Here is a 144179-nt window from a genome sequence, read left to right as displayed (position 1 = left end):
CGTGGTCCAGACCCAGTGGGAAGATGTCGCCATACTCATCTAATCCTGACATACTAACCCCCATCTTCATCCTCTACAGCACTCAGGTGCAAACAAGCAGGGTTACCCCTTGAGTTGGACTCTGGTGAGGGAAAACTAGTTAGGGACAGGCTGGAAGATGGGTGTCCTTGGATGACAGAGGAGCTCTGGTCTCACTTTTCTTTGGCAGAGGGACAGCGGCGCAGTAAGTTGATCTTACCTGCAAACGCTGATGCTGCTGCAGAATCAACTGTAGCCTCTGGTGCCGATGTGGCCGTCACGATGCAGGACCTGTGAGTGACGTCACATATCTGCACTGTCAGAAGCTGGGCGTTCTGAAGAGAAGTGGATGTTACTTCTCTTCAGAGCGCCCAGCTAGTAAAAGTATTAAAAACGCCCCGATGTACGCACATAATACACACCCAGTTGTACTTTTACTTTTCAACACGCCCACTTGGACTTTTGCAAGCCTCATTTGCATAACTACAAAAATGGTCATAACTTGGCCAAAAATGCTAGTTTTTTAAAAATAAAAACGTTACTGTAATCTACATTGCAGTGCCTATCTGCTGCAATAGCAGATAGGGGTTGCAAAATCTGGTGACAGAGCCTCTTTAAGGTCTGCAGTTTTTTTTTACGTTTATGCAGTACTGCGCACCACTACATACGAAGACACCCAAAATGCTGCTCGGCAGTTTTCAGACCTCCTATAAAAAAGTGAATGGAGAGCTCGAAAATCTCTGCATTGAGAATTATAACATATCACGTGGGTTTGCCATAAATGTCTGAGACGGGAAAAAACCTCTCATTACAAAAACCAATAGCCAAGTAGGATACGCTTATACACGGCAGGTTTGTTTCTCTAGAATGTGCATGGAAAATTCTGCAACTAAACTGCCGCATGTGAACCTACCCTTAAAGGAACTTGGTTTTAAATTTATTGGACGGGTTCAGTAGAATTTCTGAGTAACAAATACGTAGTCACCAAAAGCTGATCCCAAACACCACGACCAAGCCTAAAAGTAGGAGCAGGGGTAGCAGTGTTTGCTTTCTTGCAATTACAGGAGGTTGTTTTAGCCATATTTGAATAAGGCCCCATGGACACAAATGGATTTTTGCGGCCGCAATTCACCCGCAAATCTGCGGGTGAATTACAGCCCCATTTATTTCAATGGGCCCATGCAGACGACCGCGGTTTGCACGGTCCGTGCAGTGCCCGGGAGCCTGGACTGCAGAAAGATAGGACACGTCTTATTATGGCCGTATTTTGCAGTCCAGGCTCATAGAAATTAATGTACGCGGCCCGCGGGTGACTCCTCGGCCGTCCGAGCCGCATATCACGGCCTTGCACACCACTACGGTCGTGTGCATGAGACCTAAAACTAGAAAAACTCTATAAACCCAAACGTCTTTTTAATAAGAGTCTCAGGTTTATATGACATTGCCATTTTTATGGAGGATTGAGAAACTGCTGGGCATCACCACTGGCTCCACTCATCTCAGGGAGTACATATGTTTAGAACCGGTTCACATATACATTGGGCTTCCGTTCATTTGTTCCGCCAGAGGGACAAAAACGTCAAGTATCGTTTCGTTTGCATTTACCATTGGTGGCAGTTATATGGAAAATAAAAAGAGGACACCGAGCGCTCCTCTGGGGTATTGCTGTTGTTGCAGGCTGGTCAACAGGAATGTGCTTAAAATGAGATTTTACACTCACCTTTTAAAGTTGTGCTGGATGGTCGGCACAACTCGATCATTGAACCAATGGAGCCTCAATACTGCGTGAGTGACGTCACAGCGTGATCTCTCGAGAACACGGCTGTGTCTGCACTGCCAGAAGCTGGGCGTTCTGAAGAGAAGTGGATGATACTTCTCTTCAGAGCGCCCAGCTAGTAAAAGTAGTAAACACGCCCCGATGTACGCACATAATACACGCCCACTTGGACTTTTACTTTTAAACACACCCACTTGGACTTTTGCAAGCCTCATTTGCATAAATACAAAAATGGTCATAACTTGGCCAAAAATGCTCGTTTTTTAAAAATAAAAACGTTACTGTAATCTACATTGCAGCGCCTATCTGCTGCAATAGCAGATAGGGGCTGCAAAATCTGGTGACAGAGCCTCTTTAAATAGGGGTAAAAAAAAAAAATTTAAAAAAAAAAGGATTTAGAAGACGTACATGCTGCATCATAAAATTATAATAAAAGCTACGCGTTTCGACCCTGAACCAGGGTCTTCCTCAGGCTCGTCAAAAGTCTTTTTAGCTTTTATTCAAATTTTATGACGCAGCATGTACGTCTTTTAAAAACTAATTATTTTTTTTACCCCTATTCAATATCTTGTCCCGACTGGGATTTCAGTTAAATTTAATCTACAAGTGCAGGAGATCCTTCCATCAGGGGTGATCATTTTTTTCTTTTTCACAGTTTACCCTTGACATCAATAGTATTCTTTTTATCAGTTTGGTTCCATTCCTTTAAGTTTCATTTTACGGAAATAATAGCCTAGCGTGCTACACTATGCTTTCCATAAAACAAAGTGCAAACCTAACGGAACGGAGTCAAAACTAAAAAACAAACAAAAAAAAAAAGGTAAATGCAGTTGAAAACAATACTTTACTTTTGTCTGTTCCTCTGACGGAACAGATAACCGGAAAGCCAAAAAGGAAGCCCAACGCTGCCGTGAACCGGCCCTTAGGAACATATAATACTTGGGAGAGGCGAATATGAACATAAGCCACCAGTGATGGGGTAAACAGATGCAGATCTCTAATGAATGGAAATGTGTTTACATCCCTGGAGACCGGCACGGCCTTATACACACGGCCGTATTACAGCTCTGTACGAAGATAGCGCCCATAGCAGTCCACGGGGCTAGAATATACACTATCATACAAAGCTTTAGGTATAAATCTGACGTCCTCCATGAGAGATATTTTCCCCCAGACCATCTGCACCAACTCTGCCGTGTGAACGAGGCCTTAGGTTGGACACGCACGCGCTCCACAGTGGGATCCTATGAAAATCTGCATGTAATCTTCTCAATGGTGAAATCCACCACAGCAGAAAAGTGCAAACCCGTGCCCATCGCTTCAGATACGTGTGAACGGGGGATTTGTAAACATGGATTGTACTGAATTTTGTTGCAGATTTTCTGTGTAATGCCGCTGTTGTGTGGCTTACAAACTGGGAGAGGGACCTTATCCCCGGGATGACAATCAGGGGGGGGGGTGAAACAATCGGCAGTGGATCGCATCTTTTTTGCAGCATTGGCAGCAATGCTCCCTGGGTAAAAATGGGACTCGTGTTGCCAACAATAATGAAAACTGTACGAGGATGAATGATTTTATTCATCTCCATACAGTACAATGATTTCTAAACGAGGGGGTGATCCACGGGTTATATCGATCGCTCACCTTAGGGTCAATCTGCACGTTGCGGTTAGATTCGCATTAAAAAAAAAAATGCACCAGAAAACCGCAATTTTATGCGGTAAAAATTGCAACTGGATCGGGTAATGCACCAAATCACGGTAAAACATGCAATTTTTCAGGGCAGCTCTAACCACAACGTGTGAATGAACCCTTAGGCCTTGCAGTGCAGATTTTACATGCATTTTTTTTTCAGCCAAAACCCCAAATCAAAGCAGGCACGTAGACCTATAAATCCTTTCATGTATTTCTTCTATTTAGATTCCATTCCTAATTTTTGGCTAAAAAAAAACAAAAACCATGCAAAATCTGCCCTGTGTGAACAAGGCCCGCAAACAGAAAACAGCAGGAAACTTATAGAAAAGGGAGAAAGCCCCATCCTTAAAAAGCACTGAACTAGAGAGATTATGCGACAAAAATACCATGTCTAGACCGCGCAGCACCAGTAAGAACGGGCGGCCGTGAGGTGTCGTGTATTACCGTAAAGGATCACACACAACAGAAAGAAATGGTGGTCCCGGGCACGTTGTCGCGGCCTAGTCCGGCACGCACATCCTGGACGGCGCCTCCACACAGAACAGGGCACAGATACAACGAGAAAACATGGGGAGGGAATAACCGTCGACATTGCGACTAGCGCACACAAGCATGGCAAACGTATAGAACTCCCAACAATAGCCGCACATGGCTCCATGCACTACAGGCCTAAATAATAACCCCGATTTCATCATCCAGCTGCTCTGTGAAACTACAACTCCCAGCGTACACTGACTGGGTATGCTGGAAGTCGTACCTTCAAACTCCCTCCATTTTCCCGAGCACTGCCCGCTCCGCTGTCCCCCCTCCCTGCTGTTATGAGCCACCGCGTATATACGTTATCATCCCTCATATACAGCAACGAGTGCTATAATAACGCACTGCAAGCCAAAACACCGCCCTGCTAAATATAAACTGTGTCCTTTCCAGCGATAACGCAGCTATGATATTCCCTCTCCGCCAAACACTCACCAACACCAACGCCACCGCTGTTTCCCGAGAATGAAATGGCGACCGAGAACCTCCGGATATGACTCTATACAAGATGGCGGCGCAGGGAGAGGCGTGTTGTCATGGAAACACTTACCCTCTGGTATCAGCGAATCGGCTCAAATCAGTCAAGGCAGTGTTGTGTAATGATGGCGCCGCCCGCTGGTCGCGTTTGCCTGCATTTGAATAGTTTTTTTGTGTGTGTTTTCTTGGGTTGATTTCGATTTATTGGTGACATTATAGAATCAAATGCGCTAAATAAACATTGCTTCCTGCCTGTATCATCTCCTCTTACCAAATTTTCTTCATCCATTTTTTTTATTGAATCAATTTCTGGGAAAGCTGGGTGATAGCGGTAGTCACTGACCTTTGCTAAATGTTTCTACTGCAAATCTGCCTAGCTATTCTACAGGAAAGTTTCTGACCACTAGTAAAATATTTCTATGGGCGGAAGACACCAAAATAAAGAACTTAAAAATATACCCCCTTCAAATTCTACAGCGTGTGAAAGCAAGCTACCCTGTTTCTATAACTCCCGAGTTCCTGAAATAGCGTCGCTCGCGGTGCTACGCTATTTCCATAACTCCCATTCACTTATATAAGAGTAAAGGCCTCATGCACACGAGAGTATTTTCATCTATCCCGAAATACTGTCAGTAAATACGGATCAGTAGGCATCTGTATTCCATCCGTATATATGGAAGGGTGTCCGTAAATACTGTCCGTATTGCATCCGTATTCTGTCCGTATATATACGGATCCATACAAAAAGAGGGAGGTTGCAAATAATGTCATCAACATGTTGCCTAGCAATGCTTCCGTAAATACGGACGGTTTACGGAGGCACATCAGTAGCCATCAGTATTTACGGAAGCTCCCATAGAAGTATGGGAGAGTCCTTGCCGTAATTACTGACAAGAATAGGACAGGTTCTATAATTTATAAGGCCTTATTCACACGAACGTGTTAAACGTCCATCACACGGACCTATATAATTCAATGTGGCCGTTCACACGGCCGTCGTTTCAAGTTGTGCCGTTGTGTGAAGGGTCCGTGAGAAAATAGGACATGTCCGAGATGCACAACGGCCGTCTGAATCTAGCCTAAGAGATACAGCGTAGCTCATGAAGCTCAGCTGTTTCCGTACCAGCGGGGACCAGCGACAATGGGAGAAGGTAGAACAGTGGTAAGGTGGCCCTGTTCTAGAGGAAGATGGGACCCACATCTATCGGATATTCATGGCATATCCTATGGATATGCCATAAACGACCGAGATGAGAATACCCGGTGTACCCATTTTAGACATTTATGTCATATCCACAGGCTATGCCAACAATGTCTGATGGATGCAGGTCACATCTCTGGGATCCACACCAATGTAGAGAACGGGGATCCCACCTTGTACTCCCGTAAAGCAAAATTGAGAGAACTGCGCACATGTGCAGCCACCTCTTCATTTATTTGCCGTCTTCCTAAGTGGGACGGGGGTCAGGGGAGCCTCGTTCTCAAAATAGATGCGTGTCCTAGACCTGGGAACCACATCTATCAGACACTTATGGCATATCTCATGGATATGCCGTAAATGCCTAAAATGGGAATAACCCTTTAATCCCAGTGTATCATGGCTTAGGGTATGTTCACACGGGCTATTTTCAGCCGTTTTTTGGGCCATAAACGTCCCAAAAAACGACTGAAAAATCGGAAGCAGAACACCTACAAACATCTGCCCATTGATTTCACTGGGAAATACGGCATTCTGTGCATGTCATTGGTCTTTTGACGGCGGCCGGTGCAGGTCCTTAGTTTACAGCAACGTCTTTTGGCGTCGCTGTAGAAAAGACTTTTGAGCACTTATTCTCTAAGCAGGAGTTGTAACTAACAGCAACTAAATTTAGAGCAGCCTAGTGAATACAGCTCGGATCACAAAAAACTCGGTACCCACCCACTGGTTTAATCCTTTGATCGCCGCGGTCCATGATTTCAGCATGATCAAAAGAGACTCCCCTCTTTGATCGCGTCACCAGGTTTGATCGGAGACTGGGGGAACCCTCTGCAGTCAGCCCCAGGGACCTAGAAAGGACCCGAGGGCTGTCTGTTCTATAAGTCTGCTGTCAGGGCGCCCTATGTGCTGCCCTAACAGCAGCCTGTATCATAGTGACAAAGTGTAATGTATTAGCATACAGGAGCATGTTAATACATTATAAGAATAAAATAAAAAAAAAGTCATTATTTAGAATAAAATATATTTGATTGCCCATACATTACATAGAAAGAAAAACCTACACATATTAGGTATCTACATGACCGTAATAACCTGAAGAATTATGTAACAGCTTATTTAGTGTGAAACGTGAACGGGATAAAAAATAAACAAAACAACGCTGAAAATCACTTTTTCCTATATTTAAGCCACTAAAACAAATTACTGTGTTTTTCGGACTATAAGACGCAGTTTTTAGCAAGAATAAATCTTGCAAAAAAGTCCCTGCGTCTTATAGTCGGCAGCGCCGAGCCCCCTGACCGCTTCTTACTTAACCCCTTCCCGACCCATGATGTGCCGACACATCATGGATGATGAGGGGATGATGTTTGGAGCAGGCTCACGCGCTGAGCCCACTCCATACACTGCAGGTGTCTGCTGTGTTTTACAGCTGACACGCTGCTCTAACTAGTTAAATGCCGCGGTCAATAGCGACCGTGGCATTTATAGGGGTCTTCCCATAAACGTCAGATAGATGCAGGTCTCACCTCTGGGACCCCCACCTATCTCCAGAACAGGGCCCCCTAAACCCCGTTCTAGCTTACTCACGCCGCTATCTCCCGGCCACTTCCTGGTTAGGTGGTCGGGAGTTACAGAAACAGCCGAGTGCTCGCTGAGCTACACTGTTTCCGTAACTCCCATAGAAGTGAATGGGAGTTACGTTAACAGCGTAGCATCGCAAACTACGCTGTTTCCGGAACTCGGTAGCTACGATAACAGCGTACATGGTCGAGTTACACAAACAGCGTAACTCGCTGAGCTACGCAGTTTCCCTAACTCCCATAGAACTGAATAGTAGTTACGGAAACAGCGTAGCATGCTACGCTGCTTCTGTAACTGCCATTCAGTACTACGGGAGTTACGGAAACAGCGAGTTACGCTGTTTCCATAACTCATCCATGTATTGCAGTGTATTGTACCTGCGATCCAATGATCGCTGGTTCAAGTCCCCTAGAGGAAGTAATAAAAATTGTGAAAAAAAAAAATTTATATAAATTTTCAGGAGTGTAAAAAAAATATTAAAAGTTTAAAAAAAACCTTTTCCCATTTTTCACCAAGCACAATGTAGAAAATTAAAAAAAAGGAATGAAATAAAAAGCGATAAAAAAAATCGTATGTACCAAAAAATGTCTCTCAGAATGTGGGGAAACAGAACAATTTTTTTTTTTTTAACAAATAGTTTTTGCTTTGTAAATGTAGTAAAATATGAAATTTTTTCCTATTTTCTGTTGTCTAAAACCTGGGTGCGTCTTATAGTCCGAAAAATAAGGTACATAACTTACACAGTACATTTATCTACCCCCAAACTGCGCACAAAAAAATAAAATTTCTCCCGCATAAAACAAGGCCTCATATAGCCATGTCAATGACAAAATAAAAAACTGCTGAGAGGCAGAGAAGTAAAAACGAAACCATTTACCTGGCCATTAAGGCCCTTTCAGGAGCCCAGTCCACTCTTAGGCCCCATGCACACGACCGTGGTTTCCACGATGAGTGCATTGCCCGGAGCCTGGATCGCAAAAAGATAGGACATATCTTATTACGGCCGCATTTTGCGGTCCAGGCTCATTTAAATTAATGTACACGGCCATGTGCACGGCGGCCCGCAGATGACACTCCGCGGATTTCCGAGCCACAAATCATGGGCTGTGCACACCACTACGGTCGTGTGCATGAGGCCTAAGGGTATGTTCACACGGCCAAATTTCAGACGTATACGAGGCGTATTATGCCTCGTTTTACGTCTGAAAATACGGCTCCAATACGTCGGCAAACATCTGCCCATTCATTTGAATGGGTTTGCCGACGTACTGTGCAGACGACCTGTTATTTACGCGTCGTCGTTTGACAGCTGTCAAACGACGACTCGTAAAAATACAGCCTCGTCAAAAGAAGTGCAGGACACTTCTTTCAGACGTTTTTGGAGCTGTTTTCTCATAGACTCCAATGAAAACAGCTCCAAAAACGGACGTAAAAAACGCCGCGAAAACGCCGCAAAAAACGCCGCGAAAAATGCGAGTTGGTAAAAAAACGTCTGAAAAGCAGGGTCTGTTTTCCCTTGAAAACAGCTCTGGATTTTCAGACGTTTTGGTTGACTACGTGTGAACATACCCTTAGGCAGAGTTGTGTGTGGAAGGCTGTATGGCGGCACATAGAGTAATATGGCAGGTAATGGAGCATGCTTATTTCTGTCGTATATTACAAAAATCCAGCTACGGCAGGGCTTAGCAGATGCCTTCAAAAATGACAATATATTGCAATACATTAGTACTGCAGTATTGCAGTGTATTGTACCAGCGATCTAATGATTGCTGGTTCAAATCCCCTTGGGGAACTAATAAAATGTGTAAAAAAAAAAAAAAGTTAGATACATTTTCAGGAGTGTAAAATTAAAATAAAAAAAATAAATCTATATATATTAAAAGTTAAAAACAAAAATTCCCATTTTTCCCCAAGCGCAATGTAAAAAAAAAAAATTTGGTATCGCTGCATCCGTAAAAGTCCCAACTATTACAATATACCATTATTTAACTCGCACGGTAAACGTCGTAAAAAAAAATTAAAACACCAGAATCTTTGTTTTTTTAGTCACATTAGCGCTAAAAAAAATGAAATAACAAGTGATAAAAAAATTGTATGTACCAAAAAATGGTGCCAATAAAAACTACAGCTCGTCCCGCAAAAAAAAAGCCCTCACACCGCTCAAACGATGAAAAAATATAAAAGTTATGGCTCTCAGCATGTGGTGAAACGGAACAAAAAATTTTTTAACAAAGTTTTCTTCTGTAAAAGCAGTAAAATATGAAATAATTTTTTCCTACTATCTGTTGTCTAAAACCTGGGGCGTCTTATAGTCCGAAAGATATGGTAGCTATAAAATCTATAGGTCCCTATGCATCTCTCAGGGTGCACTATTATGGCTCCGTACAACTCGGAAGTTGCATGATGTCTCAGTCCGCCACTGCATACAGGAGTGTGGGAGAGACATAACGAATGAAGGGCAGCCATTTTGGTTATCATTCAGTTTTTGCAGAAATAGATATAACTCAGGAACAGATTAATTACGTTTTTACTACTTGAAACAAGAGGATTACTCAATACCCCTTTAACTTAAAGGCTGTACCCATTTTAGACATTTATGGCATTGTAGCATATCTACAGGATATTCCAAAAATTTCTGATAGATGCGGGTCTCAGCTCTGAGATCCACACTTATATGGAGAACGGGGATCCCAGCTCGCTCGGCTGTTATCATAACTCGCATGGAACAGAATAGAGAGACCTGCGCACATGTGTGGCCTCCTCTCCATTCAATTGTCACTTTCCCAGGGGGGAAGGGTCCCCTGTACTCAACATAAGTATGGGTCCCAAAGATGGGTCTCTGTCCCTCAGCCTCGAAGGTGTACCAAGATGGCGGACGTTCCTTGGTACACGGTGACGGGACACCTTGACTCGCCCGAAATGGCGGCAGCAGGAAGAGGTATGGTTCCTTCCTTGAGCATCTCTGTCGCCGAGGTCCGGGCGAGCTGGCGGACCGTTCGCCTGCGCACTTCCAGGATCCGGAAGTGCTGCTCGGCGTTACAGAGGCATGGATGGGGGCGGAAGTGATGTCACCCCTGGCTCTGCCCCCAGATACGAAGCGCGGACACGGCAGGCATAAAATGCCGGCGTCTTTCGAAAGTATGGCGCGCTCTGCCTCTGGTCCAGCCCCCTGCTTGCTAAGGTTGGTATGGCTGTCTATTTTGATGGGTCCTCATGTGTCTCCATACTGTCGGCTATGCACATTTTTTTCTACCATACGTTTGTATCTCTCTACTCTTATCTATATGTCTGCCTCTATAAGAGAAGGTATTAAAAGGACCCACAAATCAAGGCACAGACTTTGCAGGAAATGCCGTCAGCCCCTTCCTGATGACGTTGAGTCAGATCTGTGTGTATTGTGTTCCACCCTAGTTAATTCCTCTCCTAGGTAGGATTGCAGGGGATTTGTGCAGTAGTTCAAGCAACAGTTATCTGTAGCTTTTGAGGAATCCAAGTCATCACACAATTCTAAAAGGGCCAGACACTCTTCCTCTCAACCTCAGCAGTACCAGGAGGTTTCAGATTCATAGTTGGTCTCTGATGCTCCAGATTCTGACAACCCTGAGGAATATTATATCCTAAATAAGGATAAGCTCCATGATCTTCTCAGAGCGGTGAATTTGCATTGGAGATGGGGAAAGAGGTTGAACACAAACCTAAAAAGGACAGACTTTTTTATTTTCCTATTTCCAAAGGAAAATTTTTTCCCAGTCAACCTGTCCTAACGGAATGGATGAAACGAGATTGGGATAAGCCAGAAAGGAAGGCAGATCTGGGATCATGGTTCAGAAACATTTACAGGCTGGATAAATCCTGCTCAAAAGAGTGGGAAAATGTACCGAAGGTGGATTTACCAGTGGCGAAATTGGCAAAAAAAGCCGTTTTTCCCTCTGATAAATCAGCATTACTGAAGGAACCCATGGACCGCAAGGCGGATTTGATCCTGAAGAAAGTTTATACATCATCAGTGGGCTCGTGCAAAGCCTCCTTGTCTTCAGTGTCAGTGGCTAGAGCACTCCGGGTCTGGTTGAGCCATTTATCCAGGGATCTAGAGGAAGTAGTCCCAAGGGCAGAAATTCTCCAGTCCCTCCCAGTAATGAAGGCAGCCTCTTAGTTCCTGTGTGACTCTCAGTTGGACAACATAAAGTATGCATCTAAAACCCTATCCCTTTCGATTGCAGCCAGAAGAGCACATTGGCTTAAATTATGGTCAGGAGATAATCTCTCCAAAAATAATTTCTGTAGCCGTCCTTTCCAGCCAGAATCCTTATTCGGTCCCCAACATACAGATAAAGATGTTCCAGTCTTAGAGAGGGGGCAAGGAGTCTATTCCAGAGTGTTCTAGGTGCCCAAATCAGACGGCAGTTGGAGACTGGTTATAGACCTGACCTTTCTCAATCAGTATTTGTGGTAGAAAACGTTCAAGATGGAGATCATCCGGTCGGTGATGAACCTTTTGGAGAAGAACGATGTTCTTGTAACGATCAACCTTACGGACGCATACTTGCATGTCCCTATTCTATTCGCTCACAAAAAATTCCTTCGACTAGCGGTCCAGACTCAGCGGGGAATAAAGCACTTCCAATTCACCTGCCTACCCTTCGGATCTCGTCAGCACCCCGGGTGTTCACAAAAATTGTAGTGGTCTTAACCGCAGCACTGAGGCTGAAGGGAATATGTGTGGTGTCTTGGACGACTGGCTAATAAGAGCGCCATCAAAATCTGTACTCCAAGAACATCTCCACGCCACGCTGGAATTTCTTCACTTTCATGGGTCCCTGGTGAACTTCAGAAAGTCACAGCTCTCACAATCACAGAATCTGAAATTTTTGGGGTTCATGGTGAATTCTCAATCAATGACAGTCAAGTTGTCTCCAGAGAGAATTGCTACAGTACGGGGTTCAATAGAACACCTCATGCACCATCCGAAGGTATCCGTCCGAGGGGCGATGAAAGCGCTAGGTCTAATGACCTCATCCATAGATACGGTCCCCTTGGCCAAAGCCCACATGAGGTCGTTGCCGTTCGACATCCTCAAATGCTGGGACAAAAATTTCAGAAACCTGAAGCTCTCTTCAAAGTCTCCAACTTTTCTCTTCCGGGGTCTGTGTCGGCAGCTCTGTAGAAATGAATGGAGCGCCGGTCGCGCTTGTGCGCACGCGTGACCAGCGCTCCTTTCATTTTTATTGAGCTGCGCAAACGCTGGAAGTCAGAGGTTAGTCATGGAGAACTTCGGGGGACTTTCGGTCCCCCGTTCTCCCTATCGCTGCCAGCGATCACACATGTATCCCCTATCCTGTGGATAGGGGATGCATGGCGTTACCTATAGGGGGGGACTCTGCATGGCGTTACCTACATGGGGGGACTCTGCATGGCGTTACCTACAGGTGGGGGGACTCTGCATGGCTTTACCCACAGGGGGGGGACCCTGCATGGCGTTACCTACAGGGGGGGGGGGACTCTGCATGGCGTTACCTACAGGGGGGGGGACCCTGCATGGCGTTACCTACAGGGAGGGGACTCTGCATGGCGTTACCTACAGGGGGGGACTCTGCATGGCGTTACCTACAGGGGGGGACTCTGCATGGCGTTACCTACAGGGGGAGACTCTGCATGGTGTTACCTACAGGGGGGGACTCTGCATGGCGTTACCTACAGGGGGGGACTCTGCATGGCGTTACCTACGGGGGGACTCTGCATGGTCTTACCTACAGGGGGGGACTCTGCATGGCGTTGGCTACAGGGGGGGACGACTCTGCATGGCGTTACCTACAGGGGGGACTCTGCATGGCGTTACCTACAGGGGGCGGACTCTGCATGGCGTTACCTACAGGGGGGGACTCTGCATGGCGTTACCTACAGGGGGGGACTCTGTATGGCGTTACCTACAGGGGGGACTCTGCATGGCGTTACCTACAGGGGGGGACTCTGCATGCCGTTACCTACAGGGGGGGGACTCTGCATGGTGTTACCTACAGGGGGGGACTCTGCATGGTGTTACCTACAGGGGGGGGACCCTGCATGGCGTTACCTACAGGGAGGGGACTCTGCATGGCGTTACCTACAGGGGGGGACTCTGCATGGCGTTACCTACAGGGGGGGACTCTGCATAGCGTTACCTACAGGGGGAGACTCTGCATGGTGTTACCTACAGGGGGGGACTCTGCATGGCGTTACCTACAGGGGGGGACTCTGCATGGCGTTACCTACGGGGGGACTCTGCATGGTCTTACCTACAGGGGGGGACTCTGCATGGCGTTGGCTACAGGGGGACGACGACTCTGCATGGCGTTACCTACAGGGGGGACTCTGCACGGCGTTACCTACAGGGGGCGGACTCTGCATGGCGTTACCTACAGGGGGGGACTCTGCATGGCGTTATCTACAGGGGGGGGACTCTGTATGGCGTTACCTACAGGGGGGACTCTGCATGGCGTTACCTACAGGGGGGGGACTCTGCATGGCGTTACCTACAGGGGGGACTCTGTATGGCGTTACCTACAGGGGGGGACTCTGCATGGCGTTACCTACAGGGGGGGACTCTGTATGGCGTTACCTACAGGGCGGGACTCTGCATGGCGTTACCTACAGAGGGGGCTGTATGGCGTTATCTACAGGGGGGGGCTGTAAAAAAGGCACTATCTACAAGGGGGGGTTGTGGGACACCCAGGGGAGGGGGGGCCCCAGTCAAAAGTTTGCTATGGGGCCCAGTCTTTCCTAGTTATGCCCCTGCTCCTACCTCATCTCGGTCTACCACTCCAACCATGCTGTACACTACCGTTCAAAAGTTTGGGGTCAAAAGTTTTTGAAAAATAAAAAAAAGTTATGGCTCTCAGAATATGGTGACACAAAAAATAAATTATTTTATAAAAACGTTATTTTATTGCGCCAACGCTGCAAAACGTAAAAAAAACTATATACATATGGTATCGTCGTAATTGTATCGACCTGCAGAATAGAGTAAAATTGTCATTTATAGCCCAGGGTGAACGCCGTAAAAAAAAGTAATAAAAAATGTTGTCAGAATTGATGGTTTTTGGTCACCTTGCTTGCCAGAAAATGGAATAAAAAGTGATCAAAAAAATCGCATGTACCCCAAAATGGTACCAATGAAAATTACAGATTGTCCCGCAACAAATAAACCCTCACACATCTCTGGTGAAGAAAAAATAAAAATGTTCTGGCACAAAAGCGGATAAGATCGGCCACATATCTATAAATTATTATTTATTTATCCCATTATTATACCCTCTTATTATGCCCTGATGTATTCCGCACAGATTACATATGCCCCCATATTATAAACTGAAATACCAGCAAAACGTCAAACAGAACTACTACCAAGCCAAATCTGCGCTCCAAAAGCCAAATGCCGCTCCCTCCCTTCTGAGCCCTACAGCGTGCCCAAACAGCAGTTTACGTCCACAGATATGGAATTGCCATACCTGGGAGAACCCGATTAACATTTTTTGAGGTATTTGTCTTCAGTGGCACAAGCTGGGCACAACATATTGTGCACTAAAATGGCATATCAGTGGAAAATTTTAATTTTCACTTTGCACCATCCGCTGTGCATTAACCCAGTGCCATTGGCCCAGCACCACAACTTAATAGCATGTTGTGGTGCGGGGGGTGATGTATGGAGTGGGCTCACGTGCTGAGCCCGCGCCATACACTATGAATGTCAACTGTGTATTACAGCTGACACCCGGGACTTACAGGAGCCTGTAAAAATGACAAAATATTGCAATACATTAGTATTGCAGTGCATTGTACCAGTGATCTAATGATCGCTGGTTCAAGTCCCCTAGGGGGACTAATAAAATGTGTAAAAAAAAAAGAAGGTTAAAGTTATTATTAGTGAAAAAAAATAAATAACTATTTAAAGTCCAAAAAAAACATTTTCCCATTTTTCCTCTAGTGCAAAGTAATAAATAGAAAATAAACAAAATTGGTATCCCTGCGTCCGTAAAAGTCAGAACTATTACAATATGCCATTATTTAACGCACACGGTGACGCTATAAAAAATAAAGACTTTAAAAACGCTAAAATCGCTGTTTTTTGGTCAACTTAGCTCTCAAATAAAATTTAATAAAAAGTGATCAAAAAGTTATATGTACCAAAAAATGGTACCAATAAAAACTACAGCTCGTCCCGCAACAAATAAGCCCTCACACCGCTCAATCGACCAAAAAATAAAAAAAGTTATGGCTAACGGAATGTGGTACAAATAGTTTTTACTTTGTAAAAGTAGTAGAAGATAAAAAAAACTATATGAATTTGGTATCACTGTAATCATATTGAGTCGCAGAAAAGTTGTTGTTTTTACCGTATAGTGAAAGCCATAAAAACGAAACCTAAAAATCAATGGAGGAATCGCAGTTTTTTCCAATTTTAGCCTACAAAGAATTTTATTTTCAGTTTCCCAGTGCATTATATGGTACTTTAAATGGTGTCAATAGAAACTACAACACCTTCCGCAAAAAAAATAAGCCCTCACACCGCTCTATTGACGGAAAAAGAAAACCGTTATGGCACTTGGAAAGCGGGGAGGGAAAAATGAAAATTAAAAAGCAAAATATGGATCAGTCCTGAAAGTGGTAATTAATTTCTGATGAAAAAAACATTTATGACCACATGTGGGGTATTGCCGTACTCAGGAGAAATTGCTTTACAAATGTTGGGTTGCTTTTTCCTCCTTCATCCTTTGTGAAAAAGGAAAAATTCTAAATGTTAGTGAAAAAAAATGTTTTTCACGGCCTAATTCCACTAAATTCAGCAAAAAACCTGTGGGGTCAAAATGCTAACTATACCCCTAGAAAAATTCCTTGAGGGGTGTAGTTTCCAAAATGGTGTCACTTTCGGGGGTTTTCACTGTTTTGCTCCCTTTGCAAACGCGACAATGCACCCAAAAACCATTCCAGCAAAATCTGCGCTCCAAAATCCAAATGACGCTCCTACCCTTCTGAGCCCTGCCGTGGATCCAAACAGCAGTTAATAAACACATATGGGGTATTGCCATAATCGGGAGAAATTGCTTTACAAATTTTGGAGTGCTTTTTATTCTTTATTCCTTGTAAAAATGAAACATTTCTATGTTATTTTATAAAAATAGTAGATTTTTATTTTTACTAACAAACAAAAAATATAGCAAAAGACCTGTGGGATCAAGATGCTAACTATACCCCTAGATAAATTCCTTGAGGCGTGTACTTTCCAAAATGGGGTCACTTTTGGAGGGTTTCCAATGATTTGGCACCACAAGACCACTTCAAACCTGACATGGTGCCTAAAATATATTCTAAAAAAGAAGGCCCCAAAATCTACTAGGTCCTTCCACTGTTTCAGTTCATTAGCACACTAGGGCCACATGTGGGGAATTTCTAAAAACGCCAGAATCTGTGCAATAAATATTGCGTTCCGATTCTCTGGTAAAACTTTACGTGTTACAGAAAAAAATATATTACATATGAATTTCGGCAAAAAAAATGAATTTTGCTTTAATTCCTGTGAAACGCCTAAAGGGTTAATAAACTTTCTCAATGCTGTTTTGAATACTTTGAAGGGTGCAGTTTTTAAAATTGGGTGATTTATGGGGTCTATCTAATATAGAAGGCCCTCAAAGCCACTTCAGAACTGAACAGGTCCCCAAAAAAATAGCCTTTTGAAATTTTCTTGAAAAGGTGAGAAATTGCTGCTAAATTTCTAAGCCTTGTGATGTCCTAGAAAAATAAAAGAATGTTAAAAAAACTATGCAAACATAAAGTAGACATGTGGGAAATGTTAACTAGTAACTATTTTGTGCGGTATTACTTTACAAGCAGATACATTTAAATTTGGAAAAATGCTAATTTCTGCTAATTTTCTCCAAATTTTGGTGTTTTTCACAAATAAATAGTGAATTTATCGATCAAATTTTTCCAGTAACAAAGTACTATATGTCTAGAGAGGGGGGCGTGGCCAGAAGTCGACGCATGGCATGGACGCATAAGCGAGGAGCTCCGTGCCCTGCCACACAAAAACAGCAGCCTACAGCAGTAAAAGGTTCCACATATGGGGAAAAAAAGACCCCAAGGGTCTGGACTCACCCCTGCAGCACTGCATCAGGTCGCTCCTGCTCCACCAACGCTAGACGGCTATTTTCTCCGGCGGCAAGCAACGCCGCTCCCTCTGCTCCAGCGGCAGCCATCTTGGACAGCCTCGTGTCAGCAGGAAGGAGAGATGTCTGCACAAGGGGATGGAACAGCTCCCCACTCGCAGGGTAAGCTGAATAGCCAGATGGCTAAACTACACCCTCCCAGCTCCCCTATACTGCCCTCCACCTCGTCCTGTGATCAGCAGGGAGCTGGATCCTCTCTGCCTGGGGCGATGGCGGCCATGCCACGTGGTGCACATGCACAGCCAGGGGACCCAGTACAGCCGCTTGATCCACCAATGACACAGCCCTCAGCACAAATGGCCCTGCAGGTTTGACCTGCACCTAAACCCCAATGGCCCACGATCCAGCAGCCGGGGAGGGGAGATGACCTGGGGGACACACCATCCTTGACCCCCTATGCTCAGGCCCGTTTATGCTTCAGATTCTGACCTGGAGGATTCTGCCTCGCTACCCTCAGATGTGCCTCCTATGTGGAGGGAATGTTTCTCACAATTGCCCACTAAAGAGGACTCTAAGAGTATGATACAAGAAGTGAAGGAAGCTTTTCGCTCAGAATTGGCGGGGGTTTCCCAGCATATACAGCAAATAGCTACTAGGGTAGAGGCGCTGGAAGAAGACCACGATGCCACTAGGCGCCATGTTTCTGTGATACAATCCACGGTGTCCTCCCAATTGGCGTCCATTAGAGATATGCAACTGCACCTGGAAGATTTGGATAACCGGGGTCGCCGGCACAATATACGGATTAGGGGTATACCGGAGCCCTCAGGGTCTGAAGACCTTCCCATCGTGTTAGAGACTATCTTTAATGACCTTTTGGGTGCACCCCCATCTAATCGGATACCGCTTGACAGAGCGCATCGAGCACTGAAACCAAAGTCTATTACATCTCAACCCAGAGATATCATCTGCTGTGTCCAGGATTTACGCACTAAGGAGGACATTATGCTTAAGGCCCGACAGCGTAAAGATCTGGAGTATGATGGTGCTCCGATTCAGCTATTCCCGGATCTCTCCTGGATTACGCTACAGAAACGGCGTCTGCTTCGTCCGCTACTCGCTACCTTGCGGGATCACAATATTATTTACAGATGGGGGTTCCCGTTCTCCCTCACAGCCCGAAGAGATGGCGTCTCTGCAACCCTGAGGTACCCGGGGGATTTGCCTCATTTCTGTGACTCCCTTGGTATACCACCGCCCAAGATGCAGAATTGGGAGACTCCTTTGCCGCCTTCGTCTCCACCTCCAGTCTGGCAATCGGTCCGAAACAAACGGAGGCTCTCCCCAAGACGACAGTCAAGCCGAAGTTCACCGAGACCTGATTTGAATTGATGGACGCTGCGCTGTTACACGGCACCTCTGTAATATATGTGAAGGAGTCTGGTCACCTATACCAGATGCTCTCTTCACCAGTTGCACTATCCTAGGCTAAAAATGCATATAGGAATATATTTCTTGATTTATATTGCTTCTCTTTAATTCGTTAACGTAAATTGTGGCAGGGTGCGATTGGCCTGGTTACATTTGGCTCATTCACCCCCTTTTTGTTTTTTGGCCTTTACGTATTTATATGTACTTTTGTACTAGGTTCCTCGACTGTTGAGACCCGACCTCCTCTTTTGATAGGGGTAACTTTTTTGCAGTTCTCCCTCTGTTTTTAGAGAGAGTTGCAAAGGGTAATATTGTATTACCAGTTTTCATTTGCTTTAATATCACCCGCCCCGGGGTATAGTATTCTCCCTGGTAATAATTTCTGAGTTTGTTTGAAGTACACTGATCTCATGCATTTCTCTTTGTTCTTACTGCAGATATGTGTATTGTCTCCCTGGTACGTCTTTACCCCAGTGTCTTTCCCTTCCCTCCTACTTTCACCCGAGATAACAACCGAGACGACATTGAATCCTCCAAGAACCTCCAAGGTAGAAGGACGCCATAGAACACTGCTTGCTTTGAAACCGGCCTGGGACTGGCCCCGACATAACTGTGAGCTGTACACATCCGCACTTTCCACATCCTTCTTTGCTCTTTCCTACATCTTTGACCATGGTTAAATTTGTCACACTTAATGTCAAGGGCCTCAACTCCAATGTGAAGAGACGCTTGCTTCTCAGGGAGCTGAAATCGCTTGGAGCAGAGGTCGCTTTTCTGCAAGAAACACATTTAGATTCCTCCGGAACTTTCCATTTTGCTAGAGGGGCGTATCCTGCTGTGTACTCTGCCTCGTCAGGGCGTAAGAGGGAGGGGGTGGCCATTTTGATAGTGGCAACCTGCCCCATACAAGTTCACACCTCACATTTAGATCCGAAAGGCAGGTATGTTATCGTGGAGGGGACTCTGTTTGGACAGCCCGTGGTTTTATGTAACGTCTACTCCCCTAATACCGCGCAGATTCCATTCCTACGTAGACTCCTCTCCAAGCTCCAAAAGCTTCCTAGGGGTGCATGGCTGGTGGGAGGATATTTTAATGTCCCGTTCTCCACGTCCATGGACAGGGTTTCTCTTACACACGCTACCCCGACACCCACCCTTGCAGGACTTTCTACACGTTTTAGGCAACTAATTAGGGAGCACCAGCTCTATGACTTGTGGCGAGTGGATCATCCAGGCGATAGGTCCTATACCTTCTTCTCCCATACGCACAACACTCACACGCGCTTAGATTACTTCTTTGGTAATGTCCCTGCCCTCCGTTCGCTCCAGGGGGCGGATATAGACCCCATTTCTTGGTCGGATCATGCGCCAGTCTCTGTGACCTTGCAAATAGGGAAACCAAACACGAGAGTATGTCATTGGCGCTTAAACGAAACTTTGATTAAGTCCCCTGCTCTTAGGGACAGCCTGGCCGGACATATGCGGGAATTTTATGCTCTTAATGAGAGATCGGCTCCTTCTATATCCACTCTTTGGGAGGCGCATAAGGCAGTGATGAGGGGGCAATGCATAGTAATGGGATCTAGATTGAAAAGAGACTCTAGGACCAAGCGGGTGGCTCTACATTGGACAATTGCTAAACTGGAGAGGGAAATGGGGATTAAACCGGCGGTCCCGACACTACGGAAACTGATAGAGGCTAGAGCACAACTCAAGGATTTAGCAATGAAGGGGGTAGAAAAGTCACTACTATATACGAAAAGGAAATATTATGATAAAGGTAATAAGGCGCACTCACTTCTGGCCAGACTATTGCGGGATCAGGCGACTGCTCGAACTCCACAGGCAGTTCGGAACAACACGGGCATTCTCCAGCATCATCCAGACACAATAGCCACACTCTTCCATGACTATTATAAATCCTTATACCACTTACCGACTACCTTACCACCTGACCCAGCCCGTCGAAGGGAAACGCTACAAGCCTATCTCTCTTCCTGCACTCTCCCTAGACTGAAAGATGAGGAGCTTTCATCCTTGAATGCCCCGATCTCTGCGGAGGAATTATCTGATATATTGAAGGACCTCCCTAGTGGTAAGGCTCCTGGACCAGACGGCTTTACATATGGGTATTATAAGACCTTTGCGGAGATCTTGGTTCCACGGATGGCTTCGTTATTTAATGAATTCCTGCGGGGTTCTCCCATTCCTCAAACATTTCTGCATTCTCACATTACGCTGATCCCTAAACCGGGTAAGGACCACGCAGAATGCTCCAATTACAGACCCATAGCTCTTCTGAATTCTGATCTAAAAAATTTCTCTCGTCTTTTAGCTAATAGACTCAATGTCCAGCTCCCTTCTTTGATCCACAAGGACCAAGTGGGCTTTGTGCCTCTCAGACAAGGAGGAGACAACACACGAAGGACCCTAGATCTCATTGATGCCCTCCACAAGCAAAAGGAATCGGCGATCCTTCTTAGCCTAGATGCAGAGAAGGCGTTTGATCGCTTGGGATGGCCATTTATGTTTGAAACTCTGAATTCATTTGGGATTTCGGGCCCTTTCTTGACGGCGCTGCATGGTCTCTACTCCAACCCGACAGCGGCAATTAAACTCCCACACTCCACCTCCCCTCCGTTTCAAATCTAGAATGGTACGCGTCAGGGGTGTCCCCTGTCCCCTCTTTTATTTGTGCTCTGCATTGAACCCTTAGCAGCTCAAATTCGGAAATCCATCGATATAGCAGGGGTCCAGATACAAGATAAAGAATTCAAGGTCTCCTTGTTTGCAGATGACGTCCTCCTGACTATCACTAAACCTCATACCTCCCTTCCTAACCTTACTACTGTTCTCCGTAGGTATGGGAGGCTATCAGGGTATAAAACTAATACATCTAAAACAGAAGCGCTCCCTCTTAAAGGGAATGTGTTGCCAGCAAAACATGTTTTTTTTTTTTTAATTAAACATTTAGTGTGTAGGTGATTAAACATTGTTCAAATTTTTTTTATTTTTTTCACGAGTCAGGAAATATTATAAATTAGATTCTAATTTATAATATTTCCCATTGCTGGTCACTAGATGGAGCTATTCCCCAAAATTGCAGCATTGCATGTGGTAAAGCAACCACATTGCTTTTTGCTGCAAAATTGGGAAAAAAGCACTCGCTCTAGTGAGCTCTGAGAATCCCCCCTCCTTTATCCTGGCTAGTGCCGGGATAAACGAGGGGTTTGAACGGTCTAACCTCCTACACTGTGTGTCGCCATTTTTTGAGCTAACACACAGTGTAGTAGGTTTACATACAGTAGTAAACACACACAAACACGAACATACATAGAAATCTCTTACCTGCTCCTGCCGCCGCGGCTCCCTCCGGCCCGTCCGCTCCGTCTGCTGCCGCTGGTCCAAGTGTACAAGACCGGAAGCCGCGACCGGAAGTAGTAATCTTACTGTCCGGCTGCGACTTCCGGTCCACAGGAAAATGGCGCCGGACGGCGCGCATTTCAAATTGGACTGTGTGGGAGCGGCGCATGCGCAGTTCCCACACAGACGGCGTACACAGAAGTGGATGGGACGGGACCCGTTCGCAGTCCCTATGGGACTGTGGCTGCCGTATTCCATGTCTGTATGTGTCGTTAATCGACACATACAGAAATGGAAAAAAAAATGGCAGCCCCCATAGGGAAGAAAAAGTGTAAAAATAAGAAAAAGTAAAACACAAACATACAAATAAATATAAACGTTTTTAATAAAGCACTAACATCTTTAACATATTAAAAAAAAAATTGTGATGACACTGTTCCTTTAATGTCCCACACCAGTAGCTCCTGCTCCTCAAACATAACTACACCTACAACTGGAAGGAAACCTCCCTGACCTACTTAGGAGTTCAACTCACACCCTCCTATACGTCGGCTTACAAGGCTAATTTCCCCTCTCTGTTTGTAGAATTACGTCAGCTAATGGCCAGGTGGGATCCTCTTCCCATGTCATTTTTTGGGCGCATAGCGGCGGTCAAAATGACCTTGCTCCCTAAATTACTGTACTACTTTGAGACTCTGCCAGTAGCGGTACCTATGAGGGAATTGCGGGCCATGCAGTCTTCCATCCTCAGGTTCATATGGCACTCCGGCAGACATCGAATTCCGAAATCAGTCTTATTATCTGGTCGATCTGCGGGTGGGCTATCAGTCCCTGATGTGGTGAAATACTACTGGGCGGCACACCTCCGTCGCATACCCAGTTGGGTGTCTTTAAGGGCTTACAACAAGTGGACCGAAATAGAGAAGCTATGGATGGCCCCGGTTCACCCAAACTCCTTGTTATGGGGCGACCCACTGGTAATGCCGTCTGCATCTCTATTGGGTCCCATGAGATTTCAAAAAGAGGTGTGGGAAACCTGTAAAAAACGCTTTCATTTGGCGTCGGGTTGCCCGCCCTTGACTTCAGTACTCTACACTCCCACTATTCCGGGCGGCACTACCCCCAGAATGGTCCGATTGTGGGCGGGAATTGAGGTATTTCACTTGGCTGACATGGTTGATCCCCACACGTTAGAGTTTCACCCGTTCTCATACTTTCAAAAACATCATAATGTCCCGTCCTCTGCATTTTTTCACTATCTTCAGATCAGACATTGCATGCAGCAAACTTTCAGATCCACACGGGTCACTACACCTACAAGCTTCGAAAGGTTATGTCGGTATGCTACCACCACTAGGGGGCTTATTTCCGCCATTTATGCAATACTGCTATCCCCGGAGGGTTCCCCTCCGCCTGGGCATAGGTACATGTTGAAGTGGGAGCCCTTGCTGAATAAATCTATCCCTCTCTCATTATGGCAGATTATCTGGTCGCAAGCAGCTAAAACCTCCATCTGCACTGCATATAAAGAAAACCAATATAAAATCCTTATGTTTTGGTACCATACCCCTGCCTTTCTGCATAGCTTCAATCCGGGTATTCCGTCGGATTGCTGGCGATGTAGAAATCAGAGAGGGGACCTGTTCCATATTTTCTGGAGCTGTTCGTTGGTACAACAGTATTGGTTGGAGGTTAGGAATTTGGCATTGGCGGTGTTGCAGCAGGATATTCCTCTAGACCCTCTTCATTACCTCCTGAACGTCCCCCCTAGATCTGTGGGGAAATCATTAGCCCGACTCTTTCGACACTTTCTCACTGCCGCTATGACGTTGATAGCCTGGAAATGGAGACAGACAACCCCTCCCTCTCACATCGACTTAGTAACTAGAATCAGGGAAATACGTACAATGGAATATATGACGGCCTCTATTGACAATGAACTGGATAGGTTCAAAGTGGTGTGGGACCCGTGGGACAAGTACTGGCTACAGGTATCCCAAGATTAGGTTGTTGGTTGAGCTCCGACTACCCCTCCCCCCTTTATGTTTTCCCTGGTGTCTTGTTTGTCTATTGAAATTTACTATTTTGTCATGTGAACTGCATGGCTTTCCATACATCTCTAAGCCATATGTATATTTTGAAAATTTTCAATAAAAACACAGTTGAAACCAATATGTCTAGAGAAAACAAAATCAGAATCGCTTGGATAGGTAAAAGTATTCCAAAGTTATTACCACATAAAGTGACACGTCAGATTTGAAAAAAATCGGCTTCGTCCTCCAGGCCAAAACAGGCTCAGTCCTGAAGGGGTTAAAGGGTAATTATGCATTTGTTTATAGTAATGTATTTTTTACATTTATTTCCTGGAGCAACTCTTTAATATAATTCAGCACAGGTGACATGAACGCTGGATAATATAAAGAGCCATGGAATACAAGAAGGAAGTCAACATGTGCTTTATTGACTACAAAGATCATGTCAAATTATGGAATGCTCTCCACAAATTGGGCATACTTGGACATCAAAGGCTGTGTAACGCCGGCGACCGGGCCCCGCATCTGCCAGGTCACTTGCCTCTCTCGGCGCTTCCCGTCTTCTGCGGCTCACGGCCGCCGGATCCCTAATGCGCGTGCGTTGGCCTGTTCTTAAAGGGCCTATGTGTGCGAAATTCTAAATGTTACCCAATCACCCAGGACTATTTAAGGCACCTCCTCCATCTTCCAAATGCCCGAGCAATGTTGTTGCTGACCTTGTGTGAGTCTGCAAAGGTTCCGTAGTCTGTTTCTGTATCCAGTGTCCGTGACAACTTCAGTATCCGTGTCAGGTCCAGTGTCCGTGACTACTTCAGTATCCGTGAAAAGTCCAGTATCTGCGGCCAGTGTCCGAGACTAGTTCTGCTTCCAATAATCCAGCACGCTTCCAGCTATCTGGCGCCAACCTGGCATCCAGGTACCACCAACCAGTGACTGCCAGTGATTGTATTTCTTTGACCAGCTGCTACTCCATTATGGCAGAGTGCTCCAAATGGTCCACAACCCCGTGGGACGTTACAGGCTGGATTAACAAACAGCGTTTTTCGTGGCATTTTTAAATGGCGTTTTTCTCAGTACAGACAGATTAGTAACAGTCTATAGTATAATATCAAATGCGCTACACTCAACTTCGTTTTGGTTTGTGCCGTTTTTGAGGAAATGTTATGGTCAGTGACAATTTTCTTTCCAAACGCGGCATGCTCTGTGTATGGCATTTTTTCCAAAAAAAATGTGTGTGTGAATGCGGTCTAATTGTTCTTATGTAGAACATTTACACCGGCCAGGAAGCTGCAGTGATGACAGAAAGGCTGCGTTCACACGACCACATTAACGTCCGTAATGGACGGACGTATTTCGGCCGGAAGTCCCGGACCGAACTCAGTGCAGGGAGCCGGGCTCCTAGCATCATAGTTATGTACGATGCTAGGAGTCCCTGCCTCTCTGCAGGACAACTGTCCCGTACTGTAATCATGTTTTCAGTACGGGACAGTAGTTCCACGGAGAGGCAGGGACTCCTAGCATCGTACATAACTATGATGCTAGGAGCCCGGCTCCCTGCACTGAGTTCGGTCCGGGACTTCCGGCCGAAATACGTCCGTCCATTACGGACGTTAATGTGGTCGTGTGAACCCAGCCAAAATTTAAAAACCGACTAGTCTTAGATTGGCAAAAGAATTAGACATGGCTGCACACTATCAGAATTCTTTATCAACCTGTATGTTGAACACATTATGAGAGGAGCAGGACTGAAGGAAGACTATCAAGGATTCAAGATTGGCAGAAAATAAAATATCAAAGCTTCGACATGTCGATGACACCAAACTCATAGCTGAAAAGTGAAAACCTAAAGACCATTATAAAGGAAAGTTAAAGAACAGTGAAAAGATGGACCTGCAGCTATATATGACGACAACAAAGGTTACGTCCACAGGCAACGCAGCTAAATTTATAGATAAAGTGTAACTGGTGTTTCAGATGACTTTTAGAATAAGCGGTCGTGTGTACATGAGGAATAACAGTATTTTTGGCTATTATATGACTTGTCTCTTGCATCAGTTTTCCTCTCTGTATGCTCTATTTCTAATGGTCTGTTTTCTCCGCTCCAGAGGAGGAAGAGACTTTCTGCTAGGAGTTCTCCCATACACGACACAGAGAAAAGATCAAAGCCTGCCCCCTTATCTCACACATACACATGTAGAAGCTGCATGAAGGACGCTATACAGCAGTATTGAGCAGTGTAGCGTGAACCCAGGACTGGGGGAGATAAACTGCTTACTAGCAGAACCAGCATCTGTCTGGCTCTCTTCTCTCTCCGCCTTGAGCGACTCCCTCCTCCTCTCCATAGATTTCTATGGGCAGAAGCTGTAACCTGTTCCCTCCGTAAATTGATAATCTCTGCCTCACTGAAGACAGATCTTACCAGTGAATTGAGAGTGAACAATAAGTGCAGTAAATGGGTAGGAGAGTAGTCCGATAAGTGGAGACATTTTTCAGTAATAAGATTTATTATAAAGTTTCATATCACTTCTTGTAATGTTGGTTTACAAAGAAAAAAATGGAAACGTTCGTTACACCTTAATGGAGAAGACATAGAAGTAGTAGACAGCTTCCAGGTCATTGTATTTTCTGTGATTCTATTGATGTGAAAACTGGACAACGAAGAGGGACAGGAAATGTATTGATGCCTTTTAACTGTGATGTTGGCAAGGACTTCAAAGCGTACCATGAACAGAAAAGACAGAGGTCAGGCCTAACCTTTCACTTAAAGCAAAATTGTTCAGACTAAACTAAAGTAGACCAAGGTCACTAGAACAGACAATTATGATTGGAAAAGTTAAAAGGAATAGAGGAAAGGGACGACCAGCAACAATGTGGATGCTTACTATCACAGGAATTATAAACATGCCCCTGAAAAGACTAAAGACTCAAACAGAAGACAGGACAATCTGGAGAAACACCATCAATATGGTCACGAGGAGTCAAAAACGACATGAACGGAACTTATTAATAAAAAATGTGAAAGGAGTTTTCCGTCCCACGCCAAAAAGAAGTTAGGGAGTCTTCCCACTATGCGACAATAAACTTCCTTTTTATGAAAGGGGAGTCTCAAAGACAACCCCTGTTCAAATTGAAGCCGATCCAAGTCCTGGCATAGCAACGGGCCCCCCAAAGGTCCAACAGATGACAACCCTAGTTGAAGCTAACTTGGAGCCAATCACCTTTGGCTAGATACAAATTTAATTTATGAATGATATGACCTGTAGGTGATGACAAAAGCAAAGTTTCAGATGCAGTCAAAAGTGTACATTCACATGGTCTGTAGAAATTGACAGTGGGCCCTTAATAGTTTCCTCTGGTGGTCCCAAGGGTCCTCAGTCTGATCTTGGACAGGTCTAATATAAATATATATATATATATACACACACACACACACACAATACAGTTGCAAGGGGAAAAAAAAGTATGTGAACCCTTAGTGATTACCTGTATTTCTGCAGGAATTACTAATAAAATGTGGTCTGATTGTTCTCTATGTCACAATTAAAGAGGCTCTGTCACCACATTATAAGTGCCCTATCTCCTACATAAGGAGATGGGCGCTGTAATGTAGGTGACAGTAATGCTTTTTATTTAGAAAAACGATCTATTTTTACCACGTTAGGAGCGATTTTAGCTTTATGCTAATTAGTTTCTTAATGCCCAAGTGGGCGTGTTTTTACTTTAGACCAAGTGGGCGTTGTACAGAGGAGTGTATGACTCTGTCCAATCAGCGTCATGCACTTCTTTCCATTCATTTAGTCAGCGCATAGTGATCCTGCATTGTTCACTATGTGCTGTCTTATACTGATATATTAATGTTGCTGAAGTGTCTTGACAATGAATAGACATTCCTTCCAGCCAGGACGGGATGTGTTTTCCAGACAAACGCAATCTAACTAAACTAATATCACACAAACAGTTGTACTGTTAATGTCTTTTATTGAGCACATTGAGTAAACATTTTGCTTTTCGCACTGAAATTTTTGAGTACATCTTCACAATTTTGCCATATTTCCATTCGTTTAACAGAATAAGATCAGCAGCATCTCTCTGATTAAATCCTGGTTGCGTTGGTAGAGTCACTGGATAAATACGTTTCGGATTTAACAATTTTATTTTTTTCAATTACATCGTTACAAAGTTGATCAAAGACACAGGTCCATCAAGTACAACTTGGAATCCTACGGTGTTGATCCAGAGGAAGGCAAAAAAAACAAAAAAAAAACAACTCATGTGGTGAAGGTCAATTTCCTCATTAAAGTGTAGCTAAACGTTTGACAAACTTCTGACATGTCATAGCGACATGTTAGAAGTTTGTATTGGTGGGGGTCCGAGCACTGAGACCCCCACCAATCGCTATAACTAAGCAGCTGAAGCGTTCGTGTGAGCGCTCAGCTGCTTCGTGTCTGTTCGGCTATTTCCGGAAATATATGTATCGGTGTACGGACTCAATAGAAAGCCTAAGAGCCCGTACACTGATACATTTATTTCCGGCAAAAGCCGAACAGACACGAAGCAGCTGAGCGCTCACACAAACGCTTCAGCTGCTTCGTTCTAGCGATTGGTGGGGTCTCCGTGCTCGTACCCCCACCAATACAAACTTCTGACATGTCACTATGACATGTCAGAAGTTTGTCGAACATTTAGCTACACTTTATAATCTGGTGACAGAGCCTCTTTAATCACAATCACACTGTGCTGTGGATCATGCTGGGCTGGAACAATGAGAAGTGTATGAGGCTGATTAGTCACGGATTGGTCAGCCTCATACACTTTTTTACAACACCCACTTGGTCAAAAGTAAAAACTCGCCCAGTTGGTTTTTAAGAAACTAAATCTAAAATTGCTCATAACTTGCTCAAAAATTATAGTTTTTCAAAATAAAAACCACTGCTGTTATCTACATTACAGCGCCGATCAGATTATGTAGGAGATAGGGCACTTATAATCTGCTGACAGAGGGCAAAATTTAAGGGCAAAATTCCTCCCCGAATCCAAACATGGCAATCAGAGATCTAATACCCATAACTTTTTATATTTTATCATTTGAGAAAGGCATCCAGGCCCCTCTAGAACTTGCTCAAACAAGAGAGAGTTCCATAGTCTCACTGCTCTCACAGTAAAGAATCCCTATCTGTTATGATGGTGAAACCTTCTTTCCTCTATCCATAGAGGATGCCTCTTTTCTCATGGTTACAGGCCTTGGTGTAGAAAGATCATTAAACAGATCTCTGGACTGTTCATATATTTGTACATTGTAATTAGATGGTCCCTAAGCCGTCTTTTACCTAAACTGAGTAACCCCAAGTTTGATATCCTGTCTTGGTGCTGCAATCCACTCATTCCCTTAATTACATTGGCCGACCTTCTCCTCACCCTCCCAAGTTCAACTATCTCCTTCGTATACACAGGTGGCAAAAATTGAACTATATATTCCATGTGCGGTGTAGCCATTTTTTTCTACCTTGAAAATTTGCCAAGGTAAAAATACACAAAACAACTAGGAGAAGCAAATCGGAAGGCAGCTGGGATACATCAGTAATTACATTCAAATACTTATATAGTTTTGGTGGCACTGCTTTTTGAGATATATATTATTTCAATCTCACATGATAACCTTGATGTAAACTTCAACGCATAATTTGAGATTATGTCCTTTCTTCTGCTATGCTATTAAAAATGTTTCTCAATATAAAAAGAGTTTGGAAAAGAGAAAGAAATGGGGCAACATGTGACTGATTAGATAGAATAGAACGGAAATTTCTAAGCAGTGCCATAGCGGTTCAAGTTCTCTATAGTGCCCTTTTATTTTATATTAATAATTGTTGACTTGGAATTACATATTTTTCCAATGTTGTCTTACATGTATCATGCCAAATCAGAAGATCATTATGGCTGGATTACCCCTTTTAAAAAAATTAATAAATCTGTAAACACCAGTGTACATAAAAATCAGAATTCTAAAATCCTAACTGGAAAACAAGCATCATGGGGCATAATACATGGGCGCTTTAAAAATGGAAATTAGTCAGACCCCGTTCACACTGCATTTAGTGTCCCTGTTTGAAGTATTTTCTGGGAAAAGCTCGACGTACACATAAAAAAGGCGACTGTGACCGAGGCCCAACAGGGGCATTCGTCACACAAACTATTATAATCCGTTAAATGTATACGTCATGAACTCTCATGACCTTTTCATTAACGATCAGTTAAATGGATGCCATAATAGCCTATGGGTGATGGCTGCCACTATCCGGCATCAGTCATCCATAGGTTATTATAGCATCCACTTAAAGGGTAAATAAACATTTAAAAAACTTTTGACATGTCATAGTGACATGTCAGAAGTTTTGATCGAGGGAAGTCCGAGCACTGAGACCCCAAGATCGCTAGAACAAAACGGCAGAAGCGCTCGGGCGAGCTGCTTCTTTTCTGATAGTCTTACCTCGGAAAGCCAAGCAAGCGGTGTATGGGCTCAATAGAAAAGTCTATGAGACCGTACACCACTTTCAAAGGAAAGCCAATCAGAAACGAAGTGACAAAGCGCTCACCTGAGTGCTTCTGCTGCTTCATTTTAGCAATCAATTGGGGACTCCGTGCTTGGACCTCCACCGATCCAAACCTCTGATATGTCACTATGGCATGTCAAAAGTATTTTAAAAGGGGTTGTCCAGGATTTGTTTAATTTATTTATTTTCAGAAGAGGAAATCATACCTTTTTCTAATATATATGTATTAGTAATTGTGCTCACATACCTTTCTTATACAGCGTAGGTTCCTCTAAAAAAAAATAAAAAATGGTATAGCCCCCAGATTAGTCCACAGTAATGCACCCATAGGATAACGGAATGTACTAATCATGGCGTCAGTGATGTGACCACTGGCATTAAGATAACAATGTGCAGGTATAGAACAGGTTAATAGTATTTTATGTTAGTATGAAGTATTTTTTCCTACAACATCTCTTCATGTCTGAAGGAGAAGAATATAAGAATTGCTTCTACACGGTCTCCTGTGTGTGTGTTTTTTTTTGGGGGGGGGGGGGGTGTATATGTGTTTGGAGGAGGGGGCTGTGTCATATGACCGACGCCTTGTTTAGTCCTATTCAGTTAGCCCATGGATGCATTACACAGAACTATTCTGTGGGTTATACCATTCTACTGTGAAGAGACAGCGGCCTGCTACACAGTTATAAGAAACGTATGTGAGTAGAATTTCAAATATATGCATATCAGAAAACCATATAATTTCCTATACTACGAACAAACAAAAAATAAATAAAAAGCAGACAACCCCTTTAACAGATACATTGTGATAAGCTATTGAAGAGCTCATGACTTATATGTAAAATGGATCCCTGTGACGTATGCAATACAGTGGCATTAGTCACACGTTAAAAAAACAACAAAAAAAACAAAAAACATGCCATGAGTTCTAGCAAATAAACGGCATTACCGACGCATACAGCCCAATGGAGGCCAAGAGAACACTTTTGGCCACCATCGGTATAATGGGAACCTATAGACAGACGTTTAACGTATGTGCCATGAGCTTTCCCAAACGTATAGTGGAAATGCAGTGTGAGGGGGGCTGAAGAGGCCCATAATGGGTTACAGCAGTGGATGTTCTTTTGAAAAAGACATAGCCAATCAGAAAGCTTTTCTCCAATCAATCTATGTTGCTGAGCACTCAAGCAATTTCCCAAAAGATGAGAAAGCCCAGCAAACATGATAAAAGAAACGTCAGCCTGTAAAGCAGCGATAGAACGGCGAATAAGAGAAAACATAAGCGAGGAGATGGAACACACAGTATTACCATCTGATCAAAACTTCATTGACCATGGTTTCTCCCATGACTATGTGACATCTGTAAAGCAAAATCTATCCAAAATTTGCTGAATTTAAGTACGAGTATAGATCTGGTACATTTCATAACCCATATTCGACATTTAAACATGGTGTAATGGAAAAAAAAAAGAATTACAAACAACCAGTAGTGTTAATTGTATTATTAAATGTCATTTATTTGAAAGTAACCAATAACACAGATGATTAAAATTTAAACAAGAATTTCTTTAATAAGTTTGGTGACAAGCAGATATGGAGGACAAATTATTGAAGCTTCGGGTCTCAAACAATCCATGTTTAGCAACACTAAAAATAACTTTTATGAGCTGGTGACGGGACGCTGCGCTCCTTATATTACATTAAATATTGAAAACATACTAAATGTTCTTGCTTAGAAAAATATGGACATTTTCCATGAGGTTGTATTTCCACCTTGACATAGTTCACTTTAACGCAGTTTGTCAGATTGCATTTGGTGGATGGGAAAAAAATATTAGGCTAAGCCACAGCTACTAAACAGTCATCGCTCCCCCGTAAGTGGTAGCAAAAAAGACGACGGGTGAAGGAGCTGGAACATTCAACTATTCTTGTCAGACAAACTAGAAAGAAAAGTTAATTTCACTTTTGTGTTGGCAGAAAAATACATTTCACCTTTTATTTTTTATTAATTTTTTTACTCTCATAATAAAATATGCATTTAAAGGTCTCTAGTAAAAACTTTATTTGTAAACCGTTGCTTTAAGGTTAAAGATGGTTACCCTTCCTGCAGCAGAGCGACAAAGGCTCTGAACACTAGAGGGGTGCAAGAGTGACTTTTCATCTGGTGAGCTATGGAGACACAGAAAAGGCGTGAAAGCTGAAACCACATTGTGTACAGTAGTGGTAGACAGTCAGCGCTGCAGGGACATGGAGCGGAGTAGTAAAGAGTTAAAGGTCACTTTCACCATACAGCGCTGTAGAGAATGACATATAGTCCAGAGCTCCTGGGACGGCATCATGTCCCATGTACGGTGCCATCCTGGCAATACAATACTCTGCTTGGTCTGGAGGAAGTTCCCGGCGCAGCTCGTCAGCAGTAATGTAGTTCTAGAATAAAATATCCAATACAAACTGATTATTTACTGGTGTACAGGTATCACCTCATTTTCGTCTACTTTTATTCATGTCGATTTATTTAAGGAGTACAGATGGACAGAGTAATGAAACAATTGTAAACTGTAGAAACAATGATCAGATTTGGTTTATAAATAACACAGGCCTTGGGTTTATGACCCTACGTCTACATAGTAAGGGAGAGGAAATTCAACATTCCCTGTAGCCCCGCATGTGTGTTGCTGGAGAACTCCTACTAAATGGAGCAGATCACATAATTCATTATTAGGGAATTGTCGAATTGCTGGTCGCCCAGACGCAAGCGAAGGTATGTGCTCCTGCCGAATTGTAGGGGAGCCTCTGTGTAAGGACTCATTGTTCCTGCAGCTCCACTGCACAGAAAGCAAATGATGTTTTTGTTCAATCTAAAAGGAATATATACAGCGGAAGGGGCACTGCACTCGGCTGAGCACTTCTGCCCCTTCGTTTCTTTGATCGGTGGGGCTCTCAGCACCCGGACCCCATAAATTAAAACTTGCGACGTGTCACTATAACATATGAAAAGTTTAATGAAATGTGAGTTACTCTTTAAATAGAATTTACTAGATGGGATAAACATGTACAAACCTTATCACCAGCAAGGACCTTAAAAGAAGCCATAACTTGGTCAGCGGTGTCTGTATCTGCGGTTTCACGAGACATGAAGTCAATGAAGGCTTGAAATGTCACCACTCCGAGTCTGCTGGGATCTACAATTCCCATAATGCGGGTAAATTCAGCTTCACCCTAAAAAGAAATATAAAAAAGGCATTGATAAGCGATTTAGTTCATAGTAACATAATTTGTCTGTGACCTATACTTCAGTGGAGGAGGTTTTACTTTTTTAGCTGCATAATATCCAAATGTATATAGGGTGGCGGATCTATAATAGATGAAATCATTTTTGTGAACGATCTCCCTCATCAATATCCGACTCAACTGGCCAATCATGAGCCACAAATTTAAAGGGAAAAACTATGCGCAGAATGGCTGATTACACCATACACGTCATTTCATACTACCAATGGCCAGAAAAAAGTCATAGCTGACAGATATTGGGCATCAATCGTGATTTTCATAAAATGTTTATATAATTATTGTAGAACTTGGTGTGTATGGATAGCTTTAGCGGTACGCTTTTACAGGCAGATTCCGCTCTCCTTTTATTGTCCGATGCCGTTTTTGGTTTTATTTTTGTATGTTTACTATTCTGTTGATTGTAATGTTCATCAGAATATATTTGTACTATAAACAAAAAAAGTTTATTAGGAACAACTAGCTGGTCCAAACATTCATCTATTAAAAAGGGACTGGTTAGTTCATCTCATTATAGAACTGCTGTATCTGTTAAATATGAGCTAGTTGTTACCTGAAGTAAGCCAGACAAGATAATTCACAAGGCCGCATAGGACCTGGCTAGTAGTCAGATAAATCCGCACATAGATTTGATGTGCTGGAGCAGCTTTTCTAGGAAATCTGCATTGCACCGTTCCCCTGTTATTTCTCTAGAAAATGTATGAATAAATTGACTACAGGGTGTAACTTATACCAATAGGGCGTGCCTTTGCATACTCTGGCACTGTCCAATCAGTGCGGATACTGCCAGCCTGTTTAGGGACACGACCTATTGAAAAGGAGAATGGTGACCCCCCAGTAGTCAATGTATTCATACATTACCAGAAAGAATAACTGAGAAATGGCACAACGCAGAATTCTAAAGAAAAAAATGCTCCAGAAGTTTTATTTCATGGCGAATGCAAGTTTTTATTAAAACAGACACGTCAGGAGAGCCGCTAGGACCTCTTTAAATGATTCTCCATTTAGACATAAGGAAAATGAATAAATGCAATACTCCTGATTTAATGAGAACATTTAAATTTACCATCTTTAAAAGAAGAACAAAGAAATGAAAAAAAAAAACATCGCACTCATTGAGGTTGAAAAGATACAAAATCCAAATTTAATTGACAACCTCTAAGATTTAGCAAATATTCTAGCAAAGTTGCCCACCTATGTCTTTATTGAAGGCAATTGCTTAAAAGGTCATTACATATAGAATGTCTCCTGTGCTGTACTAACAAAGGTTGTTGCTGAAGGCCATTGCTTAAAAGGCAATTACATGAATAACAATTTGTCTGAAATGATAAATGTATTTTCTTAAAGACAAATGCCTAAAAAGCAATTACACAGACAACCTCTTATCTTGAACAGTCTAATTTGCGGGGTAGGACTAGAGGTCACTTCTTCACTGCGACGTGGCCCTACTTTGAGGAAATTAACCGAAGGAAAATTAAACGTATGATCTTTACTGGATAAACATTTGATTTAAAGTGGAGCATATGAGAGGTTTTGCCAGGTTACTTGATAAAACGTAATGGTTGTCAATTGAACTTTTCTCTCTTTTCAACCTCAATAAGTGCTATGTTTTTCTTGGAAACTCTTTTTTCTTGTTGTAGTTTTGAATCAAAAATGGCACCATGTAATATTTGATATACATTAATTGAGGTTAAAGAAGTTGCCCGGTTTCAGCAAATTAATGTTATTTTTTGTATAATTAAAAGTTATACAATTTTTCTGTATACTTTCTATATTAACGCCTCAGTGTTATCTGTAGATCTGGGCTTGTTACCCAGTTGGAACTTTCACTGACACACAGGTGCTGGGTTACAGTATGTATCAGGGCTGTGTCTTCGAACGATCCCAGCACCTGTGTCCATCACATGACCATGGACAGCGTTTTATCCACTCAAAGTAAACAATGAATGTTCCTACTGGATAACAGCAAGCAGAGATCTGGAAAACACTGAGGAATTAATACAGAAAGTATATTGGAAAATTTTATAACTTTTAATTATATAAAAAAAACCACAAAAAAAACCATTCATTTGCTTAAACCGGACAACCCCTTTAACCTTTATAGTACATTTACTCCTTTTAACAATCGGATAATCTGAAAATTCCTCGACACTGCCGTGCAAGTGCCTCTTAAAGGGATTCTGTGACCAGATCCTTTGTAAAGGTAGGAGGGAATCTGTCAATTGCCTTTAGATAGACAAGAAAGCCTTTGCTCCTGCACCCTCTGGGCACCCCCAGAACTCATGTTTGGGGTGCATCAAGAAAAGTGCCCCCCCCCCCTATGTAAACTGAGCATCTTCATCCACAATACCTTCAGAGGTCTGCTGAGAGGGTGAAGGAGAACTCGCTGGTTTGATTTTCTAATGGTGCCTATTAGATGCTCTTAAGTGGCCTGTCCTGGCAGATTAACTTTAATGCAATGCAGACACAGGCAGCAGTGATGTATATCAGGGAAATTAGGGAATATTCCCAACAGATTATCATTGGATTATTATTCAATTCCAGAACAATAAAATGGAGCTCTACCTTAACGTTAGTATTTTTCTGATTTTACTGCAGTGAACCAAATATAAAATAGATATCAAGCTTTCTGGCATGTCAGTAAAAACTACTTCACAATTAAATGGGTTCATTCTGGACTCCCCTGGCAAAGAACAAGCAGAGGCTAATAATCATGGCCTTATTATCATCACTATGTTGTACCTTTCAGCCACTGCATCTATTTCAGAGGCTTATTTATCTTACCAACATAAAAATTGTTTTAGTTAAAGGTTATGTCCACCTTTGAAATAGTTTTTTACGTGTGCCACGCAGGATTGCGCGGTTACCGATCTCATCTAAGTTCATAACTTAGAGGTGACAGATAACAGGTGGATCATGCGCGTCAGAGACACGTAGGACCAGCGGTCCCTGTACCAGTCAGTGACGCTGACTTTACGGATTCAGGTCTCAGCACAAGATACAGCTGCTCTGTATACAGGATCCAAAGCAGTTGTATCTCAAAGTAAAAATAATTTTTAATAAAAAGTATTTAAAAGTTGCACCAAACACACTGACAGACCTCTTTATTAAAAACACAAACTATATCAAAAGGTGTACAAAGTCTTTAAGATTTTATAACAGAAAATGTAGGATTAGCAGAATTGTAAAAATGATGATATTTTGGCTACAACAAGCAAATAAGGACTTTATTCCTGATACGGTTTAGAAAACCTTACAGAATGTGATTGGCACCAGTCACTCTGCTGCTACCATTGACTTTATTTGGTTGCACTTGTACCATTGGAATTGATTATGTTTTTGTTATTCTGTTTACCTAAGTAAAAAAAAAAAAGAGATAATATAGGGTCCAGCTTAGTAGAACCAATATTTTCTTACTGAGGAACATGTTCGTTTCTACAGTCCCGCTGCAAGGGAGGCTGATCTACAGACCAGAGAAGCATTGGCAAGGCAGAATTGGGGGAAATATCATGCGCCCATCTCCCCTTTGGTTGTGAAACTCAGCACGACAGCTTTTGGAGGGGCAATCGTTCAGCCGACAGCCATCAGGCCCATCACCCAGTTGATATACATACAAAACCCCGTAGCTATGGGGAACTAGGCAATCAGCCATGTTTACCGGATTTTGCTCCCTGCCATTCATACATTCGCTGGGTACTTCCAACCAGTGCGAAGTGCACTGAGCTGGATGTTGTCGGTCATCTCCTCATTGGCACCCTAGGTGGTCACCTAACTTTGAACCCATTTTGGGCTTAATAAATAGACATTGTTAAAAAATGCATCTAAAACAGAATTATTTTTTCGTATGACAGTCCAACATCTGGTGCAATTCTGAGCAGCAGAATTTCTAGATTATAAATTTGTCCTATATTTAAAACGGTCACATTTATTTAAAAAAAAAAAGTCAAGGAGAAAACAATGGATAAAAGTGTCATCTATGATCTTAGAGCAGGTTTTACTTTACCATGTTGTACCCCATGGAGATAAGACAGGCTCGGAAATCATCACTATCCAGCATACCAGTCTTCTTCTGCAGGGTGTCCAGTGATGGAAAGTACATGATACAGGAAAGTATAATGCAGATCAGAAACAGGACAGTCAGAAAGCAAAGGAGCAGCAAGAAGTATATAGTAAGCAAGAATATAGATTAATGTAAATGATGTTGTTTACAAGAAAAACAGTTTGTAGGAGTTTGAATGTGAAATAAAGGGAAATTAGGAAATGAATGAGATGAGAGAAGATAAAACACACAAACATCAAGGAGAAAAAATACATTATTTCTTCTCAACACGCAGTAAAGCAACTAATCCAAGGTGCCTGGGAATGGAATCGAACGCATTATTAAACAATATTACTACAACACAACAGTTTTCAGTACCTGAGGATCGTTTCCAATATCGTAACCCAAGCTGATGAGGCAGGCCTTAAATTCCTCTGGGCCAAGTGTGCCGGAGTGCTCCTTGTTACAGTAAGTGATGGTTCGGGTGTCCAGGACATGCCATGCCAGTGGTTGGTGACAGGGTGAAAGCACAGGGGGAAGGACAGATCGTACAGGCGGGTGGGTTGTGAATTGAGGGTCATGCAGAAAAAGCAGAGGCAGGCATGCATAGGGCCGAGAAGAAAAAAAAATACAGTTAATATTAATATTTGTGATAAGGATGCATTTTTACAGTGACTTCTTTAAGGTTCATGCACATTGTGTAAATTCCCCTCCCCCACAGGCACGGCGCATCTTTATAACTTAACTACAAGTGGTTGTTGAAAGCAATAGAAATAATACACCTAGTAGTAGGATATGTAGTCCTTCCAGGAAAAGGAAGAAGCATATATAAAGCTAAACATCAATGCTTGGCATTGGCGGCTTGTGTGCACGTTGTGTTCTTATCCTCCTCACGGCAATAGAACCATTCAAGCAAATGCTAAAAACATTTGCCACTGTGTAAATAGAAGACAGCTATAGATAGAGTAGCCACAACGGGTATCATACAAGCGCTGACATTGGGAAACCCTGGCTATGGGGTAAAGCAAAAGTGACCCCACACCTCCACCTGTGGTCCTCAATATCTGTAGAACCATATTTTAACCTTTCCTTACAAACTTGTCATTATTTGCCATAATATAAAAAATTTCTGATCGACAAGTATGGTGACATATATAACATGCTACCAAATATTATATACTGACTGTTCTATGATAGAATCAAACTTCCAAATAATGCGCTCCTCAGGTATCCGCAGCAAGCTCAGGGTCCCTGGGAATGGATGTTCAGTGCATTATACGCTTTTAGAACATTGAAGCTGCTGAAAGCTTATGTCTGATTTTGTCGCCATCTATTTGCAAAAAATACCTAAATTGTGGTGATTATAGGGCACCTTTAGGCCTCATTCACACGGCAGGGTTTCCCGGCCGGGTGCCGGCCGTTCATAAATCGGCCAGCACCCGGCTGCATTAGGAATAATAGACCCCTAATGGGGCTATTCACACGACCGATTTTTTGACGACCGGGAAAACCGCCCGTCAAAAAATAGGACATGCTCTATTTTCGCCCGGGTACCCGGCCCCCATAGAAGTCTATGGGGCCGGGTAATACACGGCCATCACCGGGATGTGTCCCGAGAGATGGCCGGGTTTTCCGGCTCTTGCGCTCTATCTCCTCCTCCTCACAGTGCAGAGTGCATGTGAGGAGGAGGAGTTGATGCCATTCTGACGAATGGCATCGCTGTACACGGTGTGGCAGGGCCGGGGTGTACAGCAGGTGGAAGGGAGCGCTGCGCTGGCTCCCTTCTCCTGCTTGTTTTAAAAGCGCCCTGGCCCGGCGACACCTTTGATGGCGCCGCTAGCAGCTGCAGCAGCTGCTGCTACTACTGTAGCGATGCCACTATAGCAGAGCAGGGAGGTATCTCCCCGCTCTGCTATGAGCTAGCCGCACTTTAGCTTCTTGAAGGAGCGGAATCCCCGTGTGTTCGGGGATTCCGCTCCTGGACAGAGCGCTTGATGTCTCTGTCCATATCTGGGCAGTGACATCAGGGGAAACTCCTGAAGCGGAATCCCCGAACACATGGGGATTCCCCTTCAGGAGTTGCCGCTGATGTCACTGTCCGGATCTGCCCGGCCCGGCACGGATGCATAACTTTATGCAAACCGGCCGGGCAGAATGGCCGATTTTACCGGCCGGCACTCGGGCTCGGACGCGACCCGGTCGTGTGAATCCCGCCTTAACCAATCTCTGTTGTGAGACGTTTCATGTATGCAGTGGTTTCTATGGGAAGCGGGTGTGGAGTTTCATCAAGATATAATTATCCTTAGAAGTCGCGCTTTCTCCGTTACACATGCGGTGAGGAGTAGCTACACGTAATTGTTCTTGACTTCATAAAGCAGGGGAAACAGACTTTCACTTTAACTACATGTTAACAAAATAACCAGGAATGATTCACTGCATTATACAAGATGAATTCGGTTCTTGGAAACCATTAGCTGTAATGTTTTTAACATAAAACAAGTAAAAAGGTTTCTTTTTTTAATAGCTTACATTAAAGTGGGCTTTTGTTCCAATTATTTTATATAAAAGTATAAGAAATAAGTAGGGTAGACGCTACACTAAAAAAACAAGATATAGTATATGAATATACTGGACAGAATATAGAAGAGATAAATAGAACAGCGCTGTTTGTGGAGTTGCATGCTTATGCCTCATGCACATGACCGTTGTGCCACTCGGGCCGATTTTGACTGCATCTGAGTAGCACCCGATAGTCTTCACGGACCCATTCACTTTAGCGGGTGAATCGGGTCCGTGAAAAACGATCAGAGAAAACATAGAACATGTCCTATCTTTCCTTGGATCACTGACGGGACTCGGACGGCGCACACGGTCGTGTGCATGAGGCTTTACTGTACTTTATACATGTAGATTCATGCCTCCTATTCTGCAAGACTCATGCATGCTTATGCTACAACACAGCTTATAGTGCTGGTCAGGACAGGCGTGTTATAAGTGGGTACGACAGGTCTATCCTGGTGACAAAGGTGTATTAGTACCAAGTGTGTTCTATTTTTCTACAATGGCCCCAGAAATTTATAAAATAACTTTTTGGGCAGATCGAAGCCTTCAGTAACATCCCAGAAAACACTGGGTGTCAGATAGGTAAACCTGATTTACAAAGGAAAAAAAGGGACGCTGTTGCCTCTGGCCAATCACCAATGAGTGTCAAGACCACGGTTTCTATTTGCACACATTTTTTACATGACTCCCATTGTGTACATGCTAAATGTATACAAATAAATGTACCCATATACAGTAGTACCAGATACGACTACATGATTTATAATACAGCTTTATTTTTTCCTAACATAAAATTGTGGCCATTCTTACAATCGGCCTCCAGTATGAGGAAAGATTAAATCGTCCGGCTTATCGACTAAGCATTTTAGTGGCCAAAATGCCACGAATTAATAAAAAACGTGTCCAAAGAGTGTCTCTATCCAAATTGTGTTTCAGGCACAAGTTTTAGGTTTACGTTTAACGTTCCTTTAGGTTTCTATAGGGAAGAAGTATGTCAAAAGTAGGAGGGTGTAGTTATACAGCCCTCAGCTACATTACCCATACACACATCGGGGAGGATGGACCTCTTACATAAACCTTTATGCCATGAACAGATACGAGCATGCGAGATGTAGAGTTCAGTCCTCACATCATTTTTAAAGGCCAAGTAAACCTTTCAAAAGAGATTTTATGTTTTAATAAAAAGGTCAGTGCGTTTTGTGCAACTTTAGAATTAGTTTTTATTAAAAATGATTTTTACTTTTTGAGGTATAGATGCTTTCTATCCTATATACAGAGCAGCTGGATCATGCTGAATCCTGGCTGAACCCATCAGGTCAGTGGGACTGACCGGTTCAGTGCCAGCAGGTCCTACATATGTAGGATGTGCAGAATCCACTACATCTAAATTATCAACTTGGATGTGATGGATAACAGGTGGATCCTTATCCTGTGCGACCCGCTGACAAAGAACCAGTCAGTCCCGTGAACCTGACAGATTCAGGTATTAGCGCGCGATACAGCTGCTCTGTATACAGAATACAAAGCAGCTGTATCTCAAATAGTATAAAAATTTTTTAACAAAAAGTAATTAGAAAGTTGCACAAAACACAGATTTGATCTTTATAAAAAAAAATATATATATATATATATATATATATATATATATATATATATATATATATAGAGCTTTTGAAGGCTTACATAGCTTTTAAAGGGTTAATTGCTGTTTTTTAAACTTTGTCTAAACAAGCTTCTGGCAAAAGCATAAAGAATGTATATATTTAATGTTAAATTAAGGTTCTGTTAGAGAGGTAACCATGAAATAATTGCATCTTAATAGCAAAAAAAGTGTCCAGGCAGTGGGTCAACTGAGTAGTTCACAATGTACAATGTCACTAAAACATTTTGAATCCCCATATCCTGCTGTTTTTGACACCAAGAGCTACATGACAAACCTTGCTGTGCAGGACAGGCTTTCAAGCACCACTGAACATTCATTGTGCCACCTGCAGCAGCAGCACAATGCAGCAAGTGTGTTTACTGAAACTTGAAGTAAAGCTGCGGTCACCTCTGTTAGGCTGGGTTCACACGACCTATTTTCAGGCGTAAACGAGGCGTATTATGCCTCGTTTTACGCCTGAAAATACGGCTCCAATACGACGGCAAACATCTGCCCATTCATTAGAATGGGTTTGCCGACGTACTGTGCAGACGACCTGTCATTTACGCGTCGTCGTTTGAGAGCTGTCAAACGACGACGCGTAAATTGACTGCCTCGGCAAAGAAGTGCAGGACACTTCTTTGAAACGTAATTTGAGCTGTTCTTCATTGAACTCAATGAAGAGCAGCTCAAGATATACGAGCGTCACAGACGCCTCGTATATTACGAGGAGCAGCATTTACGGCTGAAACGACGCAGCTGTTTTCTTCTGAAAACAGGCTGTCATTTCAACCGTAAATGACAGCTAGCGTGTGAACATACCCTAAAGGAACGCTTCCTCTCTATCAGAGATAAATGCACCGTCAGTATAGACTATGAATCAATATGCCTACTGAGCGATGTGTTCTTACCCGGTCAAAGTGATTGAAAGAGTTCCTGAATTCATTCATCTGCTCCTGGCTGATGCCTTTGGCGTCTCGTGTAAGAACCTGGTTTTCTATCTCGTTGATGGTTCTGGCAATAGTGGTGAGGAGTTGTTCCCATCCCACACGGATGTGCTAGAGTAATGAAGAAGCATAATATTACATCAAAAGTAGTAGAGCTTGGGTACATAATTTTTGAAGTCTGGTAAAAACGCTTAAATGTCAAATCTGCTGACCATTCTTGTGTCGGACAAGTTTCCCAACATACTAACAAACTCGCCCTGAAAAAAGGGAAGCTGCAATGTACAGAGGTGGTGGAGGATTTCTCAAATAAATGATCCAGTCACCGGATATAAAAAATGGAAATAGATTTTTTTTCTGCAACATACATCCAGACCTGAAAGCCTAATGATGACACTTCAGTACCACCAAGATCAAGAAATAGACTTACCTCCATGGTATAGTTGGTGTGCTTGTTATCAAATATAAGCGCCTCCTGTATCTGCTGGTGATCGCCTTCTAACTGGTCAATCTTTGGTTTGTAGTTCACAATACTCTTCTCATACTGTCGCAAATGATTGAGCTGATCTTCTAGTGTGCCATGCATTTCTATGGAAATACGCCCAATCTCCTGTGGATGACCAACCACATAAACGACATTTTAGAGGTCAGCTCATTAAAAACTATCGATCCATATTTTGGAGGTCGAAATAATCTATAACATCTGTCTCTCTTATACCTGCATATTTGTTTGTATCCACGGACCAATAACATTGGCTTGTGATGCAAACTGCTTCCGCAGCCGCTCGTTCTGCTGCTGCCGTGCATGTTCCTCCATTAAAGCTTGATCTCGACGGGGAACCAGCTGTCTTACCTGCACACAGCAAAAATATAATCATGGCATTACAAAAAAATAGATGGTAATCTACCTCCAACAATAAAAACAGCTTCTTATGGGAAAATAAATCACATTTTTGCACGTATGTGGAACGGGAACATTTGTCGGATTGTGGCCAAATATTTGCGTCTACAGCCATTCTTCTATAGGGTAAATCACAACAGCTATCTCCAAACACATCAAATAAGATCTATAGTTAGGGCTTTAGGAATGAGACTCCCAAAAATTCTTCACATGCAAATATGTGAGAACACCACAAGGTGGCAGTACTTTAACATTTTAATTTCTTTCTAGCAGGAACATTATTCATTTTTCCATTCTAAATTGTGCAGGTAAAATAAACTCACATGGTCCCACTTGTTATTAATTTCTTGCGGTGAGATCGTGGAGTAGGGGTTGGTACCCGCCATGTTGACATGGTAAGTCTGGGCTATCTTCGAAACCTCATTATGGATTCCAAGGATTGCTTGTCGTTCCTTGTCTGCTTCTGGAAGGGTCGCTTTGAACTGTTCATGTGCGGTGCTCAATCCCTGGATAGAGAGGTGATAAATTAGCTTATGTGTTATCGTTCTACCCATAGCAGTGAAGGGATCCTACTGACATAATAGATTGTGGTCAATAAATGAAGTACATCTGGCCACATGCATTAGCTGTTAATGTGTAGTCTAATGTGTACGTCCAGTTTAAAGTAAAATAGGTTTCAGCTGATCGTAACTCTTTAAATGCGTAAAATATTATCGTTGTTGGCAGCACATCTCTCTGTGTAAACAGAGACCTGCTGCCGACATAATAGAAATGTATGGGGACGAGTGATCGAAGTAACGAGCGCTCATCCCCATACTAGCGTCTCGGGCCGTGTAATGTCACCCTTACTGTATGCGCTCACACTGTAATTCTAATAAACATTAGTGAGTAAATTGAATGTAATGCGCAGCTTACAGTCTAAAGACCTTTTTACACAGGGCAATGAACGGGTGAACGCTTCCTGATTATTGCTCTATGTAAACAGGGAAATCATCCCATGAACGAGCAATCACTCGTTCATCAGCCCATCGCATCATTTATGCGACCCAAAATATCGCTAGTCGCTAGCACACCTCCAAACAGGGAGATGCGCTGCCGACATGAGGGACAATGCACGGGGACGGACGATCGTAGTAACAACCGTTCGTCCCCATAAACTACCGACTATTGCTGAAAGGAGCGCTGATCGACGTCCTGTATTGTCTGGAGGCGCTAGGTTTCATGGCCTTTATATACCAAATCACGGAAAATTATTTTTGAACAAGAAAAAAAAAAAAAAACAAGGTCTGAAAATATAGTGGGGTATGTATGAATAAAGAAGAAAATGTGCAGTAAACGGATAATATGCACCATAATTATTATCAGTAATGTATGGGGACGGGTGCTCGTTACTCCGGTCGCTCGTCCCCATAGATTTCTATTATGTCAGCAGCGCATCTCCCTGTGATGTGCTGCCGACATTGTATCGTTTAGGCAGCATGAAATATTATCAATCAGTCTTTGATCGAGCAAACAATGAATGGAAAAACAGGTGACATTATGGGGAATGTTTATGGACCTTGGTCTAGAGAGGTTCTTGGCTGCAAGCGTCTACTATACTGCAGGAAAAATTAGTCTTTGGACTGCAGCTCCCCTCGTAGCATCTGCTCAAGGGACTTGCAGCCATAAAACCTCTTCTGTTCAGTTTTTCTGATCCCTTAAAGGGGTTTTCCCATAATCAGTATTTATGGCTAATCCACAGGATAGGTGGTAAATGTCTGAATGGTGGGGGTCCAACTGATGGGACCTGCACGATCCCGAGAACGGGCTACCCTGGCCGTCCCTGCGTGGCCCATATGAATAAAGTGGTACTGTGCATGCTCGGCCACCACCCCATTCATTTTCTATGCTATGAACATGGGTTGTTCAAAGTGGATAGCTACTATTTTTAGACAATTTCCAAAAGTGCAAAGAATAATTACTCAACTCTAGCTATAAAATACTGAAACAGGGTGAGACTTGTCCATGGCCATCTACACGTTAGATTACGTTCTACATTACGGAGACAACACTGGCAATACCTGGATCTCCTCAATGGTATGAACAATAAAGGTGTCCTGCAGGTCTTCCATGGCGCCTTCCATCCAGTTATTAAATGGTGCAGCTCTTTTGGCATATTCCAAGTAAAGTTGATCAATGGTTTCCAACAATTTCTCCGTTCTCTGTTGTATCAAGACACATTAAAGATATTATTTACAGATAACCTATATTCATAGAGGAACACCTGCACTTTGAATAATTGCTTTGCCAAGAACAGTAAGGCTATGTTCACACAGTGTAAACACTGGATTTTCCACAAAGGATTTCATTGCGGAAAATCCGGAGCGTATTACAGTAGCCGCAGAGTGGATGAGATTTGAACATTTTTTGAATCCGCAGCATGTCAACGTATGCTTTGGAAAAGCTGTTCTTCTATTGCGGGTTATCCCAATTGAATTTAATAGAGAGGTAAAACTTGCAACAAATAGCAAGTGTTGCGATTTTTGCAGCGCAAATGCTGCGATTCCGCCGCAAAAAACACAAAATCAGAAGAAAAAAACACCTTTTTTTGGTTTAAAATGAATAAAAAGTTGATACCCCGTTCTCATAACAACACTTTTTTCTGTTCTCCGTCCGGGCTGGCCTCCTGGGATGACGTTCCATCCCATGTGACTGCTGCAACCTATCACAGGCTGCAGCGTCATCCCAGGACGCCGGGTCGCACGGAGACCAGAGGGACACGTTGCTATGACAATGGAGAATAGGGTAAATGTACGGGGGTTTTTTTACCACTACTTTCCGCAGCGGAGCTTCCTCACGAAAAAACGGCACCACAATTTAGTGCATTTTTTCTGGCGGATTTTCCTGTGGGTTCTAGGAAGGATATGCGGTGTACTTTTAAGCAGCGTATCCGCCCTGTGTGAAGAAAGCCTAAGGTTGATGTCACTCGTAGATAAATATAATAAAACAAATGCAATGGTCTATGTAAAGGAAATTTGGGCGTAGAACTGTGGCTCAGTGGTTGCAGAATGAGTTGTCTCTAGGTTCTCCAGTTTTCCCCAACACTCCAAAGACATACTAATATTTTTAATATGATCTCTATGAAATGGACCCCAATGTGTGTGTCAGAGAGGGAAAAGATTGTGAGCCCCATTGGGAAAAGGGGCTGATGTAAAAGGCAGCAATCTGTACATTGCAGCAGGATATGTCGGCGCTACATAACCAGCGGAAATAAATAAATGGAATGGAAAACACAAATAGAGTTCGGTCTACAGAGAGTAACCACAGTTGTGGCTAAAGTATAAAAGATATATATAGGGCTTGTCCACACACGACGGACTTGCTGCAGAAAATGTCTGCAGCAATTCCGTTGAAAGTCAAAGGCTTTCAGCTGCGGCAAAAACGCACCATTTCCTGCGTTTTTTGCGGCAGAGAATGGTGCGTAAATTTCTGCGTTTTTCTCAATGGTAGGAGATGGAGACATCGCCGATGAAAAACGCAGCAATTCTGGCCACTTTCCGTAGCAGGAATTGACATGCTGCGGTCCGTAAATTACGCACCGCAGGTCAATTTCGGCTCGGAAATTTTATGCAGCACGTAGATTACATTTTGTTTCTCATCCACTATGCCGCTACTGTATTCTGCTGCGTTTTTTCCATCCGAAATTCCAGCCAGAAAAAACGCGGCAATTCCAGAGTGTGTGGACGAGCCTTATAGTTTTCACCGAACAAAAGGAGCTCTACAGGGTAGATGCAAAACCAATATAAAATGACGAGCTGGATAGTTTATTTGCATCAAATGGGTTAATAATACAAGCCTAATAAATGCTTAGAATAAATCGGTGTATATTGCAGATAGATTTTCTTGCAGGTCACCACCTTAGGCATTCGCCTTTATGAAGACATTCTCAGTGTTTCCCAAACAACCAACCAGACACAACTTTCTAGAGAAGGTTTGAAAATGGAAGCAGTGATCTCATTGGTTGCAAAGGACAACACTGGCACTAGGCCCACTATATGTAACACACTATACAACCCAGAGTCTAATAAAGATGGAGGGCCTAGAAAATAAATTATCCTAACAAAACACATCAGTGTTGAAAGTAGCAACAGGACTCAAGCTTTGATTTTGGAAGCTTCAAGCTGCTATGGAAAAATGCCCCTTTTATGGATTTTGCATTGCAGCTCTGAATTACAACTCTGGCAGGAGCATTTTGTTCTTCAACCAAAACTAGGTGATTATGTGCTCGGTTGAGTGTAACGAAAAATTAGCAAAATCCTCGTCAACACAGATTTCCTACCTCCAAAGCCTCTCTACGTTTCTGGGTGAGTGCACCAAGGTTATCCCACTGCTCACAGATTTTTTGGCACCTAGCATTCACACTTGGAGAGTCGTAGTAATCCAGCTCACTACATGAAAACAATAAAGCAGAGTTCAGTAAGCACAAAAAAAAATAATCAATAATGTGTTAAATACAACATCAAACCCACATGGGTCTCCGTATAAGCGAGCTGACAAGCTGAGCAGATTACTGCCATTGTTTATTGACTTTTCCATTCACACATTTCTCATCTGCTACAACAATTCAATAAAGGCTGCAAGATGAGGAATATAAAATATCCAATACATTCAGCACCTCAATTATTAGCAATTATCCTACATTGTTAAAGGGAATGTATCACCTATAGTTTTCCCTAATTGAAACAAGCTTTTTTCCTAATCTGTTTTTATTTTTGGATTGTAGATGTTTTTATTCTATTTTCTGTACATAATTATGGGGGCGGCCATCTTGCCTGAGATGCTGTTATCTACACCTTTGAAAACGATTTTTTTTTAATAAAAATGTATCAATGTGATTGGTGCAACTTTGTAATTACATTTTATAAAAAAAAAAAATGTTTTACTTTTCTTACACACAGCTACTTTGTATACTGAGCAGCTGTATCTTGCTGTGAAACCTGTATCTGTCAGGTCAGCGAGACTCACAGGTTCAGTGACAGCGGGTCCTGCGTGTCAGAGCGGTTATCGATCACATCTATGTTCATAACTTATGTGATCGATAACAGGTGGGTGGGCACCCACCTCTTTGGAAAGAGAATTTAAATCACCCAAGCTCCAGCTTACTCTACCCTCCATTAGGAGTGAACGAGCTTTTCCGTAACACGGACGTAAACCGTGACATACTGGATTTCAGCTTTTCTTCACAGAAATTCCTCCTAACATCTGCAAAGAAAAGCTGTAAAATAATACATTATGTGCCAGACGTACTTGAGCTCTTGGGCAATGGCTGCGATCTGCTCTACACGGTCCTGATGAGCTGCCAAATCACTTTCAAAGGCCTCATGTTTCTTCAGCAAGGCCTTGATTTCTGACAGACTCGCCGTTTCATAGTCTTTCTTCTGCAGCATATTTTCCTTTCCTGTTGGGAAAGCAGAGAACAGTAGGTCCTAGCCCCGGAACATTTGAGGACAGAATAGCCGTCATGGAGGCCACTCGTGCTATTTTCCCCCTTCTGGGGAACCCCTAAAACTAACAGCTATTGCGGTCTTCTTGGGAACTCCTATCCAGGCTCTAAGGAACCCCAGGTTTCTATTAGATCATTGGTTGGAAAGCAATGATTACATATATTTATTATACATCAATGGGAGTCTCCATTGACATGTCTGCAAATTATATTCGTATAAAGATCGCACTCGGATGTAAGAACCGGATGATTATGTAGAGATGAGTGGCGCTACAGAGACACCGCTTATCTCTTCTTGCAGTAAGGCTCCTGCTGAAAGTTCTTCCTTCTCCACTGATTGACTAACATTTAGTATTCCAGCTTTAAAAAAAAAAAAAAGAAGAAGGTTCTTCAGCAGCTACAGAGTGTATTATACAGTTAGGCCCCATGCACACGAACATGTTTTTACGGCCGCAATTCCCCCGAAAATCCATGGGAGAATTGCGGCCCCAGTCTTTTCTATGGGGCCGTGCATACGACCGTAGTTTTTGCGGTCCTTGCACGGCCCGGGAGCCTGGACCGCAGAAAGAACGGGCATGTCTTATTACGGCCCTGTTCTGCGGTCCGGGCTCATTGAAAACAATGGCCGCGGCCATGTGCATGTCCCGCGAGTTGCGGGTGGCCTGCGGCTGACAGTCCGCAGCCGGCCGACCCGAAAATCACGGCCGTGCACGCGGCTACGGTCGTGTGCATGAGGCCTTATGTTTCTCAAGTGCTGCAAACCAGCATTATACACACCACAGATCCTGCATACCTTCATTTTTTAATAGGATGATTAATCAATCAATTGGGGACAGGAATCTCTCCCTTACTCTTCAAAAAGAAGTTCTGCAGCAGCTGATGCATGTATTATAAGGAATTATTAATATTAAGTATATTAAAAGTCACCTCAGGAGTTCCGTGACCTGTATAAGTGCACTCAGCCTGTGGCTACATGTAACGTTGATCTACGTGAACTATTATAGACAAACATATTTAAAGGGGTTATCCAGGAATCAAAAAATATGGCCTATATTAGATCCGCGGGGATCCGACTAAAGTGAATGGGGCAGCGCTGCAATACCTCGCACAGCCACTATGAAAGTAACCGCATGTGCAAGTACGAACAACCTGAAACCCAATGTATACAATGAAGAGGCTGCATCGTTCAAAGTAGCGTCGCGGCCTCTTCAAACAACTGATCGGCAGGGATGCCGAGAGTCCGAGCCGGACCAGTCTAACAATGATACCCTTTCCAATTTTTAAATTGTGGATATCCCCCTTTAAATCTTTTGATGTTAATATTTTTCAATACAAGGAGAGCATAGGACAGCAAAATCGATGTACATTGGGTTAGTAGTCATCCTATGGGACTGTACATTCATACAGTAGATTATAACAAAGATATAATACTACATCTCTGTGCAGTAATGTTACTTAATCCGCTTTCAGACACAGAACAGTAAACTAATCCAGAATGCAGAGAATATTGTACAAGTCTAAGAACAACTAGTGACCAGTTAGCGCTGGGATAGATAGTATGAGCGTGATCATATTACCATCAGTCCAGGCTTCATGAATAGAAGCCTTTTGACGAAACTTTTCAGCCAAGTGGTCTAGTCTTTCCAACCTCCGGATCTCATTCAGCAGCCACTCCTCATAGCCCTTCTCTGCTTGCTCCAAACCACCCCATGCATTGTTTATATCCTGGGAAAGAATTGAGAAACACTATCAATCTTGTAGCTACAGAACAAAGTCACTGAAATGAGAACAGCTGCAATCAAACACAATGAGAAAAAAAAAAGTCCACAGGACATATGAATACGTACAATGTATTTCAAGAAGAAATGTCAGGATATTTTTTTTATTTAATAGTATACAAATCAATATCCCAATCATTACATGGAAGAGGCTGATCATTATTATTGGACTGTGGTATGTAAATGAGAATCTATGAATATTTTTAAATATGAAGAGTTCCAGTGTTACTATTTCTCAGATTTAATAATAGCCAAAGCCATGCAGAGAATTTCAAAATGAAGTTACATCTTCATATCTATGAGTCTATCATAAAGGAGATCTATTGGGGGGGGGGGGGAGGGGTGTGTGTGTGTGTGTGTGTGTGTGTATATATATATATACACACACACGTATGTATATATATATATATATATATATATATATATACACACACACACACACATATATATATATATATATATATATATGTGTATATATATATGTGTATATATATGGATATATATATATATATACACACATATATATTGGATATATGTGTATCTATACGTATATATGTGTATGTGTATCTATACGTATATATGTGTATCTATACGTGTATATATGTGTATCTATACGTATATGTGTATATCTATACATATATATGTGTATCTATACGTGTATATATAAGTGTATATATAAGTGTATCTACGTATACATATATGTGTATATATATGGAATTCATTCTTTAATTATGGAAGTAAATGTATAACTAAGCGTGCACAAAACATTTTGAACTATCAATCGAGAAAATTATTTTCTAATAAAATCCTTTCATGTTCAGCACAATTACTTCACTCTTGTTGTTTGCACAGTAGGATTCAGAAATGCATCGGTTTTCTACACAATTTATATTTTTAATTACTTAAAGAATTTAGAATATTATCAAAAAGGTAAAGTTTTATGAATACTTTTACTCATTGTGCTGCATGTATAACATTATATACATCTATGCAACTCTTAATAGAATTTTACTGTATCGGTACTCACCGAAACCATCTTCCCCTCGGATGGCATGAATGCTGGCCTGTTGCTGAGCCTTAGTTTAGTTTGAAGAGTGTTAAAGTTGATCTCTAACTGGCACTTTTCTTGCACCTTAGGGGGCTTGTGAAGACGTCTATAATCTCTGAAGTCCTCAAGCTTCTGTTGCATGGCCTGCATGGTATTTTCAGGTGCGCGGTTCTCCAGCCAAGGAATGGTCCTTCGAATCCATTCTAACAGCTACCAGAAAAGAAAGACAATCATGAATTACATATGTATAAGTACAACAAGACATACATCTGCTTGTACTATGAAATATAAATTATCACAGAAAATGCTCAAGTTACCTCAACCAGTTGAAGCAAACAGCCTCTCTGCTATATTAATATATTTCTATTTTGAAATTAGACACTACCCATAATTATGCAATGTGTTTCCCAATTATATTTCTGCTTTTAACTTCCCACTTTTTGAAAACTATACATTTTTACATTTTATAATTTTAAAGGAGCAAATACTCACATGGGCCTGATGATGGGCCTGATGTGGGGCCTCCAGGGGAAGGCATATTCAAATGGCGCAGTTGTGATGTTTGTGTTTGTACCTTCAATGTAGTCAAAAGCCACATTTGAAGCCTCAACTTGACTGAAGGGCCCAGACGAGTGTGTATCACGTCCGTGTGATGGCCGTTAAAACAACGGCCGCCACACGGACACATGTATTTCAATGGGGCCGTTCACACGACCGTTGTTTCAACGGAGTGTGTGAAGGGTCCGTGAAAAAAATAGGACATGTCCTATTTTACTGCGTGCCATGCATCCCTCCACAGACTCTAGTCTATGTGGGATCCGTGACCACGCGTCCCACACGGGTGCACCTTGGACCTGAAAAACGTTGGTTTTTCACGTCCGATTTCAGCTACGCTCATCTAATTGTAGCCTAAATGGTTCAATATGAAACAATCGTCCCGCTCAGAGATCAGTACTACTGGTTTGAATTTTTACAAGGTAAAAGTACTACTTTGCCTTTTAAGGCAATAAGAAACAATAAAAATGTATTATTTACCATTATAAGGAATTTCAAGAAGTCAAAAGGTTACATGTTTCCACTATTTAGCCACTTGTATCAACACTTACATCACTTGCTAGTTTTTCATAGTCCTCCATCAACTGTTCATTCTCCTGATTGACTGCTAGAACTTTACAGATGCGATTCGCTGCCGTCTCCGCCTGTACAAAAAGAAAAATTGGTTATTTCTGCAGAACAACAACATAGAACATACTTCAGATTCCTACGAAAGCCAAATTTTCAAGCCACCAAACAAATTAGATATAGTTAAAATATGTAAGTAAGGTAAATTTTATAGTTCACCGCCTGAAAGAACGATTAAAATGTAAAGTTTATTAATAGTATTTATAAAAATTGTGGCTCAACCAGCCACTGATACCAGACCAGGCATAAGCAAGCGATTAGCGACAGGAGAAATTGGTTCAGAGTGATTGATGTATCTCACACCTAAATAACACTTCCCCTGCTAATAGTATAAATTCCGCTGTATCCTTGCCAAAAATCACTATCTATATAGATCCTACGCGTTTCCTCATCACACTAAAGTGATGTTTCCTCAGGGATTCATAGATATAAATTGTAAGTTAAATTCTAAAGTGTTTCAATGATTACAATGTTACAGCACTGGATAGCACTGTTCCTGTGCTGGTTATTAGCCTCCAGGCGTATGCACGGCTCTAATGCACTGTCCGTACACGCGCCGAAAAAGACCCATGGTTTAAAAGGCTGAGAGCCCGCCCTCAAAAGGTCGTCCCCAGGGAAAGCCACCAATCCGCGTCCTACACGCCAACCTGTGACGTGCCGGAGGCGGCTCTCCCGGACCTAGCAACCAGTGAGGGTTCCTGAACGCCGAAAGTGTCCATAGTAACCAGGGGACGCTAGACGCGGCTCCTGAACTGTCAGTCGACAGCAATACACATATGAATACAGTTAATGTAATACACGGCAGTTTAGAGGAACCAAGCCGTGTAAGTACATTGGGAGAGGTGAGTCCTCATGAGAGCCGTCTTAGTAGGAGACAACGCTCTCGAACGTGACACAGTCAGTGTCCTATTATCCCAGACAACAGCCAGGGAACACAGATACATCCAGGCAGCGTATATAGCAAGGTATGGGGGATCCACAATGTTAATCATCCCGTCCCAGTTTTCCTTCGAAAATCACATGCACAGTCACAACTCGCGCCCACTGACCAGTGATATACAGGAGGAATCAACTGGTAACCTACTCAAGTGGTATCAAAATCAAAAGTAGGAGTATTCCGGTGTCAGAAGAGCCGGGAGAACTAGAACATGTGAGAAACGCGTAAAAAACGTGTACAAAAACGCATGGTGTGCATGGAGGACAAGGGCCAATTGATCCACAAATACCCAGGAGTGGCATATGTTGTAAATATTGTAAATATGGAAGACTCCCTACATGACCCAGCAACCATAGGGTCACATTCCGCGGAAAAAACGCGTTCAAAAACGCATGGTGTGCATGGAGGACAAGGGCCAGTTGATCCACAAACAACCAGGAGTGGCATATCTTATAAATATGGAAGACTCCCTACATGACCAAGCAAGCCATAGGGTCACATACTGTGATTAAAGGAAACAAGAATACGAGATTTGTTCGTTAATGCCATGAGGGTTAATTGTCTGCATTCTAAAAATCCATTCTGCCTCTTTTTGTAATATCTTCTTATCCAGGTCCCCACCTCTCAGGAGGGGTCTCACATGTTCTATTCCCTGGAAGACAAGGGCAGTAGCATCCCCATCATGGCAGGACCACACGTGTCTCGATACCGGGGTGTCCACATTCCTTCTGATATCCCCAATGTGGTCCCGAATCCTTCTCCTAAATTCCCTTTTGGTCTTACCCACATATTGTAGGCCACACTTGCAGGTAATCAAGTAAACAATGCCCTTTGTTTTGCAGTTTATGAATGACCTGTTCTCAAAGGTTTTACCAGTTTGGGTGCTCGTGAAGTTCTTGCTACATAATATGGACACACAGGCTTTGCATGTTCCACATCTGTATGTCCCTTTAGTACTGTTAACCAGCCAGGTACTACACGGTGTCATCGGTTGTAAATGGCTGTGGACCAGTCGGTCCCTAAGATTGCGTCCCCTTCTATAGGTAATTTGCGGGGCATCCCCAACCATGGCCCCCACATCTGGATCTGCCTTAAGAATACCCCAGAAGCGTTTGAGCACTTCCCTGACCTCTCTGTTGGCCGAGTCGAAAGTACCAATGACCCTGATTTGTTCTTCATTTGTTTCCCTTGGTTTGGGGTTAAGCAGGTCCTCTCTATTGCACCCGAGTGCATTCTGATATGCCCCTCTCAACACATCCCTGGGATATCCCCTATGTCGAAATCTATTCTCTAGATCACGTGCCAGAAGGGTGCCAGCTTTCCCACCGTAGTAGGCTATTGGTCGCCGTCTCCTTGCGATACATATTGGTCTCCAGAATCCCCATGTCCGTCTTAGAGATCGTAATGTCCAGAAAAGTGATCCTACTGTCTTGAATCTCAGATGTAAAGAAAAGACCTAATTCATTGGCATTCAAGATCTCCACAAATTCCTTAAATTCCTCCCTGGTCCCTGTCCACAGGATAAGGACATCATCTATAAATCTCAGCCAGAGCAAGATAGATGATGACCATTTGTCCATCAATTCACTGAACACAACTTCCTTTTCCCACCAACCCAGATATAGGTTGGCAAAGGTGGGTGCACATGGACTACCCATAGCCACTCCTCTGAGTTGATGGTAGATCTTCTGATCAAATAAAAAGAAGTTGTGTTCTAGGACAAACCTGAGTAGTTCAATCACAAATTTATTGTGGGCCTGGTATTGTATCCCTTTATCCATCAAGAAGTGTTCAATAGCTCTACATCCCTGATTATGTGGAATGGAACTATAAAGTGACTCAACGTCAAGAGATGCCAATAGAGTCTCACCATCGCAGCGTATGCCCTCCAGCTTTCTCAGCACATCCATTGTGTCCCTCACATAGGATGGCAGGGACACAACGAACGGCCTAAGCACCTGATCAAGGTACAGGCTAGCGTTTTGTGTGAGGCTCCCAATCCCCGATACAATGGGACGACCCTTCAACGGGTTCACCCCCTTGTGTATCTTGGGTAAACTATAAAACGTTGCCGTTTGCGGGTACTCTGTTAGAATGAATTTCATTTCCCTATCATTAATAAGGTTATCCGATTTTGCCGGACCCAGGATGTCCTTTAATTTCTCCTTGAAGGTGGTCATCGGGTTATTGGTAAGGACCCCATAGCAGTTATGATCATCCAAAATATCGTGACACATCCTGCTATATTGTGATCGATTCATCACCACTATATTCCCCCCTTTGTCAGAGGGTTTTATAATGATATTATCATCCCTCTCTAGAGATAACAGAGCTGCCATCTCTCCAGTGGAAAAGTTAGAGCCATGTTCCTTATGATTGATTAATTTCAGTTGGTCCTCCACTACCTTAACAAAAACATCAATGGGGGTATTGTCACTAAGGGGTGCATATTTGGTTGACGGGACCCTTAGCTCAGTAAATGGGCCCTTGCCCTCCTCCCTGTGACCCTCCTCCCATAGATCCTCCAGCAGTCTAAAATGTGGGAGATCCTCTTCCATAATTCCTAATTCAAGGCATTGCCGTTTGTTATGCATCTTGAAAAACTTCTTTTTATTTGATCAGAAGATCTACCATCAACTCAGAGGAGTGGCTATGGGTAGTCCATGTGCACCCACCTTTGCCAACCTATATCTGGGTTGGTGGGAAAAGGAAGTTGTGTTCAGTGAATTGATGGACAAATGGTCATCATCTATCTTGCTCTGGCTGAGATTTATAGATGATGTCCTTATCCTGTGGACAGGGACCAGGGAGGAATTTAAGGAATTTGTGGAGATCTTGAATGCCAATGAATTAGGTCTTTTCTTTACATCTGAGATTCAAGACAGTAGGATCACTTTTCTGGACATTACGATCTCTAAGACGGACATGGGGATTCTGGAGACCAATATGTATCGCAAGGAGACGGCGACCAATAGCCTACTACGGTGGGAAAGCTGGCACCCTTCTAATCTTGAGAGGGATACCAAAGGGCCAATACCTCAGGGCACGGAGGAATTGCTCTACGATTACCGATTTTAGGATTTCCGCACGTGATCTAGAGAATAGATTTCGACATAGGGGATATCCCAGGGATGTGTTGAGAGGGGCATATCAGAATGCACTCGGGTGCAATAGAGAGGACCTGCTTAACCCCAAACCAAGGGAAACAAATGAAGAACAAATCAGGGTCATTGGTACTTTCGACTCGGCCAACAGAGAGGTCAGGGAAGTGCTCAAACGCTTCTGGGGTATTCTTAAGGCAGATCCAGATGTGGGGGCCATGGTTGGGGATGCCCCGCAAATTACCTATAGAAGGGGACGCAATCTTAGGGACCGACTGGTCCACAGCCATTTACAACCGATGACACCGTGTAGTACCTGGCTGGTTAACAGTACTAAAGGGACATACAGATGTGGAACATGCAAAGCCTGTGTGTCCATATTATGTAGCAAGAACTTCACGAGCACCCAAACTGGTAAAACCTTTGAGAACAGGTCATTCATAAACTGCAAAACAAAGGGCATTGTTTACTTGATTACCTGCAAGTGTGGCCTACAATATGTGGGTAAGACCAAAAGGGAATTTAGGAGAAGGATTCGGGACCACATTGGGGATATCAGAAGGAATGTGGACACCCCGGTATCGAGACACGTGTGGTCCTGCCATGATGGGGATGCTACTGCCCTTGTCTTCCAGGGAATAGAACATGTGAGACCCCTCCTGAGAGGTGGGGACCTGGATAAGAAGATATTACAAAAAGAGGCAGAATGGATTTTTAGAATGCAGACAATTAACCCTCATGGCATTAACGAACAAATCTCGTATTCTTGTTTCCTTTAATCACAGTATGTGACCCTATGGCTTGCTTGGTCATGTAGGGAGTCTTCCATATTTATAAGATATGCCACTCCTGGTTGTTTGTGGATCAACTGGCCCTTGTCCTCCATGCACACCATGCGTTTTTGAACGCGTTTTTTCCGCGGAATGTGACCCTATGGTTGCTGGGTCATGTAGGGAGTCTTCCATATTTACAATATTTACAACATATGCCACTCCTGGGTATTTGTGGATCAATTGGCCCTTGTCCTCCATGCACACCATGCGTTTTTGTACACGTTTTTTACGCGTTTCTCACATGTTCTAGTTCTCCCGGCTCTTCTGACACCGGAATACTCCTACTTTTGATTTTGATACCACTTGAGTAGGTTACCAGTTGATTCCTCCTGTATATCACTGGTCAGTGGGCGCGAGTTGTGACTGTGCATGTGATTTTCGAAGGAAAACTGGGACGGGATGATTAACATTGTGGATCCCCCATACCTTGCTATATACGCTGCCTGGATGTATCTGTGTTCCCTGGCTGTTGTCTGGGATAATAGGACACTGACTGTGTCACGTTCGAGAGCGTTGTCTCCTACTAAGACGGCTCTCATGAGGACTCACCTCTCCCAATGTACTTACACGGCTTGGTTCCTCTAAACTGCCGTGTATTACATTAACTGTATTCATATGTGTATTGCTGTCGACTGACAGTTCAGGAGCCGCGTCTAGCGTCCCCTGGTTACTATGGACACTTTCGGCGTTCAGGAACCCTCACTGGTTGCTAGGTCCGGGAGAGCCGCCTCCGGCACGTCACAGGTTGGCGTGTAGGACGCGGATTGGTGGCTTTCCCTGGGGACGACCTTTTGAGGGCGGGCTCTCAGCCTTTTAAACCATGGGTCTTTTTCGGCGCGTGTACGGACAGTGCATTAGAGCCGTGCATACGCCTGGAGGCTAATAACCAGCACAGGAACAGTGCTATCCAGTGCTGTAACATTGTAATCATTGAAACACTTTAGAATTTAACTTACAATTTATATCTATGAATCCCTGAGGAAACATCACTTTAGTGTGATGAGGAAACGCGTAGGATCTATATAGATAGTGATTTTTGGCAAGGATACAGCGGAATTTATACTATTAGCAGGGGAAGTGTTATTTAGGTGTGAGATACATCAATCACTCTGAACCAATTTCTCCTGTCGCTAATCGCTTGCTTATGCCTGGTCTGGTATCAGTGGCTGGTTGAGCCACAATTTTTATAAATACTATTAATAAACTTTACATTTTAATCGTTCTTTCAGGCGGTGAACTATATTCTATAATATTAGAACGACATTTATTATCAATTTTTCAGTGAATCTAAGGTAAATTTTACCCAAAAAATAAGTAATGAAAACAAATACATGCCATTAAGCAACTCCCCTTCTGCTCTGCAATTATCGGCGCATGTTTAAGCATGTAGTTCTCTATTAACTCTCTAACTTATTTTCTATCGCTTGGTATAGAATTAAAATCAGGCATAGTGCATATACAAACTACAGGGAGACTTTACAGGCCAGGGTGTACCTGTGACAATGGTAGACTTGCCATTTAAAAAAACGGTCCTAAATTGATATAATACACATAAAACATTTATCCAACCACTATGATTAACCAACGATCTTAAGTGTATCGGGGTTTCCGGACTCTCCGCCGATGGCAGAATGAAAATCGATCTTTCGATTAAACGACCTAGAGTGGTGATAAATTTTACCAACACCCCTTTAAACTTGTAAATATGTGTAAGATACTAGATACCTGGCTCATACCATACTTACAAAGGATAAGAGTGACAAACCCAACAACTGAAATTAAACTGGGATACGGATGGGAAATTGGCAAAGCATGCTTGAAGTGTTTTATAGTAAGGTTGTAACTTCTTAATATCGTCAATATTCACAGTATAAGTATTCTCACCGAGCACTGACTGCAAACCACACACATTAGTTTGGATTAATTTCAAACATTTTATATGTGAAGAAAGACAAGAATTAGTATACACAAGTCTGGTGGGACCTATACCTTCAACACTTAGAAGAGACAGGGTTGATCAAGAGCCTGTAAGCAGTATGAGAAAATGCATGTATGAAAATGAATTTGACAAATACATTTGTAACAACGATACATGCAGGATGATCGGGCAATATCTACTTCAAAAACTTCTGTACCTAAATATATTTATATAAAAATCTAAATAATATGGCAGTAAAGGATTAAGAAACGTATGGTTTGGGTATCAAGCCTTCTGGTGCCTTTTCTACCTCTCGGCTCTTTGCGAATTCTGCATCGTGCTGGGCAGTGTGGATTACTCGGAGATGGGAATGGGACATGCTGCCAGACAACCTCATTCACAAGACTGCAGTAACCAAATGACTGAAGTTCGGCTGAAATGGCACGGAGCTGACAGCAACAGCCATTACACTATGTACCACTGGGAAAAAAATAATAATCATGAACGTAGATGGATTCTCAGGATCGATCATAAAGGTCATAAGATTTTCCTTTTAAAGGGATATTCGAGTGTTTAACATTTATCACCTGGATAGGCAATAAATGTTAGATCAGTGAAAGGTCTGACTGCTGGGACTCCTGACGATTGATAGAATCCCCCAAACATTACAGCTATGGTCAGGAGAGGTCAGTATGGAGCAGCGGTTGGCATGCTAGCTGCCGACCCTTACAACTCTATGGGTGTTAGAGCCGAGTGATAGCGCTATAATGCAATATTGGACTTTTAGTTCCTTACGGATCATAAATAGGAGTTAAAAAAATTCTAATAATACTGGTTACAAATTTGGAACAGATAGTGCTCAGTGTGGTACATCTCATGTAGCATGGCTGCAGAGGGAGTACTTGTTTGCATTGGTCTCATCCATATGATCAAAATATGTAGGTTCCTGCGTTTCCATCCCACATCCAAAAATAATGCTTATGAAAATAGTTTGATTTAAAAAAAAAAAAATAAGTGAACATCCAACCTTATAAACTTAGTAAATGCAAAGCACCTTTACAAAGCACTTCAAAATATGAAGAGCATAATTATTTGTGGACGAGAAGAATGCATGATCTGAAAAACTATATGTGCCTCACTAAGAGAACGATGTCCCATTATGGTTAGGACTCTGTTCTGCAAAAAGTCATGAACTTGAAAAAAAAAAAAAAAAGGAGAAGACTAATGACAGCTCATCATGCTACGAGTAGAAAGGAAAATGCATGGCAAATGTCTAAATTACCGGCAAATATTTGGACATCTTCACATTCATTGTCATAATCTACTGATGGCCTTTATAAACAGTTATATGTATATAGAGTCTTCACATTATGGTTTCATCTTGGGTTAGGTCTTAAATTTACAGAAAAATATCCCTTTAATTTGTATAATATCTGGATTTTTGGACAGACAAAAGAGGATCATAAGGCCAGGATCGCACATCTAGTCTTGATGCAGTTTGAGGTAAAAGCCATAAGTGGATCCAAAAGAAATGAAGGGTAAGAGGTTTTGTTTTTTTTGTTTGGCTTAAAAAAACGGAGCCAAAAATTGCCACAAAAGCTGCACAAAAATGTGTGCGTGATCCTGGCCTCAAGAGAACAATAGAAAACTATTCCTCCAGAAAGAAAAATTAGTGAGAGATACCAAAAGAAATTGTGTAAATGATCTCCTTCTACGTCCAATTTTGTAAGATTACGCAGTGCCAGGCAGTAATGCGCTGGAATTACTGAACGGTCAGGTGCTGGGTTGATGTATTTTACATTATGAATCCCTCTCTCTCTACAGTGAATGCTACAATTATTTTGGAACGATAGTTACGAATAAATATTACTTCTTACCATCTGTAGAATATCACCATAATGTTGGTCCATGTTGTGTAGTAAGCAGGGGCCATAAAGGTCACCATCTATAGAAGTGTCTTTATTCCCTGCACATTATTATTTGTTGGTGCTACCCCAGACTATTTTTGATCAAGAAATATCGGACATCAAATATCAAAACTGTTCTAAGGGAAAAAAGGGGATCTAGGTTTAATTTTTCTCGTGTGTATTAAATGATGAAAACTGAAATCCGACAGACAACAAGCCCCTACTGTGCCTATTCGCTGATAACAGATATATAAATAGGCACTGGTGCCCACAGTAGTGTATATGCCAGTTCAGTTCCATCAGGCAATAGTCTATCAGACAGATATGCCCAGGTAGCTTTACAGCACACATATGCGGAGATGTATAACCAAGATATCAGGAATCCAGATAGATAACAATAGTCTAACAACGTATACTTGTTCATACTGAACTATCAGAGGACCAATGCTGACATTTCATACAACATCGCACTGGTTGTGTCTCTTCAAGGAAAAGTATTACATACGAAATAGTTGAGAAACCTGTATAGATGTTATACTATGTGTATAGATAGAACAGCAGGGACTGTGTGCTGAAATGCCTAAAGGTCCCCAGCAATAAAACAATGAAAAAGACTAAAGCAACACCCATCGCTGGATATAGCTGTCAGACATACCCCCTCCCAGCCTGAGAAAGCTGGGGGCACAACTCTAGTGGAAGCTATAGGGACGAGCTTATTGATGGATGTCTACCTGGACCCGAAACATAAATCGGCCGGCACCCGGCTGCATTAGGAATAATAGACCCCTAATGGGGCTATTCACACGTCCGATTTTTTGACGGCCGGGAAAACCGGCCGTCAAAAAATAGGACATGCTCTATTTTCGGCCTAGTGCCCGGCCCCCATAGAAGTCTATGGGGCCGGGTAATACCCGGCCATCACCGGAATGTGTCCCGAGTGATGGCCGGGTCTACCGTCGCTCGCGCACTCTCTCTCCTCCTCAGAGTGCAGAGTGCATGTGAGGAGGAGGAGGAGGAGGTTCTTTTATTGCTCGCTGTAGGAGTCGGAATCCCCAATCCCCGGCCGGGGATTGGGGATTCCGCTACAGGAGAAGTGCGTGACTACACTGTCCAGATATGGACACAGCGAAGTCACTCACTTCTGCAGCGGAATCCCCGACTCTATGGCCGGGGATGCCGCTACAGGAGAAGTGCGTGACTACACTGTCCATATATGGACACAGCGAAGTCACGCACTTCTGCAGCGGAATCCCCGACTCTATGGCCGGGGATGCCGCTACAGGAGAAGTGCGTGACTACACTGTCCATATATGGACACAGCAAAGTCACGTACTTCTGCAGCGGAATCCCCGACTCTATGGCCGGGGATTCCGCTACAGGAGAAGTGAGTGACTACACTGTCCATATATGGACACAGTGACGTCACTCACTTCTGAAGCGAATTCCCGACCTGTGGCAGGGAATTCCTCTTCAGGAGAAGTCAGTGACTACACTGTCCATATATGGACATTGAAGTCAGTGACTTCTCCTGGAAGGGGGGGCGTGGGGGGATGGGTGCAACCTACAGGGGACTTGGTGGCATCACCTACAGGGGACTTGGTGGCATCACCTACAGGGGACTTGGTGGCATCACCTACAGGGGACTTGGTGGCATCACCTACAGGGGGCAGGGTGGCATCACCTACAGGGGGCAGGGTGGCATCACCTACAGGGGGCAGGGTGGCATCACCTACAGGGGACTTGGTGGCATCACCTACAGGGGACTTGGTGGCATCACCTACAGGGGGCGGGTGGCATCACCTACAGGGGGCAGGGTGGCATCACCTACAGGTGGCGGGTGGCATCACCTACAGGGGGGTGGGTGGCATCACCTACAGGGGGGTGGGTGGCATCACCTACAGGGGGGTGGGTGGCATCACCTACAGGGGGGTGGGTGGCATCACCTACAGGGGGCTGGGTGGCATCACCTACAGGGGGCTGGGTGGCATCACCTACAGGGGGCTGGGTGGCATCACCTACAGGAGGGTGGGTGGCATCACCTACAGGGGGCAGGGTGGGTGGCATCACCTACAGGGGGCAGGGTGGGTGGCATCACCTACAGGGGGCAGGGTGGGTGGCATCACCTACAGGGGGCAGGGTGGGTGGCATCACCTACAGGGGGCAGGGTGGGTGGCATCACCTACAGGGGGCAGGGTGGGTGGCATCACCTACAGGGGGCAGGGTGGGTGGCATCACCTACAGGGGGCAGGGTGGGTGGCATCACCTACAGGGGGCAGGGTGGGTGGCATCACCTACAGGGGGCAGGGTGGGTGGCATCACCTACAGGGGGCAGGGTGGGTGGCATCACCTACAGGGGGCAGGGTGGGTGGCATCACCTACAGGGGGCAGGGTGGGTGGCATCGCCTACAGGGGGCAGGGTGGGTGGCATCGCCTACAGGGGGCAGGGTGGGTGGCATCGCCTACAGGGGGCTGGGTGGCATCGCCTACAGGGGGCTGGGTGGCATCACCTACAGGGGGCTGGGTGGCATTACCTACAGGGGGCTGGGTGGCATTACCTACAGGGGGCTGGGTGGCATTACCTGCAGGGGGCTGGGTGGCATTCCCTACAGGGGGCTGGGTGGCATTCCCTACAGGGGGCTGGGTGGCATCCCCTACAGGGGGCTGGGTGGCATTACCTACCAGGGGGGCTGTGGCATTATCTACAAAGGGCTGTGTGTGGCAACAAATTTAAATGAAATTGATCCGATTTTAAAACGGACAGGGAAAAAAACGGATGCAAATCGGGTCCAAATCGGCCAGTAAAAACGGCAACTCGGCCCGGAACGGATGCAAACCGGCCGGGAAAAATCGGCCAAAAACGGCCGATTTTCCCGGCCGACACTCGGACCCCATCGTGTGAATGAGGCCTTACACATGCCAATATTGGCTGTAAAAAAAGAGCGCCAATCAATGAGACAGCTCATTAATCGGCGCTCGTTTTCTCCTTTTACCCGGCGCCATGTATGGGGACGAGCGATCATTACTACAGTAATCGCTTGTTCCTATGCATTTCTATAACGTCGGCAGCGCATCTCACTGTTTACACAGGGAGATGTGCTTGTCCTGCATAAACGATATGATCAGCCAATAAACAGGGAAAAGATCGGATATGAACGCTCGTTTGCCTGATCATTGGCCCGTGTAAAAGAGCCTTTAGCTTAGAGCAAATAAATAAGGGTACTGATTACCATTTGCTGGTGTATCTTATGATCACATGATCAAATTTCCCAATAGATAATACAGCAGGTAAACTAGGGATAAAGCAACACATTTAGGGGAATTATTCAGATTATATTACAGACGGACCGTCATTATGTGACTATATGATATTCTATGTAAAGAGGTGAACGTTTCATCTGTAAAGGAAGTGAAACATAGATAAGGAATTGCATAGCTGATTGGAAGCAGCAGAAAATCTGGAATAGTCATCATGAAGACCAGTCAGTTCACAACAGTCTTGGTAGTAACCTAGATCAATTTGCAGTAATAAATATAGTATAACAAATCCCTAGAGGTAAATCTGAAATGATACATTTCAAAATCAGAGGGATACAAGTGTTCTCCAGCAGTATATGTTACATAGTCAGTACGGCTGAAAAAAGACACACGTCCATCATGTTCAACCAAGGGATGGGAAAAGGGAAGGTAAAAATTTCTACACATAGGAGCTTATATTTTTTTGTTCTAGGAAATTAAGCCTTTTTTAAAGCCATCTACTGTCCCTGCTGTGACCAGCTCCTGCGGTAGACTATTCCATAGATTCACAGTTCTCACAATAAAGAAGGCTTGTCACCTCTGCAGGTTGAACCTTTTTTTCTCCAGACGGAGGGAGTGCCCCCCTGTTTTTTGAGGGGGTTTACATGGAACAGGATTTCACCATATTTTTTGTATGTGCCATTAATAGATTTATATAAAGTAATCATGTTCCCCCTTAGTCGTCTTTTTTCAAGGCTAAATAGGTTTGATTCTTTTAATCTTTCCTTATAACTTAGATTCTGCATGCCCCTTATCAGCTTCGTTGCTCTTCTTTGTATTTTTCCAACTGAACTGAACTGCATAATCTAGATGAGGCCTCACTAATGCTTTGTAAAGTGGCAATATTATATCCCTGTCCCACGAGTCAATGCCTCTTAATACACGACAATATCTTGCTGGCCTTTGAAGCAGCTGATTGACATTGCATGCTGTTATTTAGTTATTTAATATATATATATAATTATTTTTTTTATGTCAATCCACGCCATCCACAAATTATTAAAAGTATTGGCCGCCTGCAGTGACTGTGCTTACATGGTTACTAGTCACTGAAATAGGATTTATGGAAACCGAGCACACTTGAGTTTGTGTAATTGACATTAATTTCCGAGTACTGCTGGGACAAATGGGGAAGAGAATGGGCAACCAGATATGGCTTGTGGGGATCTGGAATCGCTTCTTTTAAACCACAGACCGTCCTTCAACAATGTGATACTAACCAAGAGATTATTAGATGGCTCTAATGCCGATGGTGGGTGGTGGCACAGGTCTGCACAGAATTTATCCAGACACCGGAACGCCGAATGCCATAAAAAAAAAGGTCAGTTTACGTTGCAAAAAAAATTAATTAAAAAATTGTGAATATCACAAAACATTGAAACTTTTTAAAAAGTGCCCTAAATGTGACCCTTATGACATGCTTTATGGTCAGTTTTCAAAAACAACCTTTAATTTAGTTGTTTTTTTCCAGTTACTGTTTTAGGGACCACAGCCCCCGAGAACATCACACTGTTGTATAAGCTTTATTTATGTACGTATGCCTGGATAAATCCTTGAATACCATGAGCAATGTTGAACGTGAGCGAGCATGTAGTCCTAGTCTGCTTTACCAGACCAATGACATTGAAATGGAAGTGCTGCGTGAATAGAAGAGGATTAGATAATACTTTTATATTATACGGGCTTTTGAACCCAGACTGGTCAAATTGACAAAGTTGTGGTTGTAATAAATGAGGAATGCTGGGACTAGTAACGGCTTTGCAAATGGAAAGTAACATAAGTCAATTGTGATACAGATGAATAGTGACGTGGATGCACTGGTGGGTGGCACACTTAACACTTAAATGGCATGTGAACAATGAAGTGGGGCACATATGCACCATTTATATAGAGATGTGTAAAGCACCTTTGCATTCGCTCAGGGATACAAGACTTAAGGTCTTTTGTTGGGGATGTAAATTTGTGCAACGTCGGTTTTATTGTGTATTATAGCTCACCTTCTGGGCACCTGAGAAGGCATGGTAATAACATGACACATAGGTCAATAAAGCTTTCATATCCGGCCTTAGCGTCCCTATAATATCTGTACAGGAAAGGAAAAGAAGAGGTTTGAAAGGATAAAGAGAAGCAAAGAGCAAAGTGCAAGAACATTCACATGGAATGAGGAAAGCAGGGTTAAAAATGGGAAAGGATTCACAGCATGCACTGCAAGAATGACTAAAAGAACTGAAGTCATACTGTAAAATAGGGGTAAAAAAAAGAACGCTCCTTACAAGCTGGATATACAGTACATTTGTGTCAAATAAATATAGGTCACTGGTGGGCGCTCTCTGGGGGTAGGGGGGGATGCAGCCCAAAAAATATTCTGATACCTGGTCATCATCAAAATAACAAAGTTATTAACAAATTTGTTTAACCTGCTAAAACACAAAACGAAACACTTTGCAATAATTTTGTCTGTGTGCTATAACCATCTTAGGCTGCGATCACATCAGCATCAGGTCCCGTTTGGGGTTTCCGTTCATCCATTCCGTCAGAGGAGCAAATGAACGGAAACTATAGTTTCTGTTTGCATTTCCATTGATTTCAATGGTAATGCTTCCGTTGCAGTTTGTTTTTGTCACAGAAATAATAGCGTAGTCGACTACGCTATTGTTTCCGTTAAGAAAACTGAAACTTTACGGAACAGAATCAAACGGAAACCAACTGCAATGGACCCATTACCATTGAAATATTTTAAATCAATGGTAATGCAAACGGAAGCTGTGGTTTCCGTTCACCGGCTCCTCCGACGGAAAGGTCGAACGGAACAGTCGAACGGAAGCCCAACGCTGATGTGAACCGGCCCTTAAAGCAAAGGCTTGGAGTCAATCTAAAGATTATATTTGGGAACTGCATACTCCCTAGTATGAAGTGATCAGAAATGCTGATTTGGCTGTGGAAGGGATTGTTCTGCAGACCCATTCGGAGGATACAGGCTGCTGTATTAGATCAATGACCACTGACACACTATAGCAGACTGTATTCTGTTTATGGGTCAGCAGGTCAAGAACACTGCTGTAGCAAAAGGTAAATGTTTCTGATAAGGTTATATTGGAGAATTGCTATTTTTAGCTTGATCATTTTAACTTTTCATAGGCTTCATTCACATCTGTGTTCGGGTTTTCCGTTCTGCTCAGTCCTAGGAGCAGAACAACGGAGCCGCCGCATGAAAGGAACCAACGCAACTCAACTAAATCCATTACAGACAACCCCTTTCTGTTGGGTGCCGTTGGTTTCCGTCGTGCAAAGGATCAGGCAGGCTTGTTTTTTTGTTGTTGCGGTCATGGTGTCCGTCGTTTTGCCAGGCAATTTTTTTCCAGCAAAAACTATGGAATTTGCGACAAAGTCTCCTTACAAAGCCTCAGACACAGATGTGAAGAAAGTCTTAAAGGAACACTGCAGGAAAAATGGATATACAATTATTCCTAGTACAGGGCCTGAGGGGGCGGTGCATGACTTAAAGAACACCAAAGAGAGAAGTCATGCACCACCCTTTAGGTGATTTTCTTCTCCTTCACTCTAGTAATAATAAAAAGTCACATTATGCCAACACTAAAGCATGTTATACTGAGAGTAATGTGTGAAATAGGGCACAAAAATTGGTTCCCTGCAACATATCATGTATACAAGCCAAAGTGATCAGATGTAAACATGGCTATAAACTAGGAGTCTTAATGAATGAGCAATAAATAATTTTTCAGATTCAGGGAACGTTCAAACAGCTTATTTTCAGATGTTTTTCCGAAATACACTTGAAGTACTCCTGCAAACAACTTCCCATCGATTTCCACGTGAAACATGTAGTTCATATGAGGCGTATTTTTACGATGCCGAAATAAAAACCGCCTCGTAAAAATATGCTTCATATCACTTCTATAAATGTTTCACAAGACGATTTTCCATTGACACAACAAAAAAACACTTTGAAAATCCGCCTTAAAATATGCTTAAAAAAACACTTGCAAAAAATCAACTCCGAAAACGCCTGGATTCAGAGGCTCTTGTCTATAAACCAGTCTCGTATTTTTCAGTCTGAACATATGCCGTGTGAACATGCCCTTAGGGAATCTTTGTTTATGCAGTTCCGTTATATAGAACGGAGGCTCATTTAGGTTTACAGTCTCCTTTGCAGGTGTCGGTTAAGCAGCATGTATTCTTTTGCATACAATTCTGTCTATTGAGGTGTTATATATGTACATAGGATGAAGACAATTATACAGGCTACAACACGATGCACAATACAAGGAGAATTAAAGAAGCTCTGTCACTGGTTTAGTAATGCCCAATCTCCTAGCTCTCTAATCTTTCTAATAGGCGCAGTCAAATGCTAGTGAATATTGTGTCGCAAACAGAGTATTTTAGAAGTTATGAGCTTTTTTCTAAATATGCAAATGAGGCTATACTAGACATGTGGGTGTGAACAAAAGCGATTCTCCTGAGGTGGCGCCTCCTCACAGCCTCCGACGCTGTCCTATCAGCATGAAGCTGCTTCACACAGTGTGAGAGACTGGAGGGAAGGGGGTATCACTTCAAATAGATATATCTCCGGCTGTGGACCACCTAGAACAGTGGTTATGGTGGCATATGAAAGATGAGATTCTAATCTTTCATATGACATGGTTTTAGGACATGTGACCAGTTGAAAACACAGTCGGGAATAGAAACGGTATACTATATGATTATGCGGTGTTGCTGGGCAGGGAAGGGGGAGAAGCTGTATGCTGATTGGACAGCGTCATACAGAAAACATTACACCGCCCAGAGTGAAAAGAAAGCGTCACCTCCCATTTCGCAAGTATAGCCAAATAAGCATACTTAGAAAAAAAAACGCACATAACTTTGCAAATAAACATTTTTGAAAAAAAATTACACTGTAGTTGTCAGCATCATAGCGCCTATTAGGTTAGTTATGAGATAGGGAATTAATAAACTAGTGACAAATCCTCTTTAAAGAGGCTCTGTCACCAGATTTTGCAACCCCTATCTGCTATTGCAGCAGATAGGCGCTGCAATGTAGATTACAGTAACGTTTTTATTTTTAAAAAACGAGCATTTTTGGCCAAGTTATGACCATTTTCGTATTTATGCAAATGAGGCTTGCAAAAGTACAACTGGGCGTGTTGAAAAGTAAAAGTACAACTGGGCGTGTATTATGTGCGTACATCGGGGCGTGTTTACTTCTTTTACTAGCTGGGCTTTGTGTATAGAAGTATCATCCACTTCTCTTCAGAACGCCCAGCTTCTGGCAGTGCAGATCTGTGACGTCACTCACAGGTCCTGCATCGTGTCAGACGAGCGAGGACACATCGGCACCAGAGGCTACAGATGATTCTGCAGCAGCATCGGCGTTTGCAGGTAAGTGTAAAAGATTGTGACAACATTTTACAAAGATCCCAGGCTCTTGAGAGGCTGCAATGCCTTCCAGATAGACATTACAAAATAAGTCATTTCTTGAGGAAAAAATAAATAAATCAGAGACTAGGCCGAAGTGTAGTGTTATTTATGTTGATTTAATAGAAGATCATGTGCAATGTGTGACCCTAGACACAGTCACATCATATACTCCTTCAAATAGGCAAAAGTGCCGTACATCCTATGGGTCTGCTTCTTTCCCCTGACCTGTTCAAGCATTACATGTATGGCCAAATGATTTCAATAGGTGCCATGTAATGCTTTATTTCCCCTGAAATACTTTGCCAGCTGCATCCCCCGATGAAAACCGCTGATCATGGGAGGTCCCTGTCAGAAGGTCGAATGAGGGAAGGGGTTGTCGAGCAAGTCCCTAATATACTGTTACTATCAAAAACACTCACTTCAGAAATCAAAATCCCCACTGTCGTCATAAGAATAAATCAAAAAGTCTCTGACATTCTACATGCTACTGTGAACATCCTGTGCTTGCAATTGTTTTTTTAACGGAGTTAAGAATGTGGAACACCCATCAGTCCAGTGCCTTGTTGTATAAAGGGGTGCTGAAATATACTATATAAGCTTGGGGACTACACAATGCTACATAAATGTAATAAATCAATATCATGAACGTGAACTGACAGAATGACTAGTTGGGTCCAATGAGAAAAAGTGGTAGCCCCTTGGCACTTTTCCCAAAAACGTCAACTTTGAAGTGGAGTGAAGGTAAAATACTTAGGTCTTCAAAAGACCTATTATATATGATCTTTGTAGGGTATCGAGGTCAAGAACATACCTACAAATCAATTTTGGCAAATACACTTACATAAATGGCATACAAATATTCCCTATACACTATGTATGCTATATGTAATATACGCAAACCCTGTTTACTTTGTCTAAGGCTTCTATACGCAGGTAGAAAGATTACTAAAAGTACATTATGTCAGGCAATGCAGTGCAGGGAACTCTGAAGGGAAAGGAGAGTCTGGACTGCAGCCCAAAGGACCTAAGGGGAAGCCTCCATGACCGCTGTAGGAGGGAAGGGGTTAACTATTGCGGGTCAGGTATGGGTCAGTGCAGGGGAGGGCAAGGAGGAGTTGGGGAAGGGAGGAGTAGTGGGTTGGGAGAACGGTTCTTCCCGCTGTATTCGGCATTGAGCCGGAAGCAGTGGAAAGAGGAACTGTAAAATCACCAAGCTCCCACCCTCCAGCCCTTAATTTTGCTTGGATCCATTGTGTTTTTGTTTTGTATGAGTATTGTTTGTCTCGGCAGATTTGGCCACGTTAGTAATTGTGTTATATTTTGCATGTAATTTGTTGTTTTTCATTTTAGGACCAGGTCTAGGTGTCATAGCAGCTGGCGGGGGGAGTCCTTGAGGTTGGTCAGTACGAACTGGCGGGGGGGGGTCGCATCGGGGGTATGCGTCCCCCAGAAAGGTATGTTATTTGGAAGACTTCATAGGGTGTTATCCCTTTGAAGTGGTCTTCTGGTGGTTGGAACCATCTGCAGATGTGAGCGGTGCCTCCGAGCTGGTTTACGGCTGGAGGTAAATAGTTGGTGGTGGTTTGCAGATGGCCAACGCAAGGTAAAAAAACGGCAAAAACGGCTTCAAGGACTTCCCCTACTTTAATTGGTGTTATTATGGATACTGACCCATGTTGGGTCATTTGAATTATAGGAGGAATTCTTTGGTTGAATTCCTCGTACTTTTCCTAATGGTTCAGATTAAATTGCATTTTTTCTAACTGATGTAAATTAATAAATGGCTGCTGTGGCCATTTCACATCCAACCTCGGTTGTCACGTGTTTTTCTTGGGTTGCGGGGTGAAAAAAAGGAGAATAAGAGGGTTCAATAGCACACGACTCTACTTAGGCAGGTCATGGCTATTTAAACGTATGATGTAATGTAGGCAACAGTAATGTGCAGTTATCTTATCAATGCCTGGGGTTTTTCTATGTATCACACCCATATTGCAATAGTTAAAGAAGAACTCACATTTGAGCATTTCAAAGTTAAAATCTACAGTAAATACTTTCCTTCACTTATCTGGTACGGATTTTTATCTATGTTTAATTTTTTTCTCCATTCACACACAAAGTGAAAGCAAATATGATGCCAATTCCTTCTTGGAATCTTTATGAAGGTAATTTGCACTCTGTCGACAGTCATGTGACATGACCGCGCTAAAGCTGCCCATACACATTAATGATGGTCTATCCTAATTTTGGTTGGGTCTGCCAACAATCGAATGTGTATGGCGAACTCGCGACAGTCAATGAGGGTCAGGAACGTTGAATTTAAACATGCCCGGTATTTTGTTCTGCAGGTAAGCCGCTGCTGGAATAGTCTGGTAGATACTTCCTCCCTCCCCGCATTGAAATTAAAAGGGCATGTGTACAGGATTGCCGGGGAGATCGATATTGGCCGAACGAGCTTATGTGGATTGGGCGGCTTAACTATGTAGCAGACTTCTGAGCTCCCATATTGCACTGCTCCCTGGTAAAAGGTATCCAGATTTTTTTTTAGATCTGAACGGAGAATAAAACAAAATTTAAATAAAAAGGTGTATAAAATTTTATGTAGCTTTGAAAAGTGGAATATATTTAAAAAAAAAGTGAATAAAACATAATGAGGGGGAGTGCAAAATAGTGCAAGGGAGGAGCGTCTGCATTTAAGTTGGATGTGGGGGGCAGGAGCAGAAGGGCGCCTTCATTTAGGGACAGAGCACACAGCGGCCGTTCACAAAAAAATACACTAAACAGGACTAAAAAGATGCTAAAGCCGTGTGTAATGGAGAATAATGTAATCCATCATTTAAAGGAATTAGTAGGGGATTAGACATTGGATGATTATATTCCCTAGACATAGGACTTGAACTATTGGTACTATTTCTTGAAGAATTAAATATACACCTGGCACATTTTTAGGTAAACAGAAGTAGAATTTTTGGGCCAGTGGGTACAGACAATATTAAATACACCTGTACTTCAGTTACAGAACAGACTTGTACATACTAAAGCTAAAATGTAGAACGTGCCAGTTCACATTTGGCCTCATGAAACAAAAGTCTGAGAAAAATGGGTTGCCATTAACAACCAGAGACTACAGTGAAAACGAAGGTTTTGGTGTGGACAAAAGCGCATTGTTTCCCTCTTGATACATGATTCCCAAATTTTTCGCTGTGAATTTGTGCACAAGTTTCACAAGCTCATTTCTATGGAACAGAAACGTGAATAGGAATGAAATAAAAACTGCTTTATCCAAATGTTACATAAAACACGCGTCTGATAACAGTCTGCAGCTTTCAAGACAACCAGCACGACCCATACTTTACTAGGGTCATATTTTAGAGAGAGAAAAAAACCCACAACTTTAATCCTTGAACACTTCCTCTTCCAGGGATTCCTGCCCAAAGTAAAGTACAAAGTACATTGAATAGCAATCTTATCTGCATCGCCACCTAGTGCCCTGACAATCTATCTGCATCGCCACCTAGTGCCCTGAAAGTATACTGCAGAACTATTGAAAATGTCCACAAAAAGCCAATGTTTCTCATCTGAGGGATTGGTCAACTGTATAGGGTGTGAGAAACTAATGTATCCTTCTAAGCCATATTTCAATGAATGCACATTGCAGAATGCAGGTCAGGAAAAGCTTAATAAAAAAACCACATTATTATTATTTGCATCTGTAGACTCAACCACTGTTACCACTTGGAATTCAGGCCCAGATTTATCAAAAGTGATGTCATTTTAGCCAATTTCAAAGACTACTTTAGGGACATGTGTTGATACGCATGATTGCATGTTCTCTTCTTTGATAAATCTGTCATAACGCACATCACTGCCATTAACTTTCACACTACTGACACCATGACGGAAACCCAACCAAGTCAATAGGTTTCGTCGGGCGTTGGTGGTGTTCATCATACAATAGAACTGGCGCTTTCTAGTATTTTTGTTGTTCTGCTCCGCAACGCAAGTGTGAACCTGCCCTAACATTACCAGTCTGTGTGGCGTAGAGATGCAAAAATTTTTCCCTTATTTCACCTTTCTTTTTTTTTTTTGTTGTAAAGTCACATTTTCATAAATGTGTCTAATCCTGGTCAAGCAGTAACCCAAACACACTTTTCACTCCACTTTTACAAATTGCCATGCACGGCACAAATCGCTCGAAATTCTGATGCAAATGGTGAATAAATATATCACACAGCAGATTAGACAATATTTTGGAGTAAAAGGTGTAAAAAAAAAAGAAGCAAATACATTGATAAAAGTGGGCCATAATGTTTACGATTGGCGGATTCTATGGAGCTGTAGTATGATATGCATGAAGTGGCAAGAGTGACCAGACCTTTTAACCTAAATATTTGCTTCAAAAGTAAAGCTCCACCTATTGGCCAATGTTTAAACAGGCCATGGTGCTAACAAACAAACAAACAATGGCATTTGCAGTAGATTATTATTATTCTAAGAAAAATTTCTTTTCATGAGGAGAGGGTTTCGGTCCAATTGGTTCTATGGAGAAGGGTGAGAGGCTGCATGGGAGCTATGTAAGGCTCTGTTCACAACTGCATCTTGCAGTGCTGTTTTTCACGCCAAAACCACCGCCGGGCGCCATTGGTATCTATATGACGGAGATGTGAACAGAGCCTTGTAGAACTCTTTGTAGCCATTTCTAAGATTTTATTATGCTGTACATGGCGTATAGAAGTGATTTTCTGTATAATCTTGTGAAGCTCCACCAATGCAAACCTCCACTTCAATCTGTATTCTGTGTCCAATAACAGGAAGAAATCCAACAACGCAGACAGAGTGCTGATAGGATGTATGGTAGAAGCGGATCGGTGACATTAACACAAGCTGCCCAACTTTCAGGACCAGGCTAAGCAAGAACATAAAAGTAGAATAAAGACTGAGAAAGTTATTTGTGAAGCACAGAAAGCTTTCCTGATCTATACCTCAGCTGCAATAGCCTAGATCACTTCTAGATTTTTATAGAATATCTGACAACCCCTTTAATATCCTATTTTCTTCAATTATTCGGGATACATTTTGGCTGGTCATCAGGGCCAGACGTACATTGGATCACCTTCTGTTGATGCCCCCCCTCCCCCAAATGTACGGTCATACAGAGTACAAATGGCTTTACTATATAGTGTCTAATTATCAGCATCATACAGGATGGTTCCCAAACAACATAGCCGCACAAAGGCCAAATAACACCTCCAATAAGTTATTTAAACAACAACTCTATACGATGCGAACACATCCCTACATTGCAAATATAATAAACCGTATAGTGCTAAAGTAGCAGTGCCACGCAATGCCCAAGTAAATGTTACTACACAGTGCTCAAATAATACCAACATACAATGACCATAACAGCCGCATACATAAAGCAATCTAAGATCAGTGCTATACAACATCTAAATAACACTGCTATAGAAATAATACTAACATTCCTGTCAGCGCTCTCGTGAGCAGGGATGTCGAATATGCCCTGTGTCACTGAATACGTGGCCCATATCTAAAGCCGACCCTGCTTGTCATTCGCTAAACTGAAGTGTTGGCGAATATTTTAGCATCTTTACGCGGTAAAAATCATCATTGTCGGCAGCAGATCTTCCCGTCTAAATAGAGGATGTGATGCCGACAATTACGCAAATTATATGGGGACGAACGATCTTGTTCTTCCCCATACAGTACAATAACTGCCCCATGTCAATGGAGCTAAATGATAACCGGTCGACGTTCGTTTACCGGAAGAAATCTGTAGGTGTAAAACCACCTTTACTTAATAAATCTGACTTAAACGAAGTCTCCTAGGAGGCCACACCCACTTAAAATTTGACGAGTGATCAGAAAAATTGCAAATTTGTCGCACATCCTGCGTGCAACTTTTCTTTAGTGCAGTTTATGACAAAAATTGGGGTAAACTGCTTATTAAATATGGGCCTTTGTGTTTAATTACAAATAGATGATGAGAACTAAAGCGTACTGAAAGAAAGCAATATTTGTGCTAAGTTACTATCCTGAAACAAAAAGGAAGGATATCCCGGTGCTAAAACAGAGAAAGGAAAAAAGATTTGCACATTAGTGACAGGAACAATGTGCTGACTGGAGAGATACTGGAACCCTGGATACCTTCTGGGCTCCTGAAAAGGCGTGATAGAAGCTAGAAACGTAGGTCATGATGGCCTTCTCATCTGGGCGAGCAGTCCCAACAATGTCTGTCAAGAAAAGGTTTAAAGCATGTTGATTCAGTAAATGAGATGGAAACAAATGTAAAACAATGACATTTATGACAGAGCAGATGTAAACAGTGACTGTGAATGGAACAGCTCACACAGAACAGGCACTTAATTTTTCCAAACCATTATTTCATATAGAACACAATAAAACATTACACCATAGACATCTGATGCAGCAGTTGGAAAAGCTTTTCTATGAGAAGGATAGGAGTGCGATGGCGAAGGCCTGATTCACCTCATGTTCATGCCCTACATTTATAGTGCACTTCAGGAAAGCTCAGGATTCCAGGTCTGGGGCGCCCCTGACGTCACTGACCATATATGGCCAGTGATGTCAAGGGCTTTCGACTACAGAGTCCCTGGCCAGAGCATCGGTAGTGCTCTGGTCAGGGACGACGGGTCTGGAGTCATGCCTGACATCACTGGACAGTGACATCCTGGATTCCCCCAAAAGTGGAATTTTGGCCAAAGCGTCCCCAAAGCTCCTGATGTCATTGTCCATATATGGAAAGTGATGTCATGGGCTTTCCCAAGACAGGAGTCCCTGGCTAGAGCGCTTGCGATGCTCTGGCTGGATACTCCGCAGTTGAAAGCCCCTGACATTAATGTCCATACATGGGCAGTGACGTCAGGGGTTCCCCCAAGCATAGCAGTTCAAGCAGTGCTGTGCCCGGGGAGTATGGGCGACATATCCCACTGTGTGCCTATATAGTGGGATACATCGCTACCTTCTGTCTGAACTCTTCCCAACGTATACCTCCGACGTAAGGGTTAAAACGCAGTGTGAATCAGGCCTAAATAGTATCTGCTGAAAACTTTTGGGGCACACAAGTATAACTTGTACCCCTTTTGTTGATTAAAATAGAAATAAAAGCCCATCTGTTGTCCTCTTGTGTACAGTCCTTTATATTAAGCCTTTACAGGTCGTTATCCCTAATTGGCATTAACATTTGTAGGCGGAGGCATTCCATAAGCTTGGGCTCACACACTGTTTTTGTTGTCATTTTTTGGATGATGAACTCTCATTTAGAGACACTAAAAAAAAAAAAGTCAGTGTAAAAGATCTGAACAATTCAGATCTATAGGCGAGTGGAAAACTGGGAGGAAAAAACATGAGCAAAGTCATGGCATCCCAGCCCATTGACATGTAATGTTGTCATTATAGGTAGATGGAGATACTTTCCATAACAATACAAGTTTAAATACCATTCAGTATCTGTGTAAAGCTGGATGAGACCACGTTAGACAGTGATGCAAGCCATTAGTATTGGTCACCCAGCAGTCATTTGCATATATTTAAATGCATTGTTTGATTTAGAAAAGCCATTTTAAAAATATATTAAGGCATTGGGTCGGGATCTCTATCAATTAGCAGTCTCTGAAGGATTCAGTGTGTCCGTGTGTTGCATAGACAGCTCATTCATTTCAACAGGTACCACTTAATGCTTTTCATTAGTGCCACTGCAGCGAAACTGAACAGTGGCTGATGTGATCCATGCAGGTTACAGCCGATTGCCAATGACCTCAGAAGCAAGACAACCTGTGACCACCTTCCAGTTGACCCTTCTAACAAAAAGGGATTGTACACAGAGGACAACCCATTTAAAAGTATATTAAAAGGCGTGAAACAAGAGGATATCTCCGAGACTTTCAAGTATTTGGGGATTTTAGGGGGAAAGTCACTTTTATGAAGTATAAACATTTGTATTCACTAGGTCCAGGTATACAAGTTAAAGAAAAGATGAAAGGCACATTAAAAAAAAAAATGTATCACACGTCCTATGGGACAGTGTGTAAAATGCAGAATCAGGTGTTCGCACCGTCCAGAAGGGATGCAGCGACTACAGACTTCCTGCACTGAATGGCTTTAAATGAAAGAATTAGAAGTTTATAAAAAGCACAAAAATTCATATTTTAAATTGGTAAAGACATTCTGTTAATCTCATGAAAAACACGTGTGTTCATCCTGAGCCTCCTGCTGCCATGAATCACGATAAAGATCCAGGGGACAGATAATCTATTGAATCACGCTGTGTGCAAACTTCAATTACAAGCTTTAATTAGACGTCAACACTTTTGGAATGTAAAGGATATTAAACCCATGTCATAGCATTACATTTCTTGTTTATTTTTTTACTATTGTTAGGCCTCATGCCCACTTCAGTTTTTTTCGACAGGGTGCTATGCGTTTTTTTCATAGATAGCACCCCGACACATTCATTTCAATGGGGCCATGAACACTTCCGTTGTTTTAATGGAACAGTGCGGCCGTTCCGTCAAAAATAGGACAGGTCCTACTCCTGTCCGTTTTTGACGTAACACTTTCGGCCTTTTCATTGATTTGGTCCGTGAAACAACTGACTGCACATGGAAGCCATCCCAGTTAAGTCCGTGTTTCACGGATCCGTCATTAGCAGCCGTACAACGGCCGACGGAAGTGTGCATGAGGCCTTACAAATGAATACACTGCTAAAAAATACTAAAGAAATGAGATCAGGACTATTTAATGTGCAATACAAGATCCAGCAGAACCCTCTACCTCATCAGATAATTTAAACCTATGCCACCTTGATATAAAAACATTTGGTGGAAGTGATCGCTGCTAAAGGGGTATCTACAAGTTATTTAATTCAAGGGTTCACTTACTTTTTCTGCCTGCACTGTAGAGGTTTACTCAATGTGTTCAATAAAAGACATGAAGAGTATAAGGCCGTTCCTGTAATCACAGCCGATGATTACGGGTACGGCCAGCAACAGTCACCCGCGTTTGTGGGCAGTGCTCCCATTATAAAGTATGGGAGCACGGTCCATAAAATAAAAAAAAATAGGATGTCCTATTTTTTGGGGGCGATTTCTACGGCCTGGACACCTTCCCATAAATATACGGAACGGTGTCTGTGGGCTATAGAAATGAATGGCACCGTATTTTGATCCGCAATTTTGGTTCGTTATTGCGGACCAAAGTAATGGTTGTGTGCATGGGGCCAAACTGTTTATGTGCTATTAGTTAATTCTGATTGTAATTATCTAGAATTGTGACTTTGACAACAATCAGACCAAATTTTAGTAGTAATCAATGCAGAAAGTGATCACTACTTTTATTTTGTACATATTATTCAAACCTGTGACAACAATGGGTCTCAAAAGCCCGAAAAGTAACCCTATTTGGAGTGGACTTTGGAGTAAATCACTAGACACTAGGACTTAGTTTATTTGTCAATAAATGCTCAAGAACTATTAGACATCCTGAATATATGCCCTGTGTGTACAATGACAGCAACAAAGGTAGCAATGAAATTAAAAAGTGCACATGTTCTGCATAGATGGAGGGGGGGGGGACCCCAGAATCATTTCCTTCAGTAGGAAATGGTGCCTTATACTCCGTTTGTTGAGAAGGCAGAAGGTGCAAAGAAAGAAAATAATTAGATACTCTTTTTGTTTGCCCGCACAAAAATAATGATTCTTGTAATTCATTATATTTTATAAAAATAGAGAGTGAATTACCTTCAGCATCCAACATCTTAGGAATGTCTAGGAACCTCTCTGCAACATCAAATGCAGTGTTCAGGTTTGTGTAGGGATCATCCTAAAAATACAATAGAAAGAACTTTCACTGAAGGTTTTCTGCAAATTATTTTCCACAATCCACCAGAGCTCATGTACAAATACACTACATGTTGTTGATTTACTAAGCAAAATGCACCAATTAATGTGTTTTCAGCACTTTCTGTACCCATTATAGTAAGCCTATAATACTTCAGACTAGCAGAATAACATCATCATTAAGAGTCACAAGAACTTATCCGAACCACCAACTACAAAACAGGACTCAAAAAACATTCAATATTGTATAAAAGTACATCATTTATTTATAAATTTAATGCCTTAATGTCAACTGAAGTACATGTACAGTGGATGTGTTATAACAATATGGCGCGGACTCAGAAGCCGATCCCGCACAATATGTGGCGGGTGTCGGCAGTTTTATACAGCTGACATCTGCCTGCAATGGCCGGGATTGGAGATAACTCCGATCCCAGCTGTTCAACCATCAGCAACTAAGGCATCTGAGCTCTGCCCCCCCCCCCCAATCGACCACCCCTCCCAAATTGAAATTGGAGGGTGCAGAGCGTTTGCCATGCTAGCAGACTCCAGGTCTGCCTACTGTGGATGATTAATAAACCCTGTCAGAGGGCTTAATAGGAGAGCACAGAAAAAGACATTTGATCGCATGATTATGTCCCCCTTTTTTTTTTTTAAGTAGTAAAATATAAAAAAAATAATATAAATTCGGTATCGCCGTAATTGTACTGACCCGCATAATAAAGTTAACATGTAAGGTCGACTGCGCTATTGATTCAATCCAAAAAAACGAAACCCTTTCACAAAGGTGACAAACGGAAACCATTAGCAAAGTATCCGTCACCATTCAGATCAATGGTGATGCAAACGGAACCTATGGTTTCCGTTTGCCTCTCCGTTGAGGGGTTTCCCTGAAGGAAAGCCCAGACGGAACCCCTCAACGGAAAGACATTATGTGAACACACCCTTATACAGAACTATTTGCTTACACGGACATGCAGATCTTTTGGGCTATTTTATTTTTTTACATTATTTTCCAGGGGGGAGGGGTAATTACGGTTATCAAATAATTACTGGATAGAATTATTATTTTTATTTTTTTTACAAAGTTTAATGTTCTTTTTTTTAGTCCGGTTTTGTTGTAAAATGTTCACCAAAATATTGATGTAATAGGTGGTATAAGGAATAGAACGGTATCTAACATGCGCAGTGAGATGGCCAAAATTTTCGCCATCACGTAAAAAAATGCATCTTACGATAATATTGATAAAACTCTCCAGATGTGTAATTATTATGCCTACGGTCATAGATTTGTTAACATATTATTGAATTTAGTGTGAAGTATGAAAATTAACTAAAGCCTGAACTGTGTTAAAGATGATATTTTGGCGCAGGCACAGGGCATAGAGAAGAGAGCAATGAATCAATGGTTACCTTACGTCTCACTATTACTTAAAGAGGACCTGTCACCTCTCCTCACGTCTGTTTAAGTAAACACTTGTATTCCCTATAAAATACCAATTTTGGAAAATATTTTCTTAGAACTCTGGTGCCGTTTCTCAGTTATTCCTCTTAGAAACGGATGAATACATTGACAACTGGGTGTGTCCCCTTATCACACTCCAAACTAGTAGCATCCAGTTCTCAATTTCTTCGTAAATGTCTAGGAGGAGTAACAGAGGAACGGTACACAGGGTTAAGAAAAGATGCAGAACATAATTGTTATTTCTTGGGGAATACAATTATTTACTAAAACAGACACGTCAGGAGAGGTGACAGATCCGATTTAAGACAGAAGGAACTCTGTAGTTCTACTTAGATGTCAGCCTTTAAAAAGATCTTAAAAGTTGTAAACTATGTGGTATGATTTTAGAATAATAAAACTCTGACTACCTTCCGTAACTTGCCGTAATCGATAAGCTCCGGGCGATGCCTATGAATGAGAGCGCAGAAGCCAAGACCATCCTTCCAGCTGCAAGGAGACAGATAGATACGGGTCACTCAGTTATAGGTGACAAAATAATGAAATACGCAGACCGCACTATAATGGAGCAGTAACACGGTTTTATTCAATGTGCAATACGAAAGTTATTTTATAGGAAAATTATAAAAAATTTGGAAGTTGAAATCCAAAAAGTTCCTTGTGCATGCCACTCACCTGATGTGGAAGTTTTGGATATTCACATTCTTATAGGGTGCGGTCTTCCTCTGACACCACAGTAGTAGCCCTTCTTTGGCAGAGGTTTCTATAAAGGTAAGTAGGTTGTGAGGATAACTTAATAAATAGGGTCCTTCACATAGTCCTACACTACTGAGCACATGAACAATCTTCGAGTATTAAGCCGGTCATAAATATCGCCATCAAATTTGGTTTGTAAAGTCAGGTACAAAGCTCTTAAATTATACCAATATGTATGAACTGACTATTACATAAAAGGGGCCCAGCCACCAGGGCCGAAAGGGACTTCAATCTCTACCCCTTACAGGTAAGCCCCTGCCAGGCTGAAGTCCGCGACATAAGATGTTTTGGGGAAGATGTAAATTACCTTCAACAGAAATGTCTTGAATAGCAAAACGGAGGATAATTGTCCAAATCATTCCTAGGGTCATTTTTGCGTTACCATCGACAATTTCTGAAAATAAACACAAAAAGGGTAAAGTTACATGAAGAACCCGAGGTGAAATTTTTTGCTGAAGTGAATAAAGGGTTACTAGACCTGAACTTTAAAAGGGATACTAGACCCAACGGTGGCATTAGGTGGTTATAGACTGTACCGCCCAAAGCGACCCCAAGTAGCCTGGTACTATATGGGCCCCATAGATTTACTCATCACCGCACTTCAGATGAAGAGGTTTACAGCCAGAATCTCCTCACAAGACGCTCTGCTCTATTTTCATGGCAACATCAGAGGAGGAATACGAGGAGAGGAGTGTTTCCTTTTAGACGTGGAGTTTACTTGGTTGAGAAGGAGAGCTAACTGCTGCCACTGACATCTCTCCACTGAAAAGTGCAACATAAAAAACAAGGTTCAAAACTACTCAGAAACTGGAGAGAAAGGGCAGCCATTGTTTCTCTGCATGTGTTTAAGTGATTGGCTAAAGCTAGTCACGTGACACATACCAATGGCCACAAGCACCAACTACACATTACTTTGGCCCCAGACGTAGCCATCACTACAGAGATAATAAATATATGTTATAAAATACACATCAATACTGTAGAATATTACCATTTAGTGATCCTGTCGTTCTGACCTAAAATCTAGCACCAAAACATATGTGACAGGTCCTCTTTAATTACAGTTATACTCCTCGGCCCCGATGTATAAAAGTTGTTCTAACAAAAATTGTGTTGCTCATAGCAAACATTTAAAAAAAAAAAAAATATGGTTGCCATAGTTATAAGCCCCACCCAAGTGCAAATGGATAAAATAATCTCCTACATCAGGGGAAAATTTATTTGACCGGCTAAAGACGCTCCATGATTTGCTGACAATTTCATGCAGATTGGGGCTGTATAGTGGTGCCCAAACATCTTAAGGGTGAGAACTACTATTGCTGCAATAATTTCATATAAACTGTAATCATAGTCAAGATCTGGTCTACAGAAAAAAAGCATTTGCAGTATTTGAAAACATTTCACTAGGACTACTCCACATTGCCGAGTGTGTAAATCATCGGGAAGCTAGAATCACAAGAGAGGCAAAAAATCAGTGTGTAAACTCAGCCAAAGTAATTATTTCACTGGTTCTGTGTTCAAGGCTTCATTGCACTTACCGACATGTATCATAAAATAGTCTATAAGGCCATAAAACTTTATTATCTTACTATACCAATATATGACAAATACACACCCACCATACAGTGACAAGTTATTCACCCGGCAGATACTGAACTTCAGACCAACATACTTCGCCTGCCCCTTTAGGGGAGCAACCTAGGCTGAAATGTGGTATTTAACAGCCTGATATATATATATATATACACATATACATATATATATATCAACCAGTAGCACTTCAAAGTACATTCCAAACAGGTGATATGTGAATTTGACCTTGTTTCAAGGTTCAAAATACACAATGTTTGAAGAAATCTCAACACTACCAAAGTAAAAAAAAGGTTTATTCATCGATGTCAATACAACGTTCCAGCCATGTCAAAGGACCTTTCTCAAACTTGGAGTGGGCTTCTATACAATTTGATTACATTTTTAGCAAAGAACCTCATGTTCATAAATTTTGCCTAGCAGCTATAGATCAAAGTATATATATTGTGGATGTGCGGTCCATGTCTAGTCCCTCAATCCTGATCGTGTCATTAAGAACTAGCTTCAAGAAGAACAAGGAGCCCTGGAAGTAACTTTATGGTCCCCACAGAGCTCGGATCTCAGCAAGCCTACATCCACACAAGATCTGCGGTTAGTTCTTCAAGATGTTTGGAACAACCTTCCTGCCAAGTTCCTTCAAAAACTGTGTTTAAGTGTACCTAGAAGAATTTATGCGGTTTTGAAGGCAAAGGGTGGACACACGAAATATCGATTTGATTTAGATTTCTCTTCTGTTCGTTCACTATATATGGCAGGGTGAAGATGTCACAGGATGCCAATTATTTATCTGTTTATTTGCTTTTAATCTGACTATTCGTGTGTGTGGTGCTTTTAGAAGGCATAATGGGACATGTAGTTCCTACACTTGTGAGAAGGGGCGGTCTGGCCCACCAGAGAACCAGAGGATCTTCCAGGGGGCCCAGGCTCTGACACAAAAATCGGCCCTAAAGGTTCAGCAGAAGACAACCCCATTTGGATGTCACTTTGGAGCCAATCGCTTGCCTCTAGGGTCTATTTCTTCTGGAATGATTCAATTACCTATTAGACCTTGTCCTGTGTGTAAAAATGATAAGATCTATGATAAAATTAAGATAGGACACATCCGCCTAACCTGGCATTTCCGCTCTAAGTTACTATAATTGTATTTACAAGGATGCTAGCTTTGTGTCCTCTGCTTTACTTTGCCAAACTAAAAAAAAAGTCTGAAAATAGTCTAAAAAAACCTGGCTCTGTTGGGCCCAAGGAACACCAGTCCGACGCGGCTTATGGGTACGTATTAAATTATGCTGCACCACTGCTTCCTGCCAACGGAGAAGACTGTGCAACAGAGAGATGGATACTAGTGTACTAATAAAATGGCTATGAGTTGCTTGGTGGAAAACAAAAAAAACACAATCAGTGGTAGAAAGGGTTTTAGGCTAAGGGGTACAAAGTAAATTTTCATGTTTCTGCCAGAGTTTATATTCTTTAGGAAACAGATGCATTTCAGAAGAATCACAGAGTACATTCAGTAGAGGACTGATGAAAAGGAGTATTACTGCAGGATCAGACTAAGCAGGCTTTGTTTGTAGTCTGTTGCCATGGAGATATATAGGTCTGGATAGTACTTGTAGACACAAAACTTTTTGATATTTTTAAATCAAGATTTTTAAAGTGGTTTTATCTATTTTTTTGTATTTGCGATGCATTAAAGCATTTGTTCTGGCAGCAGCTTATTCCCCTTTCTACTGTCGGGAGTAATTGTCGTTGGCCAACAGCTATTTCATGTGTATGGCCCGCTTTGTTCAACTTGTTCTATCTGGATTGACATCATACGTTACCATAGACTGGTTGTATAAGGTAAACACAAGTTTTCAGACCTCTTTTACAGTGAAAGAGTAGGACTAAGAATATCATACTAGTAGTCAAGTAATAGAATGAACCAGGAAAATAAATGGTTATAAAATGTGGTGACAACGACAGTTCTGATAATGAATATACTTTGCACTTTCACAGAGCACTATAATTGTTATCTTATTACAAGAACAAATCAAGCTGCAGAGAACATGAGGAATTCCGGAATTCCTTTTCAGATAAGATTGTAATGGTCTCTGGAAACCTGCACATGATAAAAAATTTCAGAAAGATAAATAATCTATGGAAGGGACCGGTCTTCCTTACACATTATTCTGTTCGTGGCTCATCAAGGCAACACCTTCTTAAATTGAAGCGGGCCCAGAGATGAACTGATAGATGTGGGTCCCATTTTAGCAACCCTAAGCTATCAGCTGGGATTCTGTGGCTAACCTCTGCATAGAAATGTATTATTGCATACCAGCCATTAAATTAACAGCCAACCATGTAAGATATGGATGGGCCGAGTCTGCCAAAGCAAGCATAGCTTAAAAGGAGACCTGGTTTAAAAAAAAAAAAAAAAAGGCGAATAAAGGGGTGTTCCAAACAGGGGGCTCCACTCTACGATGTCTAGGAGGTTAGTAGGGGGCTGTTCTTGTGAGACAACCCAGTTAAGGAATTTTCCTGGTGACAGTTTAAAGACAGGCATTTTTTCCTTAGATTTTCAGCCATCAATTTCTATTAATGAAGCACAATTACATCTCCCACATTAAAGCCTCCTACTTCTGTGTTGACACCGCACTTGATGTATTTGTGGAAAAAGGGCTTCAATAGCAATTCATCCAGTAGAATATAATAGACTTTCATAAGAGGTAAAATGAGAAATCTCTCACCTTCTGCACCAATGGACACCAGTTTTACCCCTTTACTGGCAATGAAGTCCAGAGCTTTGTTGACATTGGAGATCTTGTGCACTCGCATTTTGCCACGTTCAGGTTTGGGTAAACGTTCCCCTGTGGTGAGGTAAAAACGGTCCTTTTTAGTAAGTGAAACATAAATCAAACAAATACATATGGCTACACAAGGCCTGCCAGGAGAATCAGGCTGGACCTAGCACCAGATTTGAGAGGTTATATATATATTCCTAAAATAAAAGAAGAGAATGATAGATACAGATAGGTGCCTGTAATAATCTTCTGCTTGATTAGAATTGCAGCAAATAACAATGCTAGTGTAGGCCTCCCAAACAAAGTATCCTTTGTATATGATATACGTGTTATCTGACCAATCAGCGTCATACACTTCTCATTGTTCCAGCCCAGATTCTTTCACTGCACAATCACACTGTGCTGTGGATCATGCTGGGCTGGAACAATGAGAAGTGTATGACACTGAGTGGTCACTGATTGGTCAGCGTCATACACTCCTCTGTACAACGCCCACTTGGTCAAAAGTAAAAACACGCCCAGTTGTCCATTAAGAAACTAATTAGCATAAATCTAAAATTGCTCATAACTTGCTAAAAAATGATTGTTTTTCAAAATAAAAACCACAGTTGTCTACACTAGGAGATAGGGCACTTATAATCTGGTGACAGAGTCATATCTACTCCAAAATGGTGCTATTAAAAAATACAACTTGTGCCGCAAAAAACAAGACCTTATACAGCTATGTCAACGCAAAAATAAAATAAAAAATTATAGCTCTTCGAATGCGACGATGGAAAAACTATAGAAATGGCTTGGTCATTAGGGCCCAGAATGCAAGCAGGGGGATGGGGTTAAAGGGATTTTCCAGGGACACAAACTTTTCCCAGACAGGCAGCGCACGAACACTGAGGAGTTTCATTAAGGAGAAGAAAATGGGGCGGGCATTGAGGCGTAAGCAAATATTTAAACGGGGCGGGCATTGAGGCGTAAGCAAATATCTAAACGGGGCGGGCATTGAGGAGACTGTGGACCAATAGGATGCCTCAAACCTGGGTATACGTCAGAAGTCCCGGGTTTGAGGCATCCTATTGGTCCACAGCGTCCTCAATGTCCGCTCCGTTCATTCTTTGCTTCTACTTCAATAGCAGCAAGATTTTCTTTGCGTGCATGCTATTCCTCAGTGCTTGTGCACTGCTCACCCGAAAATTGAGGAATAGCATGCACACAAAAAAAATCGTGCTGCTATTGAAGTAGAAGCAAAGAATGAATAGAGTGGACAAGAGGAGACTGTGGACTAATAGGATGCCTCAAACCCAGGTGTACGTCAGAAGTCACGGGCTTGAGGCATCCAATTGGTCCACAGCCGCCTCAATGTCGGCTCCGTTTCTGCTTCAATAGGCACAATTTTCATCATTGTCCGCAAGCCGCCTGGCCCGATGGCATCTACAGTGATGATGGGGATTACATATATTTAGGGATGATGGGGATTACATATATACAAGGATGATGGGGATCACATAAGATATCTGAGGTGCGGTCACGTGATTCTGTGACCGCACCTCAGATAAAGCAGGTGGGTGGGATAAACTAAATGGAAAGGGAGAAGTGGGGAGGGCAAATAGACACAGAGGGGGCGGAATAATTAGTAAAGAACAGCCCTCTATCATTACGTAGGTCAGTGAGGCATCGACAGAGGACTGTGGCTATACTAACTCTCGTGCACGAGCCTGTGTCGAGAGGATAAAATAAAGAGAGATGAAAAGCAGAACTATCGGCTGGGCAGAGTGAATAGGAAGAAACGTGTTCAGACTTAATACAGACTGTATATTAGGAACTTTACCCAATATTTACATAGAGTATTAGTTACAAAATGTTGTGTCCCTGGAAAACCCCTTTAACCCCACGCCGCTCTGGTGGTACATGCCTTTCCTTGTTGACTTGTCCTGCAGTGATGACGTGTTGTTTTTGCACATGAGCCGTAAGGAAGTCAACAAAGACAGTCGGGGACCACCGGAGCGGCGGCGTTGGAGCAATAGAGCACTCAACACGCAAGTTTTTTAGTTTTATCAATTTTCCTGCTTTTATTAAAAAAAAAATTAGGTCTCGGACAACACCTTTACGTTTCATGATGACATCCATCAGAGAACAACCTCTGTAATATTCTAACATTGGGATCTACTAGTAATCTAGCCCATACAGGACAATGTATTACAACACGGAATCATAAACTTTCAAGTCTTTGCTTCGCACACAATTTTTTTTTTACCTGAAATGACTTCAAGTAATAACATGAGTTTAAGGCCATCTCGGAAGTCCTCATCTATATTCTCAATCTGTGTCCCAGCTTTTCGGAGATGTGAATTGCACCATGCTGTGAAGGTCTGTGGATGAGAAGATACAATGGTCAATCATTGGAATGAAAAATGAAAATACAAAAACATTTCAAGCGCTCTTCATTTCCACTGGACATTTGGTGGTTTGTGAGACATTGGTTTCCAGGGCTTTTTTTCAGGCCCCCACAATCGGGACTCTTACGGCAAACTCCTCGGTCAACCTATATTAGATTGGTAACGAAACGCTCAGGTTGAGATGAATGTTCTGCCTATAGGTGATAACCCAACACCAACCTTCATGCCCAGGCTGCATTGGAACTTCTGCAGTCCATTGTTATGGGATTCTTACTGCATTACTATATTTGTCTCCCTACAGAATTCAGTGGAATATGACATATGACTATTCCCTTGCCTTCTATAGTGTTGAATTATTTAAAAGTTGTAGTTGCTGGAACTCATGCAGAATTGAAGGCTCCATTTATGTCTATGGGACACAAATGGTAACATGGTGACCTCACATCACAGGCCAATGGTCTGCATGTGACCCAGATTCTCAAAGTGTCATCTAGCCTCCAAGGAGTATGGGGATATCGTTCCAACTATTATAACTGCACAGCTCCTGACCTCCGCAAGGGATATTAGAAAAATCTGCTTATCGTGCCCAGATCATTAGAACGAAGACATCAATGTTTTTGCTCTCACCTTAGGCACCATGCACACAAACATGACCATTGTTTTATGTCCAACGGATTACACACAAACCCATTCATTTCTAATGGCCCCATGCACACAAACGTAATTTCCACTGATCAGTGTACGGGCCGTGGGACAGAGCCGCAAAATTCGGAGCAGATCCTATTCTTGTCTGTGTTTGCGGCTCGCTTTCACCAACTGCGTGAAAACCTATGGAACATACGGAAAGGATGCGTAGGACACACTTATGACACGGAACGTTGCTTACGGGCCGCATATTACAAAAGATCAGGTGCATGTAGCCTTACTGCCATCAATTACTATCACTTACATCCAGTGCACTGAAAGATTTATCGCTTTTCAATTCTCCCTCAACAGATCATAAATCATCATTCTATTGCTTCTATTCATTGCTTTATAGCATCGAGCTGCCAGCTATTGACCAAAGCGTAATCTTTTTTTATTACATTCATACTTTGTCTGGATTCCATTTTACTAATTGGTCAATGTTAATACCTCTTGGCGTTTTCTACTTCCAGGACAATAATTCTAAATTTTGTCATGGTTTCTTTTGCTGGAGGGTCGCTTTTGTTTTAGAGGATTATGATATATTTATTAAAACCCCAAAAATACAATTTTCTTTACTTTCTAAAGAAAAATTCACAAAAAAAAAAAACGAAAAACTTTCAGGCAATTCACACGATTTTGGTAAGGTTCATGCAGTGAATTTCTTTTTCAATTATTTTGCATCTAACTGCCCCCTCTTGTACCATCTGTAGGCTAGCAAGAAGAGGGGGCAAAGGAAGGAGAGTAACACATGACTGCAGGATCAGACTACAATATAGTGTTTGTTTGCAGGCTATAACCTTGGAAACATATGTCTGCACAGGAGCTGCAAACACAAAATGTTATGAGATTTGTAATCCACACGGTTTGCAAAGTTGCTTTTTTTTTTTTTGCTATGCAAGATGCATTAGATCAATACAAAATCAGTTGTAAAACGGTGCATACGACAGTCGACAGTACCTCTGCTTAATCTCATATATATTGGGACACATTCTATGCAACTAAAGAAAAACACATTGACCTCGGAGGACAAGCGAATATAGTAAATAGCCTATTCTTTTAGCTCAACTAAAATTCCATGTATGGCACCGATACAAGGAAAAGAACAATCACTTTTCTGTGCTGGTCTCAGGAAGGATCGTGAAGTGATAAACAACGGTCGGACCAGTCATTTTCAAACTGTCACAGTCGGTGGTTACTAAAAGTCGCTGCCGCTCACCGCGCTCGCTTCCTGGGTATGTGAAACACAAACACGCTTATGAAAGAAGCACTGTGCTTCCTGTACCAGGCAAGAGTGGTTGTAACATTACAAGAAACCACAGACCTGAGGTATAAAGCCTACATAGAAAACAACACTTATCCTATAGATATTCCCATAATCAAGGCAGAAAGATCGTTCACCTTACATAATGGCCCTGATCACGTATTCGCTGCCAGTGTTGGGAATCCGGTGCTGCTGCAGAAGGCTAGAAGGTCTACGTCCCCAGCTCTACCATAATTCAAAGTCTTTGGCCAACATTTTATCATGGCCATGAGCCCTACTGTGGAGAATTTATAGGGTTTGTCAGGTTTAGGAAACCCACTTTCAAATACCCTATTCAAAGGAGGGGGGGGGGGGCCCATTCAAGACCATCATCAGCCAGTGAAGAGCGGCTGCAAATAATGTTTCTCCCTCTGGAGGACCTGGCAAATCCGTGCTTTACAAAGACAATTTATGGATTTCAATGGGCACGGAGTAATGCTATATTTTCTATGTGGTGGCACTGCAGGGGAGTTGCACACTTGATGCCACGTTCCTCCACAAATGACAGGTGATCGCTGGTGGTCTCAGCAGCAGGACAGCCTGTGATCAGCTTATTGTCGGGGGACCCTTTTAACAAAAATGCATTGTTAAAAGTATACAATCACTTTAATAGATAGGTGGCGCATGTGTGGGGAGTCACTGCTCATTAGTTAAAGCGGCCCTGTCACTACTAATGTCCTATCTCCTAGCTAATCTAAAAGGCGCCGTCACACCGATAATGCTACTGAAAATTGTGTCCCAAAAAGTTTATTATTCTTAAAAAGTTCTGAGCATTTTTCTAAATATGTAAATGAGCCTTTATTAGACAACTGGGGGGGGGGGGGTAACAGCAGCGATTCTCCTGAGGTGGAGCCTCCTCACAGCCTCTGACGCCATCCTATCTGCATGAAGCTGCTTCACACAGTGTGAGAGACTGAGGCTGGAGGGAAGGGGGACCACTTCTTCGGGCTGTGGACCACCTAGAACAGTGGTTCTGGTGGCATATGAAAGATTCTAATCTTTTATATGACACCAGGATCGCAGTTCTAGCTGTGACGCAACCGGAGATATCGCCAGTTGAATACACATTCGGGACTGGAAGCTGTATACTATAAGATCACGCTGGGTTGCTGGGCAGGGAAGGGGGAGAAGCTGTATGCTGATTGGACAGCGTCATACAGAAAATATTACACCGCCAGAGTGAAAAGAAAGAGTCACCTCCTAATTGGCTAATCGAGCCACATTATCATATTAGAAAAACGCTCATAACTTTTAAAATAACAAAGGCTTTTAAAAACAAAATCACACTGTAGTTATCAGCAAAGCGCCTATTAGATTAGGAGATAGGGAATTAATAAAGTGGTGACAGAACCTCTTTAAAGCTAAAGGCCACATGCAGAGAGAGCAGCTTTCAGCACCGGAGGATCACATGGCAAAAGATTCTCTTTATTTTAGTGTGAACCTCAACTATCCAGCTTCAGGGAACGAGGGCATAACACTAAAATTCCTCTCCTGCGATAGCTTATCACGAAATGAACTGCCAGTGTTGCAGTCAGTTTCCCTGGGGCAGACCAGCTTATCCCCTTCCCAACATTTGACGTAAATGAATGTCACATTAGAGTTGGGATAACTCCGATCCCGGCTTTTAAACCGCATAGATGCCGCAGTCCATAGTGACCACAGCATCCAAGCTGTTAAATAGAGGGGGCCAATCTGTTACGCCATTGCACTGCTGCGAGGCGATAGCAGGGAGTCAATGGTTGAGGCCCCTTGTCTGCCATCATGATCCTCCTATTAGGCAGATTTAAATATTCAACCTCAGGGCAAATAGCGTAAAGAAGAAAAAATGGAACAGAAAGTGATCAAAGAGTCGTAGGTACACCTGAATGGTACCAATAAAATAAACAAGCCATCAAACGCTGCACCGATGGAAAAATGAGGTCTCAGTATATGGGAGGCACAAATTTATTTAAACAAAATTGTTTTTATTTGGTAAAAGATTTAAAAAAATAAAAAAATCGTAATGACCCACAGAATAAAGTAAAACATGTCGTTTTTACCGCCTGAGGAATGCCGTAAAAACGAGACCCAAAATACAATGGAGGAATTGCGGTTTGTTTTTTTCCATCCCCCCACCACAAAATTATATTTAAAAGTTTCCCAGTACATCATACGATACAATAAATGGTGCCATTAAAAACTACAACTTGGCCCGCGAAAAAAATAAAAAAAATCACTCAGGCCCCATGCACACGGCTGTAATTTTGATTCACAAATTTACATTACAAATTACAAATGTAATTGCGGATCAACGTATGGACCCATTCATTTCTATTGCCCATGGACACCTTCCCGTATATTTATGGGAAAGAGTCCGGGTCATAGAAAGGCTCTGCAAAAAATAAGACATGTCCGATTTTTTTATTTTATGGACCATGCACCCATATTTTATAACAGTAGCACAGCCCGCAGATGCGGGTGACTGTACGCGGCCGTCCGTGCCCGTAATTACTGACCGCGATTACAGCTACGGCCATATGCAGAAGGCCGCATACGTCTATATAGACAGGAAAATTTAAAAAAAGTTATGTGCGCCTCCTTCTTTGAGCACTTGGTTGGAAGGTTGGGTGGGTTGGGGGTCAAAATGTATTTTACTCTATTGTCAAATTTATATAAACAAAAGGTAAATAAATTGAAAAAAAAAAAGCGGAAAAACTAAAATGAAAAAACAAAATGGCTGCGGCGGTAATTCAAATAATATAACAAAATGAATGAACGCAAATAAGTACTATGAATGTGTTTAGAAATTATGTGGGTATGAAATGCAACAAAACCACAAACTCATTTGTTCTAATACAGATTGTTACTGCTGGAGAAGAAGCTCAGGAAAGCCGTAAGTAAACAGATTTCTGTTCCCTCCTGCCCACATGCTGCTTTTCAGAAGTGAGCTGAAGGCACAGGATTATACAAATATAGAACTGCTACCTAAATAGCGTGCAGGTGTTACCAGAGGGACGGACTCCCATGATTTCATCTCCGGAAATAATTCACTAATATAGACTGGATATAGGAATTGCTTGATAACAGGTTTACCTTCATGGACCACTGGAGAATACTACAGGGTGAAGACATCTTAACAGATGTGAATATATAGACAGTAAGACGTGTAGGGTTAGCACAGGAGAGACCTGAAGTACCACTACTGTATATACCTTCGGAGAATCTGTGCTTATTTCTCATGCACCTCCCCTGCAACGTATCGTACAGAACGTTTTTTGTCCAGATTGCCTGGTAGCCTCTTGCCTTCCTATCTGGATGACCATCATTAGATTACACGTAGCTACAAACACTGACCGGGTCATCAGAAGTTCTGTGAGCTATATAAGAGACTCAAGGCCCTTTTACACCGGCCGATAAAGCGAGTGCCATTCAACGAGACATCGTTGATTGGCGCTCGCTTGCTCCGGTCACACGGAGCAATGGATGTTGACGAGCGGTCGTTACTCCGATCGCTCATCCCCATACGTAATGATCATGTTGGCAGCGCGTCTCCCTGTTTACACAGGGAAATGTGCTGCCGACAACGATATTTCACTTTTTTTTAAAAACGATACAACCAGCAGATGATCGAGCTCGTTCATCTGCCGATCGTTCCCCTGCTTACACAGGGCAATTATCGGCAACCAGCGTTCTATGAACGCTCGTCTGCCCGATAATCGCCCTGTGTAAAACCCTCTTCACTCCTCACTTTTTTTTAACTTTTTTTTTTACTGTATACAGAGCAGCTGTATCTAGTGCTGAAACCTGTATCAGTCCGGTCAGCGGCACTGACGGGTTAAGTGTCAGTGGGTCCTGTGTGTCAAAGTGTTATCGATGACATTTAAGCTATGACCTTAGATGTGATAGACAACAGCCCGATCCTGCGTGTCAGATATACGCAGGACCCACGGTCACTAAACCCGTCAGTGCCGCTGATCTGACGGATACAGGTTTCAGCGCTAGATACAGCTGATCTGCATGCAGAATACAAAGAAACAGTATCTCAAAAAGTAAAAATAATTTTTAATAAAAAAGGATTTAGAAAGTTGTACAGAGCACACTGATTTTTACCAAAAAAATAAAAAAAAATTCAATAAGGTGTACATAGCCTTTAATGTAATGATGTGATATAGCGGTGCAACACATCCTTGCCCCAAACTATTACCTTGTATTGCCTTCCATTAACATTTTCAGGTGACTAATGCATAAAAAGCATAAAAGCAGCACGAAGGCCGGGGCTGCACAGACTTTTTGTTGAGCTACTAGTGGATTTTAACTATTGAGCTACAGCTGAAGTCCAAATGAATACACGGAGTTGCATCCTATCTTGTAGACTACAGCGGTCACTCAATAGTTAAAAACAATTATAAACCGTATAAAAAGTCTAGGTGGCCTAATAGCTACCAACCAAAAAACATTATGAAGGATAGATGGAAAGTGGTGCAACCGCCATCTGTAGAAATTCTGGAATTTCTTAACCAAATTGACCAACCGTTGTTCTACGTGGCTTTTTTCGGATTGCAGCATGAAGAGCTAAAATGGCAGCTGATCTAGCACAACAGTAAATGAAGACAGCGGAGGACTTCCGCTGGCACAAAGGTGAGCCTCTACCACATGAAAAACAAACAAAGCAGCCAAATGAGCAGTGACACACAGTTGCTCAGCAACATAAATGAACAGTCTGCATGAGCAGCGACAACAGCACTTTGCCTGAAGACCTCTACGTAAGTCAAGGTAAAGATCTCGGGTAAATTATCTCAATGCAACGAAGGTGATGTTTTAATTTCATCCAAAGGGTACAACATTAACCTCTATATGGAAAAATAGGCCCAAAATATTCTAGATAAGAAATGTTCTACCTTTATATCCATGCAATCCCAAAATGTATTGTATTACTGCGTGGTCAAAAAGAAAGAGTGCAAAGAAAAAATGCAACCGCATCAAAAATTCATGCAAAGTTCAAAAGCTTTTTTTTTTTTTTTTTTAAATGCGGTTTTAACCGCACCACAATACACTTTTAAAAGGGTTATTCCCATCTCAGCACTTTTTTGCCAAGCTCAAATGCATAATAAAAATGATAAAAAAGCTATTGGTCGGCTCAAATAATTGTTCCTAGCAGGATTCATGCTTTTGCCGTGTTATTTTGCCCACTCCCAGGCTTCCGGAGGATTTGTGGGTGGTACTTTACCTTTAAAGTACAACTCTGAATACAATAAATCAACGTTTTAGGCAATATAAAGTCATTTTTAAATGGGCAATAAAAGATACAGCCTATATGTATCCTGCATACATAGAAGCTGTCTGACACGCAGGACCAGCTTTCAGCCGAGCCGCCAGTTTAGCTGACCTGACGGAATCTGCTTTGACAGAACGATACAGCTTCTATGTATACAGGATACATAGAAGATGTATCTTTAAAAAAAAATGTTTACTTTTTAAGTCAAATTTAAAAATGGCTTTAAATCCCTTAAAAATAAATATTTGGGCTCAAAAAGGTGTACTTAGCCTTTAACGCGCTCGCTCCCAGCAGCATCAAGAGTACCAGACGCTGCCATGTGCAGCACTAAAAGACGGCTCTAGGGCTACTGCATATGCCCGGGAGCCGTCCTATTCACTTCTATGCAAAGGATATAGCCAGCTGCCAAATAGGATGTCTCTCAGGCTTCTGTGTCTGCCCGGGAATCATCCTAATTGAGTTGAATAGAGCTTCGGAAAAGTGGCCGATCATGGAGCTACTGCGCATGCTACAACCCTAAGTTCCCAGAAATATGCACAATAAAATAATGAGAAGGAACTGTGCAAGTGTGGCCACTGCTGCTTGACAGCAGAGGAGGGCCATAACCGCAAAAAAAAACAAAAAACAGACAAAATAGTCAAAGCCATTTTGAAGAGTGGAAAACGTGGGACTGGAAAGCAGGCCAGGTCATTCACGAACGGGGAAGCCGGTAGGTTGGCTATACATTTTTTGTTTGAACTGGAGGGTTGCTTTTAGCACCTTCACTCTGACGATCAGTAGGGATCCTGGCAGTCGTAAGTAATGGCATATCCCTACTATAGTGGAGAAACCCCTTTAAGTGTTACTTGGGTAAATTTTCATGAAATTCTGTACATTTATTTTGTAATTGTTGGCATTCTGGCAGAATTACTACCAAATTCTGCAACACTCACATTTGAGGGCAGTAATTTTGGATAGGCTTACAAACTTTGGATTTTCTTCATAAATGTGAGAACTCCTTGAAACATTTACCGTAGACGACTTGCCACTAGGTCATATAAGTTGAACTGGTTATCTGAATAGAGCTGTCTCCCTGATTCCAGCACAGTTTTTTTTTTCCCCTGGACTCCCCTTTCCAAAAGATATGGCCCACTGTTGTGTTGGTTCCCTATGTGCTGATTTGTTGTAGTTAGCCAACGGGGCGTGAACTACCCACTTGTTCTCCCAGGGGTGGAGCTAGCGTCCCTGCCTCTGAAGCTGGCCAATCAGCACGAGGCAGCTTGAGGGTAGTTCAATGCTAAAATCCCTACTGATCAGAACGAAGGTGCTAAAAGCAACCCTCCACTCCAAATAAAAAATGTGACAAGAAGGACAACAAATGCAACACTAATAATCAGCAGCTCCTAATGAAACTAGCTGTTTTTTAAGGCTGTGTTGGCACAGCACAGTTGCGGCACGGTTAAATCGGGATCAGATCTACGAGAGGGCAAGTTAAAAAAACGTCCTTTATAGTTCTCACTTTGGGAAACACGCTTTTTTACTCCCTGCTGCAGATTTTTCATTAAACCAATGATCAGTGGCGGCAGTTTCTCACATTTCTGAGCATATGTGTTGCTGTATATATAGAGCTGTACACAACAAGAACCATCACCATCTGGAAGCGCTTTGGCTGATTTCGATCATTCAGAATTACAATCGCCTCTGTGACATGGTTCTCATTGCAGGCAGCAGTAAACCGAGACGACCAGAAAGCAATGTGACTCAATAGCTTCCGCCTGTAATGTGTATTACCAACATGTAACAAACAGTAGGAAGACGGAAAGTCAAACTCGCACTATATTTTTCTTAAAAGTTGACAGTTTTCTGGTTGCCAAGCAACTACTTAAGATAAGGATTAAAAAGGTAAAAGGGGGAGGGGGTGGTGAAGAGGGGAGATCACAATGAGTAACTGCAGCTGTGTAAGGAAATACAACATAACAAACATGTGTTAATGGGGTTAATGGTTTATGCAATATAAAAACTATAAAACCGTGTCGGATAATTATATAGCATTGTACCAGATAGAATGAAGACTGCTGCGTAATGTGCGGATGAAATGGCGCTTTATGTGGCCAATAAAACACAAGGTAATCACAGAAAAGAAGAAAGTATCAATTTACCGCCTAACACAGTCACAAACGTAAGGTTTGCTTTCTCATTATGGTAATTTCCTGTTCCTGAAATGTAAATTTACGTGAGATTCTGCAATGCAGAGATTTGGAGGTTCTCCATATCGGTCTCCATCAGACTATGACAACCTGGAGGACAGCAACAAAAGTTGTCATTGTCCCTTTCTCTGAATAAACACTAGGCTCGAATCACATGGGACAGAAATGCTGCCGATTTTTCCGCAACTAAATACTGAAGTTTTATGTGCGTACTTTGCTGCGGATTTCACAAGTGCTTGTCCACACAACAGAATTGCTGCAAGAGTAGCAGACTTTCCGCTGCGGCAAAAACGCCCCATTTCCTGCGTTTTTCACGGCAGAAAATTGTGCGTAAATTTGCTGTGTTTTCCACAACGCAAGGAGATGGTGACATCTCCACTGAAAAATGCAGCAATTCTGGCCACTTTCCGCAACAGGAATGGACATGCTGCAGTCCGAAAATTACGCACCGCAGGTCAATTTCTGCACGGAATATTTACTCAGCGTGTGGATGAGATTTGTTAATTCTCACCCCCTCTGCTGGTACTGTATTCTGCTGTGTTTTTTCGGTTTGCAAATCCGGACGGAAAAAACGCAGCAATTCCGCAGCGTGTGGACAAGCCCTAAAAAGGGTGAAATCCGCAGTGACCATCTACAATAGAATAAGTATGCTGTGGTTTTGAAAAAACGCAACAGGCTCTGATTTCCGTTGGGAAAATGTTCTGTGGAAGAGATTTGTTCAAATCTGTAATACACTGTGGATTTTCCACATGGAAAATCTGTAAAATTTCTGTCTCGTGTGAATCCAGACTAAGGGTATGTTCACACGTAGTGACCAAAAACGTCTGAAAAGCCAGAGCTGTTTTCAAGGGAAAACAGACCCTGCTTTTCAGACGTTTTTTTGACCAACTCGCATTTTTCGCTGCGTTTTCACCGCGTTTTTTACGTCTGTTTTTGGAGCTGTTTTCATTGGAGTCTATGAGAAAACCGCTCCAAAAACGTCCAAAGAAGTGTCCTGCACTTCTTTTGACGAGGCTGTATTTTTACGCGTCGTCGTTTGACAGCTGTCAAACGACGACGCGTAAATAACAGGTCGTCTGCACAGTACGTCGGCAAACCCATTCAAATGAATGGGCAGATGTTTGCCGACGTATTGTAGCCCTATTTTCAGACGTAAAACGAGGCATAATACGCCTCGTTTAAGTCTGAAAATAGGTCGTGTGAACCCAGCCTAAAGGACCCTGCAGTATCCAGCAAAGGGAGAATTTATTTATGCAGATGACTGGGGTAAAAAGGATTTTGGCAGTGAGAAATCAATTTAGGCCGGGCTCACACGAGCATGTTCGGTCCGTGATATACGACCGTATGTCGGCCGCATTTCCCAGACCGAACACATTGCAGGGAACCGGGCTCCTGGTGTCATAGTTATGTATGACGCTAGGAGTCCCCGCCTCGCTGCGGGAAAACGGTCCCGTACTGTAATCAGGTTTTTAGTACGGGACAGTTTTCCCGCAGCGAGGCAGTGATACCTAGCGTCATAGATAACTGACGCTAGGAGCTCCCAGAAGTGTGTTCGGTCCGGGAAATGCGTCCGACATACGTTCCGTATATCACGGACTGAACATGCTCATGTGAACCTGACCTTGGAGTCCAATTCATAAGTCTAAAGTTATTACTATTAGTTACACCTGATATATGGTTCATCCATGTCCTGTGGGCAAATAATTACCAAGGCTTTTTTTTATTATTCTAAAATCCACCAAGCACCGTATATACGTAGGTTCTGCACATAAGTATATCGTATAAATTGTTATTGTAAATTTAAATTCTCTCAGTAGTAGTAAAAAAAAAAAAAAAAAAAAAAAACAAAACAAAACACACAACAACAACTATCCTTAGTGAGACCGTTGGTGGAAGAGGCTGCCACATGAGATTGGAGAGCACCGTGCATACTACACAAAAGACCATACAACATAACAGTGGCGTGCGAATGATCATCTCCGTATGCATAGTCGATAACTCCTCCAAATAAAATAGCACTAGCTATACGGAACCATATTTGTTTGTGTCGGCTAGCAAAATTAAGCACGACCGTAGTGGCCATCAGTGCACCAAAATTGGACCATTTGAGCCGTCAAAAGGGTCTTCAGCTTTGATGGATCCTATTTGCACTTTGTTTGGACTCTGACCCATCCTGAGTGGTGTCAGCCTTTCAAGATACTTGTGCGATATGTAAGAAACATTCATAGTATAGACTATTATACACCCAAGATGTATGGACATCTAGTTTGGTCCCTCAGTATAATAAAATAAAGTATGTGCATATGAAAAAGCATGGACTTCACTGACTGCTTTATTCAAAAACTCACAGCCCCTGGTGAAAACCATAGCAGCTCCCGTGTAACCCAACAAGGAGAAGCCATCTTTCGGACTTTGTATTTAATTTATTTTCTGGAAGCAGCTCAATGAATGAGGTCACTCCTTACTCTCGGTCTTGGATGTTTTACGCTTGTATGTAATCGTGTAAAGGTCACACTAAATAACTACATGAGGTCTTCTGAGACACAAAATCGATAGGGAGTCTAGTCCAGGATTTATCAAAGATTAAGAAGTTCTCTCCATCCTCACGAATCACTTTACTACTGAAAATCCAAATGTTTCCAGATTAACCACCTAACAGTCAGTTTGGATAGAATATTACTAGTCACATACTGGCGTAACATCTCGTTGCAATGTGTTCTCCGGCATACAGTAATGTGTGATGATTTTTCCTCCTTTTATTTCCCCGTAGTAAACCAAGAGCCGGAATAAGTCATGTAACCGTTCAAAAAAATCGTACAATCCAACATTCGTCAAGAGACGTCTTCTTGAGCGGTCCTCGAATACAGTCAATGGATATGATGTAAGAACGTAGCAGTGGCGAGATTTTCACTGAGTTTTAACAGAGGGAACTGTAATAGAATGGTATTATGCCACTCATTTCCAGGCAACTGTACATTTTGGCTGTGGTCACATTGGTACTCGCACTGGCCAGCTTGACTCATGAAGAGTGTTAATGCACATATGCAAATTTCATTAACATAACAGGGGGGGGGCACATGACCCCTGTGCATACGTTTGGATTGAACAGGCTGAATTAATGTTTCATTTGAATACAAATCGCGTAAGTGACCTGTAAATCCTTGGATATGTAATGTTTTATATGCGTTTTGCAGCTGGATTTAAGGGGATTTTGTGTCAGTGCCTTAAATTTATAGTCCGCTCTTATACACAAATCTATCCGGTACTCCATGTAAAATGCAGCTCCACCATAAAGTAATACAGTCCTGGCCTGTAACATGCGAAATACATTTAGAACCCAACTACTATAACACAACTAGCTATAAATCCAAATACACACACTTTCATACAGCGGGCGACAGGAAACCGAAAGTCTAAATGACATCTCATGGAAGGCTAAATGCAATGTATCCCAAACAATGTAATGTTATATTATAATAAATATAATATATAATACAATATATGTTACTATAGAAACAAAAATATCTTAACTAATGGGAAATAACATGCAGAAGAAAGGTTCTCTTTGTTTCATACATGACTGTTTGGGGATTCACGGAGGGCAGATTTATAACTTATGTCACAGGGACAAGTTCTGGACATTCAGCTATTTCTTTAAGAATGCTCCTAAATCATATCCCTGTTTTCTATGTTAAACCTAAAAAAGACCCAGATCTTGGTCTTTTTTATAATATAGAGCAACCTCTGCATACCAATGGCTTAGGCCTCATGCACACGACCGTAAAAACACCCGTTATTGCGGGTCGTAATTACGACCCGCAATAACGGGCCCATAGACTTCTGTTAGTCACGGGTACCTTTCAGTTTTCTCACGGGAAGGTGCCCGTGCCGTTAAAAAAATAGAACAGGTTCTATTTTTTCATTTTACGGGCCGTGCTCCTATCGTTTATAATGGGAGCACGGCTCGCAAAAGCGGCCAGCTGCCCGTGGCCGCCTGTGCTCGTAATTACGAGTCGTAATTACGAGCACGGTCGTGTGCATGAGGCCTTAGGGTGGATTTAGAAACGTCCAAGTGTAAATCCACTTTTGAAAGGTACATCCATTGCTTTCAAGCTCAAGGCCGAAGTAAAAAACCTGGTCTGCCTTGGGCACATCCAAAAAAGGTACAGCCTCCTTGGTGGCACCTTCCTGCAGTGATAGCAGCTTATGGGTTGGCGGAGGTAGCAGAACAAAATGGTTTGTCTTCATTGATAAACGTCTTAACACAATGCACAAACAGCTAAAGTAAAGGACTACCCCTGAAGTATACCACTGCCTAGAAACGCTCCACTTTACGGAGTTCAAGATCACCACAAAAAATAAAGATTGTGCAACTAAAATTAGTTTCATTGATAAATGATTAAAAGGACCTGAATGATCTTTGGTAGTTCCAGTGACAGGCCACAGCTGAGTGGCCTGTGGTGTCTTATCAGAAAACTCTTTAGAGCCGATGTTACAACATGACAAATTAAATTAATTTATGAATAAATTACAAGTTGCTACAGGCGCTCCTGTCACAGACACCGGCTCTCATCTGTAGGCCTGCTATGGATGCCAATGATTGCCAACTTACCATAAGAAGACTGACTCGGTTTTCTTAAAGTGTAGCTAAACGTTTGACAAACTTCTGACATGTCATAGTGACATTTCAGAAGTTTGGATTGGTGGGGGTCCGAGCACGGAGACCCCATCCAATCGCTAGAACGAAGCAGCTGAAGCGCTCGTGTGAGCGCTCAGCCACTTCGTGTCTGTTCGGCTTTTTCCGGAAATAAATGTATCGGTGTACGGACTCAATAGAAAGTCTATGAGCCCGTACTCCGATACATCGGCTTTCCGGAAAAAGCGAGCGCTTCAGTTGCTTCGTTCTTGCGATCGGTGAGGTTCTCAGTGCTCGGATCCCCACCAATCCAAACTTCTGACATGTCATTAGCTACACTTTAAGTTCCAAAAAATAAGATAGACACAACAGCCTCCTTATTGCAGAAAGCATTATTTATTTACGCCAACATCACGCATACAGATGGGCTGATGTTGGCATAAATAATGCTTTCTGCAACAAGGAGGCGGTGGTCTGTACTAAAAACTTTTTGGATCTGTTCTCACTAGTGTCATGGCTTTTGTTTATAATGGAAGCCACTACTCTGGGACAGATCAGTTTTCCAGATCCAGACAAACACTGATGGATCTAATTAACTTTAATGGGGTCCCTAGGGGCTCCAGTCATTTTTACGTTAAGAATAGTGCTGCAGACTACACTACTCTTAAACGTCAAAAACACCGGAAAGGCCAACACAACCCCCGACAGGGTCTCCCAACGCCAGTGCGAATTGCCTTACCTGCTGTTTGAATGTAGTGCGAGTACAGATCCATAGGTCTGTACCGCTAGATCAGGGCTGGTACTTGGCGTAAGAAGACGCAGTAGCGCACGCCTCATTTGCCATAACTGATCTAATATTTGCTGATACATTGCAGTCTTCACGTTCTGATCTGACTGTACGGTGTGCAGTAAATCACTGGTTACTTTTGTCTCATCCATGAATGCACAATATGTACATAAGGTTCTATGTGCAACCATATGTGAACCCTCCTCTACTCCCCACCTGCATTCACCAAGATATTCAGGCGCTAAAATTTCTATTTCAGATAAAAGACCCCACAAGTATAAAGCACTGCATTCCTGGGACAATCTGTTTTATTATAAACTTCTGTGTCAGAATGTTCTATGTCCATCCCACTGCATTATACGGTAACCCCTAATTTCTCTATTCATGTGCAATTCGGCACATTTTACACTTCAGCTGCCTCATGTAAGAACATTTTATTTGCATTTAAACCTAAACACATAAGGGAATAAAGTTAACAGGGATTGAATACGACAGCCGGGACCGTCCCAACCTGTTTATCTTATACTCAATCTGGTCTTCCAATAGTGTAAACTCACATTCGGATATGTTTAAGTTAAGCGATCAACAGCTATAAACAATACTTTCCTAAAAGACAAGCCCGGCCTAGAAGTAGCCTCTGTTATGCCATAAATGGACAGAAAAGCTGCGTCTAGTTTATTGTTTGCAGGAATCTTCACATCAGATGTTTTGTATTACCAGGTTTATTAGACTCCGATAAATCACAGGACAGCAGCATAAGGCTAAGGCCGCATGTACACGACCGTAATTTTGATCTGCAATTCCAGCTCCATAATTGTGAATCAAAGTACGGATCTATTCATTTCTATTGTCCACGGACACCTTCCCGTATAAATTGACGGGGAGGTGTCCGGGCCGTAGAAAGCATCCGCAAAAAATAGCACATGTCCTACTTTTTTATTTTATGGACCGTGCTCCTATACTTTATAATGGGAGCAGGGCCCACAAATTCGGGGAATGTCCGCGCCCGTAATCATGGACCATACACACGGCTACGGCCACGCGCAGGGGGCCTAAACACAGACAAAAGGATCATTTGGCTGTTATAAATGATAGTGGGGGTTCATACCGATAATACACACGTTTCGCATGAACACAACAATACTAAAAAAATTAATAAAAAGACCACGATTAGATGAAACGTCTACCATCTATGGCCAAGCTTTAGCGCTCCTGTAAAAGGAAACGTGTGCACCGAGGTTGTATAAATCGTTAATATGGAGCGGTACAACCTCTACTGTATCTCATTACGCCTCTGATTTCATATGGAGATTGACAGATTCCATAAAAATCGGACAGAATTTTTTTTTATAAGGGCGCCATTGGGCACTGTATGTATGTACAGCGATATTCTCCGCTAGATGCGTTGCTGCGTTCATATGGAGTCTAATGGAGCATGTATGATTTTTTTTGTCAGATTTGTAAGTAATCCAACAGTAAGAACCTCCGTATGCCGCAAAATGAAAATCGGACACAAAAGAGTGGGTCCTGTGGGCCTCTATGACAGTCCATTTATGGAATACGTCGATGTGCATGAGACCTTATGCCATACTAGCTGAATTTCTTGGTACCTTTGCTTCCTAGAATGCAAATCACTAGAGCAAGCTCTGTACAGACACTGAACCAACAGGAATGTTTCGGCAATTGGGATTTGCAACCTGCAGAAATGAGTTCGCTGCTGTGGATGTGATACATCCCAGCTTGTTCTTTTATGGTCTGATTAAATGTATGTCCTACGATGACTGAGATTATTCAGCCTGGAACGCATTGTTCCAATATACAAACAAATCTTGCATCACCAAACAAAAGTCATTAGATAAAGAATGGAGGTTAACATAATCAGATATATATATATATATATATATATATATACACACACACACACACACACACACACACACACAGTGAAGGAAATAAGTATTTGATCCCTTGCTGATTTTGTAAGTTTGCCCACTGTCAAAGACATGAACAGTCTAGAATTTTTAGGCTAGGTTAATTTTACCAGTGAGAGAGAGATTATATAAAAAAAAACAAAAACAAAAAACCTGAAAATCACAGTCAAAATTATATATATTTATTTGCATTGTGCACAGAGAAATAAGTATTTGATCCCCTACCAACCATTAAGAGTTCAGCCTCCTCCAGACCAGTTACACGCTCCAAATCAACTTGGTGCCTGCATTAAAGACAGCTGTCTTACATGGTCACCTGTATAAAAGACTCCTGTCCACAGACTCAATTAATCAGTCTGACTCTAACCTCTACAACATGGGCAAGACCAAAGAGCTTTCTAAGGATGTCAGGGACAAGATCATAGACCTGCACAAGGCTGGAATGGGCTACAAAACCATAAGTAAGACGCTGGGTGAGAAGGAGACAACTGTTGGTGCAATAGTAAGAAAATGGAAGACATACAAAATGACTGTCAATCGACATCGATCTGGGGCTCCATGCAAAATCTCACCTCGTGGGGTATCCTTGATCCTCAGGAAGGTGAGAGCTCAGCCGAAAACTACACGGGGGGAACTTGTTAATGATCTCAAGGCAGCTGGGACCACAGTCACCAAGAAAACCATTGGTAACACATTACGCCGTAATGGATTAAAATAATCAGTGCCCGCAAGGTCCCCCTGCTCAAGAAGGCACATGTACAGTCCCGTATGAAGTCTGCAAATGAACATCTGGATGATTCTGAGTGTGATTGGGAGAAGGTGCTGTGGTCAGATGAGACAAAAATTGAGCTCTTTGGCATTAACTCAACTCGTCGTGTTTGGAGGAAGAGAAATGCTGCCTATGACCCAAAGAACACCGTCCCCACTGTCAAGCATGGAGGTGGAAACATTATGTTTTGGGGGTATTTCTCTGCTAAGGGCACAGGACTACTTCCCCGCATCAATGGGAGAATGGATGGAGCGATGTACCGTCAAATCCTGAGTGACAACCTCCTTCCCTCCACCAGGACATATAAAAATGGCTCGTGGCTGGGTCTTCCAGCACGACAATGACCCGAAACATACAGCCAAGGCAACAAAGGAGTGGCTCAAAAAAAAGTACATTAAGGTCATTGAGTGGCCTAGCCAGTCTCCAGACCTTAATCCCATCGAAAACTTATGGAGGGAGCTGAAGATCCGAGTTGTCAAGCGACAGCCTCGAAATCTTAATGATTTACAAATGATCTGCAAAGAGGAGTGGGCCAAAATTCCTTAAAACATGTGTGCAAACCTCATCATCAACTACAAAAAAACATCTGACTGCTGTGCTTGCCACCAAGTATTAAGTCTTGTTTGCCAAAGGGATCAAATACTTATTTCTCTGTGCACAATGCAGATAAATATATATAATTTTGTATATATCTAAAACTTATGAATTTAGAGCCTGGCCCAAAACTTAATTATCTAAATATACATGTGAGTATGACAATGTGGTCTGCTAGTCATGCTCTGGAGGAAGAAGGACATGGGGACACTGGAGATCAGCATTACAAGACTCCTACTAACTGGGATTTCATTACGTGACCGATAATCCCTTCTCTATCCAAAAATGTAAGTTTAACTTCTTGACTATAGTTGCGCATTAAGTGTGTAGTCCCAAGTTAGGCTAAATTCACACTTGCGATGTATAATCAGTTACTCTGATCCGTTTTTAGAGCAAAATAAGGATAACAAAAAACGGATCAGTTAAATATCCCATTGGAATAAAAAAATAATGGATGTAAACGGATTACTATCAGTTTTACATTGACACGAATGATAAAAAATAACCCAACCGTTAGACATCTTTTTTTTTTTTTTGAATGGAGAAAAGTCCTTTACTCTTAACTCTTCTCTCCGTAAAAAGAAACGGATGACTAACATAATGGACGGTAATGGATGTAATTAAAAATCCCATTGATTTCAATGGGATTTTTAACGGATACGTTTTTATCTATTATTCTGATATTATTACACAACACAAGTGTGAACTTAGCCTTAAATTTTTATAGCATATTCATAGCTACCAAAACTCCCGTCTCGCATGGTAAGGCACAAAGAATGTATGAGACTGGTCAGAAGATGTCAGATGAGACTTCTAAAAAGTGTTGACCATCACTACTTTGGACGCTTGTGAACGTTTTGGCTTTATAGGTGGGTTGAATGCATTCTTAGAAGTGACTGCCAACAGGACGTCATTCACCAGGGCACCAATCTTAATCACTTACTAATAAACGTGTATTAACATCTGTTAGCACGAGGTCTCCATACAAAGGATCATGCTGGGAGCTTTAAATGGTAATCCCCTATTTAAATGCCATATTGTAAGCAGGTCCCCATCTCTGCTTCATTTGGCGCATTAGGGGTGCAGCTCTCCATGGAAAAAGTAATGCATATTAATAATATTGCTTCTCCCAGACAGGCATACGCCACAGAGAACTACAGGACACTCAGAATTACACTTACATGTAATAGGAACTCGACTTTCACACATGAGTTGCTACTTGATTGAGAAAAATGCTGGATCCACCCATGTCTAAGGTATACCTGGGACAGACATAAATCCGCAATAGAACAAAGGCGGCGATTCAAAACATACACACAAAAAAAAAAAACAACACCATACATTTCACATGCTGAATTTGGGACTTTGTTGGGAATCTTGGGGTCCAAATCTACAGCAGGAAGTGCATATATTTACTTAGATTGATCTCCATGTACCCACTATGTCTGCTATCCGGACATAAGCAAGTAAATAAATATATGAAAGATAAACTGAAAAACATTTTGAAGAAAATGTTGTTAAGACTTAATTCTATTGTGTGGAACCGATAATTTTAAGGCTGGGTTCATACGGTGCGTTATTACATTTTTAGAATTTATTTTTTGGGTTTTGGTTGATGAACTCCTTTAGAGAGACATGAGAGTTCACCTGCTGAGGGGAAAAAAAAATGCATGCTAAAATCGCAACAGAAACGCACCAGCCTACGGCCGGATTTACACGAGCGTGTGCGTTTTACGCACGCAAAAAAAGCAGCGTTTTGCGCGCGCAAAAGGCACTTAACAGCTCCGTGTGTCATCACCATATGATGCGTGGCTGCGTGCTTTTCGCGCAACCGCCATCATTATGTTTGTAAACAGAAAAGCACGTGCTTTTCTGTTTTCATTCATAGTTTTACTGCTGTTGCGCGAATCACGGAAGTGCTTCCGTGTGCTGTGCGGACAGACGCTGCATGAAAATCACGGACTATCTGCACAGCCCCATAGACTAACATAGGTCCGTGCGCCGCGAGTGAAAAGCACACGCGTTGCACGGACATATTAAACGCTCGTGTAAATCCGTCCTTAGGAACATGGACATAATAAAATCGCTTGGATTAGGCTGGATTCACATCTGCGGTGGTGTGTTCCGTTGTTTTGCTCCATCAGAGGATACCGAGGGAACAGGTTGACTTTAATAGGTTCCGTCGGCTTTCCGTCAGGGTGTCCGTGATTTTACCGGACACAACAGCGCAGCATGCTGTGATATTATATCCGGTGGACTCCGGCATACCCCAGATGTGAACATAGCCTTAACGAATACTGTTACATCTATGACCAACTTTCCACTTTCTGCAACGTGGATATCTCCGTGCCTATATAACGCCCCATAGAGATGAACACATTGCTAGAACAATGAGCTGAAATATTTATATTTATACAGACGACGGGGCGGATCATGACAATACTCTAGAACACCCTACAGCTCTACATCTTATTCTATGCCACTGAATGGTGAAATTTGGAACATTTATAGGAGCGTGCTGCAAGATGTAAAAGGTTTTAACCATCAATATAATTTTCCTACGGCTTATTCTAGTTGCACTGGGAAGGGTTAATTTCTCCCCAACAAAAGATTTTAGTTAGTAGCAAAGTAAAAAGGGGAACAATATTTACTTGTTTAAAGTCCATTAGGGACATTAGGATATATGCACTCTCCAGAATGCAAAAAAGGAGGAATTGGAGGCAGCAGCGACACATCTATGGATAAGATCTAACCTTTGCTCCAAGCAGATGTGTGCGGAGCAATGGCAGATATAGTAACATGTTGTCCCGCGCGTATACTCACCTCTTTATAAAGTGGGGGTAAGAAGCCTTTAGAACAAAAGGGTCAGATCTACACATCTTGCGATCCCAAGTGTGATTTTGGGGTGTGGGAGTCTGACCCAGAGTTAAGGGCTTGTCCACACGTAACGGAATTGCTGCATACAATTTCTGCAGCATTTTTATTACTGCAGAAAATGGTGTGGATTTTGTGGCGTTTTTTCACAATGATGGGAGATAGTAACATCTCCTCTGAAAAATGCAGCAAATCAGTCCACTTTCCGCAGCAGGAACGGACATGCTGCGGTACGGAAAATACGCACCGCAGGTGAATTTCTGGTCGGTAATTTTACGCAACATATGAATGAGATTTGTTAAACTCACCCACTTTGCTGCTACTGTATTCTGGACGTAAAAACCGCCACAATACCGTTACGTGTGGACAAGCCACACGACAGGGCTCATGCACATGACCGTTGCCGATTTTGCGGACCACAAAACACGGATCACAGTGGTTTCCGTGTGTTGTTCGTTTCTTTTGCAGACCCATACACTAGAATGGGTAAGACGGACTGCAAATATGGACAAGAATAGGACCCGTTGTATAGTTTGAGGCAAGAACACGTGGATCTGCAAAAAAACCTGTGTGTGTATGGCCCCATAGAAATTAACTTTTCAGTATGCTATCCGCAATAAAACGGATGGGACACGAAAGAAAACAACGGTTGTTTTGTGTGCCTGAGCCCTAAAGGACTCTGCCGGGATCAAGTTAAAAAAATAAACATCAGTTATTATGCGTCTTAGATTCCCAAAATGTTATTATAGACCAAGGCAATGGGTGACACTAAAGGTTTATTGTGGACTACAAACCTCAGCATGCCCTGCCAGATGGAGGCTCTTAAGAATGTCATGGCAGCGACACGATCTGTATATAAGGAGTGTCCCATTTGGAGATTCTCAGCAGCAGGGAATGAATGAATGGTTTAACATTATGACTAACAGTACATCATAGCTGTTTCTGGATTCCAGAGAGTGATCTAATGCAGGATTCCTTTGGCTTTATAATTCAAAGAAAACTCCTCCTAAACTCCGTCCCCTAAAGTTAATAGGAATAAAAAAAAAAAAAAAAGTTGAACATTTCCATTTTTGGACATGAGGGAGCTCTTGCCGAATAGTCTTAGACCACAAGCTCAGACAGGGACATAAACGGAGGCTGGCTGTGATCAGCTGAGAGGAAACGATGGGAGGTGAAGTCTACTCCGCCGCAGGCACAAGAATTTAAAGGAACACGGCCCTCTTAAATATTACATACTTGTAGAGATTGGAAGGGTCTGGTTGTGCCTGTTCACACTGTGTTCTACAAGGAGATTATTTATAATATGGCATACAATAAATAATAAGAAAACAATAACCCCTCCAGAACAGAATACTTAAGACATGAAAAAGTTAGATAATTGTTATAGTAGAAGACGTGGGGTATGTTCATGTTTTAGCCTGCAAAGTTAGAGCTTGTGCTGCACAGAGTTTAGCAATATGTATGGGAAGTAGATTTTATTCACCATAAATTTCTTAAAAGGGGGTTTTCCAGGTTTTAAAAATACTTTTCAAATAGTGCTATGGATGAAACGTCACTATGGGCAGCAGTGGCTCAGTGGTTAGTGACGTTGCCTTGGTGTGCTGGGTTCAAGTCCGACCAAGGGCAACATCTGCATGAAGTAGGTTTCCTCCGACACTCCCAAAAACATACTATCAATTCTGGTCAAAAAGGGGGTAGTGGGGGACCCCCCCCCCCCCTTCCATTACGTCCATATACCTTTACACGGAATGTGGACAGGTGTCTTCGTGGGGCAGTTTCTCTAAGGCTGAGAATTCACGCCACGGTTGAAATGCATTTTTTGCATTGAAATGCAAGATTATATTTACCTTATTATACACGGCTCTGTTCTGGATTTAAACAAGAGTGGCCCCATGACGGACGGATATACAACTTAAAATACAAAGATGTTTAACTTTTCATTATACAACGATGAAGCTTCATTTACGTAAAGCCATAAAATCCTTTTAATGCCCAATGAAAAAAAAGCCTGGTTACTCATCGGATACATCTTACATAAACTTTCAGGCAAAGAGAGAGATTTGTACTTCTTGATTTCCAAGGCTGAATACAATTGAAGCAAAAAACTCAATATTCTGTATGGGGTTTCTGCCTCTGGATGTGAACAAGAATATTCCCATTTATTGACAGCAAGCAAAGTTCTTTAAAATGGGAGGATTTAACAAACAATTTGAGAAAGATGCAGAAATTCTGATTATACAATTATAACATTCATTCATATAAAACTTAAGATACTTTAACAATGGATACCATGGGGGCACGGGGGTCAAGAGGAATGGGGACAGGGATGTATACTTATTTTCAACCATAAGGCTGCTCTTTGGAGGGCATGTATACACTAGTCTGGCCTAGGACTTTTAATGTCCATGGAAGCTGTATGGAATTTGAATTCTTCTGCCAGACATATCAAAAGTTTCTGACCATTCCCACAGCTAAACAGAACGATTTAGGCTGAGTTCACACCTGCATCATGGCTTCTGTTTCTGACTCCGTGATGGATCGCGGTAACGAATACCACAGCTGCCCGATGGACCCCATATACTTATAATTGGGTCTGTTTGGTTTTGTTAAAGTTTCCGTCAATTTAACAGGACCATCACTATCCTCCACGTCAAATCTGATAGAATTCGCAACAGAACCCCCAACCAAAATGTGAACATAGCCAAACAGCTACTCGCTGTTACCAATATTTTAACGAAGCCCCCACTGTAGACAAGTCGCAAATATTGGTAGAAATCCCTTTCTACTACTGAGTCACTGCATTCAATGTTGCTGACAACTGCAAATATCTGGCCAAGGAAATTCTGCACATATTAGAATTGGGTCCCATCCAAAACCTATAAAATGACTGCAGCATTTACAAGCGGCGGAAAAAATAAAGGGAAAGTGAATAATTACAATCATTTCATTCTAGACTTCGTAATGATTTTTTTTTTCTGTCCCCGCACACATGGTGGATTTGTTGCAGAATTTCGACAAGATTTTGCTAAAGATTTTACATTGAAAGGGACGAAATCCGCAGTGAATATCCAGAACAGAATGAGCATGCTACCGATTTGAAAATTCCCAGCATGCTCTGATTTCCAGGCTGAAAATTCCCAGCAGCATATGGATGAGATTTTTTTTAAATCTGATCTACTTGCCTGCAACAGATGTGGATTTTCCAGCCTTTTAGTCAAACTTCCTACCAGGAGTTGGACTATTCTCAAGCTGGTTCTTTGTAAGCCCCCTGCACACGGCTGTAGCCGTAATCACGATCCGTGATTACCGGCACAGACGGCCGCAGACTGTCATTTGCGGGCCTTGCTCCTATTATAACGTATAGGAGCACGTTCTGTAAATTGAAATTTTTTTTAGGACACGTCCTATCTTTTTCGGCTCATTTCTACGGCCCGGAAACCTTCTCATAAATATACGGGAAGGTGTCCATGAGCCATAGAAATTAACACATTCGTATTTTGATCCGCAATTGAAGATCAACATTACGGTCGTGTGCATGGGGCCTACCAGAGGACGTGGCCGCCAGTTGACACTGCTGGGTCTAGATGTGGTCTGGGTCTTGTGGAGATCCAGTTGTATCACTAGCAGGAAGGTAGCCAGGGAAAGGGCAGTCTGGACTTGAAGGGGACTTTTGGTTTCTCATTTGGTGTCCGACTTTAATAGTACGTCCACATTGGTGACTCCAATTTTTTGGTCATGACAAGGGCTTCCATTGTTCAAGAGTAAGCAGATTTTTTGACATGTTGGTAGATCCCTGTAATATATATGCAGCGCTTCTCTTATTACATAGAAAGAGGGAAGGACTGGACCCCATTAATGGGGTTCTAAAGCTTAATATAAATCTGCTTAGTTACAATATAAGAACATAAGCCACTTTGCAATCATTTTGCAGTGTTATTCAGTACTCTAAAAGCAGGCAGCAGTGTAAACAAATTAGGTTGTTAATTCTGGTTGCTATGGCTACGTCCAGGTTCTCAAAAGATAATGTCCCAACAAGGGAAAAGTATGTATGTATGTATATCCACCTGAATGGAGATATACTGTAAAATACCCGCTTTGAAGGAAAAAACTGAAGGGGATGCAGCACTAAAGCAGCGCTGCTGCCCCTTCTATCTCAGGATCGGTAGGTGCACTGGCAGTTGGATCCACTGATCAGAAAGTGATGACAGTTCCTAGTCATAGGTCATCATTTTCTGTGATGGGAATAACCCTTTAATAGCTGCCTTTAGACAATAGGGTTTATATTAAGCGCTCTTCCCCTTATATAAAAAGTTCCAGAATCCACATTGTTGACTGTGATTATGTAATGACAAACGCAAATACAAATAAAGGTCCAGAACCCGCAACAGAAAAGCAGCGATTCTGCAACATAAATTGAAATGCTGCAGATTAAAAAACACTCCGCAGGTCAATTTATGAACTTTTTTTACGCAGCATGTGGATGAGATTTGTTCAAAACTCATCCACTTTGCTGCTACTGTAAATTACTGCAAATTTTCTGTGAACCGTGAATCCCGATTTAGGGTGTATTCACACGTTGTGATCATCTTGTGCATTTTGCTGTAATTTCAGTAAAATCCTACTTGGATGCCATTTTGTAAAAAATTTACAGCAAAAAAAAACCCAAAACCCTGCAATATGACCGCAACGTGTGAATACACCCTTTGGGATGCAGCCAATTTTGGATTTACAGTGTACCTAACTTTTCAGTTGACATTTCAAAATAAGCTGTCTTATGGTGTACATGAGGAAGAACATTATATATAGCCATTATATAACTTGTATATGGCATTGTTTAGCAGTATTCCCCTCTGAAGGCTCCATCTCTAATTCTCAAGTTTCCCTGAACTAGTGGGCGGAGTCAATCTGCTAATAGGTCTTCTATACACAGCACAGATAAGGAGAATCCTGCTCTCACATATATACGCACACATACATACGCACGCACGCACGCACGCACGCACACACACGGACGCACGGACGGACGCACACACACGCGTATGCACGCACACACACGCGTATGCACGCACACACATGCACACATGCTGCAACAGCATGGAGGAGATTATACAGCAGTAAAGAACAGTATAGCTGAGAATCCAGCACTGGGGTGAGATATAACTCTTACCAGCAGCCTGGGTCTACTGTCTGATGTCCCCCTCTCCATTGACTTCTGTAGGCAGCATGTCTATGACTTTCTATCCCTGCTCTCCCCTCCCTCTCTATAGACTTCTATGGGAAGTGTGTCTGTGTCTTTTCCTCCCTGCTCCCTCCTTCCCTCTCCATCGACTTAGATTGGCGGGTTGTAAATTGACACACCACTTCCTTCAATCCATCTCCTCTGCTTTGTAACAAGAGATGGATTTTGCTTGACAACAAGGAGTGGACAGAGGATTACAGGAAAGGGAAAAACCTAGTGGCAGTAACTTCACACAGAATTGACATGGATAAATTTACAACATTTTAACAGCAAGTAGATTACAAAAGTGCTAAATATCAGGTATACAATTAGCATAAGTTGTTTGAAAAGTTAATGTCTATATAAGACACCTCAATTTGAAAGCCATAATGCCTCATGCACACGACCGTTGTGCCACCCGGGCTGTTTTTGACGGCATCTGAGTGGCACCCGATAGTCTTCACGGACCCATTCACTTTAGCAGGTGAATCGGGACCGTGAAAAATGGTCTGAGTCTCCGATCCGAGGAAAGATAGAACATGTCCTATCTTTCCTCGGATCACTGATGGGACTCGGACGGCGCACACGGTCGTGTGCATGAGGCGTAAGTGTTTTAGCTATTTATATGCTATTGTATCTGTATGAGATCTTATGTGGTATGAATTTTATTTTACTGGTTGAAAAAAATGCAGAGGAATACGGTACCAGCCATGTAGATGAAACCGGAACACATCTCATCTACAGGTTGCAGAATTTTTACACACTGACCTGACGTGCGGATTTTAAAAAGCGTAGCAAATCAATTTCGGACATGGATTTCACACCTTTCAATAACGGGTAAAATCTGCAGCAAAATACTCGTTCCACATTTGGATATTGCTGCAGATCCGCCATGGATTTGCGGCAGAATGCGCAGGCATATATTTCCCTACGTGTGCAGGGAACTAAATCTAAACAGCATTAAGGCAGCTCTGCCAGCGTCGTACGTTTGCGGAAGTTAAATACTAATCGCTCATATAAAAAAACCGCTATCTGTAAACAAGCCTGAGGGAAAAAAAAAATACCTCAAACTTCGGAATATAATTAACAGGGGTCTTGTCACCTCCCTATCCTGCTCACACCACACACGCAGACGGTGGTTGTAAGGAATTTAAGGGGGATTAAAGGCTCTGGGGTCTGCTCATGTGGTCACGAGCCAGACTGCGGCATATCTTTCCAGGAGTGTCGCCAAACAATAAAAGCTTTATAGAAATGTCCAACTCCAAACAAGGACAGTGCTACCTCCAGGGCCACTCACTAATTTTTCACCCCCACCCTGCCGAGCAGATTTAATATCCAGCAGATTGTGCTTCCGCTTTCTCCAGAAGAACAGAGGTAAGCTTTATATTGGGAGGGGGCGGCACACGTGCTAGCAGAGGCCTGCTATATTCATTAGGTTCCTGCCAAATATGTATCTATTTCAATCCCTGGATTCCATCATTAAATTAATGGATTACGCTTAAAACATGTGATGGGCCTTTTCAATTCACTACCCAGCCCATGGGATCCCTCATGAAGACCGCCAGGAGGTAGATTTGGTTCAGATACACATCATTACTAGGTATCTGAAAGGCCCTTTAGTCTCCAAACACTTCCTATTTGAAGACTGGAAATCAAACTCTGGTTTTACCATCGCCACCCCCTTTAAAGCAAATACCTAAATCACATTATGCTATTTTCTACTATACTTTGCATATCAATTCCTCAATATTTCAAGACCTCCTTCGGTCAGTGAATTGAAAGCGAAGCATAACCAAAACTTTTCATAACCGAGGGTTCGCTACAATGTATATAGTCCAGGCAATCCTCTGGGAGCTAAACAGTAGCGCAACACTTTGGGCCTGTTCACATCACCGTTGCCCTTCCGTTAAGGGGTTCCGTCAGAGGTTTCCGTCGGGTTAACCCCTCAACGGAAAGGCAAGCGGAAACCTAAGCTTCCGCTTGCATCACCATTGATATCAATGGTGACGGAAACATTGCTAAAGGTTTCCATTTGTCACCGTTGTGACAGGGTTCCGTTGTTTTGACGGAATCAATAGCGCCGTCAACAGGTTAACCCGACGGAAACCCCTCAACGAAAGGGCAACGGTGATGTAAACACAGCCTTTGTCCTGTCCAGGCTGATAGATATTTCAATACTGATAGAATGGGTTTACAGCCTCTGGATGGGGAAAAAAAAAGGTTTCAATTCACCAACAGCAAGAAGAGATCTTGAAAATGGTGAGAAAATTAAAAACAAAGTAAAGTACAATGCAATATAATCCCTTTAAGTGAAGTGCAATTATAAGCAATATAACAACTTTACACACTAATGCCCTGCATGTGCCATGGGCAAGATACAGGTAATGTTTACAGCAGCCCATATTCTGTAAAAGAAGTGCTATCAGAGGATGGTGCGATTCCTGTTCGTACACTGCAAGTCTCAGATTGGTCCATTTAAGAAAGGTACGGATCTATCTGGAGACTTGCACTGTGTGAGGCTTTATGCGCAGAGGCAATCAGACTGCAAAACAGATCCACAGTACAAACCCATATTGCTGTTCACGTGGCGCTGTGTGGTGCCTCCTTCCATTTACTACATCATTGGGTGAATCCTGTCCAATATACGGTATGGTTTTTTTCGGAGGAATTTTTCCAGAATTTCTGATGTATTCTGTGCCTCTAACTTTTACAATGGGCAGCGTATTCGGGACCTGTAAAACATGGATCCCGAATATCCTGGTGTACGAAGCCTTATACTAAGTGGAGTATAAGGGTATGTGCACACGCAAACTCAAAAACGTCTGAAAATACGGAGGGGTTTTCAAGAAAAAACGGCTCCTGATTTTCCGGCCTTTTTTTAGCAACTCGCGTTTTTCGTGGCCGTTTTTGGAGCGGTTTTTCTATAGAATCAATGCACAACTGCTCCAAAAACAGCTCAAGAAGGGACATGCACTCCTTTTCCGCAGGCGTTTTTTTACGTGGCCGTTTCTCAAAAGAGCCGCGTAAAAAAAAAAAAAATCGGCCCGTTTTTCCCATTGAAATCAATGGGCAGATGTTTGGAGGCGTTCTGCTTCCGATTTTAAGCCGTGTGAACATACCTTAAGTGCTTATTCAGACAAACGTAAAATACGTCCGTGCAACGTGCGTGATTTACACGCGCCTCGCACGGACCTATGTTAGTCTATGGGGCCGGGCAGACAGTCAGTGATTTTTGCGCAGCGTGAGTCCGCTACGTAAAACTCACGACATGTCCGTTCTTTGTGCGTATTTCGTGCATCACGCACTTATTGAAGTCAATGGGTGCGTGAAAACCACGCATGGCACACGGAAGCACTTCCGTGGGACGCGACTTCCGTGGGACGCGCGTGATTCGCGCAACAGCAATGAAAAGGATGAATGAAAACAGAAAAGCACCACGTGCTTTTCTGTTTACAAACATAGCGTCATAATGATGGCGGCTGCGCGAAAAGCACGCAGCACCGCACCATATGATCATGACACACGGAGCTGTTAAGTGCCTTTTGCGCACTCAAGACGCCACGTTATTTGCATGCGCAAAACACACACGCTCGTGTGAATCCTGCCTAAGTGTGATAACTAGAATACTGGTCTCAGGAACTGGTCCATTGGTGTGGCAGTTACAAAGAGCCCTAGAATCCTGGAAGAGGAATCGTAGTGTTCTATGGTGGTCCACAGATATGCCATATATGTTCAGGATATGCCATTGATGTCTAATAGGTAGGCATCCGATTGCTGCGACCATGAGGATTGGGTGAAAGGGGGACGACGAATGTCCCCTGTGGCTCATTAGAACATGGCCAATAGGAGGAGGAGGAGAAGAGAGGGTCAGTATTACGTGTGCGGCACACTCCACTATAGGCTATGAGAGTAAGGGCCTGTTCACATCACCGTTTATTTCCGTTCCCGGGTTCCGTCAGAGTCGACTACGCTATTGATTCTGTCGGAAAAACGGAAGCCTGCCACAATGGTGACGAACGTAAACCATTAGCGATGTTTCCGTCACCATTGAGATCAATGGTGACTGAAACGGAAGCTGTGCTGTCACTTTCACTTTCCGTTGCGGGGTTCACCCGACGGAAACCTTCGACGGAACCCCGGAACGGAAATGAACGGTGATGTGAACAGGCCTTTAAACGGGTTTTCCAGGGAGGCACAATTTTTGCGGGGGGCAGTGCATGAGCACTGAGCTATGTGAAGGAACACAAAGAAAATGGGGCAGGCATTGAAGCATAATCAAAGAGTGAACAGGGCAGGCATTGAGGAGGCTGTGGACCAATAGGATGCCTCAAACCTGGGTGTATGTCAGAAGTCCCAGGTTTGAGGCCTCCTATTGGTCCACAGCCTCCTCAATGCTCGCGCCGTTCATTCTCTGCTTATGATACTCAGTGACACATGCACACAGGTCTGTCTGCATAATAACGCTCGTTCACGAGCATGCGTCGAAGTAAAAAAACACTAGAATGAAAAGCAGAACTTCCCCCAACCTCTAGCCGGCCGGAATAGGAACAAATGCGTTCCGATTTTTGACACAATGCATATTAGGAAGTTTATTTAATTTTGACATTGAGTATTAGTACAAAAACTTTGTATCCCTGGAAAACACCTTTAATAAAGCAGTAGAGTAAACTTGACCGCCATGACTCGTGGGCATCTCTCATACTAAATTCTTATATATATTCAGTATCTAAAATATTTTATTATGTTAAGGCAGAGTCCTATCAGATACTCCTCCACTAGTTGGCCATGCCTGGAACCATTAGAGGTCAACATACCACGCAAGCCTTTGAGAGTCTGTACATGAGCCAACTTGTAAGTGAGCTAGAGCCGATCTTAGTAATGAGACAAACGCGCCTCATTTTATCTACATATGTTTCCCAGTAACATGTGGCAGATGGAAAGAGGGAGAAGGGAGGATATTTTGGATGTGAAGAGGAAATACTGCAGGGATCAAAAAGCAGCGGAGGACTACTAGGTCATGGGAGACTGGTGGGAATTTAAAAGGAAAGGGGGGGGGGGGGGGGTTTCACAACATACCATGGGTATGAGGGTTGAAAACTTGAGGGGAAAAAATTAGACCAGTGCCATGTCTCATTGCCAGTTACAATAAAAATGTAACATCATAACCTAAAGGAAATGTACAAGGTTATAAAATCTGCAATCCACATCACGTTTAAAAAATAATTATAGAATATCACAATATCTCGCTTTTGTAGCGTCTCTCTTGTGCTGTTTTCGGGTGTGAACAGATCTTAAAGAGGCTCTGTCACCAGATTTTGCAACCCCTATCTGCTATTGCAGCAGATCGGCGCTGCAATGTAGATAAGAGTAACGTTTTTATTTTTAAAAACCGAGCATTTTTGGCCAAGTTATGGCCATTTTTGTATTTATGCAAATGAGGCTTGCAAAAGTCCAAGTGGGTGTGTTTAAAAGTAAAAGTACAACTGGGCGTTTTTACTACTTTTACTAGCTGGGCTTTCTGATGAGAAGTATCATCCACTTCTCTTCAGAACGCCCAGCTTCTGGCAGTGCAGATCTGTGACGTCACTCACAGGTCCTGCATCGTGTCGGCCACATCGGCACCAGAGGCTACAGTTGATTCTGCAGCAGCATCAGCGTTTGCAGGTAAGTAGCTACATCGACTTACCTGCAAACGCCGATGCTGCTGCAGAATCATCTGTAGCCTCTGGTGCCGATGTGTCCTCGCTCGTCTGACACGATGCAGGACCTGGGGAAGTGACGTCACAGCGTGATCTCTCGAGAACACGGCTGTGTCTGCACTGCCAGAAGCTGGGCGTTCTGAAGAGAAGTGGATGATACTTCTCATCAGAACGCCCAGCTAGTAAAAGTAGTAAAAACGCCCCGATGTACGCACATAATACACGCCCAGTTGTACTTTTACTTTTCAACACGCCCAGTTGTACTTTTGCAAGCCTCATTTGCATAAATACAAAAATGGTCATAACTTGGCCAAAAATGCTCGTTTTTTAAAAATAAAAACGTTACTGTAATCTACATTGCAGCGCCTATCTGCTGCAATAGCAGATAGGGGTTGCAAAATCTGGTGACAGAGCCTCTTTAAGCGGACAATGGAAACACAATAACGGACAGCCGCCAACTATCTTTCTCTACTCCCCATTAAAAATTGCCGTTCTGACAAACAGGCATATTTAGGAGAGAGACACCTTTAGCACCAAATATTTTACCTCCAGAAAGTATCGTGCACGGGCCTGTTCTAATTATTTAATGCCACAGTGCCCTCCGCAGATGCTGCCACAGTGCCCTCCGCAGATGCTGCCACAGTGCCCTCCGCAGATGCTGCCACAGTGCCCTACGCAGATGCTGCCACAGTGCCCTCTGCAGATGCTGCCACAGTGCCCTCCGCAGATGCTGCCACAGTGCCCTCCGCAGATGCTGCCACAGTGCCCTCCGCAGATGCTGCCACAGTGCCCTCCGCAGATGCTGCCACAGTGCCCTCCGCAGATGCTGCCACAGTGCCCTCCGCAGATGCTGCCACAGTGCCCTCCGCAGATGCTGCCACAGTGCCCTCCGCAGATGCTGCCACAGTGCCCTCCGCAGATGCTGCCACAGTGCCCTCCGCAGATGCTGCCACAGTGCCCTCCGCAGATGCTGCCACAGTGCCCTCCGCAGATGCTGCCACAGTGATGTCAGGTGCTTGCCCAGAGCAGAGCCGCTTCTAGCACTCTGCCTGGGATTCCAGCTCTGGTCCTGACATCACTGTCCATATATGGATAGAGATGTCAAGGGCAACCCCAGAGCTGGAGTCCTGGGCAGAGCGCTAGTAGGCTCTTTCTGGGACTCCAGCTGTGCTCCTGACATCACTGGGACTCCTGCTCTGGGGAAGCCACTGACATCATTGTCGATGTATGGACACTGATGTCAGGGAATTCCACAGAGTCCTGGAGCAGAGCCTATACTAGCGCTCTGCACGGGACTCCGCTCTGGGGAAGCCCCAGACATCGCTGTTCATGTGTGGACAGCGATGTCAGGGACTTCCAGAATCTCGGAGCAGAGCCTATACTAGCGGCTCTGTGTCCCGCGGGCCGCAGATGACAGCCACAGGGGCCGCATGCAGCCCGCGGGCCGCGTGCTTGAGACCCCTGCTACAAGAGATAGGATTTTTTGTGGTTACAGTGAGCATTCAAAAGTTTTTTAATAAATGTGAAAACTATAAATACACTGGACTCTCGAGGAATAATCCTGCAATAGTAATTTAACCTGCTTTAGTACAGGTTTTTCTTATCTCCTCCTTAGGTTCAGTAAAAGCGTTTGGGACAGGCTGGGGAGGAAAGGGAGAGAGTAGGTATGGAAAAAAAAACAACGAGAAAAAATTTTTTTTAAAAACCACAGCACGCTCATTCTGTTCTAGTCACCGCAAGTTTCACCCTATTCAATCTAGAAGGGGTGAAATCCGTAGCAAAATACAGCAGAAATGGAAAATCCACAACAAATCTGCTACGTGTTTGAGTACCCTAAGGGTATTTGCACTCGGGTCAGATTTTTTCAGATGCTGCATTGGAATTTGCGGCTTTTCCGCAGTGGAAGTAGCAACATTTGCCATTTGTTGCAGAATTTCCCTTATACAACAAATATGCAACCATTCCGCAGCATAAATTGACATGCTGTGGAGTAAGGCCTCATGCACACGACCGTGTTTTTGCGTCCGCAATTCAACCGCAAATCCACGGGTTAATTGCGGACCCATTCATTTCTATGTGGCCATACCCACTATCCGTGTTTTCACGGCTCTCCGCATGTCCGCACATCCGTGCCGCAGAAACTCCGGACATGTCTTATTATGGGCCGCAAATGCGGTGCGGACATGCCAATAGAAGTCAATGGGCCCGTGGAAATTGCGGATACACCTCCGTATGTCATCCGCAGTTTGCGGATTTGCGGAAGTGTTGCTAGGCGACGAGCGGGAATGAGTTCTGTCGTCATCCTGTTTTACCTAGGCTTTTTTTTTTTCATCCGCATTTTGCGGATTACATACGGATGAACTGCGGATTACATACGGATGAACTGCGGATGACATTCCACGGAACACGGTCCTGGAATTTGCGGACCAGAAAAACACCACGGTCGTGTGCATGAGGCCTAAGTCAATTTCTGTATGGAAATTTTCTGCAGCGTGTGGATGAGATTTTTAAAATCTCATCAAATTTGCGGCTACAGTAACACTTCACAGGGAAACCGGACATCATAGAGAGGGGTTCCCTGCAGGACGGAGAGCCTTACATAGAGGTTAATATATTTATTACGGTATATAACTAATTTTGTGTTAAAATATAGAAAACGACCATTTAGACATTTATATGATACACCTAGGAGAAGTGGTAGAGCATATATGCATGTTTGAAGAGAAATAACTGGTCTTATTACACTAATATGGGGATTAGACCAAAGTTGTTGAAAATGAGTGATTTTCAACCAGAATGTAGGATTGTCAGGTATAATTTAACACAGAACGACTGTTTAAGCCGACCGATGACAGACGATAGTCTTCTGAAAAGGAGTTGGTCGGCCCACAGGGAAGGAGAATATGTGTGTGTAGATGTCAAGTTTTATTTTCTAACTCATGGATAGCTGTGGAATTCTACATCATCATCAGAACGTCACTTCTGGCAATATATCGGCCGTTACTCGCCTGGTGTAATTTAACATGTTGGGCCTCTTCCCTTGCTTGTAAATGGTTATCGCAAGGACACCAAGTCACCATTTTAGAGGATACATACAGATGGAGTTACACTAAGAATTGTACTGTGTCGACTTACTCGCGTCAGGAAAAAATACCAAGTAAATAAGTTAAGAGTTGGGCAGTCCCTTCACCAATGCAAAAATTAAGCGGGAACATTATTCTGAGGTATCAACCTACATGAATTGCGTTATAGGACAGACATTCGCATATTAAATGATTATTATGTCTAACCTTAAGCCAGCCATATACATTAGATAGCTTTTGGCCAAACACTAATTCAGCGGACAGCTACCTTCTCTGACCTGTCCATAAACGTCAGCTTGGTTGGAAGCAGCTTATCTCCTGCGGAAAAAAACGATCAGGCATGTAGACCTCCAACATGCCCAATCACTCATCCCAACATTTGTGCCATTGGGGCACTGTTGGCAGGGTCTCATACAGTCTCAGTCAGCTAATCCCACCAAATTTATCGGGTTTGGCCAACTTTGATCCAAGGCCTCATGCACACGAATGTGTTTTTGAATCCGCAATTCACCTGAAAATCTGTGTGTGAATTGCGGACCATTTCATTGCTATGGGCCCACACACACGACCATGGACTCAGCGGTCCGTGCACTGGCCGGGAGCCTGTACCACAATAAGATAGGACGTGTCTTATTACAGGCCCCATTTGCGTTCAAGGCTCATTGAAATCAACATGTGCACGGTCCATGATTGGGGGGGGGGGGGGGGGTCGGCCCACGGATGACACTCCGCGGCTGTCCGTGCCGCAATCAGGGGCCGTGCACACTGCTACGGTCGTGTGCATGAGGCCTTATTGTATGGTCAGCATAAAGCAAGTAGTAATGTACTATAAATATACATTGGAATTAAAAGTGGACTTGGCGGCCTATACCAGCTTTTCATCAGATCTAAATCTATTTACTTCCAAACAACCTTTTCTTTCAAGACAAACATAACAATAGTGCAGGTGGGCTGAATGGTAAAAAGTCAACACCACCACCCTTATCTACAAAGTAAACACTAAAGAGACGAAGGACGAAAGCTGCGCAGACCATGCAATGTTATAAAGAGAAAAGGTGACAGAACCAAAAGGAAAATGTCTAACCTAACAGTGGTCACACATCTAGATACAGTTGTATAAAGCAGTGCTCAGCAACCTGTGGCTCTCCTGCAGGTGTGAGCATGCTGGGAGTTGTAGTGTCACAACATGGAGCTCACTACTACACCTTCCCAGTGCAAATAAGCGTGTATTATCCCTGGCCATTAACCGTTTATTGACTTCCGCTCCACCGCTATATACATAATGGTTATCTCTACTAGAACACACCTAGATATAATACAGCCATCATATTTTCTCACTAAAGCTGCAGCTTGACAAAGACTTTCTGTAATATGGCAGCTGCCACTAGAACCATAGAAATACTTTGAATACATGCAACTTTCATGAGATCTTCATGTGACTTTCGAGCAACAAATATATCACTAAGAAAGGAGATGAAAAACTTGGGCAGAATTGTGAGGCAATGGCATACTTATTTTAGTTATAGCCCCAGTCTAAGGCCCAGTTCACACAGTTTTTTTGGCTCTTATTTCGACACTGAAACCATGTTGGATTCAGCACAAAAAAAAAAAAAAAAAGACAAAATAGCCCCCCCCCCCCGCTGATTTTATTGGGAAGAGGCTGTATTTCGGTTGTTAAGAAAAAAAAAAAAAAAAAAAAAGCAGCATATTCTTTCTTGCCACGGATCCGCCTCTAACCTCCCATTGAAGTCAATGGGAGTCAGAAAAAGATGGTGGCGCTCGTTTCTTTTTTGTCTGCGGTCCTCAACACTGCTAAAAAACACTGCTAAAACCGTGGCAAAAAAGCAAAGGCAGGTCCAAATCTGCCTCAAAATTCCTGGAGTTTTGAGACAGATTTTTTCTGCCTGCAAAATACACCGTGTGAGCTAGGTCTAAAGCTCCCAGTCCACATTAGATTGATGGAGGGAGACGTCTGTAAAAGCCAAGGATCAAGCTTGTATTGGGGCTGCCAGATGTAAGGAATGTGCACATTGGGCTCTGTTCAACCTGCATTTCAGCTATACATAAAAAAAAAAAAAAAAAAAGGAGTATACTTTTTATGAAGTGAATATGTCACCTAAACAGGCTTCGCTATGTAAGGGACAGGTCCTTTCTCCCATTAGACAAAATGGAACAAAACATATTGTATAGGATCGATCGAAGAATACAGCGGACTAATAGCGGAGTCCAGTATAGAGGAGTGCTCCATTTAGAATTGGTCATTAGTTTATTAATGTCCTATTTCCTAACTAAACCAATAGGCGCCATGATGCTGATAATTAGTGAAAATTGTGTTCCAAAACGATTTCAAAAGTTATGAGCTTTTCTCGAAATACGCTAATAAGTCTACACTTGCCAAATTGTCTGTATGATTCTGTTCAATCCGCATCACACAGCTTCTCCCCCTTCCCTGCCCAGCGTGATCTCAGCTTCTAAAACGAGATCACGCTGTGTTGTCAATTGCGGCCGCAGGTCCTTCAACCCAGCGACTCAGTGCTACGGTCCCTGCATCACCACCATCCGCAATAGGATGACCCCCAGCAACAGCTGGAAGCGATACAGGGGCCGTCTTCCTGGAGGACTGTTGAGTCGCTGTGTTGAAGGACCTGCGGCCCGAAGTGACAACACAGAGTGATCTCGGTATTGAAGCGGAGGTCATGCTCGGCAGAGAAGGGAGAGAAGCAGTATAATTCTGATTGGACAGCCTCATACAGACAAAATATAACACCGTCCATAGAGTAAAGAGTTACCGCCCATTTGGCAAGTATCCATTAGCACATCTAGGGAAAAAAAAAGGCATAACTTTTGAAATAAGAATCCTTTTGTAACACAATTTTCAATGTAGTTAGCATGACAGCCCCTATCAGATTAGTTAGGAGATAGGGCATTAGTAAAATTAGTGACAGATCCTCTTTAAAGGGCCTCTTTTAAACCGGCCGACAACAGGCTGATGCAGCGAGTGCCGATTAACGAGACATCGTTGACCGGCGTTCGTTTGCTCCTGTCACACGGAGCTATGGATGGGGACGAGCGGTCGTTACTCTGATTGCTCGTCCCCATACAATATCAATTCGGCAGCGCGTCTCCATGTTTACACAGGGAGATGCGCTGCCGACAACGATAATATTTAACTTTTTTAAAACGATACGATCAGCAGACGATCGAGCGTTTGCTCGTTCATCTGCTGATCGTTTCTCGTTTACACAGGGCAATTGTCGGCTATGGGCGTTCTATGAATGCTCGACTGCCCAATAATCGGCCAGTGTAAAACCCCCTTAAGGGTAGGGGCACACTGGGCGTTAACACCGTGGAACGCTCATAAATCGATCTGCGGTGCAATTTTTTAAGCTGCAGCATGTCAACTTATGCTGCGGAATCGCTGCTCTTCTGTTGCAGGTTTTCCCCATTGAATTACTTGGGGAGGTAAAACCCGCAACAAAGAGCTATGTGTTGTGACTTTTGCAGCGGAAACGCTGTGATTCCACAGCAAAAATGAATAAAAATTTAAAAAAAGCTTATATTTACCCCCGGCCGTTGTTCCTAGCAACAGGATCCTCTGTTCTGAAAACAGCCTGGCCTCCCAGGGTGACGTTTTATTCCATGTGACTGCTGCAGCCAATCAAAGACTGCAGAGGTCACATGGACTACAGCGTCATCACAGGAAGCCGAGATACACTCAGAAGAGGGACACGTCGCCATGACAACGCGTGGGTGGTAAGTATATACTTATTTTCATTTTTATTCCTGCAGTACTTCCGGAGCGGACACGCCGCCCCAAAAACCGCACCACAATTTGGTGCGGTTTTTTGGGCGGAATTCCACGCGGCTTCCAGTACACAGCGTATCCGTCCTGTGTGTTCGTACCCTTAAGCAGTTGTCTTGGCACAACAACCTCTTATGAAAAGGAAGCAGTCATGGTGATCAGCTGATCGCTTCAGGTCCGGCTTCTGAAACCCCTTAGCGGTCACTGCTTTTGAAGTTGACAGCCATTTATTTACCCATGGCGACCGTTCAAATAAACGGCCATCATTTAATACATACATGGGCCAGGTAAGCTAGAGTAAGAGCTGCTGATACTTCGCGGCACTCCGCCCTGGCTCATATAGGGGTGTCACTGACAAAGAACCCCCCCCTTTATGAAGCCCATATACATTAATAGGGCATATGGACAGAGGTTATCCTAAAAGATCCTTAACAAACGTCCAATGGATAAAAGATAACTGCATACAGATGCTATACAGAAGGTTGTGTACATATGTATGAAGAATAACGTAGCATGCTATCTATTCAATACCAGAAAAACTGATGTGAGTGAAGTATGCAAATGAATGTCAAAACGGCCCTTTTCACAAGTCATTCCAAGGAAACCTACAGACAAGGGTCCGTAGCTTCCATAGACTGGGATGGAAAAAGTGGTGGACATGAATTCATCTCCTCCGATATACATCAGCCGAGGCTGCTTGGGGGTCAGGGGACCTTACTCCTCTCAACATTTGGGACACCCACCTATCACAACTGATGGTACATTCTGCAGATATGGAGGGGGTCCAGTGGTCAGACTCCAATTGATGAAACCTTTATGACATATCCTATGAATATTATCCCTCAGGGAATATAAAAAAAAATGGCTGAAACAACGGCACTAGACTGATCTCATTGGCTGCTTTTGACAGCTTTTTGACAGTCTCCCTGTTAAAATTCAGGGGCGGGGCCTGTTTGGGTAAACACCCCATCTACTGGCATACACTGGCATAGGATGTAACATCTACTGGCATAGGATGTAACATGTCATCCACGCAGCCGTGTGAGTGCACCCTAAATAAGAAAATATCTAGTGTTTGATTGGAGAACCTTTTAGGAAGACTGATAAATTCCCATTATTTATTGCATTTGTCCCCAATTGCCCAATGCGAAAAGCTACATTACATACATACACTGTTTACAGCAGCCTATACTCTGTTAATGGGCTTTTCACATAGGCCAGTGGGCATCTCGATTGTTGCCGACTGTGGTCGCAACCGTTACGGACTAAGCAGATAGCTCCCCCATGCCCGCTCACCTTGTGCAATTCTCCAGTATATGTTGCTGAAATTCATAAAATAAAGTGATAACATTTCTGCCCATCATCAATAACTAACCAGTGTGCCATATATTACCATCACCAGAGACCATGACAAGTACTTAATAATAGATAAAGTGACTGGTCTCAGTGTCAGCTCTGCCCGCAGACCAGCTGCTCTGTAGCACAGGCCTTGGCTGGGTATCTGCAGCCTATAGGTAAACACTACAGTGGGTTGTGGCTGGACATTTAGTTGCTCGCTTGTATGGCAATCGCATTTCCTAAGACCGCAACAGTCTAGAGCACCACAGAGTCCATCTTATTCACTTCAGGGGTCTTGAGTAAGTTCATTGTACCTGCCCTATGATCTGAAGATACCAGTGAATCTGATTGGCACATTGTTTCAGTTTGATCTAACCAATCACATATATTGTAGCAATATTTACAATGTCGTACGCGGCTGATACAGAAACCCACGCCCAAAATATTGTAGGTGCCTCACAGTAAAGAATCACCCACGACCAATCATGTAGTCAAACACGTGACGAAAACTAAAACAAAAACGAGCCTGATAAAGTCTCCTGAGATTTAACTGATTGTTTCGGTTGCCATAGACGGACGATTTTTGGGGTCCCACAGTGTAGGTGTTGCACATTTCCCACACTAGATAATCCTAAAAAGTTTAAAGCTATATACTTTCACTTATAGGATCACACAAATTACACTGAAGGCGATCAGTCGCTGCCATATCAGACAACAAAAATGTTATGCCAGAGGCCAAATTTCATGTGGGGTGGAGAGGGCTAGGTGTGCGGGAGGAAGGAGCGCTGACATCAGGTTCCGGTGTAATAGTCCTATATACCTGTGTACAGGGCTGCATACTGTATGTCTATATTAGGACTGCGTTACTGTAACAGTTTAGCTGCCCTCTAGATCCAGCCTAGAAATGCATAACCCTTTCCTAGTAAAGGCCCTCCACATAAAACATGGCAATGAATTAGTTTATGGATTCCAGCAGTTTGACATGACCGGTCTGCCTACTGGTTCACATTTTATAATAAATTATCAATTTACCAAACACTCTGGCTGAGGATCGCTTGGCATGACTGGCACCAATACATTAGTAAAAACTTATACCAGACTTGAGAGGATTCCGTGTCTAGATTGATGTAATAATCCCTATGTGAGGAGTTATAATCAGACAGTCATAAGTATAAGGCTCTGAGGGTGGTAAGAAGGGGCCAGTAAGTGGCATGGCAGGGCTCACCTTCCTCTGCTGCTTCTCCCAGGCTGGATCTAATAGGAGGTCCCTGTCCCAGTCATCCTCCGGCTGCATATAGTCATTAGTCTGAGAGTCATCATAATGATCCATCCCTGGCGGCTGCTATTACTATTCTGCGATCCTTGAACTTGTAGTGCTCCTGGGGTCCCCCCTGTACAGAACCAGGCGGCGGCGGCAGCAGCAGCAGATCCGAGCGTGGAGCCAACGCTACAATGTAACCAAGTGAGAGCTCAGAGATGGCCCGGGAGAGGGGAGGGGGCACGTCACTGGGCCCAGCCCTCCTCTTCCATCAATCGGATTGGTCTGCACCCTTGCCCGAGGCTGGGAGTTCTGCTACTGGCAGCAGGGCCCATCAATCAGAGCTGCTGCGGGTATATACAGCGCTGCATCCTGCTCACAGTATCATACAGATGGAGCAGAGCGCACACAGTTGTCTGCAGGAGTAGTTCCTGTCAGACGATCACAGACGTCGAATAAGATAATGTGTATTAGATGGTGAACCCCATGTGTACAGCGCTGCAGAATGTGTTGGCGTTATATAAGCAACATATTATTACATATTATGTCTAGAGCTGATCATAGATTTTACTATTGAACCAATAATTGTTAAAGGGATTCTCCTGAACTAGAACATTGATGGTCTTTGCTTGGGGTAGTCCATCAATGTTTGATCAGCGGAGGTCCTGCCAATCAGGACACTGCAAGGGCGAGCTTTGCTGTTGATCGGGCCACAAACTATGGTTTCCTAGTGTCTGTATTTGGGTCCGTAATGGCCACGCAACCGTTCCGTATGTCCGTATATTGCGGCGGTTTTGTTACCATGTGTCAGCCATATTTCATGATCCGCCCCAAAATAATGTAAGCAGGAAATTGTCACTATCTTGTCGTCCCCTGGAAAACCCCATAGGAAGGACACGTAATCGGATTTTCCAAGCGTATCCTAGCAACATATCTGCAAATGATGGCTTCCGTGTGCTGTCAGTTATTTTTGCGGAGTCATAGACTTGAAAGGGCAGCACAGGTCCTTAAAAACGGACAGGGATAGTACATGTTCTATAATTTGTGAATTGGAACAACGGATCCGCGAAAAAAAAACCATTGATGTGTGTGTAGCCCCATAGACATGAATGGGTCAGTGTGGTATCCGCAAAAAATGTAGATAGCACGCTGAATAAAAACACGGTCGTGTTTAGGCCTAAGCGGTTTGTTCGTGTCAGCGGCTGTGCTTGGGACTCTCGGTTGCGTGGGACAAGCTGCAGTACAGGCGCATGTGCCTATCTAAAAAATGAAGTGGTGCGGCCCATTTGTTGTCCTGATCAGCAGACCACCCAGGGCCACCATCAGAAATTTCTGGGCCCCATACAGTCAAAGCGCAGCACCCCCCCCCCCCCATAGGGTGGGGAGAGAGAGGGACTGGGGTGAGAGGCAAACTCGCAGTGGCACTGGAGGGGCAGGGCGGAGACAGTAGGTTGGCAGGGGCTCTGTCGGGATAAGGGAGAAAGACTAGGTGGCAGATCTCTGTGGTGGGGCTAAGAGCAGGGGCGTAGCTATAGGGGGTGCAGAGGTAGCAGTCACACCCGGGCCATGGAGCCTGAGGGGGCCCAAAAGTGCCTCAGCCAGATAAGAAGACACCAGTATTAATAATTAATATTATAAATTATATATAGTAGGTGGGGCCCTGTTATAGATTTTGCATTGTGGCCCGGAGCTTCAAGTTAATCCACTGCTAAGAGAGCAGAAAGTGGCAGGAGTGGGTACGGGGGAGATTCACACCCTAAGAGGGGGGGGGGGTGTGGAGGGGCAGTGGCGGAGACTCATTCAGACCCCTAAATTAGTTTACACCCCCAATCAGACCCCCCCCCCCCCCAAACTAATTAAATCTCCCAACCAGACTTCTGAGTTAAATTCCTAAATTAAAGGGTTTTCCCATCTTGGACATTTATGGCATATCCACTGAATATGCCATAAATGTCTGATAGATGTGGGTCCCAGCTCTGGAACCTGCACCTATATCGAGAATAGCGGTTTCCCGACCCCGTTTCGCCTAACGCAGTGATTGCTGGCCACAGAATCTAGGCGGGGACGAGTGGAGAGATTGACGCGCGTGCGATCAGCTCTCTACATTCTGTTCAATGGCAGTTCCGGAAACAGTCGAGCAAGCGCAGCTCATCTGTTTCCGTAAATCCCACTGAACAGAATGGAGAGAGCGGCAAATCTCTCTTTACTAGTCCCCGCCCGGATTCTGCGACCAGTGGCCGCTGCACCAGGCGAAACGGGGGTCAAGAGACCCCCGTTTTCTATATAGGTACGGGGCTCAGAGCTGGGAGACACATCTATCCTGTGGATATGCCATAAATGTCTAAGATGGGAAAACCCCTTTAATTCAGATCCCCGACCAGACCCCTAAATTAATTCAGACTCCCGTCCAGACTCCTAAATTAATTCAGAGTGCCAACCTAACCCCTATATTAATTTAGAACCCCAGACCAGACCCCTAAATTAATTCAGACTCCTAAATTAATTCGGACTCCCGACTAGACTCCTAAATCAATTCAGACTACTAACCAGACCCCTAAATTAATTTAGACTCCCAACCAGACCCCTAAATTCAGACCCCAGAACCTTTATTTAATTTACTACCAATCAGATCCCTATATTAATTTTGCACCCCAGACCAGATCTAAAAAAACAAAAAAAAAATTCAGACCCCTATGATACCAGCGTTAGTCTTGTGAAGTGCACAAATAATAACGAAAAAGTATGTGTAGTCTAGTGAATGACACTGTTGCTTTTCAAAACAATCATGGAGATGTGATCATTAATACAATTTGATACTGTTTTCTAGGATAAAGGACCGTCCTCTGTCCAACCTGCTTCTCACTAGGATATTTAGGGTATGTTCACACAGGTCAGATACGCTGCGTAAAAGTACACAGTGTATCCGAACTAGAACACGCAGGGAATTACGCCCAATTGGTCAAAAGTTAAAACGCCCAGTTGGTCATTAAGAAACTAATTAGCATAAATCTAAAATTGCTCATAACTGCCTCAAAAATGATCGTTTTTCAAAATGAAAACCACTGTTGTTACCTACGTTACAGCGCCGGTCAGATTATGTAGGAGATAGGGAATTTATAATCTGGTGACAGAGCATCTTTAAAGTTAGGCTACATTCAGATGAGCGTAGCTAACCTCGGACGTGAAAAACTGCAGTTCTTCACGTCCGAGGTGCACTTGTGAGGGGCGCGTTGTCACAGATCCCCCATAGACTAGAGTCTATGGAGTGATGCGGCCGGCCGGCCACTGACAGCCACGGACAGCTGCCCGCATTCTCGGCCCGTGCTCCAATACAAAGTATGGGAGCACGGCCTGTAAAACGCAAAAGATAGGACATTTCCTATTTTTTGCGGTACGCTTCTACGGCCCAGACACCTTCCCGTAAATAAACGGGAAGGTGTCCGTGGACAACAGAAGTGAATGGGTCCGTAATTGCAGAACGGAATTACGGACGATTTTTACGGTCGTGTGCATGGACCATTTTTACGGTCGAGTGCATGGGGCCTGAGGGTATGTTCACACACTTAACCAAAAACTTCTGAAAATACGGAGCTGTTTTCAAGGGAAAACAGCTCCTGATTTTCAGAAGTTTTTTGAGCCACTCGCAATTTTCGCAGCGTTTTTATGGCCGTTTTTGGAGCTGTTTTCTATAGAGTCAATGAAAAACAGCTCCAAAAACGTCCCAAGAAGTGTCCTACACTTCTTTTTCGCTGCCTTTTTTTTACGCGGTCGTTTTTAAAAACGGGCGCGTAAAAAATGGCCCATCGGAACAGAAGGCCGTTTTTCCCATTGAAATCAATGGGCAGATGTTTGGAGGCGCTCTGCTCCCGTTTTTCGGCCGTTTACGGCCCAAAAAACGGCCGAAAATAGGCCGTGTGAACATACCCTAAGGCCTTATTCACACAAACGTGTCCGTTTTGCGCTCGCGTGCGCAAACGTTCAGTGTGGCATCTGTATATGGTGCGTGGCTGCGTGATTTTCGCGCAGCCGGCATCATCATGACACTCTGTTTTTAGTTTACGAAACAGTAAAGAAGGAGGGGCTTTTATGTTTCCCTTCACTTCTTTAACAGCTGTAGCGCGAATCAAGTGCGTCACCCGGAAGTGCTTCCATGTGCCGTGCGCGATTTGCCCACACCCATTGACTTCAATGGGTGCGTACAGCGTGAAACACGTGCAAGTATAGTACATGTCGTGAGTTTTACGCAGCGGACAAACTCTGCGTGAAAATCACCACCTGTCAGAACGGCGCCATTGACTTACATAAGTCTGTGTGACGCGTGTGATTTCCACGAGCGTAGCACGGACGTAATACACATTCGTGTGAATAAGGCCTCATTCACACGACAGGGTCCGAGTGTCGGCCGGGAAAATCGGCCGTTTTTGGCCGATTTTCCCGGCCGGTTTGCATCCGTTTTGCATCCGTTCCGATTCCGTTCCGGGCCGAGTTGCCGTTTTTACCGGCCGATTTGAACCCGATTTGAATCCGTTTTTTTCCCTGTCCGTTTTAAAATCGGATGAATTTCATTTAAAATTTGTTGCCACACACAGCCCTTTGTAGATAATGCCACAGCCCCCTGGTAGGTAATGCCACCCAGCCCCCTGTAGGTGATGCCACACAGCCCCCTGTAGGTGATGCCACACAGCCCTCTGTAGGTGATGCCACACAGCCCCCTGTAGGTGATGCCACCCTGCCCCCTGTAGGCGATGCCACCCTGCCCCCTGTAGGCGATGCCACCTTGCCCCCTGTAGGTGATGCCACCCTGCCCCCTGTAGGTGATGCCACCCACCCTGCCCCCTGTAGGTGATGCCACACAGTCCCCTGTAGGTTGCACCCATCCCCCCCCCCCTTTTCCAGGAGAAGTCACTGACTTCAATGTCCATATATGGACAGTGTAATCACTGACTTCTCCTGAAGAGGAATTCCCTGCCACAGGTCGGGAATTCCGCTGCAGAAGTGCGTGACTTCGCTGTGTCCATATATGGACAGTGTAGTCACTCACTTCTCCTGTAGCGGCATCCCCGGCCATAGAGTCGGGGATTCCGCTGCAGAAGTGCGTGACTTCGCTGTGTCCATATATGGACAGTGTAGTCACTCACTTCTCCTGTAGCGGCATCCCCGGCCATAGAGTCGGGGATTCCGCTGCAGAAGTGCGTGACTTCGCTGTGTCCATATATGGACAGTGTAGTCACTCACTTCTCCTGTAGCGGCATCCCCGGCCATAGAGTCGGGGATTCCGCTACAGAAGTGCGTGACTTCGCTGTGTCCATATATGGACAGTGTAGTCACTCACTTCTCCTGTAGCGGCATCCCCGGCCATAGAGTCGGGGATTCCGCTGCAGAAGTGCGTGACTTCGCTGTGTCCATATATGGACAGTGTAGTCACTCACTTCTCCTGTAGCGGCATCCCCGGCCATAGAGTCGGGGATTCCGCTGCAGAAGTGCGTGACTTCGCTGTGTCCATATATGGACAGTGCAGTCACGCACTTCTCCTGTAGCGGAATCCCCAATCCCCAGCCGGGGATTGGGGATTCCGACTCCTACAGCGAGCAATAAAAGATCCTCCTCCTCACATGCACTCTGCACTGTGAGGAGGAGGAGAGAGAGTGCGCGAGCGATGGTAGACCCGGCCATCACTCGGGACACATTCCGGTGATGGCCGTGTATTACCCGGCCCCATAGACTTCAATGGGAGCCGGGCGGCCGGGCACCCGGCTAAAAATAGAGCATGTCCTATTTTTTGACGGGCGGTTTTCCCGGCCGTCAAAAAATCGGTCGTGTGAATAGCCCCATTAGGGGTCTATTATTCCTAATGCAGCCGGGTGCCGGCCGATTTATGAACGGCCGGCACCCGGCCGGGAATCCCTGTCGTGTGAATCCCGCCTAAGGCTTCATTTTTTGTCTTTATGTAACATATAACAAAAGCAAATAAAGGGGGTTTTACACTGGACGATTATCGGGCAGACGAGTTTTAATATAATGCTCGTTGCCAATAATTGCCCTGTGTAAACAGGGGAATGATTAGCAGATGATCGAGCAAACGCTCGATCATCTGCTGGTCGTATCGTTTTAAAAAAGTGAAATATTATCGTTGTCGGCAGCGCATCTCTGTGTAAACAGGGAGATGCGCTGCCGATATGATGATAATGTATGGGGACGAATGATCAGAGTAACGAGCGCTCGTCCCCATCCATAGCTCCGTGTTACAGGAGAAAACGAGCGCCGATCATCGATGTCTCGTTGATCGGTGCTCGCTGCACCGCCCGCTTATCGGCCGGTGTAAAAGGGCCTTAATTCTCTCTCATTTGTAAGAATATGTTCACACGGCCTATTTTCAGACGTAATTCGGGCGTTTTACGCCTCGAATTACACCTGAAAAAACGCTCCTAATACGCCTACAAACATCTGCCCATTGCCTGCAATGGGTTTTACGATGCTCTGTTCCCACGAGCCTTTATTTTACGCGTCGCTGTCAAAATACGGCGCGTAATGTGACGGCTCATCAGAAGAAGTGCAGGACACTTCTCTGAACGTTTTTGGAGGCGTTTTTCATTGACTCCATTGAAAAAAAGCTCCAAAAACGGCTGTAAAAAACGTTGTTAAAAAAATGCCTGAAAATAAGGAGCTGTTTTCGCCCTTAGGCTACATTTTCCTTTGTTGTATGATAGGTAAACCAAGCGGTGCTACGAAAAATTTATTACAGCGGTTCTCTGGTTCGGCAGATAAAATCTGGAGAAAGTTTTGGGAGTCGCGGCTATTGGTGTTGATGTGTTTGTTGTTACTATCCTAGCTTTTAGGGTAGGTTCCCACGGCAGCGTCCATTACGGCTAAAATCACGGAGCTGTTTTCTCCTAATGGCATGTTGCCAGCGTTTTTCGCTGCGTCCATTACGAACGTAATTGGAGCTGTTTTTCTATGGTGCCAATGGAAAACGGCTCCAATTACGTCCCAAGAAGTGACAGGCACTTCTTTGACGCGGGCGTCTTTTTATGCGTAAAAAAACGGCCGCGAAAAAGAAGTGCAGGTCACTTCTTGGGACGTTTTTGGAGACGTTTTTCATTGACCCTATCGAAAAAAGCTCCAAAAACGGCCGTAAAAAACGGTGCGAAAAATGCAGCGAAAATCGGGGGTGGCTTAAAAATCTTCTGAAAATCAGGAGCTGTTTTCCCTTGAAAACAGCTCCGTATTTTGATACGTTTTTGACTCTGCATGTGAACATACCCTTATTGTAAGGTGGGCATGCCCCAGTCTATTGTGATTAAAAGGGTTTAACCATTCCGTGACCAAGTCTCATCGTTCATTAATTCACAGATTGTGTTACTGACAGTTTAACCACAGACCATAATAAAGGAAGTACAGTCCACCTCCTTCTCCAGGTTACACATCAGCACATATAGCAACACCTCTTTAAAAAGACCGCCCATAGCTGCTGAACAAGGCAAGAGAAGGATTTTCTAATGAATTGCTGTGCTTAAACTCCACACTAAACTTGCCCATAGACATTAGATAGCTGTCAGCTGAACCGGCAGCAACTTGCCCCAACTCCCCCATCAACATGAATGTTGGCTTAACACAGTTGTTATTTTAGTATGGGGGATAAGCAGCAAGTAAAACCCTCTGGCACCACTTAGCAATGAAGAAAACAATAGGATCCAGTTTGAGGATCACTTAGGGTCAGTAATCATTTTTATTTTCGATATAGAGCAGATTGACTAAAACCTGATGTTTTCATGTTTTCTTTTTTTTAATTTGCCTTCCTCTGGATCAACAAGGAGAAATAAAGTCTAAGTTGTACACCTCTACCCCTACTTTAATTTGTTATTTCCTTGCATCTCGTTGAATTTTATGAACATATATCGTTTTTCAACCACAATTACTATAAGGGTATGTTCACACGGAGTGTTTTCAGGCGTATTTCTGGGTTTTTACGCCTCGAAAAGCACCTGAAAAAACGGAAGCAGAACGCCTCCAAACATCTACCCATTTATTTAAACGGGAAATACGACATTCTGTTCCGACGGGGGTTTTTTTTACGCCTTGTTTTCCAAAAACGGCACGTAAAAAAACGCCCGTGAAAAAGAAGTGCATGTCACTTCTTGGGACATTTTTGGAGCCGTTTTTCATTGACTCTATAGAAAAACAGCTCCAAAAATGGCCGTAAAAAAACGCAGCGAAAATCACTAGTGGCTTCAAAAACTTCTGAAAATCAGGAGCTGTTTTCCCTTGAAAACAGCTCCTGATTTTCAGACGTTTTTGGTTAAGAGTGTGAACATACCCGAAAAAATTCACAAATATAAGGTTGTTGGTGGATCCCACTGAAATCAACATTGTTTGCAGACAGAAGAATACGGTCTGTAGCCAACTTAAAGGGGTTATCCCACCACATTAACTTATCACCTATCCACAGGATAGGTGATAAGTGTTTGATCACTGGGACCCCCACCGATCAAGAAAACAGGGCTCCCGATTCCCCTGAATGAGTTCTATTCTTGCTCTATGGGACTGCTGGAGATAGCAGAGTACAGCGCACAGCTATCTCCGGCAGTCCCGGAGAGAATGAATGGAGCTCTGTTCGTTCAGGTGGCTCGGGACCCCCATTCTCTTGATCAGTGTTGTGACCCCCAGCAACCAAACACTTATCACCTATCCCTTTGGGGACAATGAATTACATAGATCTGTGATGACTAGACAGACTAAGGCCCTGTTCACATGGTAGGATTTTTGGGGTGGATTCCCGCTGAAAAATTATGCCTCCCATTCATTTCAATGGGCGTCGGACGCTTCTTTTTCCTGCTAGCTGATTTTTCCAGCTAGCAGGAAAAGGAAGCGTCTTGCCCGACCTTCAGGCGGATTGAGTCCAAACCTCCCATTGAAGTCAATGAAAGGAAGAATCTTCCAGCCGACAACAGGAATAATTACGCGGCCGGAACCGCTATGCAAAATCTGCCGTGTGAACTGACTCTTAAATGTTTTTTCTCCTTTGGATAGGCTATCAATAGTTCCATGCAATTAATGCATGCATTAATAAACTTTTAGTGTAAGTTCACATCTGCCATTTTTTATGTATTTTTCTTCACCATTTTTAAGATCTCTGTTAGCTTTCAGTGAATGGGAACATTCTTATTTACATCTAGAGGTTGAAAACCGAAGTAGACCAGATCACAGATGAGATTTTACTACAATAATAAACAGTCTGTGAGCCTTCACTAGGTTTGCATCCTGACATTCCAGTGCTAGAAAATGTGAGTTTGACTGTATTTACCCGCCTGTACAGTATGGCTTTTACCCGCCTTTACAGTATGGCTTTTGTGTAGAAGTGCTAGCACTGACTGTATTCTTATGGAGTAATATTTCTTGTCAGACTGTCTGGTTCGCTACCTTCAACTTCAAATTCCATTTGTTGTTATCTTGTCTGCTGCTGTAAGCACTATATAAGCATGACTTGAGTGTTAGCTATTCTAACTGCAGGAAATGTCATAAAAAATGTCACAATACTTGACTGTACATGTATTGCATGTAGAGCAGTAGACTGTTCTTGCTGATATTACATTTGGAAAAGATACAATGAGAGAGATTTATTAAAACCAGTCCAAGGAAATAATGGAGCAATTGCCTATAGCAACCAATGACATTCTAGCTCTCATTTTTCAAAGGCCATTTTTGAAATAAAAGCTAAAGATTGATTGGTTGTTCTAAGCAACTGCTCCACTTTTCCTTTGCAGCCATTTTTAATTTTTTTTTGTAATTCTTTTATTTTCCATCTTTCAAGACACAAAAACAATGGTGCAGACATAAACAGCACTGACATTGGCCCACAGGCCAGCATATGGAATTACAAGAAGTGCAAAGAACACAAAGAATAACAACGTACAATTGGAATCAATATTGATAGAGAAACTCTTGTATGCACCCTGAACCCGCAGCCATGCATAATAACCCGTAAGACAACAGGAACGGGCTAAAGAGAAACAAAAGAGAAGAGGGGACAGAAAGGAAAAGCGAAGGAGAGGGAACTGACCTGACGTAATGGGCCTAGGGATTATGTTCAAGAGGCCATGATGGTCCTGTACTCCACAGAAGATTGAAACCGAATCCAAACACGCTATGTTTTAAGAAAGTTGGCGTGGGATCCTCTCATGCATGCCGTGAGGTCCTCCATTCTGATAATCTCCTGAATTTTGCTGAACCACATGCCCACCGATGGAGGGCAAGTTTGTCTCCACAGCGCGGGGACGCACGCTCTAGCTGCATTCACCATGTGGCGAACCACTGAGCGTCGATATGTGGATAATGGCACATCACACAGATGGAGCAGGAAAAAACCCGGAGATCTTGGAAGGAGGAAATCTGTGAATTTTGAGGAAATGCGCCACACCTCAGACCACAAATCAGTCAAGAGCGGGCACTCCCAAAAAATGTGCAGAATTGTACCCACATGGTCACCAGATCTCCAACACAACGGCGAGACCGCAGGTATCATCGCATGCAATCTGGAAGGCACTCTATACCATCTCGACAGGACCTTAAACCCTGCCTCCTGAAATCTGCTAGCCATAGAGGATTTATGCGTCATAGTGAACAAGCGGTTCTTATGCTGCGTAGTGAATGTTAAACCCAAGTCCCTTTCCCAGTTTACCAAGTAGGCAGGAGTGGACAAATTGGATGGAGAGATCAGGAGAGCATAAAGTCTGGACAACGAGTGACGCACCATGCCCGTGCAAAGGAGTTCGAAAGGGGAACTATCTCCTGAGTATGCCGATGAGTTAGTTAGGGACGCGTGGAAGTGTCTCAACTGGGTGACCTGCCATGTAGTAAATGGGACAGGATCAGACAAAGACTCCAACTGTGCGCTAGTCATCCACATCTCATCCTGCATAAAGTGTGCGGCACGTCCCTTAACTGCCTTCAACCGGAGCTGAAAGGGCCCCCCTTCCCGCCCCGGTGGGAATGCCAGATTGCCCAAGATAGGAAACAAGGGAGAGGGAGACGGAGAAATCTCCATCCAGGGAAAGGGCCGTGACGCAACCGCCAGGGTGGGCCCGATATTCGGGTGCGTCCGCGACGACAGGGGAACGTGGTTGCCCAACCACGGTAAGGCCTGCAAAGGAACTTCAAGAAAGGCCTGCTCCATGGACACCCACTCTTTAATCTCAGTGTGCCTAAACCAGTCCATAATTCGTGTCAAGTGGGAAGCCTGATGGTAGGAAACAAAGTCCGGGAGACCAATGCCACCCTCACACAAATTACGAAAAAGCATAGATCGCGCAATACGCGTGGGTTTCCACACCCATATGAACTTGTGGAGTAGGGACAGCAGAGCTTGAAAGAATGGGCGTGGGATGTGTACCGGCAGCGCCTGAAAGAGATACAAGATCCGTGGCAAAATATTAATTTTAAATATGGCACACCTGCCAAACCGGGTAAAGGTGCCCGTCGTCCAAGAATCCAAATCGCTCTTTACGCGTTGAAGTAGCGGAGGGTAGTTCACCGCATAAAGGCGAAACAGATCACTGGGAAGCCAGACCCCCAAATATTTAAGCGAATCTCTAGCCCATTTAAAGGAGAAGAACTCAGACAGATCATCCACCAGGGTCTGCGGCAACGAGATATTAAGAGCCTCCGACTTCTGGTAGTTTATCTTAAAGTTGGACAATTTAGAGTATCAATCCAACTCCGCCATCAGGTTGGGTAAGGAGATCCTGGGAACAGTGAGAAGGAAGAGCAGGTCATCTGCATAAGCAGCGACCTTATGGGACCTACCTCCCAAAGCTACACCCGCTATATCTGGATTGGAGCGAATATGGCTCCAAGCATAAAATGAAAATTAAAGGGGACAAGGGACAGCCCTGCCTTGTACCATTTGAGATAGCGAGTGAGGAGGAGAAGTGTCTGTTGACCTTAACCTGAGCCGATGGGGAGGTGTAGAGACCCGAAATCCATTTCATCATATGTGCGCCCAATCCCACATCCCGCAAAGTAGCCAGCATAAAATCCCAATTGACTTTGTCGAAGGCCTTCTCCGCATCCGTCGACAGAAATCAAGTGGGAAGGGCCGAGACAGCCGCTTGATACATTAGATTAATTGCACGAGTAGTATTATCTCGTGCTTCCCTGAGGGGCATGAAGCCCACCTGGTCATTATGTATCACAGTATGTAGTAGTGGGGACATCCTATGGGCCAGAAACTTAGCAAATAGCTTTAGATCAACATTTAACAGAGAAATGGGGCAATAATTTTGGCATATGGATGGGTCCTTCCCCTCTTTGGGTATCACCGTGATGTGGGCCCTCAATGTGTCTTGAGGAAGGGTACCCCCCTCTGTGAGCGAATTGAAGGTGTGTAGGAAATGGCGCGAGAGCAGATCTGAGCAAGCCTTATAATATTGTAAAGGCAGGCCATCCGGGCCCGGTGCCTTCCCTGCAGGCGAGTCCTTCAGTGCCCAAGACAACTCTTCCAAGGTAATAGGAGCCTCCAGGGCAGCAATAGCCTCCGGAGGGATACATTTCATCCCCGAGGACCGGAGATACGTCTCAATCTTCCCCAAGTGGCTGCCGCCATCCGGAGGAAGAAGGTGCCCGAGGGAGATTATAAAGAGAGTGGTAATAGGCACGGAAGGCCTCCGAGATGTCTTGTGGGAGCTGCAGGCGCCTATTGTGTGAGCTTTGAACATGGGGGACATAGGTGCGAGAACGTTCTTTCATAAGTGTCCCCGCCAGGGTCCTACCCGGTTTGTTACTGAATTCATAAAAATGCGGCCGGCATTTAATTAAGGAGGCTCTAGCCT

General features: G+C 43.1%; 2 protein-coding genes across 14 annotated transcripts in view; both read right to left on the bottom strand.

Moving 5' to 3' along the window:
- The window catches only part of LOC142664886 (serine/arginine-rich splicing factor 5-like), a 20382-nt gene extending 13911 nt beyond the window's left edge, over positions 1–6471 (bottom strand). Inside the window, exon 1 of one of the 9 annotated variants that reach the window (XM_075844300.1) lies at positions 6423–6471. In XM_075844300.1, coding sequence (XP_075700415.1) covers positions 6423–6456 — 34 coding nt within the window. In that variant the 5' untranslated portion in view covers positions 6457–6471. Of the gene's footprint in view, positions 1–3934; positions 4186–4247; positions 4373–4462; positions 4571–6422 lie in introns of those variants that run through there. The other 8 variants (XM_075844301.1, XM_075844303.1, XM_075844305.1 and 5 more) reach the window with 8 other exon arrangements.
- A 25815-nt stretch (positions 6472–32286) lies between these two features.
- ACTN1 (actinin alpha 1) lies at positions 32287–131614 on the bottom strand. 5 transcript variants are annotated; one of them, XM_075843854.1, is made up of 22 exons: positions 131323–131614; positions 89798–89912; positions 87496–87615; positions 83487–83573; positions 83099–83186; positions 82834–82912; positions 80863–80944; positions 77252–77337; positions 53585–53677; positions 52458–52688; positions 51230–51377; positions 49457–49607; positions 48489–48597; positions 46231–46371; positions 44494–44676; positions 43988–44122; positions 43700–43879; positions 43237–43383; positions 38500–38580; positions 38086–38151; positions 33855–34013; positions 32287–33221 (listed from the first exon to the last, which is right to left on the bottom strand). In XM_075843854.1, exons 1-22 carry the CDS (start codon positions 131425–131427, stop codon positions 33063–33065), a joined length of 2745 nt encoding a protein of 914 aa, XP_075699969.1. In that variant the 5' UTR covers positions 131428–131614; the 3' UTR covers positions 32287–33062. The 5 variants fall into 5 exon arrangements, with proteins under 5 accessions (XP_075699969.1, XP_075699967.1, XP_075699966.1 ...); XM_075843852.1 differs by lacking the exon at positions 38500–38580; XM_075843851.1 differs by lacking the exons at positions 38086–38151; positions 77252–77337 and adding an exon at positions 67648–67733.
- Positions 131615–144179: the final 12565 nt, after the last annotated feature.

This window comes from Rhinoderma darwinii, chromosome 12 (genome assembly GCF_050947455.1).
Source record: "Rhinoderma darwinii isolate aRhiDar2 chromosome 12, aRhiDar2.hap1, whole genome shotgun sequence".
NCBI lineage: Eukaryota > Metazoa > Chordata > Amphibia > Anura > Rhinodermatidae > Rhinoderma > Rhinoderma darwinii.
The sequence above is the reverse complement of the archived record's forward strand: the minus strand, read 5'-3'. Positions and strand labels throughout refer to the sequence as shown.

Coding starts and splice junctions, on each gene's coding strand:
- ACTN1 (XM_075843854.1), bottom strand. CDS start 131,427: ATGGATCATTATGATGACTCTCAGACTAATGACTATATGCAGCCGGAG. Junction 52,689..53,584: donor ATGAAAAACTAGCAAGTGAT/GTAAGTGTTGAT, acceptor CTTTTCTGGTAG/CTGTTAGAATGGATTCGAAG. Junction 43,384..43,699: donor ACACCAACTATACCATGGAG/GTAAGTCTATTT, acceptor TCATTACTCTAG/CACATCCGTGTGGGATGGGA.